Genomic DNA, 144,179 nt, shown 5'->3' with positions numbered 1-144,179 from the left:
TATCTCGAAAAGGGGTCCACCTACAGAGCTAAGACCCACTTCGTTTTAAAATACTCATAAGCACCTTTCATTTGATACCCATATCGTAAAAACACATTCTAGAGTCACACCTGCTCCACCTTTATGGCGATATCTCAAAAAGGCGTCCACCTACCCATTAGCACCTTTCATTTGATACCCATATCGTACAAACACATTCTAGAGTCACCCCCGGTCCACCTTTATGGCGATATATCGAAAAGGCGTCCACCTACAGAGCTAAGGCCCACTCCCTTTTAAAATACTCATTACCACCTTTCATTTGATACCCATATCGTACAAACACATTCTAAAGTCACCCCTGGTCCAACTTTATGGCGATATCTCGAAAAGGCGTCCACCTACTCATTAGCACCTTTAATATGATACCCATATCATACAAACAGATTCTATAGTCACCCCTGGTCCACCTTTATGGCGATATATCGAAAAGGCGTCCTCCTACTCATTAGCACCTTTCATTTGATACCCATATCGTACAAACACATTCTAGAGTGACCCCTGGTCCAACTTTATGGCGATATCTCGAAAAGGGGTCCTCCTACAGAGCTAGGGCCCACTACCACTACCATATCGTACAAACACATTCTAGAGTCACCCCTGGTCAAACTTTACCGCGATATCTCGAAAAGGGGTCATCCTACAGAGCTAAGTCCCACTCCGTTTTAAAAAACTCATTAGCACCTTTCATTTGATACCCATATCGTACAAACACATTCTATAGTCACCCCTGGTCCACCTTTATGGCGATATCTCGAAAAGGCGTCCACCTACTCATTAGCACCTTTCATTTGATACCCATATCGTACAAACACACACTAGAGTCACCCCGGTCAAGCTTTATGGCGATATCTCGAAAACGGGTCCATCTACAGAGCTAAAGCCCACTCCCTTTTAAAATACTCATTATCACCTTTCATTTCATACCCATATCGTACAAACACATTCTAAAGTCACCCCTGCTCCACCTTTATGGCGATATCTCAAAACGGCGGCCACCTACTCATTAGCACCTTTCATTTGATACCCATATCGTACAAACACATTCTAAAGTCACCCCTGGTCCAACTTTATGGCGATATCTCGAAAAGGCGTCCACCTACTCATTAGCACCTTTCATTTGATACCCATATCGTACAAACATATTCTAGAGTCACCCCTGTTCCACCTTTATGGCGATATCTCGAAAAGTCTTCCACCTACAGAGCTAAGGCCCACTCCTTTTTCAAAATACTCATTACCACCTTTCATTTGATACCCATATCGTACAAACACGTTCTAGAGTCACCCCCGTTCCACCTTTATGGCGATATCTCGAAAACAGGTCCACCTACAGAGCTAAGGCCCACTCCCTTTTAAAATACTGATTAGCACCTTTTATTTGATACCCATATCGTACAAACACATTCTATAGTCACCCCTGGTCCACCTTTATGGCGATATCTCGAAAAGGCGTCCACCTACTCATTAGCACCTTTCATTTGATACCCATCTCGTACAAACACATTCTAAGAACCACTCCTTTTTAAAAAACTCATTACCACCTTTCATTTGATACCCATATCGTACAAACACATTCTAGAGTCACCCCTTGTCCAACTTTATGGCGAGAACTCGAAAAGGGGTCCTCCTACAGAGCTAAGGCCCACTCCGTTTTGAAAAACTCATTAGCACCTTTCATTTGATACCCATATCGTAAAAACACAATCTATAGTCACCCCTGGTCCACCTTTATGGCGATATCTCGAAAAGGCGTCCACCTACTCATCAGCACATTTCATTTGATACCCATGGTCCACCTTTATGGCGATATCTCGAAAAGTCGTCCACCTACAGAGCTAGGTCCCACTCCTTTTTAAAATACTCATTACCACCTTTCATTTGATACCCGTATCGTACAAACACATTCTAGAGTCACCCCGGTCCACCTTTATGGCGATATCTCGAAAAGGTGTCCACCTAAAGAGCTAAGGCCCACTCCCTTTTAAAATACTCATTACCACCTTTCATTTGATACCCATATCGTACAAACATATTCTGGAGTCACCCCTGGTCCAACCTTATGGCGATATCTCGAAAAGGGGTCCACCTACAGAGCTAAGGACCACTATCTTTTAAAATACTCGTTACAACCTTTCATTTGATACCCATATTGTACAAACACATTCTAGAGCCACCCCTGGTCCAACTTTATGGCGATATCTCTTAAAGAGGTCCAGCTACAGGGCTAAGACCCACCCTCATTTAAAATACTTAATAGCACCTTTCATTTGATACCCATATCGGTCAAAAATATTCTAGAGTCACCCCTGGTCCACCTTTATGGCAATATCTCGAAAAGGCGTCCACCTAAAGAGCTAAGGCGCACTTCCTTTTAAAATACTCATTACCACCTTTCATTTGATACCCATATCGTACAAACACATTCTAGATTCACCCCTGATCCAACTTTATGGAGATATCTCGAACAGGGGTCCTTCTACAGAGCTAAGGCCCACTCCGTTTTAAAAAACTCATTAGCACCTTTCATTTGATACCCATATCGTACAAACACATTCTATAGTCACCCCTGGTCCACCTTTATGGCGATATCTCGAAAAGGCGTCCACCTACTCATTAGCACCTTACATTTGATATCCATCCCGTACAATCACATTCTAAGGCCCACTTCCATTTAAAATACTCCTTCACACCCTTCATTTGATACCCACATCGGACAAACACATTCTAGAGTCACCCCCGATCCACCTTTATGGCGATATCTCGAAAACGGGTCCACCTACAGAGCTAAGGCCCACTTCGTATTAAAAAATTCATTAGCACCTTTCATTTGATACCCATATCGTACAAACACATTCTATAGTCACCTCTGGTCCACCTTTATGGTGATATCTCGAAAAGGCGTCCACCTACTCATCACCACCTTTCATTTGATACCCATATCGTACAAGCACATTCTAGAGTCACCGCCGGTCCACCTTTATGGCGATATCTCGAAAACAGGTCCATCTACAGAGCTAAGGCCCACTCCCTTTTAAAATACTCATTAGCACCTTTCATTTCCTACCCATATCGTACAAACACATTCTAGAGTCACCCCTGATCCACCTTTATGGCGATATCTCAAAAAGGCGTCCACCTACTCATTAGCACCTTTCATTTGATACCCATATCGTACAAACATATTCTAGAGTCACCCCGGTTCCACCTTTATGGCGATATCTCGAAAAGTCGTCCACCTACAGAGCTAAGGCCCACTCCCTTTTAAAATACTCATTACCACCTTTCATTTGATACCCATATCGTACAAACACGTTCTAGAGTCACCCCCGTTCCACCTTTATGGCGATATCTCGAAAAGGCGTCCACCTATAGAGCTAAGTCCAACTCCCTTTTAAAATACTCATTAACACTTTTCATTTGATTTCCATATCGTACAAATATATTCCAAGGCCCACTTCCTTTTAAAATACTCACTAACACCTTTCATTTGATACCCATATCGTACAAACACATTCTAGAGTCACCCCCGGTCTACCTTTATGGCGATATCTCGAAAACGGGTCCACCTACAGAGCTAAGGCCCACTCCCTTTTAAAATACTCATTAGAACCTTTCATTTGATACCCATATCGTACAAACACATTCTAGAGTCACCCCCGGTCCACCTTTATGGCGATATCTCGACAATGGGTCCACCTACAGAGCTAAGGCCCACTCCCTTTTAAAATACTCATTAGAACCTTTCATTTGATACCCATATCGTACAAACACATTCTAGAGTCACCCCCGGTATACCTTTATGGCGATATCTCGAAAACGGGTCCACCTACAGAGCTAAGGCCAATCCCTTTTAAAATACTCATTAGAACCTTTCATTTGATACCCATATCGTACAAACACGTTCTACAGTCACCCCCGGTCCACCTTTATGGCGATATCTCGAAAAGGCGTCCACCTATAGAGCTAAGTCCAACTCCCTTTTAAAATACTCACTAATACTTTTCATTTGATTTCCATATCGTACAAACACATTCCAAGGTCCACTTCCTTTTAAAATACTCACTAACACCTTTCATTTGATACCCATATCGTACAAACACATTCTATAGTCACCCCCGGTCTACCTTTATGGCGATATCTCGAAAACGGGTCCACCTACAGAGCTAAGACCCACTCCCTTTTAAAATACTCATTAGAACCTTTCATTTGATACCCATATCGTACAAACACATTCTAGAGTCACCCCCGGTCCACCTTTATGGCGATATCTCGAAAACGGGTCCACCTATAGAACTTAGCCCATCCCTTTTAAAATACTCATTAACATATTTCATATGATACCCATATCGTACAAACACTTTCTAGAGTCACCCCTGGTCCATCTTTATGGCGATATTTCGAAAAGGCGTCCACCTATAGAACTAAGGTCACTCCCTTTTAAAATACTCACTAGCACCTTTCATTTGATACCCATATCGTACAAACAAATTCTAGGGTCACCCCTGTTCCACCTCTATGGCGATATCTCGAAAAGGCGTCCACCTATAGAACTAAGGCCAACTCCCTTTTAAAATACTCATTAGCACCTTTCATTTAATACCCATATCGTACAAACACATACTAGAGTCACCCCTGGTCCACCTTTATGGCAATATCTCGAAAAGGACTCCACCTAAAGAGCTAAGGCCCACTCCCTTTCAAAATATTCATTAGCACCTTTCATTTGATACCCGTATTGTACAAACACATTCTAGAGTCACCCCTGGTCACCTTTATGGCGATATCTCGAAAACGGGTCCACCTACAGAGCTATGGCCCACTCCTTTTTAAAATACTCATTACCACCTTTCATCTGATACCCATATCGTAGAAACACATTTTAGATTCACCCCTGGTCACCTTTATGGCGATATCTCGAAAACGGGTCCACCTACAGAGCTAAGGCCCACTCCCTTTTAAAATACTCATTAGCACCTTTCATTTGATACCCATATCGTACAAACACATACTAGAGTCACCCCTGGTCTACCTTTATGGCAATATCTCGAAAAGGAGTCCACCTGAAGAGCTAAGGCCCACTCCTTTTTAAAATATTCATTAGCACCTTTCATTTGATACCCATATTGTACAAACACATTCCAGAGTCACCACTGGTTCAACTTTATGGCGATATCCCTTAAAGGGGTCCACCTACAGAGCTAAGGCCCAGTCCCTTTTAAAATACTCATTAGCACCTTTCTTTTGATACCCATATCGTACAAACACATACTAGAGTCACCCCTGGTCCAACTTTATGGCGATATCTCGAAAAGGGGTCCACCTACAGAGCTAAGGCCCACTCCCATTTAAAATACTCATTAACAATTTTCATTTGATACCCATATCGTAAAAACACATTCTAGAGTCACCACTGGTTCAACTTTATGGCGATATCCCTTAAAGGGGTCCACCTACAGAGCTAAGGCCCAGTCCCTTTTAAAATACTCATTAGCACCTTTCTTTTGATACCCATATCGTACAAACACATACTAGAGTCACCCCTGGTCCAACTTTATGGCGATATCCCTTAAAGGGGTCCACCTACAGAGCTAAGGCCCAGTCCCTTTTAAAATACTCATTAGCACCTTTCTTTTGATACCCATATCGTACAAACACATACTAGAGTCACCCCTGGTCCAACTTTATGGCGATATCTCGAAAACGGGTCCACCTACAGAGCTAAGGCCCACTCCCTTTTAAAATACTCATTAGCACCTTTCATTTGATACCCATATCGTACAAACACATACTAGAGTCACCCCTGGTCTACCTTTATGGCAATATCTCGAAAAGGAGTCCACCTGAAGAGCTAAGGCCCACTCCTTTTTAAAATATTCATTTGCACCTTTCATTTGATACCCATATTGTACAAACACATTCCAGAGTCACCCCTGGTCCACCTTTATGGCGGTATCTCGAAAAGGCGTCCACCTACAGAGCTAAGGCCCACTCCCTTTTAAAATACTCATTAACACCTTTCATTTGATACCCAAATCGTACACACACATTCTAAGGCCCACTTCCTTTTAAAATACTCACTACCACCTTTCATATGATACACATATCGTACAAACACATTCTAGAGTCACCCCTGGTCCACCCTTAAAGCGATATCTCAAAAAGGCACCACCTACTCATTAGCACCTTTCATTTCATACCCATATCGTACAAACACATTCTAAGGTTCACTTCCTTTTAAAATACTCACTAACACCTTTCATTTGATACCCATATCGTACAAACATATTCTAGAGTCACTCCTGGTCCACCTTTATGGCGATATCTCGAAAAGTCGTCCACGTACAGAGCTAAGGCCCACTCCTTTTTAAAATACTCATTACCACCTTTCATTTGATACCCATATCGTACAAACACATTCTAGAGTCACCCCCGATCCACCTTTATGGCGATATATCGTAAACGGGTCCACCTATAGAGCTAAGGCCCACTCCCTTTTAAAATACTCATTAGCACCTTTCCTTTGATACCCATATCGTACAACCGCATTGTAAGGCCCACATCCTTTTAAAATACTCACTACCACCTTTCATATGATACACATATCGTACAAACACATTCTAGAGTCACCCCTGGTCCACCCTTAAAGCGATATCTCAAAAAGGCACCACCTACTCATTAGCACCTTTCATTTCATACCCATATCGTACAAACACATTCTAAGGTTCACTTCCTTTTAAAATACTCATTACCACCTTTCATTTGATACCCATATCGTACAAACACGTTCTAGAGTCACCCCCGTTCCACCTTTATGGCGATATCTCGAAAACAGGTCCACCTACAGAGCTAAGGCCCACTCCCTTTTAAAATACTGATTAGCACCTTTTATTTGATACCCATATCGTACAAACACATTCTATAGTCACCCCTGGTCCACCTTTATGGCGATATCTCGAAAAGGCGTCCACCTACTCATTAGCACCTTTCATTTGATACCCATCTCGTACAAACACATTCTAAGAACCACTCCTTTTTAAAAAACTCATTACCACCTTTCATTTGATACCCATATCGTACAAACACATTCTAGAGTCACCCCTTGTCCAACTTTATGGCGAGAACTCGAAAAGGGGTCCTCCTACAGAGCTAAGGCCCACTCCGTTTTGAAAAACTCATTAGCACCTTTCATTTGATACCCATATCGTAAAAACACAATCTATAGTCACCCCTGGTCCACCTTTATGGCGATATCTCGAAAAGGCGTCCACCTACTCATCAGCACATTTCATTTGATACCCATGGTCCACCTTTATGGCGATATCTCGAAAAGTCGTCCACCTACAGAGCTAGGTCCCACTCCTTTTTAAAATACTCATTACCACCTTTCATTTGATACCCGTATCGTACAAACACATTCTAGAGTCACCCCGGTCCACCTTTATGGCGATATCTCGAAAAGGTGTCCACCTAAAGAGCTAAGGCCCACTCCCTTTTAAAATACTCATTACCACCTTTCATTTGATACCCATATCGTACAAACATATTCTGGAGTCACCCCTGGTCCAACCTTATGGCGATATCTCGAAAAGGGGTCCACCTACAGAGCTAAGGACCACTATCTTTTAAAATACTCGTTACAACCTTTCATTTGATACCCATATTGTACAAACACATTCTAGAGCCACCCCTGGTCCAACTTTATGGCGATATCTCTTAAAGAGGTCCAGCTACAGGGCTAAGACCCACCCTCATTTAAAATACTTAATAGCACCTTTCATTTGATACCCATATCGGTCAAAAATATTCTAGAGTCACCCCTCGTCCACCTTTATGGCAATATCTCGAAAAGGCGTCCACCTAAAGAGCTAAGGCGCACTTCCTTTTAAAATACTCATTACCACCTTTCATTTGATACCCATATCGTACAAACACATTCTAGATTCACCCCTGATCCAACTTTATGGAGATATCTCGAACAGGGGTCCTTCTACAGAGCTAAGGCCCACTCCGTTTTAAAAAACTCATTAGCACCTTTCATTTGATACCCATATCGTACAAACACATTCTATAGTCACCCCTGGTCCACCTTTATGGCGATATCTCGAAAAGGCGTCCACCTACTCATTAGCACCTTACATTTGATATCCATCCCGTACAATCACATTCTAAGGCCCACTTCCATTTAAAATACTCCTTCACACCCTTCATTTGATACCCACATCGGACAAACACATTCTAGAGTCACCCCCGATCCACCTTTATAGCGATATCTCGAAAACGGGTCCACCTACAGAGCTAAGGCCCACTTCGTATTAAAAAATTCATTAGCACCTTTCATTTGATACCCATATCGTACAAACACATTCTATAGTCACCTCTGGTCCACCTTTATGGTGATATCTCGAAAAGGCGTCCACCTACTCATCACCACCTTTCATTTGATACCCATATCGTACAAGCACATTCTAGAGTCACCGCCGGTCCACCTTTATGGCGATATCTCGAAAACAGGTCCATCTACAGAGCTAAGGCCCACTCCCTTTTAAAATACTCATTAGCACCTTTCATTTCCTACCCATATCGTACAAACACATTCTAGGGTCACCCCTGATCCACCTTTATGGCGATATCTCAAAAAGGCGTCCACCTACTCATTAGCACCTTTCATTTGATACCCATATCGTACAAACATATTCTAGAGTCACCCCGGTTCCACCTTTATGGCGATATCTCGAAAAGTCGTCCACCTACAGAGCTAAGGCCCACTCCCTTTTAAAATACTCATTACCACCTTTCATTTGATACCCATATCGTACAAACACGTTCTAGAGTCACCCCCGTTCCACCTTTATGGCGATATCTCGAAAAGGCGTCCACCTATAGAGCTAAGTCCAACTCCCTTTTAAAATACTCATTAACACTTTTCATTTGATTTCCATATCGTACAAATATATTCCAAGGCCCACTTCCTTTTAAAATACTCACTAACACCTTTCATTTGATACCCATATCGTACAAACACATTCTAGAGTCACCCCCGGTCTACCTTTATGGCGATATCTCGAAAACGGGTCCACCTACAGAGCTAAGGCCCACTCCCTTTTAAAATACTCATTAGAACCTTTCATTTGATACCCATATCGTACAAACACATTCTAGAGTCACCCCCGGTCCACCTTTATGGCGATATCTCGACAATGGGTCCACCTACAGAGCTAAGGCCCACTCCCTTTTAAAATACTCATTAGAACCTTTCATTTGATACCCATATCGTACAAACACATTCTAGAGTCACCCCCGGTATACCTTTATGGCGATATCTCGAAAACGGGTCCACCTACAGAGCTAAGGCCAATCCCTTTTAAAATACTCATTAGAACCTTTCATTTGATACCCATATCGTACAAACACGTTCTACAGTCACCCCCGGTCCACCTTTATGGCGATATCTCGAAAAGGCGTCCACCTATAGAGCTAAGTCCAACTCCCTTTTAAAATACTCACTAATACTTTTCATTTGATTTCCATATCGTACAAACACATTCCAAGGTCCACTTCCTTTTAAAATACTCACTAACACCTTTCATTTGATACCCATATCGTACAAACACATTCTATAGTCACCCCCGGTCTACCTTTATGGCGATATCTCGAAAACGGGTCCACCTACAGAGCTAAGACCCACTCCCTTTTAAAATACTCATTAGAACCTTTCATTTGATACCCATATCGTACAAACACATTCTAGAGTCACCCCCGGTCCACCTTTATGGCGATATCTCGAAAACGGGTCCACCTATAGAACTTAGCCCATCCCTTTTAAAATACTCATTAACATATTTCATATGATACCCATATCGTACAAACACTTTCTAGAGTCACCCCTGGTCCATCTTTATGGCGATATTTCGAAAAGGCGTCCACCTATAGAACTAAGGTCACTCCCTTTTAAAATACTCACTAGCACCTTTCATTTGATACCCATATCGTACAAACAAATTCTAGGGTCACCCCTGTTCCACCTCTATGGCGATATCTCGAAAAGGCGTCCACCTATAGAACTAAGGCCAACTCCCTTTTAAAATACTCATTAGCACCTTTCATTTAATACCCATATCGTACAAACACATACTAGAGTCACCCCTGGTCCACCTTTATGGCAATATCTCGAAAAGGACTCCACCTAAAGAGCTAAGGCCCACTCCCTTTCAAAATATTCATTAGCACCTTTCATTTGATACCCGTATTGTACAAACACATTCTAGAGTCACCCCTGGTCACCTTTATGGCGATATCTCGAAAACGGGTCCACCTACAGAGCTATGGCCCACTCCTTTTTAAAATACTCATTACCACCTTTCATCTGATACCCATATCGTACAAACACATTTTAGATTCACCCCTGGTCACCTTTATGGCGATATCTCGAAAACGGGTCCACCTACAGAGCTAAGGCCCACTCCCTTTTAAAATACTCATTAGCACCTTTCATTTGATACCCATATCGTACAAACACATACTAGAGTCACCCCTGGTCTACCTTTATGGCAATATCTCGAAAAGGAGTCCACCTGAAGAGCTAAGGCCCACTCCTTTTTAAAATATTCATTAGCACCTTTCATTTGATACCCATATTGTACAAACACATTCCAGAGTCACCACTGGTTCAACTTTATGGCGATATCCCTTAAAGGGGTCCACCTACAGAGCTAAGGCCCAGTCCCTTTTAAAATACTCATTAGCACCTTTCTTTTGATACCCATATCGTACAAACACATACTAGAGTCACCCCTGGTCCAACTTTATGGCGATATCTCGAAAAGGGGTCCACCTACAGAGCTAAGGCCCACTCCCATTTAAAATACTCATTAACAATTTTCATTTGATACCCATATCGTAAAAACACATTCTAGAGTCACCACTGGTTCAACTTTATGGCGATATCCCTTAAAGGGGTCCACCTACAGAGCTAAGGCCCAGTCCCTTTTAAAATACTCATTAGCACCTTTCTTTTGATACCCATATCGTACAAACACATACTAGAGTCACCCCTGGTCCAACTTTATGGCGATATCCCTTAAAGGGGTCCACCTACAGAGCTAAGGCCCAGTCCCTTTTAAAATACTCATTAGCACCTTTCTTTTGATACCCATATCGTACAAACACATACTAGAGTCACCCCTGGTCCAACTTTATGGCGATATCTCGAAAACGGGTCCACCTACAGAGCTAAGGCCCACTCCCTTTTAAAATACTCATTAGCACCTTTCATTTGATACCCATATCGTACAAACACATACTAGAGTCACCCCTGGTCTACCTTTATGGCAATATCTCGAAAAGGAGTCCACCTGAAGAGCTAAGGCCCACTCCTTTTTAAAATATTCATTAGCACCTTTCATTTGATACCCATATTGTACAAACACATTCCAGAGTCACCCCTGGTCCACCTTTATGGCGGTATCTCGAAAAGGCGTCCACCTACAGAGCTAAGGCCCACTCCCTTTTAAAATACTCATTAACACCTTTCATTTGATACCCAAATCGTACACACACATTCTAAGGCCCACTTCCTTTTAAAATACTCACTACCACCTTTCATATGATACACATATCGTACAAACACATTCTAGAGTCACCCCTGGTCCACCCTTAAAGCGATATCTCAAAAAGGCACCACCTACTCATTAGCACCTTTCATTTCATACCCATATCGTACAAACACATTCTAAGGTTCACTTCCTTTTAAAATACTCACTAACACCTTTCATTTGATACCCATATCGTACAAACATATTCTAGAGTCACTCCTGGTCCACCTTTATGGCGATATCTCGAAAAGTCGTCCACGTACAGAGCTAAGGCCCACTCCTTTTTAAAATACTCATTACCACCTTTCATTTGATACCCATATCGTACAAACACATTCTAGAGTCACCCCCGATCCACCTTTATGGCGATATATCGTAAACGGGTCCACCTATAGAGCTAAGGCCGACTCCCTTTTAAAATACTCATTAGCACCTTCCTTTGATACCCATATCGTACAACCGCATTGTAAGGCCCACATCCTTTTAAAATACTCACTAGCACCTTTCATTTGATACACATATCGTACAAGCACATTTTAGAGTCCCCCCTGGTCCACCCTTAAGGCGATATCTCGAAAAGGCGTCCACCTACAGAGATAAGGACCACTAACTTTTAAAATACTCGTTACCACCTTTCATTTGATACCCGTATCGCACAGACACATTCTAGAGCCACCCCTGGTCCAACTTTATGGCAATATCTCTTAAAGGGGTCCACCTGCAGAGCTAAGGCCCACTCCCTTTTAAAATATTCATTGCCACCTTTCATTTGATACCCATATCGTACAAACACATTTTAGAGTCACCCCTGGTCACCTTTATGGCGATATCTCGAAAACGGGTCCACCTACAGAGCTAAGGCCCACTCCCTTTTAAAATACTTATTAGCACCTTTCATTTGATACTCATATCGTACAAACACATACTGGAGTCACCCCTGGTCCACCTTTATGGCAATATCTCGAAAAGGAGTCCACCTAAAGAGCTAAGGCCCACTCCCTTTTAAAATATTCATTAGCACCTTTCATTTGATACCCATATTGAACAAACACATTCTAGAGTCACCCCTGCTCACCTTTATGGCATATCTCGAAAACGGGTCCACCTACAGAGCAAAGGCCCACTCCTTTTTAAAATACTCATTACCACCTTTCATTTGATACCCATATCGTACAAGCACATTTTAGAGTCAGCCCTGGTCACCTTTATGGCGATATCTCGAAAACGGGTCCACCTACAAAGCTAAGGCCCACTCCCTTTTAAAATACTCATTAGCACCTTTGATTTGATACCCATATCGTACAAACACATACTAGAGTCACCCCTGGTCCACCTTTATGGCAATATCTCGAAAAGGAGTCCACCTAAAGAGCTAAGGCCCACTTCCTTTTAAAATATTCATTAGCACCTTTCATTTGATACCCATATTGTACAAACACATTCCAGAGTCACCCCTGGTCCAACTTTATGGCGATATCTCTTAAAGGGGTCCACCTACAGAGCTAAGGCCCACTCCCTTTTAAAATACTCATTAGCACCTTTATTTTGATACCCATATCGTACAAACACATACTAGAGTCAACCCTGGTCCAACTTTGTGGCGATATCTCGAAAAGGGGTCCACCTACAGAGCTAAGGCCCACTACCTTTTAAAATACTCACTAACAATTTTCATTTGATACCCATATCGTAAAAACACATTCTAGGGTCACCCCTGGTCCACCTTTATGGCGGTATCTCGAAAAGGCGTCCACTTACAGAGCTAAGACCCACTCCCTTTTAAAATACTCATTAACACCTTTCATTTGATACCCATATCGTACACACACATTCTAAGGCCCACTTCCTTTTAAAATACTCACTACCACCTTTCATTTGGTACACATATCGTACAAACACATTCTAGAGTCACCCCTGGTCCACCCTTAAAGCGATATCTCGAAAAGGCGTCCACCTGCAGACCTATGGACCACTACCTTTTAAAATACTCGTTACCACCTTTCATTTGATACCCATATTGTACAAACATATTCTAAGGCCCACTTCCTTTTAAAATACACATTAACACCTTTCATTTGATACCCATATCGTACAAACACATTCTAGAGTCACCCCTAGTCCACCTTTATGGCGATATCTTGGAAATAGAGCTAAGGATCACTCCCTTTTAAAATACTCATTACCACTTTTCATTTGATAATCATATCGTACAAACACATTCTAGAGTCCCCTGGTCCACCTTTATGGCGATAATTCGAAAACACGCCCACCTACAGAGCTAAGGCCCACTCCCTTTTAAAATACTCATTACCACCTTTCATTTGATACCCATATCGTACAAACACATTCTAGAGCCACCCCGGTCCACCTTTAAGGCGATATCTCGAAAAGAGGTCCACCTGCAGAGCTAGGGCCCACTTCCTTTTAAAATATTCATTACCACCTTTCATTTGATACCCATATCGTACAAAAAATTTCTAAGGTCACCCCTAGTCCACCTCTATGGCGATATCTCGAAAAGGCGTCCACTTGTAGAATTAAGGCCCACACCCCCTTTTAAAATACTCATTAACAATTTCATTTGATTCCCATATCGTACAAACACATTCCAACGCCCACTTCCTTTTAAAATACTCACTAACACCTTTCATTTGATACCCATATCGTAAAAACACATTCTAGAGTCACCACTGCTCCACCTTTATGGCGATATCTCGAAAAGGTGCCCACCTAAAGAGCTAAGGCCCACTCCCTTTTAAAATACTCATTACCGCCTTTCATTTGATACCCATATCGTACAAACAAATTCTATAGTCACCCCTGGTCCATCTCTATGGCGATATCTCGAAAAGGCGTCCACCTACTCATTAGCACCTTTCATTTGATACCCATATCGTACAAACACATTCTAAGGCCCACTTCCTTTTAAAATACTCACTATCACCTTTCACTTGATACCCATATCGTACAAACACATTCTAGAGTCACCCCTGGTCCACCTTTATGGCGATTTCTCGAAAAGTCGTCCACCTACAGAACTAGGGCCCACTCCTTTTCAAAATACTCATTACCACCTTTCATTTGATACCCATATCGTACAAACACATTCTAGAGTCACCCCCGGTCCACCTTTATGGCGATATCTCGAAAAGGCGTCCACCTAAAGAGCTAAGGCCCACTCCCTTTTAAAATACTCATTACCGCCCTTCATTTGATTCCCGTATCGTACAAACACATTCTAGAGTCACCCCTGGTCCAACTTTATGGCGATATCTCGAAAAGGGGTCCTCCTACAGAGCTAAGGCCCACTCCGTTTTAAAAAACTCATTAGCACATTTCATTTGATACCCAAATCGTACAAACACATTCTATAGTCACCCCTGGTCCACCTTTATGGCGATATCTCAAAAAGGCGTCCACCTACTCATTAGCACCTTTCATTTGATACCCATATCGTACAAACACATTCTAGAGTCACCCCTGGTCCACCTTTATGGCGATATCTCGAAAAGTCGTCCACCTACAGAGCTAGGGCCCAATCCTTTTTTAAAATACTTATTACCACCTTTCATTTGATACCCATATCGTACAAACACATTTTGGAGTCACCCCCGGTCCACCTTTATGGCGATATCTCGAAAAGGCGTCCACCTAAAGAGCTAAGGCCCACTCCCTTTTAAAATACTCATTAACACCTTTCATTTGATACCCATATCGTACAAACACATTCTAGAGTCACCCCTGGTCCAACTTTATGGCGATATCTCGAAAACGGGTCCACCTACAGAGCTAAGACCCACTTCCTTTTAAAATACCCATTAGCACCTTTCATTTGATACCCATATCGTACAAACAAATTCTAAGGCCCACATCCTTTTAAAATACCCACTATAACCTTTCATTTGATACACATATCGTACAAGCACATTCTAGAGTCACCCCTGGTCCACCCTTAAGGCGATATCTCGAAAAGGAGTCCACCTACAGACCTAAGGACCACTATATTTTAAAATACTCGTTACCACCTTTCATTTGATACCTATATTGTACAAACACATGCTAGAGCCACCCCTGGTCCAACTTTATGGCGATATCTCTTAAAGGGGTCCACCTACAGAGCTAAGACCCACTCCCATTTAAAATACTCATTAGGACCTTTCATTTGATACCCATATCGGTCAAACATATTCTAGAGTCACCCCTGGTCCACCTTTATGGCAATATCTCGAAAAGGCGTCCACCTAAAGAGCTAAGGCCCACTCCCTTTTAAAATTCTCTTTACCACCTTTCATTTGATACCCATATCGTACAAACACATTCTAGATTCACCCCTGGTCCAACTTTATGGCGATATCTCGAAAAGGGGTCCTCCTACAGAGCTAAGGCCAACTCCGTTTTAAAAAACCCATTAGCACATTTCATTTCATACCCATATCGTACAAACACATTCTATAGTTACCCCTGGTCCACCTTTATGGCGATATATCGAAAAAGCCTCCACCTACTCATTAGCATTTTTCATTCGATACCCATCTCGTACAAACACATTCTATAGTCACTATCTTTCAAAATACTCGTTACCACCTTTCATTTGATACCCATATTGTACAAACACATTCTAGAGCCACCCCTGGTCCAACTTTATGGCGATATCTCTTAAAGGGGTCCACCTACAGAGCTAAGACCCACTCCCATTTAAAATACTCATTAGCACCTTTCATTTGATACCCATATTGGTCAAACACATTCTAGAGTCACCCCTGGTCCACCTTTATGGCAATATCTCGAAAAGGCGTCAACCTAAAGAGCTAAGGCCCACTCCCTTTTAAAATACTCATTACCACCTTTCATTTGATACCCATATCGTACAATCATGTTCTAGAGTCTCCCCTGGTCCAACTTTATGGCGATATCTCGAAAAGAGGTCCTCCTACAGAGCTAAGGCCCACTCCGTTTTAAAAAACCCATTAGCACATTTCATTTCATACCCATATCGTACAAACACATTCTATAGTTACCCCTGGTCCACCTTTATGGCGATATCTCGAAAAGGAGTCCACCTACTCATTAGCACTTTTCATTCGATACCCATATCGTACAAACACATTCTAGAGTCACCCTTTCCTTTGATACCCATCTCGTACAAACACACTCTAAGACCCACTCCTTTTTAAAATACTCATTACCACCTTTCATTTGATACCCATATCGGACAAACACATACTAGAGTCACCCCGGTCCACATTTATGGCGATATCTCGAAAACGGGTCCATCTACAGAGCTAAGGCCCACTCCCTTTTAAGATACTAATTAGCACCTTTCATTTGATACCCATATCGTACAAACACATTCTAGAGTCACCCCTGTTCCACCTTTATGGCGATATCTCGAAAAGTCGTCCACCTACAGAGCTAAGGCCCACTCCTTTTTAAAATACTCAGTACCACCTTTCATTTGATACCCATATCGTACAAACACGTTCTAGAGTCACCCCCGGTCCACCTTTATGGCGATATCTCGAAAACGGGTCCACCTACAGAGCTAAGGCCCACTCCCTTTGAAAATACTCATTAGCACCTTTTATTTGATACCCATATCGTACAAACACGTTCTGGAGTCACCCCCGGTCCACCTTTATGGCGATATCTCGAAAACGGGTCCACCTACAGAGCTAAGGCCCACTCCCTTTTAAAATACTCATTAGCACCTTTCATTTGATACCCATATCGTACAAACACATTCTAGAGTCACCCCTGTTCCACCTTTATGGCGATATCTCTAAAAGTCATCCACCTACAGAGCTAAGGCCCACTCCTTTTTAAAATACTCATTACCACCTTTCATTTGATACCCGTATCGTACAAACACGGTCTAGAGTCACCCCCGGTTCACATTTATGGCGATATCTCTTAAAGGGGTCCACATACAGAGCTAAAACCCACTTCCATTTAAAATACTCATTAGAACCTTTCATTTGATACCCATATCGGTCAAACACATTCTAGAGTCACCCCTGGTCCACCTTTATGGCAATATCTCGAAAAGGCGTCCACTTAAAGAGCTAAGGCCCACTCCCTATTAAAATACTCATTACCACCTTTCATTTGGTACCCATATCGTACAAACACATTCTAGAGTCACCCCTGGTCCAACTTTATGGCGATATCTCGAAAAGAGGTCCTCCTACAGAGCTAAGGCCCACTCCGTTTTAAAAAACCCAATAGCACATTTCATTTCATACCCATATCGTACAAACACATTCTATAGTTACCCCCGGTCCACCTTTATGGCGATATCTCGAAAAGGCGTCTACCTACTCATTAGCACCTTTCATTCGATACCCATCTCGTACAAACACATTCTATAATCACCCCTGGTCTACCTTTATGGCGATATCTCGAAAAGGCGTCCACCTACTCATTAGCACCCTTCATTTGATACCCATCTCGTACAAACACATTCTAAGACCCATTCCTTTTTAAAATACTCATTACCACCTTTCATTTGATACCCATATCGGACAAACACATACTAGAGTCATCCCGGTCCACATTTATGGCGATATATCGAAAACGGGTCCATCTACAGAGCTAAGGCCCACTCCCTTTTAAAATACTCATTAGCACCTTTCATTTGATACCCATATCGTACAAACACGTTCTAGAGTCACCCCTGCTTCACCTTTATGGCGATATCTCAAAAAGGCGGCCACCTACTCATTAGCACCTTTCATTTGATACCCATATCGTACAAACACATTTTAGAGTCACCCCTGTTCCACCCTTACGGCGATATCTCGAAAAGTCGTCCACCTACAGAGCTAAGGCCCACTCCTTTTTAAAATACTCAGTACCACCTTTCATTTGATACCCATATCGTACAAACAGGTTTTAGAGTCACCCCCCCGTCCACCTTTATGGCGATATCTCGAAAACGGGTCCACCTACAGAGCTAAGGCCCACTCTCTTTTAAAATACTCATTAGCACCTTTTATTTGATACCCATATCATACAAACACGTTCTAGAGTCACCCCCGGTCCACCTTTATGGCGATATCTCGAAAACGGGTCCACCTACAGAGCTAAGGCCCACTCCCTTTTAAAATACTCATTAGCACCTTTCATTTGATACCCATATCGTACAAACACATTCTAGAGTCACCCCTGTTCCACCTATATGGCGATATCTCGAAAAGTCGTTCACCTACAGAGCTAAGGCCCACTCCTTTTTAAAATACTCATTACCACCTTTCATTTGATACCCGTATCGTACAAACACGTTCTAGAGTCACCCCCGGTCCACCTTTATGGCGATATCTCGAAAATGGGTCCACCTACAGAGCTAAGGCCCACTCCCTTTTAAAATACTCATTAGCACCTTTCATATGATACCCATATCGTACAAACACGTTCTAGAGTCACCCCGGTCCACCTTTATGGCGATATCTCGAAAACGGGTCCACCTACAGAGCTAAGGCCCACTCCCAGTTAAAATACTCATTATCACCTTTAATTTGATACCCATATAGTACAAACACATTCTAGAGTCACCCCCGGTCCACCTTTATGGCGATATCTCGAAAAGGCGTCCACCTATAGAACTAAGGTCAACTCCCTTTTAAAAAACTCACTAACACCTTTCATTTGATACCCATATCGTACAAACAAATTCTAGGGTCACCCCTGGTCCACCTCTATGGCGATATCTCGAAAAGGCGTTCACCTATAGAACTAAGGTCAACTCCATTTTAAAATACTCATTAACACTTTTAATTTGATTCCCATATCGTACAAACAAATTCTAGAGTAACCCCTGTTCCACCTTTATGGCGATATCTGGAAAACGGGTCCACCTACAGAGCTGAGGCCCACTCCCTTTTAAAATACTCATCAGCGCCTTTTATTTGATACCCATATCGTACAAACACGTTCTAGAGTCACCCCTGCTTCACCTTTATGGCGATATCTCAAAAAGGCGGCCACCTACTCATTAGCACCTTTCATTTGATACCCATATCGTACAAACACATTTTAGAGTCACCCCTGTTCCACCCTTACGGCGATATCTCGAAAAGTCGTCCACCTACAGAGCTAAGGCCCACTCCTTTTTAAAATACTCAGTACCACCTTTCATTTGATACCCATATCGTACAAACAGGTTTTAGAGTCACCCCCCCGTCCACCTTTATGGCGATATCTCGAAAACGGGTCCACCTACAGAGCTAAGGCCCACTCCCTTTTAAAATACTCATTAGCACCTTTTATTTGATACCCATATCGTACAAACACATTCTAGAGTCACCCCCGGTCCACCTTTATGGCGATATCTCGAAAACGGGTCCACCTAAAGAGCTAGGGCCCACTCCCTTTTAAAATACTCATTAGCACCTTTCATTTGATACCCATATCGTACAAACAAATTCTAGAGTAACCCCTGTTCCACCTTTATGGCGATATCTGGAAAACGGGTCCACCTACAGAGCTGAGGCCCACTCCCTTTTAAAATACTCATCAGCGCCTTTTATTTGATACCCATATCGTACAAACACATTCTAGAGTCACCCCTGCTTCACCTTTATGGCGAGATCTCAAAAAGGCGGCCACCTATTCATTAGCACCTTTCATTTGATACCCATATCGTACAAACACATTCTAGAGTAACCCCTGTTCCACCTTTATGGCGATATCTGGAAAACGGGTCCACCTACAGAGCTGAGGCCCACTCCCTTTTAAAATACTCATTAGCACCTTTTATTTGATACCCATATCGTACAAACACATTCTAGAGTCACCCCGGTTCACTTTTATGGCGATATCTCGAAAACGGGTCCATCTACAGAGCTAAGGCCCACTCCCTTTTAAAATACTCATTAGCATCTTTCATTTGATACCCATATCGTACAAACACATTCTAGAGTCACCCCTGCTTCACCTTTATGGCGAGATCTCAAAAAGGCGGCCACCTATTCATTAGCACCTTTCATTTTATACCCATATCGTACAAACACATTCTAGAGTAACCCCTGTTCCACCTTTATGGCGATATCTGGAAAACGGGTCCACCTACAGAGCTGAGGCCCACTCCCTTTTAAAATACTCATTAGCACCTTTTATTTGATACCCATATCGTACAAACACATTCTAGAGTCACCCCCGGTCCACCTTTATGGCGATATCTCGAAAACGGGTCCACCTAAAGAGCTAGGGCCCACTCCCTTTTAAAATAGTCATTAGCACCTTTCATTTGATACCCATATCGTACAAACAAATTCTAAGGCCCACATCCTTTAAAATACCCACTATCACCTTTCATTTGATACACATATCGTACAAACACATTCTAGAGTCACCCCTGGTCCACCCTTAAGGCGATATCTCGAAAAGGAGTCCACCTACAGACCTAAGGACCACTATCTTTTAAAGTATTCGTTACCACCTTTCATTTGATACCCATATTGTACAAACACATTCTATTGCCACCCCTGGTCCAACTTAATGGCGATATCTCTTAAAGGGGTCCACCTACAGAGCTAAGACCCACTCCCATTTAAAATACTCATTAGCACCTTTTATTTGATACCCATATCGTACAAACACGTTCTAGAGTCACCCCCGGTCCACTTTAATGGCGATATCTCGAAAACGGGTCCACCTATAGAACTTAGCCCACTCCCTTTTAAAATACTCATTAACACATTTCATATGATACCCACATCGTACAAACACGTTCTAGAGTCACCCCTGGTCCATCTTTATGGCGATATATCGAAAAGGCGTCCACCTATAGAACTAAGGTCAACTCCCTTTTAAAATACTCACTAACACCTTTCGTTTGATACCCATATCGTACAAACAAATTCTAGGGTCACCCCTAGTCCACCTCTATGGCGATATCTCGAAAAGGCGTCCACCTATAGAACTAAGGCCAACTCCCTTTTAAAATACTCATTAACACTTTTCATTTGATTCCCATATTGTACAAACACATTTCAAGGTCCACTTCCTATTAAAATACTCATTAACACCTTTCATTTTACACCCATATCGTACAAACACATTCTAAAGTCACCCCTGGTCTACCTTTATGGCCATATCTCGAAAAGACGTCCACCTACTCATTAGCACCTTTAATTTGATACCCATCTCGTAAAAACACATTCTAAGGCCCACTTTCATTTAAAATACCCATTCACACCTTTCATTTGATACCCATATTATACAAACACATTCTAGAGTCACCCTGCTCCACCTTTTTGGCGATATCTCAAAAAGGCGTCCACCTACTCACTAGCACCTTTAATTTGATACCCGCCTCGTACAAACACATTCTAAAGCCCCCTTTCATTTAAAATACCCATTCACACCTTTCATTTGATACCCATATTGTACAAACAAATTCTAGGGTCACCCCTGGTCCACCTCTATGGCGATATCTCGAAAAGGCGCCCACCTATAGAACTAAGGCCAACTCCCTTTTAAAATACTCATTAACACTTTTTTGATTCCCATATCGTACAAACACATTCTAAGACCCACACCTTTTTAAAATACTCATTACCACCTTTCATTTGATACCCATATCGGACAAACACATCCTAGAGTCACCCCCGTCCAACTTTATGGCGATATCTCGAAAACGGGTCCATCTACAGAGCCAAGGCCCTCTCCCTTTTAAAAGGCTCATTAGCACCTTTCATTTGATACCCATATCAGTCAAACACATTCTAGAGTCACCCCTGGTCCACCTTTATGGCAATATCTCGAAAAGGCGTCAACTTATAGAGCTAAGGCCCACTCCCTTTTAAAATACTCATTACCACCTTTCATTTGATACCCATATCGTACAAACACATTCTAGAGTCACCCCCGGTCCACCTTTATGGCGATATCTCGAAAACGGGTCCACCTACAGAGCTGAGGCCCACTCCCTGTTAAAATACTCTTTACCACCTTTCAGTTGATACCCATATCGTACAAACACATTCTAGAGTCACCCCCGGTCCACCTTTATGGCGATATCTCGAAAAGGCGTCCACCTATAGAACTAAGGCCAACTCCCTTTCAAAAAAAGCACTAACACCTTTCATTTGATACCCATATCGTACAAACAAATTCTAGGGTCACCCCTGGTCCACCTCTATGGCGATATCTCGAAAAGGCGTCCACCTATAGAACTAAGGTCAACTCCCTTTTAAAATACTCATTAATACTTTTCATTTGATACCCATATCGTACAAACACATTCTAGAGTAACCCCTGCTTCACCTTTATGGCGAGATCTCAAAAAGGCGGCCACCTTTTCATTAGCACCTTTCATTTGATACCCATATCGTACAAACACGTTCTAGAGTCACCCCCGGTCCACCTTTATGGCGATATCTCGAAAACGGGTCCACCTACAGAGCTAAGGCCCACTCCCTGTTAAAATACTCTTTACCACCTTTCAGTTGATACCCATATCGTACAAACACATTCTAGAGTCACCCCCGGTCCACCTTTATGGCGATATCTCGAAAAGGCGTCCACCTATAGAACTAAGGCCAACTCCCTTTCAAAAAAAGACTAACACCTTTCAGTTGATACCCATATCGTACAAACACATTCTAGAGTCACCCCCGGTCCACCTTTATGGCGATATCTCGAAAACGGGTCCACCTAAAGAGCTATGGCCCACTCCCTTTTAAAATACTCATTAGCACCTTTCATTTGATACCCATATCGTACAAACAAATTCTAAGGCCCACATCCTTTAAAATACCCACTATCACCTTTCATTTGATACACATATCGTACAAACACATTCTAGAGTCACCCCTGGTCCACCCTTAAGGCGATATCTCGAAAAGGAGTCCACCTACAGACCTAAGGACCACTATCTTTTAAAATACTCGTTGCCACCTTTCATTTGATACCCATATTGTACAAACACATTCTATAGCCACCCCTGGTCCAACTTAATGGCGATATCTCTTAAAGGGGTCCACCTACAGAGCTAAGACCCACTCCCATTTAAAATACTCATTAGCACCTTTCATTTGATACCCATATCAGTCAAACACATTCTAGAGTCACCCCTGGTCCACCTTTATGGCAATATCTCGAAAAGGCGTCAACTTATAGAGCTAAGGCCCACTCCCTTTTAAAATACTCATTACCACCTTTCATTTGATACCCATATCGTACAAACACATTCTAGAGTCACCCCTGGTCCAACTTTATGGCGATATCTCGAAAAGGGGTCCTACTACAGAGCTAAGGCCCATTCCGTTTAAAAAAACCCATTAGCACATTTAATTTCATACCCATATCGTACAAACACATTCTATAGTTACCCCTGGTTCACCTTTATGGCGATATCTCGAAAAGGCGTCCACCTACCCATTACCACCTTTCATTCGATACCCATCTCGTACAAACACATTCTATAATCACCCCTGGTCCACCTTTATGGCGATATCTCGAAAACGCGTCCACCTACTCATTAGCACCTTTCATTTGATACCCATCTCGTACAAACAGATTCTAAGACCCATTCCTTTTTAAAATACTCATTACCACCTTTCATTTGATACCCATATCGGACAAACACATACTGGAGTCACCCCGGTCCACATTTATGGCGATATCTCGAAAACGGGTCCATCTACAGAGCTAAGGCCCACTCACTTTTAAAATACTCATTAGCACCTTTCATTTGATACCCATATCGTACAAACACATTCTAGAGTCACCCCTGCTTCACCTTTATGGCGAGATCTCAAAAAGGCGGCCACCTATTCATTAGCACCTTTCATTTGATACCCATATCGTACAAACACATTCTAGAGTCACCCCTGTTCCACCTTTATGGCGATATCTCGAAAAGTCGTCCACCTACAGAGCTAAGGCCCACTCCTTTTTAAAATACTCAGTACCACCTTTCATTTGATACCCATATCGTACAAACACGTTCTAGAGTCACCCCCGGTCCACCTTTATGGCGATATCTCGAAAACGGGTCCACCTACAGAGCTGAGGCCCACTCCCTTTTAAAATACTCATTAGCACCTTTTATTTGATACCCATATCGTACAAACACGTTCTAGAGTCACCCCCGGTCCACCTTTATGGCGATATCTCGAAAACGGGTCCACCTACAGAGCTAAGGCCCACTCCCTTTTAAAATACTCATTCGCACCTTTCACTTGATACCCATATCGTACAAACACATTCTAGAGTAACCCCTGCTTCACCTTTATGGCGATATCTCAAAAAGGCGGCCACCTATTCATCAGCACCTTTCATTTGATACCCATATCGTACAAACAAGTTCTAGAGTCACCCCCGGTCCACCTTTATGGCGATATCTCGAAAACGGGTCCACCTACAGAGCTAAGGCCCACTTCCTTTTAAAATACTCATTACCACCTTTCAGTTGATACCCATATCGTACAAACACGTTCTAGAGTCACCCCCGGTCCACCTTTATGGCGATATCTCGAAAAGGCGTCCACCTACTCATTTGCACCTTTCATTTGATACCCATATCGTACAAACATATTCTAGAGTAACCCCTGCTTCACCTTTATGGCGAGATCTCAAAAAGGCGCCCACCTATTCATTAGCACCTTTCATTTGATACCCATATCGTACAAACACGTTCTAGAGTCACCCCCGGTCCACCTTTATGGCGATATCTCGAAAACGGGTCCACCTACAGAGCTAAGGCCCACTCCCTGTTAAAATACTCTTTACCACCTTTCAGTTGATACCCATATCGTACAAACACATTCTAGAGTCACCCCCGGTCCACCTTTATGGCGATATCTCGAAAAGGCGTCCACCTATAGAACTAAGGCCAACTCCCTTTCAAAAAAAGCACTAACACCTTTCATTTGATACCCATATCGTACAAACAAATTCTAGGGTCACCCCTGGTCCACCTCTATGGCGATATCTCGAAAAGGCGTCCACCTATAGAACTAAGGTCAACTCCCTTTTAAAATACTCATTAATACTTTTCATTTGATACCCATATCGTACAAACACATTCTAGAGTAACCCCTGCTTCACCTTTATGGCGAGATCTCAAAAAGGCGGCCACCTTTTCATTAGCACCTTTCATTTGATACCCATATCGTACAAACACATTCTAGAGTCACCCCCGGTCCACCTTTATATCGATATCTCGAAACCGGGTCCACCTACAGAGCTAAGGCCCACTCCCTTTTAAAATACTCATTAGCACCTTTTATTTGATACCCATATCGTACAAACACATTCTATAGTCACCCCTGGTCCACCTTTATGGCGATATCTCGAAAAGGCGTCCACCTACTCATTAGCACCTTTCATTCGATACCCATCTCGTACAAACACATTCTATAATCACCCCTGGTCCACCTTTATGGCGATATCTCGAAAATGCGTCGACCTACTCATTAGCACCTTCCATTTGATACCCATCTCTTACAAACACATTCTAAGACCCATTCCTTTTTAAAATACTCATTACCACCTTTCATTTGATACCCATATCGGACAAACACATACTAGAGTCACCCCGGTTCACATTTATGGCGATATCTCGAAAACGGGTCCATCTACAGAGCTAAGGCACACTCCCTTTTAAAATACTCATTAGCACCTTTCATTTGATACCCATATTGTACAAACACATTCTAGAGTCACCCCTGCTTCACCTTTATGGCGAGATCTCAAAAAGGCGGGCACCTATTCATTAGCACCTTTCATTTGATACCCATATCGTACAAACACATTCTAGAGTCACCCCTGTTCCACCTTTATGGCGATATCTCGAAAAGTCGTACACCTACAGAGCTAAGGCCCACTCCTTTTTAAAATACCCAGTACCACCTTTCATTTGATACCCATATCGTACAAACACGTTCTGGAGTCACCCCCGGGCCACCTTTATGGCGATATCTGGAAAACGGGTCCACCTACAGAGCTGAGGCCCACTCCCTTTTAAAATACTCATTAGCACCTTTTATTTGATACCCATATCGTACAAACACGTTCTAGAGTCACCCCCGGTCCACCTTTATGGCGATATCTCGAAAACGGGTCCACCTACAGAGCTAAGGCCCACTCCCTTTTAAAATACTCATTAGCACCTTTCATTTGATACCCATATCGTACAAACACATTCTAGAGTAACCCCTGTTCCACCTTTATGGCGATATCTGGAAAACGGGTCCACCTACAGAGCTGAGGCCCACTCCCTTTTAAAATACGCATTAGCACCTTTTATTTGATACCCATATCGTACAAACACATTCTAGAGTCACCCCCGGTCCACCTTTATGGCGATATCTCGAAAACGGGTCCACCTAAATAGCTAGGGCCCACTCCCTTTTAAAATACTCATTAGCACTTTCATTTGATACCCATATCGTACAAACAAATTCTAAGGTCCACATCCTTTAAAATACCCACTATCACCTTTCATTTGATACACATATCGTACAAACACATTCTAGAGTCACCCCTGGTCCACCCTTAAGGCGATATCTCGAAAAGGAGTCCACCTACAGACCTAAGGACCACTATCTTTTAAAGTATTCGTTACCACCTTTCATTTGATACCCATATTGTACAAACACATTCTATTGCCACCCCTGGTCCAACTTAATGGCGATATCTCTTAAAGGGGTCCACCTACAGAGCTAAGACCCACTCCCATTTAAAATACTCATTAGCACCTTTTATTTGATACCCATATCGTACAAACACGTTCTAGAGTCACCCCCGGTCCACTTTAATGGCGATATCTCGAAAACGGGTCCACCTATAGAACTTAGCCACTCCCTTTTAAAATACTCATTAACACATTTCATATGATACCCATATCGTACAAACACGTTCTAGAGTCACCCCTGGTCCATCTTTATGGCGATATATCGAAAAGGCGTCCACCTATAGAACTAAGGTCAACTCCCTTTTAAAATACTCACTAACACCTTTCGTTTGATACCCATATCGTACAAACAAATTCTAGGGTCACCCCTGGTCCACCTCTATGGCGATATCTCGAAAAGGCGTCCACCTATAGAACTAAGGCCAACTCCCTTTTAAAATACTCATTAACACTTTTCATTTGATTCCCATATTGTACAAACACATTTCAAGGCCCACTTCCTATTAAAATACTCATTAACACCTTTCATTTTACACCCATATCGTACAAACACATTCTAAAGTCACCCCTGGTCTATCTTTATGGCGATATCTCGAAAAGACGTCCACCTACACATTAGCACCTTTAATTTGATACCCATCTCGTACAAACACATTCTAAGGCCCACTTTCATTTAAAATACCCATTCACACCTTTCATTTGATACCCATATTGTACAAACACATTCTAGAGTCACCCTGCTCCACCTTTTTGGCGATATCTCAAAAAGGCGTCCACCTACTCACTAGCACCTTTAATTTGATACCCGCCTCGTACAAACACATTCTAAAGCCCCCTTTCATTTAAAATACCCATTCACACCTTTCATTTGATACCCATATTGTACAAACAAATTCTAGGGTCACCCCTGGTCCACCTCTATGGCGATATCTCGAAAAGGCGTCCACCTATAGAACTAAGGCCAACTCCCTTTTAAAATACTCATTAACACTTTTTTGATTCCCATATCGTACAAACACATTCTAAGACCCACACCTTTTTAAAATACTCATTACCACCTTTCATTTGATACCCATATCGAACAAACACATCCTAGAGTCACCCCCGTCCAACTTTATGGCGATATCTCGAAAACGGGTCCATCTACAGAGCCAAGGCCCTCTCCCTTTTAAAAGGCTCATTAGCACCTTTCATTTGATACCCATATCGTACAAACACATTCTAGAGTCACTCCCGGTTCACCTTTATGGCGATATCTCGAAAACGGGTCCACCTAAAGAGCTATGGCCCACTCCCTTTTAAAATACTCATTAGCACCTTTCATTTGATACCCATATCGTACAAACAAATTCTAAGGCCCACATCCTTTAAAATACCCACTGTCACCTTTCATTTGATACACATATCGTACAAACACATTCTAGAGTCACCCCTGGTCCACTCTTAAGGCGATATCTCGAAAAGGAGTCCACCTACAGACCCAAGGACCACTATCTTTTAAAATACTCGTTGCCACCTTTCATTTGATACCCATATTGTACAAACACATTCTATAGCCACCCCTGGTCCAACTTAATGGCGATATCCCTTAAAGGGGTCCACCTACAGAGCTAAGACCCACTCCCATTTAAAATACTCATTAGCACCTTTCATTTGATACCCATATCAGTCAAACACATTCTAGAGTCACCCCTGGTCCACCTTTATGGCAATATCTCGAAAAGGCGTCAACTTATAGAGCTAAGGCCCACTCTCTTTTAAAATACTCATTACCACCTTTCATTTGATACCCATATCGTACAAACACATTCTAGAGTCACCCTGGTCCAACTTTATGGCGATATCTCGAAAAGGGGTCCTACTACAGAGCTAAGGCCCATTCCGTTTAAAAAAACCCATTAGCACATTTCATTTCATACCCATATCGTACAAACACATTCTATAGTTACCCCTGGTTCACCTTTATGGCGATATCTCGAAAAGGCGTCCACCTACCCATTACCACCTTTCATTCGATACCCATCTCGTACAAACACATCCTATAATCACCCCTGGTCCACCTTTATGGCGATATCTCGAAAAGGCGTCCACCTACTCATTAGCACATTTCATTTGATACCCATCTCGTACAAACACATTCTAAGACCCATTCCTTTTTAAAATACTCATTACCACCTTTCATTTGATACCCATATCGGACAAACACATACTAGAGTCACCCCGGTCCACATTTATGGCGATATCTCGAAAACGGGTCCATCTACAGAGCTAAGGCCCACTCCCTTTTAAAATACTCATTAGCACCTTTCATTTGATACCCATATCGTACAAACACATTCTAGAGTCACCCCTGCTTCACCTTTATTGCGAGATCTCAAAAAGGCGGCCACCTATTAATTAGCACCTTTCATTTGATACCCATATCGTACAAACACATTCTAGAGTCACCCCTGTTCCACCTTTATGGCGATATCTCGAAAAGTCGTCCACCTACAGAGCTAAGGCCCACTCCTTTTTAAAATACTCAGTAACACCTTTCATTTGATACCCATATCGTATAAACACGTTCTAGAGTCACCCCCGGTCCACCTTTATGGCGATATCTCGAAAACGAGTCCACCTACAGAGCTGAGGCCCACTCCCTTTTAAAATACTCATTAGCACCTTTTATTTGATACCCTTATCGTACAAACACGTTCTAGAGTCACCCCCGGTCCACCTTTATGGCGATATCTCGAAAACGGGTCCACCTACAGAGCTAAGGCCCACTCCCTTTTAAAATTCTCATTAGCACCTTTCATTTGATACCCATATCGTACAAACACATTCTAGAGTAACCCCTGCTTCACCTTTATGGCGAGATCTCAAAGAGGCGGCCACCTATTCATCAGCACCTTTCATTTGATACCCATATCGTACAAACACGTTCTAGAGTCACCCCGGTCCACCTTTATGGCGATATCTCGAAAACGGGTCCACCTACAGAGCTAAGGCCCACTTCCTTTTAAAATACTCATTACCACCTTTCAGTTGATACCCATATCGTACAAACACGTTCTAGAGTCACCCCCGGTCCACCTTTATGGCGATATCTCGAAAAGGCGTCCACCTACTCATTTGCACCTTTCATTTGATACCCATATCGTACAAACACATTCTAGAGTAACCCCTGCTTCACCTTTATGGCGAGATCTCAAAAAGGCGCCCACCTATTCATTAGCACCTTTCATTTGATACCCATATCATACAAACACGTTCTAGAGTCACCCCCGGTCCACCTTTATGGCGATATCTCGAAAACGGGTCCACCTACAGAGCTAAGGCCCACTCCCTGTTAAAATACTCTTTACCACCTTTCAGTTGATACCCATATCGTACAAACACATTCTAGAGTCACCCCAGGTCCACCTTTATGGCGATATCTCGAAAAGGCGTCCACCTATAGAACTAAGGCCAACTCCCTTTCAAAAAAATCACTAACACCTTTCATTTGATACCCATATCGTACAAACAAATTCTAGGGTCACCCCTGGTCCACCTCTATGGCGATATTTCGAAAAGGCGTCCACCTATAGAACTAAGGTCAACTCCCTTTTAAAATACTCATTAATACTTTTCATTTGATACCCATATCGTACAAACACATTCTAGAGTAACCCCTGCTTCACCTTTATGGCGAGATCTCAAAAAGGCGGCCACCTATTCATTAGCACCTTTCATTTGATACCCATATCGTACAAACACATTCTAGAGTCACCCCCGGTCCACCTTTATATTGATATCTCGAAACCGGGTCCACCTACAAATCTAAGGACCACTCCCTTTTAAAATACTCCTTAGAACCTTTCATTTGATAACCATATCGTACAAACACATTCTAGCGTCACCCCCGGTCCACCTTTATGGCGATATCTCGAAAACGGGTCCACCTATAGAACTTAGCCCACTCCCTTTTAAAATACTCATTAACACATTTCATATGATACCCATATCGTACAAACACGTTCTAGAGTCACCCCTGGTCCATCTTTATGGCGATATATCGAAAAGGCGTCCACCTATAGAACTAAGGCCAACTCCCTTTTAAAATACTCACTAACACTTTTCATTTGATTCCCATATCGTACAAACACATTTCAAGGCCCACTTCCTATTAAAATACTCATTAACACTAACACCTTTCATTTGATACCCAAATCGTACAAACATATTCTAGAGTCACCCCTGATCCACCTTTATGGCGATATCTCGAAAAGTCGTCCACCTATAGAGCTAAGGCCTACTCCTTTTTAAAATACTCATTACCACCTTTCATTTGATACCCATAACGTACAAACAAATTCTAGAGTCACCCCCGGTCCACCTTTATGGCGATATCTCGAAAACGTGTCCACCTACAGAGCTAAGGCCACTCCTTTTTAAAATACTCATTAGCACCTTTCATTTGATACCCATATCGTACAACCACATTCTAAGGCCCACAATCCTTTTAAAATACTCACTAGCACCTGTCATTTGATACACATATTGTACAAACACATTCTAGAGTCCCCCCTGGTCCAACCTTAAGGCGATATCTCGAAAAGGCGTCCACCTACAGAGCTAAGGACCACTAACTTTTAAAATACTCATTACCAGCTCTCATTTGATACCCATATCGTACAAACACATTCTAGAGTCACCCCTGGTCACCTTTATGGCGATATCTCGAAAACGGGTCCACCTACAGAGCTAAGGCCCACTCCCTTTTAAAATACTCATTAGCACCTTTCATTTGATACCCATATCGTACAAACACATACTAGAGTCACCCCTGGTCCACCTTCATGGCAATATCTCGAAAAGGAGTCCACCTAAAGAGCTAAGGCCCACTCCCTTTTAAAATACTCATTACCGCCTTTCATTTGATACCCATATCGTACAAACATATTCTAGAGTCACCCCCGATCCACCTTTATGGCGATATCTCTAAAAGGGGTCCACCTAAGACCCACTCCCTCATTTGATACCCATATCGTACAAACACATACTATAGTCACCCCTGGTCCACCTTTATGGCAATATCTCGAAAAGGAGTCCACCTAAAGGGCTAAGGCCTACTCCCTTTTAAAATACTCACTACCACCTTTCATTTGATACACATATCGTACAAACACATTCTAGAGTAACCCCTGGTCCACCCTTAAAGCGATAACTCGAAAAGGCGTCCACCTACAGACCTATGGACCACTACCTTTTAAAGTACTCGTTACCACCTTTCATTTGATACCTATATTGTACAAACATATTCTAAAGCCTACTTCCTTTTAAAATACTTATTAACACCTTTCATTTGATACCCATATCGTATAAACACATTCTAGAGTCACCCCTAGTCCACCTTTATGGCGATATCTTGGCAATAGAGCTAAGGATCACTCCCTTTTAAAATACTCATTACCACCTTTCGTTTGATAATCATATCGTACAAACACATTCTATAGTCACCCCTGGTCCACCTTTGTGGCGATATCTCGAAAAGGCGTCCACCTACTCATTAGCACCTTTCATTTGATACCCATCTCGTACAAACACATTCTAAGACCCACACCTTTTTATACTCAGTTGAGCAGAGCTAACAGAGTATATTAACTTTGATTGGATAACGGTTGGTTGTACAGGTATAAAGGAATCGAGATAGATATAGACTTCCATATATCAAAATCATCAGTATCGAAAAAAAATTCGATTGAGCCATGTCCGTCCGTCCGTCTGTCCGTTAACACGATAACTTGAGTAAATTTTGAGGTATCTTGATGAAATTTGGTATGTAGGTTCGTGGGCACTCATCTCTGATCGCTATTTAAAATCAACGATATAGGACAATAACCACGCCCACTTTTTCGATATCGAAAATTTCGAAAAATCGAAAAAGTGCGATAATTCATTACCAAATACAGATTAAGCGATGAAACTTGGTACGTGAGTTGAAGTTATGACGCAGAATAGAAAACTAGTAAAATTTTGGACAATGGGCGTGGCACCGCCCACTTTTAAAAGAAGGTAATTTAGAAGTTTTGCAAGCTGTAATTTGGCAGTCGTTGAAGATATCATGATGAAATTTGGCAGGAACGTTACCCTTATTACTATATATCTGCTTAATAAAAATTAACAAAATCGGAGAACGACCACGCCCACTTTTAAAAAAAAATTTTTTTTAATTCAAATTTTAAAAGAAAAGTTAATATCTTTACAGTATATAAGTAAATTATGTCAACATTCAACTCCAGGAATGATATGTTGCAACAAAATACAAAAATAAAAGAAAATTTCAAAATGGGCGTGGCTCCGCCCTTTTTCATTTAATTTGTCTAGGATACTTTTAATGCCATAAGTCGAACAAAAATTTACCAATCCTTGTGAAATTTGGTAGAGGCTTAGATTCTAGGACGATAACTGTTTTCTGTGAAAAAGGGTGAAATCGGTTGAAGCCACCCCCAGTTTTTATACACAGTCGACCGTCTGTCCTTCCGCTCGGCCGTTAACACGATAACTTGAACAAAAATAGATATATCTTTACTAAACTCAGTTCACGTACTTATTTGAGCTCACTTTTTATTGGTGTAAAAAATGGCCGAAATCCGACTATGACCACGCCCACTTTTTCGATATCGAAAATTACGAAAAATGAAAAAAATGCCATAATTATATACCAAATACGAAAAAAGGGATGAAACATGGTAATTGTATTGGTCTATTGACGCAAAATATAACTTTAGATAAAAACTTGGTAAAATGAGTGTGACACTTACCATATTAAGTAGAAGAAAATTAAAAAGTTTTGCAGGGCGAAATCAAAAGCCCTTGGAATCTTGGAAGGAATACTGTTCGTGGTATTACATATATAAATAAATTAGCGGTACCCGACAGATGATGTTCTGGATCACCCTGGTCCACATTTTGGTCGATATTTCGAAAACGCCTTCACATATACAACTAAGGGCCACTCCATTTTAAAACCCTCTTTAATATCTTTAATTTGATACCCATATCGTACAAACACATTCTAGAGTCACCCCTGGTCCACGTTTATGGCGATATCTCGAAAAGGCGCCCACATATAGAACTAAGGTCCACTCCTTTTTAAAATACTCATTAACCCCTTTCATTTGATACCCATATCGTACAAAAAAATTCTAGAGTCACCCCTGGCCCACCTTTATGGCGATATCTCGAAAAGGCATCCACCTATAGAACTAAGGCCCACTCCCTTTTAAAATACTCATTAACACCTTTCATTTTATACCAATATCGTACAAACAAATTCTAGAGTCACCCCTGGTCCACCTATATGGCGATATCTTGAAAAGGCGTCCACCTATAGAACTAAGGCCCACGCCCTTCTAAAATACTCATTAACACCTTTCATTTGATACCCATATCGTACAAACCAATTCAAGAGTCACCCCTGGTCCACCTTTATGGCGATATCTCGAAAAGGCGTCCACCTATAGAACTAAGGGCCACGCCCTTTTAAAATACTCATTAACACCTTTCATTTGATACCCACGTTGTACAAACGCATTCTAGAGTCACCCCTGGTCCACGTTTATGGCGATATCCCGAAAAGGCGTCCACCCATAGAACTAAGGCCCACTCCCTTTTAAATTACTCATTAACACCTTTCATTTGATACCCATATTGTACAAACGCATTCTACAGTCACCCCTGGTCCACGTTTATGGCGATATCCTGAAAAGGCATCCACCTATAGAACTAAGGCCCACGCCATTTTAAAATACTCATTAACACCTTTCATTTGATACCCATATTATACAAACTCATTCTAGAGTCACCCCTGGTCCACGTTTATGGCGATATACCGAAAAGGCATCCACCTATAGAACTAAGGCCCACTCCCTTTTAAAATACTCATTAACACCTTTCATTTGATACCCATATCGTACAAACAAATTATAGAGTCACCCCTGGTCCACCTTTATGGCTATATCTCGAAAAGGCGTCCACCTATAGAACTAAGGCCCACGCCCTTTTAGAATACTCATTAACACCTTTCGTTTGATACCCATATTGTACAAACGCATTCTAGAGTCACCCCTGATCCACGTTTATGGCGATATCCCGAAAAGGCATCCACCCATAGAACTAAGGCCCACGCCCTTTTAAAATACCCATTAAACCCTTTCGTTTGATACCCATATTGTACAAACGCATTCTAGAGTCACCCCTGGTCCACGTTTATGGCGATATCCCGAAAAGGCATCCACCCATAGAACTAAGGCCCACGCCCTTTTAAAATACTCATTAACACCTTTCATTTGATACCCATATTGTACAAACGCATTCTAGAGTCACCCCTGGTCCACGTTTATGGCGATATCCCGAAAAGGCATCCACCTCTAGAACTAAGGCCCACTCCCTTTTAAAATACTCATTAACACCTTTCATTCGATACCCATATCGTACAAACAAATTTTAGAGTCACCCCTCGTCCATCTTTATGGCAATATCTCGCAAAGGCGTCCATCTATAGAACTTAGTCCCACGCCCTTTGAAAATACTCATTAATACCTTTCATTTGATACCCATATCGTACAAAATAAATTCTAGAGTCACCCCTGGTCCACCTTTATGGCGATATCTCGAAAAGGCGTCCACCTATAGAACTTAGGCCCACTCCCTTTTAAAATTATCATTAAGACATTTCTTTTGATACCCATATCGTACAAATAAATTCTAGAATCAGGCCTGGTCCACCTTTATGGCGATATCCCTAATGGCGTCCATCTATAGAACTATGGCCCACTTCCTCTTAAAATACTCTTTAATACCTTCCATTTGATACAAATGTCATACAAACACATTCCAGGGTTACCCTAGGTTCTTTTTACAACATGGTGATTTTCCCTTACTTTGTCTCCACAGCTCTCAACTGAGTATGTAATGTTCGGTTACACCCGAACTTAGCCTTCCTTGCTTGTTAAAATACTCATTACCACCTTTCATTTGATACCCATATCAGACAAACACATACTAGAGTCACCCCGGTCCACATTTATGGCGATATCTCGAAAACGGGTCCATCTACAGAGCTAAGGCCCACTCCCTTTTAAAATACTCATTAGCACCTTTCATTTGATACCCATATCGTACAAACACATTCTAGAGTCACCCCTGCTCCACCTTTATGGCGATATCTCAAAAAGGTGGCCACCTACTCATTAGCACCTTTCATTTGATACCCATATCGTACAAACACATTTTAGAGTCACCCCTGTTCCACCTTTATGGCGATATCTCGAAAAGTCGTCCACCTACAGAGCTAAGGCCCACTCCTTTTTAAAATACTCAGTACCACCTTTCATTTGATACCCACATCGTACAAACACGTTCTAGAGTCACCCCCGGTCCACCTTTATGGCGATATCTCGAAAAGGCGTCCACCTATAGAACTAAGGCCAACTCCCTTTTAAAAAAATCACTAACACCTTTCATTTGTGTTTAGCGTGAATGAAGACGGACGTGTTTTTATTTGATCCGTGTCATTTTTTATTTTCTTGCGCAATTGGGCTTTTAATTTTTAATCTGTATTGTTAAATAAACTCGTTGATGAGCAAAAAATATAAAATCCAAATTGGAATTTGTGAAAACAGTGTCAAATCAAGAGTTGAAAATAGAATCCTACAAATTAGTACGTTGTGACTCCTATAGTAGGCATACTGGTGGCGTTCTTGTTTATGTACATGATTCAGTTGAATACTGCGTTAAACATAATAAAGAAATCGATAAAAACTTGTGGTATATTTTTATCCAATTGAAGCACTTTAACCCAAAAATTCAAGTGGGTGTGATTTAGCACTCACCCAGCACAAGCGATTCAGATTTGATAAACTATTTACTAGTGTCTTAGGTATTACTTGTGAAAATTCCGGAAACAATATTCTTGTAGGAGATTTTAGTATTAATTTAAATAATACATCCACATATAGTACACAACTAATTGATCTGTTTAAATCATACCCTATGTATCAAAAAATTGATTTCGATACTCGTATAACGGATATATCTAGAACAAAAATCGATTTACTATTTTCGGATAATAATGATATTGTTTGCGAAAGGTTAGATGAACATCAAATAACTGATCATGAAACAATCCAATTTAAAATTAAAAGTAGTCCACAATTAAAAATGAGAAGTATTAGAAAAATAACCTCATGGGAGTATTATAATAATGAATCACTTCTTAACCAACTGCGTCTGTGTGATTTCAGTAATTTTGATCATATTGATTTAGAGAGTAAGGTTTTGCTGGTTAATAATAGCATTTTAAATATCATGCAAAATCTTACCAGAGAAAAAGTAGTGCATTTAAAAATACATAATAAATGGTATGACAACGAGCAAGCCAAACTGGCTCAAATCTCAGGAAACTGGGACGAATACCGGTATATAAAAAATAAATACAAACAGTTGGTAAAAATTAAAAAAGTTAAGTATATGGAATATAATATAAATAAAAATTGTCATGATAGCAAAATGATGTGGAAATATCTAAAACAGGCCATAAGTATGGGGAAAGAAGATACATCAATAAAGAAGATTGTAATAAACGGTCAAATATACAATGGCGAATCGGAAATTGCTGTCAACTTAAATAAATATTTTGTTGATAGTATTACTGATATTTGTAATAATATAGAGGTATTTGATAGAGAAGTATATATTACTAATCAAAGAAACTGCGTTTTTAAATTTATCAAAGTTTGATCAGATGACATCGCTGAACTTGTCAGTAAGTTCAAAGCTGTGAGAGGTGGAAAAAAATTGTTATCAGATGGTGTGGTGAAAGATGCAACCCCCTATTTAGGCTTCTTCTATTCTCAAATAGTAAATGAAAGTTTAAGTAGTGGCATAGTGCCTAGTATGTGGAAAACTTCAACAATTGTTCCCATAGATAAAGTTAAAAATACTATTAAAGCAGAGGAGTTACGGCCCATAAATTCATTGCCCAGCGATGAAACAATTTTAGAACTTGTGGTAAAGAACCAATTGGTTCCGTACTTAGAAAAAAATAAGATACTTATACATCAACAATTAGGCTTTAGAAAAAATCTTTCCTGTGAAACAGCATTAGGTTTTAGCTGAATGGAAAGATGATCTTAGTAATAAAATGTCGATTTTAGCAGTTTTTGTTGATCTTAAAAGAGCTTTTGAAACCATAGATATAAAAATACTAGTGGAAAAATTATCAGACATAGGCATTCAAGGTTTAGAACTAGACTGGTTTAAAAGTTTTTTAAGCAACCGTAAACAAAGAACAATCATTGGATCATCGTTGTCAGATGAAGTGGATGTTAGGGTTGGGCTTCGACAAGGCTCTGTCCTCGCTCCAATTTTATTCAACATTTACATTAATGATATTAATTCAATTTTGAAATATAGTTCAATAAAATTGTTTGCTGACGATGCACTAATTTGGATAAGTGGTAGAAATGAAAATGATTTAAGAAATAAATTACAAGGTGACTTAAATGCCCTTTATATTTGGTTGTGCGCTAACAAACTTAAACTTAATATCGAAAAAACTAAATACATGTTAATAACTAGAAAGAATGTTTCCGATATTGGTACTCTCAAAATAAATAATTCAGAAATTGAAAAAGTATTTTCTATTAAATACCTTGGTATCGTAATAGATCGTAAATTAAAATTCAACGCCCATGTCGCTTATATAACAAATAAAATAGCAACTAAAATATGGTTTATGCAAAGAACCTGCAAAAACCTAAGTAATTACTATAAAACTAAAGTATATCGATCCGTTGTTGAACCTTACTTTTTATATTGCTCTACAATTTATTTGTTATGAAAGATTCGCAAATCGATAAATTGCAAAAAATGCAGAATAAAGCTATGCGATTCATCTTAAACAAACGTTATGATACCCCAATAAAAGATATGCTACTTAGTTTAAATTGGATGAGCGTGAAGCAACAAATATTTTTCTTTACGATGAAGTTTATATACAATATAAAAACCGGAAATTTACCTGATTACTTAAGAACAAATATTAGAGTTAATTATGATGCCCATGGAAGAAATACAAGACAAAGAAATGATTTCAAATTACCTAATTATAAAACAGAATCTGAACAGAATAGTCTTTTTTACAAAGGGTTAAAATGCTTCAATGAACTACCTGAATACATAAAAAATAGTGATAATAACTTGTTTAAAAAAAGGTTATACACTTACGTCAAATCTATGAGGATAAAATAAATACTAAGATCTGAGCTGCTTTGTGATACGTATTCCTAATTTATATATCTAATTCTAAAATTGCAAATTTCCTCGTTTATATATATATATATACATATATCTATTTAAACTGATGTACCTATTGTTAATTAAAGCAATAATTTTTTTTTTTTTTCAATTGTATAAGCTAGGCTCTTCGAGTCGAAATAAATAAATGAAATGAAATGAAAATTTGATACCCATATCGTACAAACAAATTCTAGGGTCACCCCTGGTCCACCTCTATGGCGATATCTCGAAAAGGCGTCCACCTATAGAACTAAGGTCAACTCCCTTTTAAAATACTCATTAACACTTTTCATTTCATTCCCATATCGTACAAACACATTACAAGGCCAACTTCCTTTTAAAATACTCACTAACACCTTTCATTTGATACCCATATCGTACAAACACATTCTAGAGCCACCCCCGGTCCACCTTTATGGCGATATCTCGAAAACGGGTCCACCTACAGATCTAAGGCCCACTCCCTTTTAAAATACTCCTTCGAACCTTTCATTTAATACCCATATCGTACAAACACATTCTAGAATCACCCCCGGTTCACCTTTATGGCGATATCTCGAAAACGGGTCCACCTATAGAACTTAGCCCACTCCCTTTTAAAATACTCCTTAGAACCTTTCATTTGATACCCATATCGTACAAACACATTCTAGAATCACCCCCGGTCCACCTTTATGGCGATATCTCGAAAACGGGTCCACCTATAGAACTTAGCCCACTACCTTTTAAAATACTCATTAACACATTTCATATGATACCCATATCGTACAAACACGTTCTAGAGTCACCCCTGGTCCATCTTTATGGCGATATATCGAAAAGGCGTCCACCTATAGAACTAAGGTCAACTCCCTTTTAAAATACTCATTAACACCTTTCATTTGATACCCATACCGTACAAACAAATTCTAGGGTCACCCCTGGTCCACCTCTATGGCGATATCTGGAAAAGGCGTCCACCTATAGAACTAAGGCCAACTCCCTTTTAAAATACTCATTAACACTTTTCATTTGATTCCCATATCGTACAAACACATTTCAAGGCCCACTTCCTATTAAAATACTCATTAACACCTTTCATTTTACACCCATATCGTACAAACACATTCTAAAGTCACCCCTGGTCTACCTTTATGGCGATATCCCGAAAAGACGTCCACGGACCCATTAGCACCTTTAATTTGATACCCATATCGTACACCACCCACACCTACCCATCTCGGCGGCCACCGTGGTGTGATGGTAGCATGCTCCGCCTATCACACCGTATGCCCTGGGTTCAACTCCCGGGCAAAGCAACATCAAAATTTTAGAAATAAGATTTTTCAATTAGAAGACAATTTTTCTAAGCGGGGTCGCCCCTCGGCAGTGTCTGACAAGCGCTCCGATTGTATTTCTGCCATGAAAAGCTCTCAGTGAAAACTCATCTGCCTTGCAGATGCCGTTCGGAGTCGGCATAAAACATGTAGGTCCCGTCCGGCCAATTTGTAGGGAAAAATCAAGTGGAGCACGACGCAAATTGGAAGAGAAGCTCGGCCTTAGATCTCTTCGGAGGTTATCGCGCCTTACATTTATTTATTTTTATCTCGTACAAACACATTCTAAGGCCCATTCACACCTTTCATTTGATACCCATATCGTACAAACACATTCTAGAGTCACCATGCTCCACCTTTATGGCGATATCTCAAAAAGGCGTCCACCTACTCATTAGCACCTTTCATTTGATACCCATTTCGTACAAACACATACTAACGCCCACTTCCTTTTAAAATACTTACTAACACCTTTCATTTGATACCCATATCGTACAAACACATTCTAGAGTCACCCCTGGTCCACCTTTATGGCGATATCTCGAAAACGGGTCCACCTACAGAGCTAAGGCCCACTCCCTTTTAAAATACTCATTAGCACCTTTCATTTGATACCCATATCGAACAAACATATTCTATAGTCACCCCGATCCACCTTTATGGCGATATCTCGAAAAGGGGTCCACCTACAGAGCTAAGGCCCACTCCCTTTTCAAATACTCATTAGCACCTTTTATTTCGTACCCGTATCGTACAAACACATTCTAGAGTCACCATGCTCCACCTTTATGGCGATATCTCAAAAAGGCGTCCACCTACTCATTAGCACCTTTCATTTGATACCCATTTCGTACAAACACATACTAACGCCCACTTCCTTTTAAAATACTCACTAACACCTTTCATTTGATACCAATATCGTACAAACACATTCTATAATCACCCCCGGTCCACCTTTATGGCGATATCTCGAAAACGAGTCCACCTACAGAGCTAAGGCCCACTCCCTTTTAAAATACCCATTAGCACCTTTCATTTGATACCCATATCGTACAAACACATTCTAGAGTCACCCCCGGTCCACCTTTATGGTGATATCTCGAAAACGGGCCCAACTAAAGAGCTAGGGCCCACTCCCTTTTAAAATACTCATTAGGACCTTTTATTTCATACCCGTATCGTACAAACACATTCTAGAGTCACCATGCTCCACCTTTATGGCGATATCTCAAAAAGGCGTTCACCTACTCATTAGCACCTTTCATTTGATACCCATCTCGTACAAATACATTCTAAGACCCACTCCTTTTAATACTCATTACCACCTTTCATTTGATACCCATATCGGACAAACACATCCTAGAGTCACCCATACCCATTTCGTACAAACACATACTTAGGCCCACTTCCTTTTAAAATACTCACTAACACCTTTCATTTGATACCAATATCATACAAACACATTCTAGAGTCACCCCTGGTCCACCTTTATGGCGATATCTCGAAAAGTCGTCCACCTAAAGAGCTAGGGCCCACTCCCTTTTAAAATACTCATTAGCACCTTTCATTTGATACCTATATCGTACAAACAAATTCTAAGGCCCACATCCTTTTAAAATACCCACTATCACCTTTCATTTGATTTACATATCGTACAAACACATTCTAGAGTCACCCCTGGTCCACCCTTAAGGCGATATCTCGAAAAGGAGTCCACCTACAGACCTAAGGACCACTATCTTTTAAAATACTCATTAGCACCTTACATTTGATACCCATATCGGTCAAACACATTCTAGAGTCACCCCTGGTCCACCTTTATGGCAATATCTCGAAAAGGCGTCCACTTAAAGAGCTAAGGCCCACTCCCTTTTAAAATACTCATTACCCCCTTTCATTTGATACCCATATCGTACAAACACATTCTAGAGTCACCCCTGGTCCAACTTTATGGCGATATCTCGAAAACGGGTTCACCTACAGAGCTAAGGCCCACTCCCTTTTAAAATACTCATTAGCACCTTTCATGTGATACCCATATCGTACAAACACATTCTAGAGTCACCCCTGTTCCACCTTTATGGCGATATCTCTTAAAGTCGTCCACCTACAGAGCTAAGGACCACTCCTTTTTAAAATACTCATTACCACCTTTCATTTGATACCCGTATCGTACAAACACGTTCTAGAGTCACTCCCGGTCCACTTTTATGGCGATATCACGAAAACAGGTCCACCTACAGAGCTAAGGCCCACTCCCTTTTAAAATACTCATTAGCACCTTTCATTTGATACCCATATCGTACAAACATGTTCTAGAGTCACCCCCGGTCCACCTTTATGGCGATATCTCGAAAACGGGTCCACGTACAGAGCTAAGGCCCACTCCCTGTTAAAATACTCATTACCACCTTTCATTTGATACCCATATCGTACAAACACATTCTAGAGTCACCCCCGGTCCACCTTTATGGCGATATCTCGAAAAGGCGTCCACCTATAGAATTAAGGCCAACTCCATTTTAAAAAACTCACTAACACCTTTCATTTGATACCCATATCCTACAAACAAATTCTAGAGTCACCCCTGGTCCACCTCTATGGCGATATCTCGAAAAGGCGTCCACCTATAGAACTAAGGTCAACTCCCTTTTAAAATACTCATCAACACTTTTCATTTGATACCCATATCGTACAAACACATTCCAAGGCCCACTTCCTTTTAAAATACTCACTCCCATATCGTACAAACACGTGCAAGGGTCACCCCCGGTCCACCTTTATGGCGATATCTCGAAAACGGGTCCACCTACCGAGCTAAGGCCCACTCCCTGTTAAAATACTCATTACCACCTTTCATTTGATACCCATATCGGTCAAACACATTCTATAATCACCCCTGGTCCACCTTTATGGCAATATCTCGAAAAGGCGTCCACTTAAAGAGGTAAGGCCCACTCCCTTTTAAAATACTCATTAGCACCTTTTATTTGATACCCATATCGTACAAACACGTTCTAGAGTTACCCCCGGTGCACCTTTATGGCGATATCTCGAAAACGGGTCCACCTACAGAGCTAAGGCCCACTCCCTTTTAAAATACTCATTAGCACCTTTCATTTGATACCCATATCGTACAAACACATTCTAGAGTCACCCCTGTTCCACCTTTATGGCGATATCTCTAAAAGTCGTCCACCTACAGAGCTAAGGCCCACTTCTTTTTAAAATACTCATTACCACCTTTCATTTGATACCCGTATCGTACAAACACGTTCTAGAGTCACTCCCGGTCCACCTTTATGGCGATATCACGAAAACGGGTCCACCTACAGAGCTAAGGCCCACTCCCTTTTAAAATAATCATTATCACCTTTCATTTGATACCCATATCGTACAAACACGTTCTAGAGTCACCCCCGATCCACCTTTATGGCGATATCTCGAAAACGGGTCCACCTACAGAGCTAAGGCCCACTCCCTGTTAAAATACTCATTACCACCTTTCATTTGATACCCGTATCGTACAAACACATTCTAGAGTCACCCCCGGTCCACCTTTCTGGCGATATCTCGAAAAGGCGTCCACCTATAGAACTAAGGCCAACTCCCTTTTATAACACTCACTAACACCTTTCATTTGATACCCATATCGTACAAACAAATTCTAGGGTCACCCCTGGTCCGCCTCTATGGCGATATCTCGAAAAGGCGTCCACCTATAGAACTAAGGTCAACTCCCTTTTAAAATACTCATCAACACTTTTCATATGATACCCTTATCGTACAAACACGTTCTAGAGTCGCCCCTGGTCCATCTTTATGGCGATATCTCGAAAAGACGTCCACCTACTCATTAGCACCTTTATTTTGATACCCATCTCGTACAAACACATTCTAAGGCCCACTTCCATTTAAAATACCCATTCACACCTTTCATTTGATACCCATATCGTACAAACACATTCTAGAGTCACCCCTGCTCCACCTTTATGGCGATATCTCAAAAAGGCGTCCACCTACTCATTAGCACCTTTCATTTGATACCCATATCGTACAAACACATTCTAAGGTTCACTTCCTTTTAAAATACTCAATAACAGCTTTCATTTGATACCCAAATCGTACAAACATATTCTAGAGTCACCCCTGGTCCACCTTTATGGCGATATCTCGAAAAGTCGTCCACCTATAGAGCAAAGGCCTACTCCTTTTTAAAATACTCATTACCACCTTTCGTTTGATACCCATATCGTACAAACACATTCTAGAGTCACCACCGGTCCACCTTTATGGCGATATCTCGAAAACGGTTCCACCTACAGAGCTGAGGCCTACTCCCTTTAAAAATACTCATTAGCACCTTTCATTTGATACCCATATCGTACAACCACATTCTAAGGCCCACATCCTTTTAAAATACTCACTAGCACCTTTCATTTGATACACATATTGTACAAACACAATATAGGGTCCCCCCTGGTCCACCCTTAAGGCGATATCTCGAAAAGGCGTCCACCTACAGAGCTAAGGACCACTAACTTTTAAAATACTCGTTACCACCTTTCATTTGATACCCATATCGCACAAACACATTCTAGAGCCACCCCTGTTCCAACTTTATGACAATATCTCTTAAAGGGGTCCACCTACAGAGCTAAGGCCCACTCCCTTTTAAAATACTCATTACCAGCTTTCATTTGATACCCATATCGTAAAAACACATTCTAGAGTCACCCCTGGTCACCTTTATGGCGATATCTCAAAAACGGGTCCACCTACAGAGCTAAGGCCCACTCCCCTTTAAAATACTCATTAGCACCTTTCATTTTATACCCATATCGTACAAACACATACTATAGTCACCCCTGGTCCACCTTTATGGCAATATCTCGAAAAGGAGTTCACCTAAAGAGCTAAGGCCCGCTTCCTTTTAAAATACTCATTACCACCTTTCATTTGATACCCATATCGTACAAACATATTCTAGAGTCACCCCCGATCCACCTTTATGGCGATATCTCGAAAAGGGGTCCACCTACAGAGCTAAGACCCACTCCCTTTTCAAATACTCATTAGCACCGTTCATTTGATACCCGTATCGTACAAATGCATTCTAGAGTCACCCCTGGTCCAACTTTATGGCGATATCTCGAAAAGGGGTCCACCTACAGAGCTAAGGCCCACTCTCTTTTAAAGTACTCATTAACGCCTTTCATTTGATACCCATATCGTACAAACACATTCCAAGGCCTACTTCCTTTTAAAATACTCACTAACACCTTTCATATGATACCCATATTGTACAAACACATTCTAGAGTCACCCCCGGTCCACCTTTATGGCGACATGTCGAAAACGGGTCCACCTATAGAACTTAGCCCACTCCCTTTTAAAATACTCATTAACACATTTCATATGATACCCTTATCGTACAAACACGTTCTAGAGTCGCCCATGCTCCACCTTTATGGCGATATCTCAAAAAGGCGTCCACCTACTCATTAGCACCTTTCATTTGATACCCATATCGTACAAACACATTCTAAGGTTCACTTTCTTTTAAAATACTCAATAACAGATTTCATTTGATACACATATCATACAAACATATTCTAGAGTCACCCCTGGTCCACCCTTAAAGCGATATCTCGAAAAGGCGTCCACCTACAGACCTATGGACTACTACCTTTTAAAATACTCGTTACCACCTTTCATTTGATACCCATATTGTACAAACATATTCTAAGGCCTACTTCCTTTTAAAATACCCATTAACACCTTTCATTTGATACCCATATCGTACAAACACATTCTAGAGTCACCCCTAGTCCACCTTTATGGCGATATTTTGAAAACGGGTCCACCTACAGAGCTAAGGCCCACTCCCTGTTAAAATACTCATTACCACCTTTCATTTGATACCCATATCGTACAAACACATTCTAGAGTCACCCCTGCTCCACCTTTATGGCGATATCTCAAAAAGGCGTCCACCTACTCATTAGCACCTTTCATTTGATACCCATATCGTACAAACACATTCTAAGGTTCACTTTCTTTTAAAATACTCAATAACAGATTTCATTTAATACACATATCATACAAACACATTCTAGAGTCACCCCTGGTCCACCCTTAAAGCGATATCTCGAAAAGGCGTCCACCTACAGACCTATGGACTACTACCTTTTAAAATACTCGTTACCACCTTTCATTTGATACCCATATTGTACAAACATATTCTAAGGCCTACTTCCTTTTAAAATACTCATTAACACCTTTCATTTGATACCCATATCGTACAAACACATTCTAGAGTCACCCCTAGTCCACCTTTATGGCGATATTTTGAAAACGGGTCCACCTACAGAGCTAAGGCCCACTCCCTGTTAAAATACTCATTACCACCTTTCATTTGATACCCATATCGTACAAACACATTCTAGAGTCACCACCGGTCCAACTTTATGGCGATATCTCGAAAACGGTTCCACCTACAGAGCTGAGGCCCACTCCCTTTAAAAATACTCATTAGCACCTTTCATTTTATACCCATATCGTACAACCACATTCTAAGGCCCACATCCTTTTAAAATACTCACTAGCACCTTTCATTTGATACACATATTGTACAAACACAATATAGAGTCCCCCGTGGTCCACCCTTAAGGAGATATCTCGAAAAGGCGTCCACCTACAGAGTTAAGGACCACTAACTTTTAAAATACTCGTTACCACCTTTCATTTGATACCCATATCGCACAAACACATTCTAGAGCCACCCCTGTTCCAACTTTATGGCAATATCCCTTAAAGGGGTCCACCTACAGAGCTAAGGCCCACTCCCTTTTAAAATATTCATTACTAGCTTTTATTTGATACTCATATCGTACAAACACATTCTAGAGTCACCCCTGGTCACCTTTATGGCGATATCTCTAAAACGGGCCAACTACAGAGCTAAGGTCCACTCCCTTTTAAAATACTCATTAGGACCTTTCATTTGATACCCATATCGTACAAACGCATACTAGAGTCACCCCTGGTCCACCTTTATGGCAATATCTCGAAAAAGAGTTCAACTAAAGAGCTAAGGCCCGCTTCCTTTTAAAACACTCATTACCACCTTTCATTTGATATCCATATCGTACAAACATATTCTAGAGTCACCACCGATCCACCTTTATGGCGATATCTCGAAAAGGGGTCCACCTACAGAGCTAAGACCCACTCCCTTTTCAAATACTCATTAGCACCTTTCATTTAATACCCGTATCGTACAAACACATTCTAGGGTCACCGCTGGTCCACCTTTTTGGCGGTATCTCGAAAAGGCGTCCGCTTACAGAGCTAAGGCACACTCCCTTTTAAAGTACTCATTAACACCTTTCATTTGATACCCATATCGTACAAACACATTCTAAGGCCCACTTCCTTTTAAAACACTCACTACCACCTTTCATTTAATACACATATCATACAAACTCATTCTAGAGTCACCCCTGGTCCACCTTTAAAGCGATATCTCGAAAAGGCGTCCACCTACAGACCTATGGACTACTACCTTTTAAAATACTCGTTACCACCTTTCATTTGATACCCATATTGTACAAACATATTCTAAGGCCTACTTCCTTTTAAAATACTCATTAACACCTTTCATTTGATACCCATATCGTACAAACACATTCTAGAGTCACCCCTAGTCCACCTTTATGGCGATATCTTGGAAATAGAGCTAAGGATCACTCCCTTTTAAAATACTCATTACCACCTTTCGTTTGATAATCATATCGTACAAACACATTCTAGAGTCCCCCCTGGTCCACCTTTATGGCGATATCTCGAAAAGGAGTCCACCTACAGAGCTAAAACCCACTCCCTTTGAAAATACTCATTACCACCTTTCATTTGATACCCATATCGTACAAACACATTCTAGAGCCACTCTCGGTCCACCTTTAAGGTGATATCTCGAAAAGAGGTCCACCTACAGAGCTAAGGCCCACTTCCTTTTAAAATATTCATTACCACCTTTCATTTGATACCCATATCGTACAAACATATTCTAGAGTCACCCCCTGTCCACCTTTATGGCGATATCTCGAAAAGGCGTCCACCTATAGAACTAAGGCCAACTCCATTTTAAAAAACTCACTAACACCTTTCATTTGATACCCATATCGTATAAAAACATTCTAGGGTCACCCTTGGTCCACCTCTATGGCGATATCTCGAAAAGGCGTCCACTTATAGAACTAAGGCCAACTGCCTTTTAAAATACTCATTAACACTTTTCATTTGATTCCCATATCGCACCAACACATTCCAAGGCCCACTTCCTTTTAAAATACTCACTAACACCTTTCATTTGATACCCATATCGTATAAACACGTTCTAGAGTCACCCCCGGTCCACCGTTATGGCGATATCTCGAAAACGGGTCAACCTACAGAGTTAAGGCCCACTCCCTTTTAAAATACTCATTAGCACGTTTCATTTGATACCCATATCGTACAAACAAATTCTAGGGTCACCCCTGGTCCACCTTTGTGGCGATATCTCGAAAACGGGTCCACCTACAGAGCTAAGGCCCACTCCCTTTTAAAATATTCATTACCACCTTTCATTTGATACCCATATCGTACAAACACATTCTAGAGTCACCCCCGGTCCACTTTTATGGCGATATCTCGAAAACGGGTCCACCTACTGAGCTAAGGCCCACTCCCTTTTAATATACTCATTAGCACGTTTCATTTGATACCCATAGCGTACAAACAAATTCTAGGGTCACCCCTGGTCCACCTTTATGGCGATATCTCGAAAACCGGCCCACCTACAGAGCCAAGACCCACTCCCTTTTAAAATACTCATTAGCACCTTTCATTTGATACCCATATCGTACAACCACATTCTAAGGCCCACATCCTTTGAAAATACTCACTAGCACCTTTCATTTGATACACATATCGTACAAACACATTCTAGGGTCACCCCTGGTCCACCTCTATGGCGATATCTCGAAAAGGCGTCCACCTATAGAACTAAGGCCAACTCCCTTTTAAAATACTCATTAGCACCTTTAATTTGAAACCCATATCGTACAAACACATTCTAGAGTCACCCCCGGTCCACCTTTATGGCGATATCTCGAAAAGGCGTCCACCTATAGAACTAAGGTCAACTCCCTTTTAAAATGCTCACTAACACCTTTCATTTGATATCCATATCGTACAAAAAAATTCTAGGGTCACCCCTGGTCCACCTCTATGGCGATATCTCGAAAATGCGTCCAGCTATAGAACTAAGGCCAACTGCCTTTTAAAATACTCATTAACACTTTTCATTTGATTCCCATATCGTACAAACACATTTCAAGGCCCACTTCCTATTAAAATACTCATTAAAACCTTTCATTTTGTACACATATCGTACAAACACATTCTAGAGTCCCCCCTGGTCCACCCTTAAGGCGATATCTCGAAAAGGCATCCACCTACAGAGCTAAGGAACACTAACTTTTAAAATACTCGTTTCCACCTTTCATTTGATACCCATATCGCACAAACAAATAGTAGAGCCACCCCTGGTCCAACTTTATGGCGATATCTCTTAAAGGGGTCCACCTACAGAGCTAAGGCCAACTCCCTTTTAAAATACTTATTACCACCTTTCATTTGATACCCATATCGTACAAACATATTCTAGAGTCACCCCTGGTCCAACTTTATGGTGATATCTCGAAAAGGGGTCATCCTACAGAGCTAAGGCCCACTCCCTTTTAAAATACTCATTAAAAATTTTCATTTGATACCCATATCGTAAAAACACATTCTAGATTCACCCTTGGTCACCTTTTTGGCGACATATCGAAAACGGGTCCACCTACAGAGCTAAGGCCCACTCCCTTTTAAAATACTCATTAGCACCTTTAATTTGATACTAATATCGTACAAACACATTCTAGAGTCACCCCTGTTCCACCTTTATGGCGATATCTCGAAAACGGGTCCACCTACAGAGCTAAGGCCCACTCCCTTTTAAAATACTCATTAGCACCTTTCATTTGATACCCATATCGGTCAAACACATTCTATAGTCACCCCTGGTCCACCTTTATGGCAATATCTCGAAAAGGCGTCCACTTAAAGAGGTAAGGCCCACTCCCTTTTAAAATACTCATTAGCACCTTTTATTTGATACCCATATCGTACAAACACATTCTAGAGTCACCCCTGTTCCACCTTTATGGCGATATCTCTAAAAGTCGTCCACCTACAGAGCTAAGGCCCACTCCTTTTTAAAATACTCATTACCACTTTTCATTTGATACCCGAATCGTACAAACACGTTCTAGAGTCACTCCCGGTCCACCTTTATGGCGATATCACGAAAACGGGTCCACCTACAGAGCTAAGGCCCACTCCCTTTTAAAATAATCATTATCACCTTTCATTTGATACCCATATCGTACAAACACGTTCTAGAGTCACCCCCGGTCCACCTTTATGGCGATATCTCGAAAACGGGTTCACCTACAGAGCTAAGGCCCACTCCCTGTTAAAATACTCATTACCACCTTTCATTTGATACCCATATCGTACAAACACATTCTAGAGTCACCTCCGGTCCACCTTTATGGCGATATCTCGAAAAGGCTTCCACCTATAGAACTAAAGCCAACTCCCTTTTAAAACACTCACTAACACCTTTCATTTGATACCCATACCGTACAAACAAATTCTAGGGTCACCCCTGGTCCACCTCTATGGCGATATCTCGAAAAGGCGTCCACCTATAGAACTAAGATCAACTCCCTTTTAAAATACTCATCAACACTTTTCATTTGATTCCCATATCGTACAAACACATTCCAAGGCCCACTTCCTTTTAAAATACTCACTAACACCTTTCATATGATACCCATATTGTACAAACACATTCTAGACTCACCCCCGGTCCACCTTTATGGCGAAATCTCGAAAACGGGTCCACCTACAGAGCTAAGACCCACTCCCTTTTAAAATACTCCTTAGAACCTTTCATTTGATACCCATATCGTACAAACACATTCTAGAGTCACCCCCGGTCCACCTTTATGGCGATATCTCGAAAACGGGTCCACCTATAGAACTTATCCCACTCCCTTTTAAAATACTCATTAACACATTTCATATGATACCCTTATCGTACAAACACGTTCTAGAGTCACCCCTGGTCCATCTTTATGGCGATATATCGAAAAGGCGTCCACCTATAGAACTAAGGTCAACTCCTTTTAAAATACTCACTAACACCTTTCATTTGATACCCATATCGTACTAACAAATTCTAGGGTCACCCCTGGTCCACCTCTATGGCGATATCTCGAAAAGGCGTCCACCTATAGAACTAAGGCCAACTCCCTTTTAAAATACTCATTAACACTTTTCATTTGATTCCCATATCGTACAAACACATTTCAAGGCCCACTTCCTATTAAAATACTCATTAACACCTTTCATTTTACACCCATATCGGACAAACACATTCTAAAGTCACCCCTGGTATACCTTTATGGCGATATCTCGAAAAGACGTCCACCTACTCATTAGCACTTTTAATTTGATACCCATCTCGTACAAACACATTCTAAGGCCCACTTCCATTTAAAATACCCATTCACACCTTTCATTTGATACCCATATCGTACAAACACATTCTAGAGTCACCCCTGCTCCACCTTTATGGCGATATCTCAAAAAGGCGTCCACCTACTCATTAGCACCTTTCATTTGATACCCATATCGTATAAACACATTCTAAAGTTCACTTCCTTTTAAAATACTCACTAACAGCTTTCATTTGATACCCAAATCGTACAAACACCCCTGGTCCACCTTTATGGCGATATCTCGAAAAGTCGTCCACCTATAGAGCTAAGGCCTACTCCTTTTTAAAATACTCATTACCACCTTTCATTTGATACCCATATCGTACAAACACATTCTAGAGTCACCACCGGTCCACCTTTATGGCGATATCTCGAAAACGGTTCCACCTACAGAGCTGAGGCCCACTCCCTTTAAAAATACTCATTAGCACCTTTCATTTGATACCAACATTCTAAGGCCGACATCCTTTTAAAATACTCACTATCACCTTTCATTTGATACACATATTGTACAAACACAATATAGAGTCCCCCCTGGGCCACCCTTAAGGCGATATCTCGAAAAGGCGTCCACCTACAGAGCTAAGGACCACTAACTTTTAAAACACTGGTTACCACCTTTCATTTGATACCCATATCTCACAAACACATTCTAGAGCCACCCCTGTTCCAACTTTATGGCAATATCTCTTAAAAGGGTCCACCTACAGAGCTAAGGCCCACTCCCTTTGAAAATATTCATTACCAGCTTTCATTTGATACCCATATCGTACAAACTCATTCTAGAGTCACCCCTGGTCACCTTTATGGCGATATCTCGAAAACGGGTCCACCTACAGAGCTAAGGCCCACTCCCTTTTAAAATACTCATTAGCACCTTTCATTTGATACCCATATCGTACAAACACATACTAGAGTCACCCCTGGTCCACCTTTATGGCAATATCTCGAAAAGGAGTTCACGTAAAGAGCTAAGGCCCGCTTCCTTTTAAAATACTCATTACCACCTTTCATTTGATACCCATATCGTACAAACATATTCTAGAGTCACCCCCGATCCACCTTTATGGCGATATCTCGAAAAGGGGTCCACCTACAGAGCTAAGACCCACTCCCTTTTCAAATACTCATTAGCACCGTTCATTTGATGCCCGTATCGTACAAACACATTCTAGAGTCACCCCTGGTCCAACTTTATGGCGATATCTCGAAAAGGGGTCCACCTACAGAGCTAAGGCCCACTGCCTTTTAAAATACTCAATACCAATTTTCATTTGATACCCATATCGTAAAAACACATTCTAGGGTCACCGCTGGTCCACCTTTATGGCGGTATCTCGAAAAGGCGTCCACCTACAGAGCTAAGGCCCACTACCTTTTAAAGTACTCATTAACACCTTTCATTTGATACCCATATCGTACAAACACATTCTAAGGCCCACTTCCTTTTAAAATACTCACTACCACCTTTCATTTGATAAACATATCATACAAACACATTCTAGAGTCACCCCTGGTCCACCCTTAAAGCGATATCTCGAAAAGGCGACCACCTACAGACCTATGGACTACTACCTTTTAAAATACTCATTACCACCTTTCATTTGATACCCATATTGTACAAACATATTCTAAGGCCTACTTTCTTTTAAAATACTCATTAACACCTTTCATTTGATACCCATATCGTACAAACACAATCTAGAGTCACCCCTAGCCCACCTTTATGGCGATATCTTGGAAATAGAGCTAAGGATCACTCCCTTTTAAAATACTCATTACCACCTTTCGTTTGATAATCATATCGTACAAACACATTCTAGAGTCCCCCTGGTCCACCTTTATGGCGATATCTCGAAAAGGAGTCCACCTACAGAGCTAAAACCCACTCCCTTTGAAAATACTCATTACCACCTTTCATTTGATACCCATATCGTACAAACATATTCTAGAGTCACCCCTGTTCCACCTTTATGGCGATATCTCTAAAAGTCGTCCACCTACAGAGCTAAGGCCCACTCCTTTTTAAAAAACTCATTACCACCTTTCATTTGATACCCGTATCGTACAAACACGTTCTAGAGTCACCCCCGTCCACCTTTATGGCGATATCTCGAAAACGGGTCCACCTACAGAGCTAAGGCCCATTCCCTTTTAAAATACTCATTATCACCTTCATTTGATACCCATATCGTACAAACACGTTCTAGAGTCACCCCCGGTCCACCTTTATGGCGATATCTCGAAAACGGGTCCACCTACAGAGCTAAGACCCACTCCCTTTTAAAATACTCATTAGCACGTTTCATTTGATACCCATATCGTACAAACACATTCTAGAGTCACCCCCGGTCCACCTTTGTGGCGATATCTCTAAAAGTCGTCCACCTACAGAGCTAAGGCCCACTCCTTTTTAAAATACTCATCACCACCTTTCATTTGATACCCATAACGTACAAACACGTTCTAGAGTCACCCCCGGTCCACCTTTATGGCGATATCTCGAAAACGGGTCCACCTACAGAGCTAAGGCACACTCCCTTTTAAAATACTCATTAGCACGTTTCATTTGATACCCATATCGTACAAACACGTTCTAGAGTCACCCCCGGTCCACCTTTATGACGATATCTCGAAAACGGGGCCACCTACAGAGCTAAGGCCCATTCCCTTTTAAAATACTCATTATCACCTTTCATTTGATACCCATATTGTACAAACACGTTCTAGAGTCACCCACGGTCCACCTTTATGGCGATATCTCGAAAACGGTTCCACCTACAGAGCTAAGGCCCGCTTCCTTTTAAAATATTCATTACCACCTTTCATTTGATACCCATATCGTACAAACATATTCTAGAGTCACCCCCGGTCCACCTTTATGGCGATATCTCGAAAAGGCGTCCACCTATAGAACTAAGGCCAACTCCCTTTTAAAAAACTCACTAATACCTTTCATTTGATACCCATATCCTACAAAAAAATTCTAGGGTTACTCCTGGTCCACCTCTATGGCGATATCTCGAAAAGGCGTCCACTTATAGAACTAAGGCCAACTGCCTTTTAAAATACTCTTTAACACTTTTCATTTGATTCTCATATCGCACCAACATATTCCAAGGCCCACTTCCTTTTAAAATACTCACTAACACCTTTCATTTGATACCCATATCGTATAAACACGTTCTAGAGTCACCCCCGGTCCACCTTTATGGCGATATCTCGAAAACGGGTCCACCTACAGAGCTAAGGCCCACTCCCTTTTAAAATACTCATTAGCACGTTTCATTTGATACCCATCTCGTACAAACACATTCTAAGGCCCACTACCATTTAAAATACCCATTCACACCTTTGATTTGATACCCATATCGTACAAACACATTCTAGAGTCACCACTGCTCCACCTTTATGGCGATATCTCAAAAAGGCGTCCACCTACTCATTAGCACCTTTCATTTGATACCCATATCGTACAAACACATTCTAAGGTTCACTTCCTTTTAAAATACTCACTAACAGCTTTCATTTGATACCCAAACCGTACAAACACCCCTGGTCCACCGTTATGGCGATATCTCGAAAAGTAGTCCACCTATAGAGCTAAGGCCTACTCCTTTTTAAAATACTCATTACCACCTTTCATTTGATACCCATATCGTACAAACACATTCTAGAGTCACCACCGGTCCACCTTTATGGCGATATCTCGAAAACGGTTCCACCTACAGAGCTGAGGCCCACTCCCTTTAAAAATACTCATTAGCACCTTTCATTTGATACCCACATTCTAAGGCCCACATCCTTTTAAAATACTCACTAGCACCTTTCATTTGATACACATATTGTACAAACACAATATAGAGTCCCCCCTGGTCCACCCTTAAGGCGATATCTCGAAAAGGCGTCCACCTACAGAGCTAAGGACCAATAACTTTTAAAACACTCGTTATCACATTTCATTTGATACCCATATCGCACAAACACATTCTAGAGCCACCCCTGTTCCAACTTTATGGCAATATCTCTTAAAAGGGTCCACCTACAGAGCTAAGGCCCACTCCCTTTTAAAATACTCATTACCAGCTTTCATTTGATACCCATATCGTACAAACTCATTCTAGAGTCACCCCTGGTCACCTTTATGGCGATATCTCGAAAACGGGTCCACCTACAGAGCTAAGGCCCACTCCCTTTTAAAATACTCATTAGCACCTTTCATTTGATACCCATATCGTACAAACACATACTAGAGTCACCCCTGGTCCACCTTTATGGCGATATCTCGAAAAGGAGTCCACCTAGAGAACTAAAACACACTCCCTTTGAAAATACTCATTAGCACGTTTCATTTGATACCCATATCGTACAAACACATTCTAGAGTCACCCCCGGTCCGCCTTTATGGCGATATCTCTAAAAGTCGTCCACCTACAAAGCTAAGGCCCACTCCTTTTTAAAATACTCATTACCACCTTTCATTTGATACCCATATCGTACAAACACGTTCTAGAGTCACCCCCGGTCCACCTTTATGGCGATATCTCTAAAAGGAGTCCACCTAGAGAACTAAAACACACTCCCTTTGAAAATACTCATTAGCACGTTTCATTTGATACCCATATCGTACAAACATATTCTAGAGTCACCCCTGTTCCACCTTTATGGCGATATTTCTAAAAGTCGTCCACCTACAGAGCTAAGCCCCACTCCTTTTTAAAATACTCATTACCACCTTTCATTTGATACCCATATCGTACAAACACGTTCTAGAGTCACCCCCGGTCCACCTTTGTGGCGATATCTCGAAAACGGGTCCACCTACAGAGCTAAGGCCCATTCCCTTTTAAAATACTCATTATCACCTTTCATTTTATACCCATATCGTACAAACACGTTCTAGAGTCACCCCCGGTCCACCTTTATGGCGATATCTCGAAAACGGGTCCACCTACAGAGCTAAGGCCCATTCCCTTTTAAAATACTCATTATCACCTTTCATTTTATACCCATATCGTACAAACACGTTCTAGAGTCACCCCCGGTCCACCTTTATGGCGATATCTCGAAAACGGGTCCACCTACAGAGCTAAGGCCCATTCCCTTTTAAAATACTCATTACCACCTTTCGTTTGATAATCATATCGTACAAACACATTCTAGAGTCCCCCCTGGTCCACCTTTATGGCGATATCTCGAAAAGGAGTCCACCTAGAGAACTAAAACACACTCCCTTTGAAAATACTCATTAGCACGTTTCATTTGATACCCATATCGTACAAACACATTCTAGAGTCATCCCCGGTCCACCTTTATGGCGATATCTCTAAAAGTCGTCCACCTACAAAGCTAAGGCCCACTCCTTTTTAAAATACTCATTACCACCTTTCATTTGATACCCATATCGTACAAACACGTTCTAGAGTCACCCCCGGTCCACCTTTATGGCGATATCTCGAAAACGGGTCCACCTACAGAGCTAAGGCCCATTCCCTTTTAAAATACTTATTATCACCATTCATTTTATACCCATATCGTACAAACACGTTCTAGAGTCACCCCCGGTCCACCTTTATGGCGATATCTCGAAAACGTGTCCACCTACAGAGCTAAGGCCCACTCCCTTTTAAAATACTCATTAGCACGTTTCATTTGATACCCATATCGTACAAACACATTCTAGAGTCACCCCCGGTCCACCTTTATGGCGATATCTCTAAAAGTCGTCCACCTACAAAGCTAAGGCCCACTCCTTTTTAAAATACTCATTACCACCTTTCATTTGATACCCATATCGTACAAACACGTTCTAGAGTCACCCCCGGTCCACCTTTATGGCGATATCTCGAAAACGGGTCCACATACAGAGCTAAGGCCCACTTCCTTTTAAAACTATCATTAGCACGTTTCATTTGATACCCATATCGTACAAACACGTTCTAGAGTCACCCCCGGTCCACCTTTATGGCGATATCTCGAAAACGGGTCCACCTACAGAGCTAAGGCCCATTCCCTTTTAAAATACTCATTATCACCTTTCATTTGATACCCATATCGTACAAACACGTTCTAGAGTCACCCCCGGTCCACCTTTATGGCGATATCTCGAAAACGGGTCCACCTACAGAGCTAAGGCCCGCTTGCTTTTAAAATATCCATTACCACCTTTCATTTGATACCCATATCGTACAAACACATTCTAGAGTCACCCCCGGTCCACCTTTATGGCGATATCTCGAAAAAGCGTCCACCTATAGAACTAAGGCCAACTCCCTTTTAAAAAACTCACTAACACCTTTCATTTGATACCCATATCGTACAAATTCTAGGGTCACTCCTGGTCCACCTCTATGGCGATATCTCGAAAAGGCGTCCACTTATAGAACTAAGGCCAACTGCCTTTCAAAATACTCACTAACACTTTTCATTTGATTCCCATATCGCACCAACACATTCCAAGGCCCACTTCCTTTTAAAATACTCACTAACACCTTTCATTTGATACCCATATCGTATAAACACGTTCTAGAGTCACCCCCGGTCCACCTTTATGGCGATATCTCGAAAACGGGTCCACCTACAGAGCTAAGGCCCACTTCCTTTTAAAATACTCATTAGCACGTTTCATTTGATACCCATCTCGTACAAACACATTCTAAGGCCCACTTCCATTTAGAATACCCATTCACACCTTTCCTTTGATACCCATATCGTACAAACAAATTCTAGAGTCACCCCTGCTCCACCTTTATGGCGATATCTCAAAAAGGTGTCCACCTACTCATTAGCACCTTTCATTTGATACCCATATCGTACAAACACATTCTAAGGTTCACTTCCTTTTAAAATACTCACTAACAGCTTTCATTTGATACCCAAATCGTACAAACACCCCTGGTCCACCTTTATGGCGATATCTCGAAAAGTAGTCCACCTATAGAGCTAAGGCCTACTCCTTTTTAAAATACTCATTACCACCTTTCATTTGATACCCATATCGTACAAACACATTCTAGAGTCACCACCGGTCCACCTTTATGGCGATATCTCGAAAACGGTACCACCTACAGAGCTGAGGCCCACTCCCCTTAAAAATACTCATTAGCACCTTTCATTTGATACCCACATTCTAAGGCCCACATCCTTTTAAAATACTCACTAGCACCTTTCATTTGGTACACATATTATACAAACACAATATAGAGTCCCCCCTGGTCCACCCTTAAGGCGATATCTCGAAAAGGCGTCCACCTACAGAGCTAAGGACCACTAACTTTTAAAACACTCGTTACCACGTTTCATTTGATACCCATATCGCACAAACACATTCTAGAGCCACCCCTGTTCCAACTTTATGGCAATATCTCTTAAAAGGGTCCACCTACAGAGCTAAGGCCCACTCCCATTTAAAATACTATGAGGTGGGTTTTGTCTAAGGCTGGGGTAACGCTCAGTCAATCCAGAGTCGAGTAAAGGTCCCACAAACCCCTACTGAATAAATACACGATATTTATGTGTTACGAACACACGCACACACGGCTGGAGATATTAGGCGGACAGCAGCTTTCCGTCGCAAGATGGCGAGGGGGCGGAGCGTCGACTAACGGAGGTTCGGTAGGGCGGCTGAACGGGCGGGTAACGGACGGACTGGTACGGCGGTACGGAGGCAGCGGCGGGATAGAAGCAACGGCTTAACTGCGGTAGGATGGCAAGCGGCCAACGGTCGTCGTCGCAGTGGCGGGACGGATGCAGCGGCTTAACGGCGGTAGGATGGCGGACGGCCAACGGTCGTCGTCGCAGTGGCGGGACGGATGCAGCGGCTTACCGGCGGTAGGATGGCGGACGGCCAACGGACGTCGTAGCAGCGGCGTGACGGATGCAGCGGCTTAACGGCGGTAGGGTGGCGAACGGCCAACGGTCGCCGTAGCAGCGGCGTGACGGATGCAGCGGCTTAACGGCGGTAGGATGGCGAGCGGCCAACGGTCGTCGTCGCAGTGGCGGGACGGATGCAGCGGCTTAACGGCGGTAGGATGGCGGACGGCCAACGGTCGTCGTCGCAGTGGCGGGACGGATGCAGCGGCTTAACGGCGGTAGGATGGCGGACGGCCAACGGACGTCGTAGCAGCGGCGTGACGGATGCAGCGGCCTAACGGCGGTAGGGTGGCGAACGGCCAACGGTCGTCGTAGCAGCGGCGGCACCAGAGGGGCGACGATGCGGCGGTGGGCTACGGAGCGCGTACCAGGGCCGTGGTGAGAGGGGAGATGGGCTGGCGACGGGGTTTACCTGGACAGCGGCAGCGTGTTCCGGGCGGGATAGGATGGACGTACCAGCGGACTTGTATTGGTCGGTCGGCTTCGGCAGGATCGGGCTGATCGAACGTCTTCGGCAGGCTCGGTAATCGGCGGGGTCAGTCACCTGCGGGAGAAACTGCGAGGACTCGGGTTAGTGCTGGTTTCACCGCTGGACACCCCCGCCTCCCTACTTGCACACTAGTAGAAGGTGCGTAAGGGGGGTGGGGTTGTACCAGCCGAGGCGCCGTGGGTCGACCCGTGGCGGAGGGGAAGTGCACCTTAACGGCACAGCGGTAGCCCCTTGTGCACACGCATCGGCTCACGGCCGAAACCAGAGCTGCGGAGAGGGGGTCGTGCGGTCGTTCGGGCGGCGAGTCATTCCTTACCAGACCAGGACGACGGAGGGAAGGGTAGTCCGAAGACACCACTCGCGTCATCCTGGTGCAGCAGGGGGTGACTCGCGCCACGGCCGCACCCTCTTCTCCCCAGCTAACTAGAGGGAGTGGTTCCTCCGCTCCGGCCAGCCTACTAAAATCAGAGCTGAGGGGGGAGGGGGTTATTTGGTCATTAAGGCAGCGGGCCGCTCAACACCAGGGTGGGCGACGGAGGGAAGGATAGTCCGAAGACACCACTCGCGTCGTCCAGCCCAGGTGAAGGGTGACTCGCGCCATGACAGCGCCCCTTCCGCTCAGTCCGAGCCGCGGGGAGGGGGGTTATTTGGTCATTAAGGCAGCGGGCCGCTCAACACCAGGGTGGGCGACGGAGGGAAGGATAGTCCGAAGACACCACTCGCGTCGTCCAACTCTGGTGGAGGGTGACCCGCGCCATGACAGCGCCCCCCTCCACTCGGCTAGCTAGCCGGAGTGGCAATTTTGTCTTTAAAAAGACAACCACTCCCGCTGGCTCACCTGCGAGGACTGAATTGCAAAAATGCAAATTCAATGTTTATATGGGTGGTGCCGCAAACTGGTTGAGAAGTCAACGCACCATTATTGTGCTTTTTCATTCGTTTGCTATCAGTGGTTGTTGACTATGCTATACAAGTGGTTTTTGGCTATGCTATAGAAACTGGTTGAGAAGTCAACGCACCATTATTGTGCTTTTTCATTGGTTTGCTATTAGTGGTTGTTGACTATGCTATACAAGCATAAGTACAAGTGGTTTATTGTAACGCTACGTTACAGTCCCCCTCCCACTTCGGTTGACGGAAAGCTGCGGTGGGGAAAGATGGATCTCCAGGCATGGCCTAGGTCTTGTGCCGGTGTGCATGTGGGCGAAGCACTTTATTAAAAAAAAATTTTTTTTCCAAAAATATACAGAGTCATTCCACTTATATCTAACAGAGTTAATGTTATTGTAATTGTTCAAAAAAAAATGTTCCACTGTTTTGTTGTTGTTGTTGTTTTTTTTTTTTTTTTTTTTTTTTTTTTTTTTTTTTTTTTTTTTTTTGTCGGGGGTGGAGTCGTACTAAACTGTGTCCGTTGTCGTACTTCTCTTGTTCCCCTTTTAATGTTATGTAGATATGTATGTATGTATTTTTTTTTTTTTTTTTTTTTTTTGTGAAAATAATTTACAATTCATTTCTGACTTAAATCTAACAAGTTTTTGTAAAAGGTATGAAAATATAAAAATATAAAAAAGAAATGCGGCGGCCTCTTCTCTTGCTGTCTCATTCGATTTGTACCATTCGGTTGATTCCCATCAGCGAGACTTTCGCCCGGTTCTCGCCCATCATCTTCACCTTGACGCGCTGGTTCTTCCAATAAAATTTCCAGCACTTTTTGCTCCGTTTTGTCGGGCGTTTTAGTTTTAATTCCCCGAAAAATTGTTCGGGATCGGGGTGCCCCTCTTCGTATGTCGTTTTCTTTATTTCGTTGTGTTCGGTGTCGCCCCGTCCCTGTGGCTCTGGTTGCGGGTCTTCTTTTATGGCCATTAGTTGCTCTATTGGTGGCCCATGAAAAATTTGGATTCTCTGAATCTTTGGTTTGTTTGCCGGCCACACTGTTGCCTCAAACGGCGGGCGCCACGGGCGTATCGGTTTCGGTGAGTCCGGTGGTGTATGTTGCCGCTGTTTTCGACTCATTGTTGGACAGTTGGTTCCTGCAATGAGTAAGCAAAACGAGGGTTGTTTAGAATTTGTACGGCTTTAAATCTTGCAAGTGCGCGTGTTGTTGCTTTGTTTGCCCCGGGTGGCCTACTTTCACCGTGTTCGTGGAAACATATTCCATCACCAAATATGGGCCGGAAAATTTTGGTGCTAACTTCTGGGCGAATTTGTCGGCCGCGGATGAGAGTGGGTGGTCCCTTTTCATCACCTGCTCGCCTATGCGTGGCTTCCATTGCCGTCTGCGTAAGTCGTAGTGTTTTTTCTGTTGCTTTGAAGCTTTGGCTAGGTGCCCTTTTATCTCGTCCCATAACTTGGTGATGGACGGTGGTACGGTTGGTGGCTCTGCTGGTACTGCTCCCTCCGTGCGCACTTGCTGCGGTGCTGTAAGGTCTCTACCGAAGTTGATTTCTGCTGCTGATGCTGTTGTCGACTCGTGGCTAGCCGTGTTTATCGCGAATGCTATTTGCGGAATCTCCTGGTCCCAGGTGCGGTGGTCGTCCTTGCATCGCTGAGCTATCATGGTTTTCACGACTCGGTTGGTTCGCTCGGTGGGGTTTTCGTGCGGGGCGTAAGCTGCCGTAAACTTGTGATCGATGCGGTGGTCGTTCAAAAACGCTGCTCATGCCTTCCCGACGAATTGTTTACCATTGTCGGTGAGGAAGGTTTTTCGGGCAGCCAAATCGGTATATGACTCTTTCTTGGGAGTGCTTTGATTACGCTTGTCGTTGTCGCTTGGCGCACTGGGATCAACTCCACCCACTTGGAGAATTTATCCACCATGACGAGGAGACAAGTATTTCCTTGCTTGGAACGGGGCAGTGGTCCCACGAAGTCAGCGGTTACTATTTCCCACGGCCGTGATGATTGCATGGTTGCCATCAATCCTGCTGGGCGTCTTTGCTCGACTTTGTATTCTGCGCATCTGATACACTTCCGTACGTGTTGAGAACATCGCGGAACATCCCGGGCCAGTAATAGTTCTGTTGTGCTCTCTTAAGCGTCTTCTTCACCCCGAGGTGTCCGGCGGCGGCGGCGTCATGGACTTCTTGTAGTACGTCCTTTCGTCGGTCGGCTGGGATGCACAGCTTCCATTGCGGTGACCGCGAGAGTTGATTTCTCGGGGAAATGTGGCGGAAGAGTCGGTTATCGACGATCTGGTAATCTGGATGTGCTTGAGGTTTTTCCCGCACCTGTCTTGCTTTCCTCTCGTGCCAGTCGTTTGTTCCGTTGGTTATGGTGTACAAAATGTCATCATCGGCGTGTTGTAGCGGGCAGCGGGGAGAGTGCGTCGGCTACCACGTTCTGTGCTCCTTTTCGTATTCTATCTCGAAATTATATTGTTGCAATTCCAGTGCCCATCTTGCAGACGTCCAGAAGGGTTTTGGGAGCGAGTGCAGCCATTTTAGGTGAGTGTGGTCGGTGATGACGGTGAAGTGATACCCCTCAGGTACGGTCTCATCTTACGGATACCCCATAGCACGGCGAGGCATTCCTGTTCGGTGGCCGAGTATCGTTTTTTCCAGCTGGGTTAGGCTTCGGCTGGCGTAAGCTACTACGTTTTCGTGGTCGAATGGCGTTGATAGAGCACGACGCCCAGGCCCTCTCCGCTCGCGTCGGTCTGGAGAAAAAACGGTCGAGAGAAGTCCGGACAACAAAGTATTGGCGCGCTGGAAAGCTTATCCTTGAGTGCTTTGAAAGCGTGATTTTGTTGCGCCTCCCATTTCCAGACTTGTCCCTTTTTCAGCAGTTGGTTAAGCGGCGCGGCCGAGCGTAGAGAAGTCTGCCACGAAGCGGGCGGTACCAAGACGCGAGTCCAAGAAAACGGCGGAGCTCTTTGAGCGTTTTCGGTGCGGGCATCTCCTGTACAGCGGATACTTTTGCTGGATCGGATACTTTGTGAATTCCTTTCGAACTGATGATGTGTCCTAGGTAATGAAGTTGTTGCTGGACGAAGCTGCACTTTTCGAAGTTTACTTGCATCCTGTGTCTTTGTAGGCGCTCGAACACTTCCCTCAAGATCGCCAAGTGTTCTTCGAAGGTATCTCCAATACGATGATATCGTCCAGGTAGGCGAAAACTTTTGGTTGGAGTTCGGGCCCAAGTATCGAATCCAGAGCGCGTTGAAAGGTAGCCGGAGCAGAGTGTGGCCAAATGGCATGACTTTCACTGGAACAACCCTCTGCCAGGAACTGTAAATGCGGTGTAAGGTCGGGATGCTCTGGCGAGCGGGATTTGCCAGTAGCCGTTCTTCAAGTCAATGGTCGAGATGAATTTCGCCTCTTTCAGCTGGTCGAGAATGGCTCCAATTTGCGGCAACGGGTAAGCGTCTGGTTCGCTGGCGGCGTTGAGCTGACGGTAATCTATGCACATCCTCCACGTGCCCTGTTTTTTGCGGACTAGCACGATTGGCGAGCTGTACGCGCTTCGTGATGGTTCTATTCTTCCTCCGGCCTAATAACTCGTCTACCTCTTCGTTGATTACTTGTTGCATGGCCGGGTTGCAGGGGGTAGTATCGTTGCTTCAGCGGTCGGTTGTGTTTGAGACGAATCGTATGTTCGGCTGCAGTGCTCGGTCCGATGATTTCGCCAAACCGCTTTTGGTGATGCGCCAGGAAGTTTCCCAGTTCCGTGTTTTGTTCGTCGCTCAGGTGTTCTCGGCTCGTCAATGCACATAGCGTATCCAGTTCGGGTGCTCTCTTGGTCACGGTGGCCTCTAGTGGCTGGCCATCCAGCGTGAGGATGATTCCCCTCTTTCTTAGGAAGTCCATTCCGAGGATTACCTGTTCGGCCAAGTTTGGGATAACGGACAGCATCGCGTCTGTGGCTCGTCCTTGATACACAATCCTTGCCGGGTAGGAATTTGAGGTAAAGACGCACGTTTGGTCTGCCAGCTGGATACTTCGCTTGTTGGGGCGTGCCTTGATGTTGTTCTTTTCTAGGTGTTTCCGTACGGTGTCATCTACATAGGATAGGGTGGCGCCGGTGTCCACTAGTGCGCGCACGCTCATGTCCTCGATGACCACTGGTATATAGAATCGGCCATCTACTTGTGTTTTTGCGGTTGATTTGCTGGCGGGTGCTTCCCTCGGCTTCTCTGGTCGGACGTACGGTGCTTGGCGGCTTCCTTTAATAGCGTTGGACGGCGTTCGGGATGCGTTCTCGGTAATTGGGCTAGTCGGAGGGCATGGGCAGTCCCTGGAGAGGATGTTGTCTTGGCCACACCGGGAGCAGAACTTCCTCCAGGGGCCCTTACATTGGAAGCGGTGGTGTCCGCGTTCCTTGCAGCGCCAACAGCACTCTTTGCTGTCGTATTCCATGGGTAGGTGGTATAGGCTGTGGGCCACCATTTTTCCCTGTTTCGCTTCCTCGCCTCTTAACAGCTCATACTCTTCCGTTAGCTCCAGGAGCTCCTCGATCGTCCTAAACTCGCTGCGTTTGACGAAAAGGCGGTATTCCACGCGTAGACCATCATAGATCCGTTCGAGGTGATTCTCTTCGCACATCGTCGGGTGTTGGCGGATCAGCGTTTCCAGTGCGAGGATGTAGTCCTTGGCCTTCTCTCGGCCTTGCTGTTTGCGTTGTCGGATGGCCTCTTCCAATTGTCGTATGTGTCGCTTAGGTAGAAAAAAATTTTGCACCTCCCTCCGCAGATCGCTCCAGCGGTGTATGTGTTGCTTACGGACGCGGTACCATTGCAGTGCCTTCCCACGTAGAAGCTCCGGCAGTGTTGGGAGGAGTCGGTCGACGGGGATGCGGTAGCATTCGGCAAGCTCCTCTATCCTCTCAAGAAATTCGTGCAGTGACTCCTCCCCTGAAAAGTGCAAGTCCCAGCGGCGAACGGTATTCATAAGTTCACCGTCGCTCATTTCGTCTCGTTTCGGTAATGCGTTCTCTCCCTTTCCTCCGTGCGGCTGTGGGCTGTTGATCTGGATTGTAGGGATCGGCTTTGTTGTTGGCTGGGGTAGCGTAGCGAACTTCCCCTCTTCCTCGTTCACTTCTCGTTCCAGCTCTTTCAACAGGTCTTCACTGGATTTCCTGGCGCGGTTCGCTCGCACGTAAGTACTCAGTGCGCGACGCAGCTCGGCTACGGTTTGGCCTTCCACGTCGATTCGGTGTTCCTTACACTCCTCGATCAGCTTCTCCTTCCTAAGTAGGTAGATCCAATTGAGCGAGTCGGGGTTCAGCAGCGTGCCTTCCGGAGTCTGTGTGTGTGTTGTTTCTAGCGATGTGTTCGTTGAACCCGCCCCGGCAGTGTTGGTGGTGGTTGCAGTTGTTTTTCCACGGTCATCTGCGGAGGAGGGTCCCTGCTCGGGCGCCATTTATGAGGTGGGTTTTGTCTAAGGCTGGGGTAACGCTCAGTCAATCCAGAGTCGAGTAAAGGTCCCACAAACCCCTACTGAATAAATACACGATATTTATGTGTTACGAACACACGCACACACGGCTGGAGATATTAGGCGGACAGCAGCTTTCCGTCGCAAGATGGCGAGGGGGCGGAGCGTCGACTAACGGAGGTTCGGTAGGGCGGCTGAACGGGCGGGTAACGGACGGACTGGTACGGCGGTACGGAGGCAGCGGCGGGATAGAAGCAACGGCTTAACTGCGGTAGGATGGCAAGCGGCCAACGGTCGTCGTCGCAGTGGCGGGACGGATGCAGCGGCTTAACGGCGGTAGGATGGCGGACGGCCAACGGTCGTCGTCGCAGTGGCGGGACGGATGCAGCGGCTTACCGGCGGTAGGATGGCGGACGGCCAACGGACGTCGTAGCAGCGGCGTGACGGATGCAGCGGCTTAACGGCGGTAGGGTGGCGAACGGCCAACGGTCGCCGTAGCAGCGGCGTGACGGATGCAGCGGCTTAACGGCGGTAGGATGGCGAGCGGCCAACGGTCGTCGTCGCAGTGGCGGGACGGATGCAGCGGCTTAACGGCGGTAGGATGGCGGACGGCCAACGGTCGTCGTCGCAGTGGCGGGACGGATGCAGCGGCTTAACGGCGGTAGGATGGCGGACGGCCAACGGACGTCGTAGCAGCGGCGTGACGGATGCAGCGGCCTAACGGCGGTAGGGTGGCGAACGGCCAACGGTCGTCGTAGCAGCGGCGGCACCAGAGGGGCGACGATGCGGCGGTGGGCTACGGAGCGCGTACCAGGGCCGTGGTGAGAGGGGAGATGGGCTGGCGACGGGGTTTACCTGGACAGCGGCAGCGTGTTCCGGGCGGGATAGGATGGACGTACCAGCGGACTTGTATTGGTCGGTCGGCTTCGGCAGGATCGGGCTGATCGAACGTCTTCGGCAGGCTCGGTAATCGGCGGGGTCAGTCACCTGCGGGAGAAACTGCGAGGACTCGGGTTAGTGCTGGTTTCACCGCTGGACACCCCCGCCTCCCTACTTGCACACTAGTAGAAGGTGCGTAAGGGGGGTGGGGTTGTACCAGCCGAGGCGCCGTGGGTCGACCCGTGGCGGAGGGGAAGTGCACCTTAACGGCACAGCGGTAGCCCCTTGTGCACACGCATCGGCTCACGGCCGAAACCAGAGCTGCGGAGAGGGGGTCGTGCGGTCGTTCGGGCGGCGAGTCATTCCTTACCAGACCAGGACGACGGAGGGAAGGGTAGTCCGAAGACACCACTCGCGTCATCCTGGTGCAGCAGGGGGTGACTCGCGCCACGGCCGCACCCTCTTCTCCCCAGCTAACTAGAGGGAGTGGTTCCTCCGCTCCGGCCAGCCTACTAAAATCAGAGCTGAGGGGGGAGGGGGTTATTTGGTCATTAAGGCAGCGGGCCGCTCAACACCAGGGTGGGCGACGGAGGGAAGGATAGTCCGAAGACACCACTCGCGTCGTCCAGCCCAGGTGAAGGGTGACTCGCGCCATGACAGCGCCCCTTCCGCTCAGTCCGAGCCGCGGGGAGGGGGGTTATTTGGTCATTAAGGCAGCGGGCCGCTCAACACCAGGGTGGGCGACGGAGGGAAGGATAGTCCGAAGACACCACTCGCGTCGTCCAACTCTGGTGGAGGGTGACCCGCGCCATGACAGCGCCCCCCTCCACTCGGTTAGCTAGCCGGAGTGGCAATTTTGTCTTTAAAAAGACAACCACTCCCGCTGGCTCACCCGCGAGGACTGAATTGCAAAAATGCAAATTCAATGTTTATATGGGTGGTGCCGCAAACTGGTTGAGAAGTCAACGCACCATTATTGTGCTTTTTCATTCGTTTGCTATCAGTGGTTGTTGACTATGCTATACAAGTGGTTTTTGGCTATGCTATAGAAACTGGTTGAGAAGTCAACGCACCATTATTGTGCTTTTTCATTGGTTTGCTATTAGTGGTTGTTGACTATGCTATACAAGCATAAGTACAAGTGGTTTATTGTAACGCTACGTTACAATACTCATTACCAGCTTTCATTTGATACCCATATCGTACAAACTCATTCTAGAGTCACCCCTGGTCACCTTTATGGCGATATCTCGAAAACGGGTCCACCTACAGAGCTAAGGCCCACTCTCTTTTAAAATACTCATTAGCACCTTTCATTTGATACCCATATCGTACAAACACATACTAGAGTCACCCCTGGTCCACCTTTATGGCAATATCTCGAAAAGGAGTTCACCTAAAGAGCTAAGGCCCGCTTCCTTTTAAAATACTCATTACCACCTTTCATTTGATACCCATATCGTACAAACATATTCTAGAATCACCCCCGATCCACCTTTATGGCGATATCTCGAAAAGGGGTCCACCTACAGAGCTAAGACCCACTCCCTTTTCAAATACTCATTAGCACCGTTCATTTGATACCCGTATCGTACAAATGCATTCTAGAGTCACCCCTGGTCCAACTTTATGGCGATATCTCGAAAAGGGGTCCACCTACAGAGCTAAGGCCCACTGCCTTTTAAAATACTCAATACCAATTTTCATTTGATACCCATATCGTAAAAACACATTCTAGGGTCACCGCTGGTCCACCTTTATGGCGGTATCTCGAAAAGGCGTCCACCCACAGAGCTAGGGCCCACTCCCTTTTAAAGTACTCATTAACACCTTTAATTTGATACCCATATCGTACAAACACATTCTAAGGCCCACTTCCTTTTAAAATACTCATTAACACCTTTCATTTGATACCCATATCATACAAACACAATCTAGAGTCACCCCTAGCCCACCTTTATGGCGATATCTTGGAAATAGAGCTAAGGCCTACTACTTTTTAAAATACTCATTACCACCTTTCATTTGATACCCATATCGTACAAACACGTTCCACCTTTATGGCGATATCTCGAAAACGGGTCCACCTACAGAGCTAAGGCCCACTCCCTTTTAAAATACTCATTAGCACCTTTCATTTGATACCCATATCGTACAAACACATACCAGAGTCACCCCTGGTCCACCTTTAGGGCAATATCTCGAAAAGGAGTTCACCTAAAGAGCTAAGGCCCGCTTCCTTTTAAAATACTCATTACCACCTTTCATTTGATACCCATATCGTACAAACATATTCTAGAGTCACCCCCGATCCACCCTTAAAGCGATATCTCGAAAAGGCGTCCACCTACAGACCTATGGACTAAAACCTTTTAAAATACTCGTTACCACCTTTCATTTGATACCCATATTGTACAAACATATTCTAAGGCCTACTTCCTTTTAAAATACTCATTAACACCTTTCATTTGATACCCATATCGTACAAACACAATCTAGAGTCACCCCTAGCCCACCTTTATGGCGATATCTTGGAAATAGAGCTAAGGATCACTCCCTTTTAAAATACTCATTACCACCTTTCGTTTGATAATCATATCGTACAAACACATTCTAGAGTCCCCCCTGGTCCACCTTTATGGCGATATCTCGAAAAGGAGTCCACCTACAGAGCTAAAACCCACTCCCTTTGAAAATACTCATTACCACCTTTCATTTGATACCCATATCGTACAAACATATTCTAGAGTCACCCCTGTTCCACCTTTATGGCGATATCTCTAAAAGTCGTCCACCTACAGAGCTAAGGCCCACTCCTTTCTAAAATACTCATTACCACCTTTCATTTGATACCCATATCGTACAAACACGTTCTAGAGTCACCCCCGGTCCACCTTTATGGCGATATCTCGAAAACGGGTCCACCTACAGAGCTAAGGCCCATTCCCTTTTAAAATACTCATTATCACCTTTCATTTGATACCTATATCGTACAAACACGTTCTAGAGTCACCCCCGGTCCACCTTTATGGCGATATCTCGAAAACGGGTTCACCTACAGAGCTAAGGCCCACTCCCTTTTAAAATACTCATTAGCACGTGTAATTTGACACCCATATCGTACAAACACATTCTAGAGTCACCCCCGGTCCACCTTTATGGCGATATCTCTAAAAGTCGTCCACCTACAGAGCTAAGGCCCACTCCTTTTTAAAATACTCATTACCACCTTTCATTTTATACCCATATCGTACAAACACGTTCTAGAGTCACCCCGTTCCACCTTTATGGCGATATCTCGAAAACGGGTCCACCTACAGAGCTAAGGCCCACTCCCTTTTAAAATACTCATTAGCACGTTTCATTTGATACCCATATCGTACAAACATGTTCTAGAGTCACCCCCGGTCCACCTTTATGGCGATATCTCGAAAACGGGTCCACCTACAGAGCTAAGGCCCATTCCCTTTTAAAATACTCATTATCACCTTTCATTTGATACCCATATCGTACAAACACGTTCTAGAGTCACCCCCGGTCCACCTTTATGGCGATATCTCGAAAACGGGTCCACCTACAGAGCTAAGGCCCGCTTCCTTTTAAAATATTCATTACCACCTTTCATTTGGTACCCATATCGTACAAACACATTCTAGGGTCACCCCCGGTCCACCTTTATGGCGATATCTCGAAAAGGCGTCCACCTATAGAACTAAGGCCAACTCCCTTTTAAAAAACTCACTAACACCTTTCATTTGATACCCATATCGTACAAAAAAATTCTAGGGTCACTCCTGGTCCACCTCTATGGCGATATCTCGAAAAGGCGTCCACTTATAGAACTAAGGCCAACTGCCTTTTAAAATAGTCATTAACACTTTTCATTTGATTCCCATATCGCACCAATACATTCCAAGGCCCACTTCCTTTTAAAATACTCACTAATACCTTTCATTTGATACCCATATCGTATAAACACGTTCTAGAGTCACCCCCGGTCCACCTTTATGGCGATATCTCGAAAACGGGTCCACCTACAGAGCTAAGGCCCACTCCCTTTTAAAATACTCATTAGCACGTTTCATTTGATACCCATATCGTACAAACAAATTCTAGGGTCACCCCTGGTCCACCTTTATGGCGATATCTCGAAAACGGGTCCACCTACAGAGCTAAGGCCCACTCCCTTTTAAAATATTCATTACCACCTTTCATTTGATACCCGTATCGTACAAACACATTCTAGAATCACCCCCGGTCCACTTTTATGGCGATATCTCGAAAACGGGTCCACCTACAGAGCTAAGGCCCACTCCCTTTTAAAATACTCATTAGCACGTTTTATTTGATACCCATATCGTACAAACAAATTCTAGGGTCACCCCTGGTCCACCTTTATGGCGATATCTCGAAAACGGGTCCACCTACGGAGCTAAGACCTACTCACTTTTAAAATACTCATTAGCACCTTTCATTTGATACCCATATCGTACAAACACATTCTAGAGTCACGCCTGCTCCACCTTTATGGCGATATCTCGAAAACGGGTCCACCTACAGAGCTAAGGCCCACTCCCTTTTAAAATACTTATTAGCACCTTTTATTTGATACCCATATCGTACAAACATGTTCTAGAGTCACCCCCGGTCCACCTTTATATCGATATCTCGAAAACGGGTCCACCTACAGAGCTAAGGCCCACTCCCTTTTAAAATACTCATTAGCACCTTTCATTTGATACCCATATCGTACAAACACATTCTAGAGTCACCCCTGTTCCACCTTTATGGCGATATCTCTAAAAGTCGTACACCTACAGAGCTAAGGCCCCCTCCTTTTTAAAATACTCATTACCACCTTTCATTTGATACCCATATCGTGCAAACACGTTCTAAAGTCACCCCAAGGCCCACTTCCTTTTAAAATACTCACTAACACCTTTCATTTGATACCCATATCGTACAAACACATTCTAGAGTCAGCCCCGGTCCACTTTTATGGCGATATCTCGAAAACGGGTCTACCTACAGAGCTAAGGCCCACTCCCTTTTAAAATACTCCTTAGAACCTTTCATTTGATACCCATATCGTACAAACACATTCTAGAGTCACCCCCGTTCCACCTTTATGGCGATATCTCGAAAACGGGTCCACCTATAGAACTTAGCCCACTCCCTTTTAAAATACTCATTAACACATTTCATATGATACTCATATCGTACAAACACGTTCTATAGTCACCCCTGGTCCATCTTTATGGCGATATATCGAAAAGGCGTCCACCTATAGAACTAAGGTCAACTCCCTTTTAAAATAATCACTAACACCTTTCATTTGATACCCATATCGTACTAGCAAATTCTAGGGTCACCCCTGGTCCAGCTCTATGGCGATATCTCGAAAAGGCGTCCACCTATAGAACTAAGGCCAACTCCCTTTTAAAATACTCATTAACACCTTTCATTTTACACCCATATCGTACAAACACATTCTAAAGTCACCCTGGTATACCTTTATGGCGACATCTCGAAAAGACGTCCACCTACTCATTAGCACCTTTAATTTGATACCCATCTCGTACAAACACATTCTAAGGCCCACTTCCATTTAAAATACCCATTCACACCTTTCGTTTGATACCCATATCGTACAAACACATTCTAGAGTCACCCTGCTCCACCTTTTGGCGATATCTCAAAAAGGCGTCCACCTACTCATTAGCACCTTTCATTTGATACCCATATCGTACAAACACATTCTAAGGTTCACTTCCTTTTAAAATACTCACTAACACCTTTCATTTGATACCCAAATCGTACAAAAATACTCTAGAGTCACCCCTGGTCCACCTTTATGGCCATATCTCGAAAAGTCGTCCACCTATAGAGCTAAAGCCTACTCCTTTTTCAAATACTCATTACCACCTTTCATTTGATACCCATATCGTACAAACACATTCTAAGGCCCACATCCTTTTAAAATACTCACTAGCACCTTTCATTTGATACACATATTGTACAAACACATTCTAGAGTCCCCCTGGTGCACCCTTAAGGCGATATATCGAAAAGGTGTCCACCTACAGAGCTAAGGACCACTAACTTTTAAAATACTCATTAGCACCTTTCATTTGATACCCATATCGTACAACCACATTCTAAGGCCCACATCCTTTTAAAATACTCACTAGCACCTTTCATTTGATACACGTATTGTACAAACACATTCTAGAGTCCCCCTGGTCCACCCTTAAGGCGATATCTCGAAAAGGTGTCCACCTACAGAGCTAAGGACCACTAACTTTTAAAATACTCGTTACCACCTTTCATTTGATACCCATATCGCACAAACACATTCTAGACCCACCCATATCGTACAAACACATTCTAGAGTCACCCCTGCTCTACCTTTATGGCGATATCTCAAAAAGACGTCCACCTACTCATTAGCACTTTTCATTTGATACCCATATCGTACAAACAAATTCTAAGGCCCACTTCCTTTTAAAATACTTACTAACACCTTTCATTTGATACCCAAATCGTGCAAACATATTCTAGAGTCCCCCCTGGTCCACCTTTATGGCGATATCTCGAAAATTTTTCTACCTACGGAGCTAAGGCCCACTGCTTTTTAAAATACTCATTACCACCTTTTATTTGATACCCATATCATACAAACACTTTCTAGAGTCACCCCCGGTCCACCTTTATGGCGATATCTAGAAAACGGGTTCACCTACAGAGCTAGGGCGCACTGCCTTTTAAAATACTCATTAGCACCTTTCATTTGATACCCATATCGTACAACCACATTCTAAGGCCCACATCCTTTTAAAATACTCACTAGCACCTTTCATTTGATACACATATCGTACAAACACATTCTAGGGTCACCCCTGGTCCACCTCTATGGCGATATCTCGAAGAGGCGTCCACCTATAGAACTAAGGCCAACTCCCTTTTAAAATACTCATTAACACTTTTCATTTGATTCCCATATCGTACAAACACATTCCAAGGCCCACTTCCTTTTAAAATACTCACTAGCACCTTTCATTTGATATCCATATCGTACAAACACATTCTAGAGTCACCCCCGGTACACCTTAATGGCGATAACTCGAAAACGGGTCCACCTACAGAGCTAAGGCTCACTCTCTTTTAAAATACTCATTAGCACCTTTAATTTGAAACCCATATCGTACAGACACATTCTAGAGTCACCCCCGGTCCACCTTTATGGCGATATCTCGAAAAGGCGTCCACCTATAGAACTAGGGTCAACTCCCTTTTAAAATACTCACTAAAACCTTTCATTTGATACCCATATCGTACAAACAAATTCTAGGGTCACCCCTGGTCCACCTCTATGGCGATATCTCGAAAAGGCGTCCACCTATAGAACTAAGGCCAACTCCCTTTTAAAATACTCATTAACACTTTTCATTTGATTCCCATATCGTACAAACACATTTCAAGGCCCACTTCCTATTAAAATACTCATTAACACCTTTCATTTTATACCCATATCGTACAAACATATTCTAAAGTCCCCCCTGGTCCACCCTTAGGGCGATATCTCGAAAAGGCGTCCACCTACAGAGCTAAGGACCACTAACTTTTAAAATACTCGTTTCCACCTTTCATTTGATACCCATATCGCACACACAAATAGTAGAGCCACCCCTGGTCCAACTTTATGGCGATATCTCTTAAAGGGATCCACCTACAGAGCTAAGGCCAACTCCCTTTTAAAATACTCATTACCCCCTTTCATTTGATACCCATATCGTACAAACACATTCTAGAGTCACCCCTGGTCCAACTTTATGGCGATATCTCGAAAAGGGGTCCTCCTACAGAGCTAAGGCCCACTCCCTTTTAAAATACTCATTAACAATTTTCATTTGATACCCATATCGTAAAAACACATTCTAGAGTCACCCTTGGTCACCTTTTTGGCGACATCTCGAAAACGGGTCCACCTACAGAGCTAAGGACCACTCCCTTTTAAAATACTTATTAGCACCTTTTATTTGATACCCATATCGTACAAACATGTTCTAGAGTCACCCCCGGTCCACCTTTATATCGATATCTCGAAAACGGGTCCACCTACAGAGCTAAGGCCCACTCCTTTTTAAAATACTCATTACCACCTTTCATTTGATACCCATATCGTGCAAACACGTTCTAGAGTCACCCCAAGGCCCACTTCCTTTTAAAATACTCACTAACACCTTTCATTTGATACCCATATCGTACAAACACATTCTAGAGTCAGCCCCGGTCCACTTTTATGGCGATATCTCGAAAACGGGTCTACCTACAGAGCTAAGGCCCACTCCCTTTTAAAATACTCCTTAGAACCTTTCATTTGATACCCATATCGTACAAACACATTCTAGAGTCATCCCCGTTCCACCTTTATGGCGATATCTCGAAAACGGGTCCACCTATAGAACTTAGCCCACTCCCTTTTAAAATACTCATTAACACATTTCATATGATACTCATATCGTACAAACACGTTCTATAGTCACCCCTGGTCCATCTTTATGGCGATATATCGAAAAGGCGTCCACCTATAGAACTAAGGTCAACTCCCTTTTAAAATAATCACTAACACCTTTCATTTGATACCCATATCGTACTAGCAAATTCTAGGGTCACCCCTGGTCCAGCTCTATGGCGATATCTCGAAAAGGCGTCCACCTATAGAACTAAGGCCAACTCCCTTTTAAAATACTCATTAACACCTTTCATTTTACACCCATATCGTACAAACACATTCTAAAGTCACCCTGGTATACCTTTATGGCGACATCTCGAAAAGACGTCCACCTACTCATTAGCACCTTTAATTTGATACCCATCTCGTACAAACACATTCTAAGGCCCACTTCCATTTAAAATACCCATTCACACCTTTCGTTTGATACCCATATCGTACAAACACATTCTAGAGTCACCCTGCTCCACCTTTTGGCGATATCTCAAAAAGGCGTCCACCTACTCATTAGCACCTTTCATTTGATACCCATATCGTACAAACACATTCTAAGGTTCACTTCCTTATAAAATACTCACTAACACCTTTCATTTGATACCCAAATCGTACAAAAATACTCTAGAGTCACCCCTGGTCCACCTTTATGGCCATATCTCGAAAAGTCGTCCACCTATAGAGCTAAAGCCTACTCCTTTTTAAAATACTCATTACCACCTTTCATTTGATACCCATATCGTACAAACACATTCTAAGGCCCACATCCTTTTAAAATACTCACTAGCACCTTTCATTTGATACACATATTGTACAAACACATTCTAGAGTCCCCCTGGTGCACCCTTAAGGCGATATCTCGAAAAGGTGTCCACCTACAGAGCTAAGGACCACTAACTTTTAAAATACTCATTAGCACCTTTCATTTGATACCCATATCGTACAACCACATTCTAAGGCCCACATCCTTTTAAAATACTCACTAGCACCTTTCATTTGATACACGTATTGTACAAACACATTCTAGAGTCCCCCTGGTCCACCCTTAAGGCGATATCTCGAAAAGGTGTCCACCTACAGAGCTAAGGACCACTAACTTTTAAAATACTCGTTACCACCTTTCATTTGATACCCATATCGCACAAACACATTCTAGACCCACCCATATCGTACAAACACATTCTAGAGTCACCCCTGCTCTACCTTTATGGCGATATCTCAAAAAGACGTCCACCTACTCATTAGCACTTTTCATTTGATACCCATATCGTACAAACAAATTCTAAGGCCCACTTCCTTTTAAAATACTTACTAACACCTTTCATTTGATACCCAAATCGGTGAAACATATTCTAGAGTCCCCCCTGGTCCACCTTTATGGCGATATCTCGAAAATTTGTCTACCTACGGAGCTAAGGCCCACTCCCTTTTAAAATACTCATTAACAATTTTCATTTGATACCCATATCGTAAAAACACATTCTAGAGTCACCCTTGGTCACCTTTTTGGCGACATCTCGAAAACGGGTCCACCTACAGAGCTAAGGACCACTAACTTTTAAAATACTCGTTTCCACCTTTCATTTGATACCCATATCGCACACACAAATAGTAGAGCCACCCCTGGTCCAACTTTATGGCGATATCTCTTAAAGGGATCCACCTACAGAGCTAAGGCCAGCTCCCTTTTAAAATACTCATTAGCACCTTTCATTTGATACCCATATCGTACAAACACATTCTAGAGTCACCCCTGGTCCAACTTTATGGCGATATCTCTTAAAGGGGTCCACCTACAGAGCTAAGGCCCACTCCCTTTTAAAATACTCATTACCACCTTTCATTTGATAACCATATCGTACAAACATATTCTAGAGTCACCCCCGATCCACCTTTATGGCGATATCTCGAAAAGGGGTCCACCTACAGAGCTAATGCCCACTCCCTTTTAAAATACTCATTAGGACCTTTCATTTGATACCCATATCGTACAAACACATTCTAGAGTCAACCCTAGTCCAACTTTATGGCAATATCTCGAAAAGGGGTCCACCTACAGAGCTAAGGCCCACTCCCTTTTAAAATACTCATTAACAATTTTCATTTGATACCCATATCGTAAAAACACATTCTAGAGTCACCCTTGGTCACCTTTTTGGTGACATCTCGAAAACGGGTCCACCTACAGAGCTAAGGCCAGCTCCCTTTTAAAATACTCATTAGCACCTTTCATTTGATACCCATATCGTACAAACACATTCTAGAGTCACCCCTGGTCCAACTTTATGGCGACATCTCTTAAAGGGGTCCACCTACAGAGCTAAGGCCCACTCCCTTTTAAAATACTCATTACCACCTTTCATTTGATACCCATATCGTACAAACATATTCTAGAGTCACCCCCGATCCACCTTTATGGCGATATCTGGAAAAGGGGTCCACCTACAGAGCTAATGCCCACTCCCTTTTAAAATACTCATTAGCACCTTTCATTTGATACCCATATCGTACAAACACATTCTAGAGTCAACCCTAGTCCAACTTTATGGCAATATCTCGAAAAGGGGTCCACCTACAGAGCTAAGGCCCACTCCCTTTTAAAATACTCATTAGCAATTTTCATTTGATACCCATATCGTAAAAATACATTCTAGAGTCACCCTTGGTCACCTTTTTGGCGACATCTCGAAAACGGGTCCACCTACAGAGCTACGGCCAGCTCCCTTTTAAAATACTCATTAGCACCTTTCATTTGATACCCATATCGTACAAACACATTCTAGAGTCACCCCTGGTCCAACTTTATGGCGATATCTCTTAAAGGGGTCCACCTACAGAGCTAAGGCCCACTCCCTTTTAAAATACTCATTAACAATTTTCATTTGATACCCATATCGTAAAAACACATTCTAGAGTCACCCTTGGTCACCTTTATGGCGGTATCTCGAAAAGGCGTCCACCTACAGAGATGAGGCCCACTCCCTTTTAAAATACTCATTAACACCTTTCATTTGATACCCATATCGTACAAACACATTCTAAGGCCCACTTCCTTTTAAAATACTCACTACCACCTTTCATTTGATTCCCATATTGTACAAACACATTGTAGAGTCAACCCTAGTCCAACTTTATGGCAATATCTCTTAAAGGGGTCCACCTACAGAGCTAAGGCCCACTCCCTTTTAAAATACTCATTACCACCTTTCATTTGATACCCATATCGTACAAACACATTCTAGAGTCACCCCTGGTCCAACTTTATGGCGATATCTCTTAAAGGGGTCCACCTACAGAGCTAAGGCCCACTCCCTTTTAAAATACTCATTAACAATTTTCATTTGATACCCATATCGTAAAAACACATTCTAGAGTCACCCTTGGTCACCTTTTTGGCGGCATCTCGAAAACGGGTCCACCTACAGAGCTAATGCCCACTCCCTTTTAAAATACTCATTAGCACCTTTCATTTGATACCCATATCGTACAAACACATTCTAGAGTCAACCCTAGTCCAACTTTATGGCAATATCTCGAAAAGGGGTCCACCTACAGAGCTAAGGCCCACTCCCTTTTAAAATACTCATTAACAATTTTCATTTGATACCCATATCTTAAAAACACATTCTAGAGTCACCCTTGGTCACCTTTTTGGCGACATCTCGAAAACGGGTCCACCTACAGAGCTAAGGCCCACTCCCTTTTAAAATACTCATTAACAATTTTCATTTGATACCCATATCGTAAAAACACATTCTAGAGTCACCCTTGGTCACCTTTATGGCGGTATCTCGAAAAGGCGTCCACCTACAGAGATGAGGCTCACTCCCTTTTAAAATACTCATTAGCACCTTTCATTTGATACCCATATCGTAAAAACACATTCTAGAGTCCCTCTGGTCCACCCTTAAAGCGATATCAAGAAAAGGCGCCCACCTACAGACCTAAAGACCACTACCTTTTAAAATACTCGTTACCACATTTCATTTGATACCCATATTATACAAACACATTCTAAGGCCCACTTCCATTTAAAATACTCATTAGCACCTTTCATTTGATTCCCATATTGTACAAACACATTGTAGAGTCACCCCTAGTCCACCTTTATGGCGATATCTTGGAAATAGAGCTAAGGATCACTCCCTTTTAAAATACTCATTACCACCTTTCATTTGATAATCATATCGTACAAACACATTCTAGAGTCCCCCCCTGTTCCCCCTTTATGGCGATATCTCGAAAAGGGGTCCACCTACAGAGCTAGTGCCCACTCCGTTTTAAAATACTCATTAGCACCTTTCATTTGATACCCATATCGTACAAACACATTCTAGAGTCACCCCTGGTCCACCTTTATGGCGATACCTCGAATAGGGGTCCACCTACAGAGCTAAGGCCCACTTCCTTTTAAAATACTCATTTACACCTTTCATTTGATACCCATATCGTACAAACGCATTCTAGAGTCACCCCCGGTCTACCTTTATGGCAATATCTCGCAAAGGGGTCCACCTACAGAGCTAAGGCCCATTTTCTTTTAAAATACTCATTAGCACCTTTCATCTGATTCCCATATCGTATAAACACATTCTAGAGTCACCCCTGGTCCAACTTTATGGCGATATCTCGAAAAGGGGTCTACCTACAGAACTAAGGCCCACTCCTTTTTAAAATACTCCGTAACACCTTTCATTTGATACCCATATCGCACAAACACATTCTAGAGTCATCCCTGGTCCACCTTTATGGCGATATCTGGAAAAGGCGTCCACCTATAGTACTTACGCCTACTCCCTTTTAAATACTCATTAGCACCTTTCATTTGATAGCCATAACGTAACACATTCTAGAGTCACCCGCGGTCCACCTTTATGGCGATATCTCGAAAAGGGGTCCACCTACAGAGCTAGTGCCCACTCCATTTTAAAATACTCATTAGCACCTTTCATTTGATACCCATATCATACAAACACATTCTAGAGTCACCCCGGTCCACCTTTATGGCGATATCTCGAAAGCGCGTTCACCTATAGAACTATGGCCCACTCCATTTTAAAATAGTCCTTAATACCTTCCATTTGATACCCATGTCATACAAACACATTCCAGGGTTACCCTCGGTTCATTTTCCTACATGGTGATTTTCCCTTATTTTGTCTCCAAAGCTCTCAGCTGAGTAAGTCGTGTTCGGTTACACCCGAACTTAGCCTTCCTTACATGTTATATTTATATTTCTAATGTATAATTTAGTTATTTCAAAAAATTTTTTCTTTGAATTTGTGACGCCTTCAATGTAATACAGTGATACGTACAATTATGTAAGTGTTCCATTAAAATAATATTTTTTCTCATTTTTAACCAAAAAATTTTTTCTAATAACTTTCTTTTATGCATATTGTTGTTGTTTGCAATAAAAACAAGTAAGGAAGGCTAAGTTCGGGTGTAACCGAACATTGTATACTCAGTTGAGATCTATGGAGGCAAAATAAGGGAAAATCACCATGTTTGAAAATGAACCTAGGGTAACCCTGGAATATGTTTGTATGAAATGTGTATCAAATGGAAGGTATTAAAGAGTATTTAAAGAGGGAGTGGGCCATAGTTCTATAGGTGGATACCATTTAGGGATATCGCCATAAAGGTAGACCAGGGCTGACTCTAGAATTTTGTTGTACGATATGAGTATCAAATGAAAGGTGTTAATTAGTATTTTAAAAGGGAGTGGGCCTTATTTATATAGGTGGACCCCTTTTCAAGATAACGCCATAAAGGTGGACCAGGGGTGACTCTACAATTTGTTTGTACGATATGGGTATCAAATAAAAGATGTTAATGAGTATTTTAAAAAGGTGTGGGCCTTAGTTCTATAGGTGGACGCCTTTTCGAGATATCGTCATAAAGGTGAACCACGGGTGACTGTAGAATGCGTTTGTACAATATGGGTATCAAACGAAAGGTGTTAATGAGTATTTTAAAAGGGAGTGGGCCTTAGTTCTATAGGTGGACCAGGGGTGACTCTAGAATGTGTTTGTACGATATGGGTATCAAATTAAAGGAATAAAGGGTTTTAAAAGGGAGTGGTGGTAGTTGTATATGTGAAGGCGTTTTCGAGATATCGACCAAAATGTGGACCAGGGTGACCCAGAATATCATCGGTCGGGTACCGCTAATTTATTTATATATATAATACCACGAATAGTATTCCTGCCAAGATTCCAAGCGCTTTTGATTTCGCCCTGCAGAAATTTTTCATTTTCTGCTACTTAATATGGTAGGTGTCGCATTTTTTCACAGAAAACAGTTATCGTCCTAGAATCTAAGCCCCTACCAAATTTCACAAGGACTGGTAAATTATTGTTCGACTTATGGCATTAAAAGTATCGTATACAAATGAAATGAAAAAGGGCGGATCCACGCCCATTTTGAAATTTTCTTTTATTTTTGTATTTTGTTGCACCATATCATTACTGGAGTTGAATGTTGACATAAGTTACTTATATACTGTAAAGATATTAAATTTTTTGTTAAAATTTGACTTAAAAAAAATTTTTTTTTAAAAGTTGGCGTGGTCGTTCTCCGATTTTGCTAATTTGCATTAAGCATACATTTAGTAATAGTAGTAACGTTCCTGCCAAATTTCATTATGATATCTTCAACGACTGCCAAATTACAGCTTGCAAAATTTTTAAATTACCTTCTTTTAAAAGTTGGCGGTGCCACGCCCCTTGTCCAAAATTTTACTAATTTTCTATTCTGCGTCATAAGTTCAAACCACCTACCAAGTTTCATCGCTTTATCCGTCTTTGGTAATGAATTATCGCACTTTTTCGGTTTTTCGGTTATAGTCCGATATTGTTCATTTTAAATAGCGATCTGAGATGAGTGCTCAGGAACCTACATACCAAATTTCATCAAGATACCTCAAAATTTAATCTAGTTATCGTGTTAACGGACGGACGGACATGGCTCAATCAAATTTTTTTTTTCTATACTGATGATTTTGATATATGGAAGTCTATATCTATCTCGATTCCTTTATACCTGTACAACCAACCGTTATCCAATCAAAGTTAATATACTTTGTGAGCTCTGCTCAACTGAGTATAAAAACATAAACACTAATGTAATGCTAACGACTCTAAAGATATAAAAGAATGTTTAGTTATATATAAAAATGTAAAATTGCTTCGAATGAACGAATGTCATAAAAGGAAGGTACACCCTAGTATTTTCGTTTATTCGAACCAATTGATAGAAATCAAAAGAGGAATATGGCACATTCTTTTCAATAGGAAGGGTGATTTAAGAAAAAAATAAGCCCATATGCGAATTATAATAATGTAATCTATGTACGTGGGGCTTAAGTTGCATTTGACAGTCCGCGTTGCCAACTGCGGCCCGCGTCACAAACATAAAAAATGAGGATAGAGAAAAAAACACGAAGCGGCTTTTCTTCCTGATTGGACCCACTTACCGTGCAGACGTTTTAATAAAATATAAGTTATCTATATTTAAAAGTGCGAGTTTTATTTTAAATACTATAAAAAATACGTTTGATGTACTGGAGGAGGCGACCACCGAGGCCTTCACCAACATAGGCAAGAACTTGGCTACAATTTGGAGGCGGCGTCCTCCACGACGAATATTCGAGGTTGCAGGTAACGCAACACACCAGAAAATTATTCTGGTTTGGGAAGAATACCGAGAGCTACGTGCGCGATGAGTGTGTTCTAGATATAACACATACGAATAAACTACAAAACTGATATTGATAATACTGCACAGTCATACAGACACTTGTTAACAAAAAATAAACAGTATAATACTCCACGTCAGACGGTGCAAGCGTTTAAATAAATGTATGTAATTAGTTTTAAAGAAAAATTATTGATAAAAATTATTATTGTTCATCATAATTCACGTTGTTTTTATACCTTTCATGAACATGAAATGGTATATTAACTTTGGTCCGATGTTCGTAACGTTGAGAAATATAGAAGATAGACTCGACATTAAGTATACCGAATTGATCAGGGCGACGAACTGAGTTGATATAGCCATGTCCGTCTGTCTATTTGAACGCAAATTAGTCCCTCAAATTTTGAGATATCTCAATGAAAATTGGCACAAGGATGTATTTTTGTATTATATTAGACATTTGTGGGATCCGGTAGGATCGGACCACTATAACATATATCTCCCATACAACCGATCGTTAAGATAAGACGATTTTGGTCATTCCTGCCGCAAATTAGAAAGTATAAACTTGAAACTCGGTGATATATATTCTAATATATCATAGAAGATATCCTGAAAAAATCACTTTGATCGGAGCTATATATAGTATATATCCCATACAACCGATCTTTCAGATAGAAAGATTTTTGGCAATTTCTCCATTAATTTCCAATATAAAAACATTAAACTTGGTGACATTTATTCTAATATATCATAGAAGATTTCATGAAAAAACAATTTCGATCGGAGCTATATATATCCCATACAACCGATCGTTCAGATAGAAAGATTTTTAACCATTTCTCCCTTAATTTCCAATATAAAAGCGTTAAATTTGGTGATATTTATTCTAATATATCATAGAAGATTTCCTGAAAAAACCACTTTGATCGGAGCTATATGTATATAGTATATACCTATCCCATACAACCGATCGTTCAGATAGAAAGATTTTTGGCCATTTCTCCCTTAGTTTCCAATATAAAAAAGTGAAACTTGATGATATATATTCTAATATATCATAGAAGATTTCCTGTAAAAATCATGTCCATACAATCGTTCATATAAGGGGGTTTTTGCCATTTTTTATTTTATATTTATCTTAAAAATCGTTTAGGTATGTACATCTGCTGACTATATATTCCCTATCTTATACATCCGATTATTTGAAGATTATGAACGGAACAGGATTATTGTTCAGCCCCATTCATGAAAGGTATAAAGTCTTCGGGCACAGCCAAAGACAGCCCGTCCTTACTTGTTTTTTATTTTTAATTGTTGCCCCGAGTGCGATTACCGAAAGTAATTGAAATATATCGGTTTCACAAGAACTTCTTGTGTTTCTATTACACCTGATCTCGAGTCAGCTTAACTAAAAGGTAAATTAATAATACAAATTAACTTAATACAAAGACGAAAGGCACGCCATAAAGCCAATAAATAAAACTACATACATATGCGGAACTAAAAAACAACAACAGCAACTCAAAAACAGCGATAAATAACTTCCAATATTTATCAAAGAAACTGGTAAAAACAAAATCGAGTATAAAATTCCTATTAAATTGTAGAAAATCTAGATCAATTTTAATAAAAACGCAACTAAATGTAATAAGTTAATTTTTTTTTACCACGAAATACGCCGTAGATCAGGGATCTCAAAGAACCTTCATTTCCACAAGATCCCAAGACAGGGTCAGGCTCATTTATAAACCCTCCAATTTTGAAATCTCTGGGATGGGAGGGAAAGTAGTTAAAACCTCAAATAAACTGTGTTCCCTGACCCTAGGTTCCGCGGTCATGCAAACAAAAATCAATGCGGAAGCGATAGTATTACCTCGGCTGACGAAAATGCTCCCCAACTTCCAACTGACAAACGAGCTCCAAACAAAATGGGCGCACCTTAACTTAGCGGATTCGAATTGTCACTCCCCCTCTCAAATAGACCTTGTTATAGGTAGTGACGTAATCCCCCAAATAATTAAGGAAGGCGTTGAAAAGCTCTCACCCCATCTATTAGCTCAAAACACGATATTTGGATGGGTCATCAGCGGCAAGGCGCTCGTGGAAGTAACCACCGACTCCATACAAGTATCAGAGGTAACGAATAACGAGCTAAGCTCCCTACTACGGAAGCTTTGGGAATTGGAAGAAATGAAGCTTCAATGACAAAACTTCTGAAGATGAGTTTTGTGAAAATTATTACACAGCCACAACTACGCGCGCGGATAATGTACGTTACGTGGTCAGGCTCCCCTTTAAGCCTAGCTTTCCCGACGAGATCCCATTATCAAATTCACGCCCCTCGGCCCTCAGCCAATTTTTAGGGATGGAAAAACTCTCCCAAGTAGAGGTAATCTAACGGAACTATATGATAGAGTATTAGAAGAATAAATCACCATCGATCATACGGAAGAAACGGGTTCCCATGAAAAATTCAACGAAGGCAAATGCGTCTCGTTTTATCTCCCCCATCATGCGGTTATAAAGCCCGAGAAAAAACACGAAGGTAAGGGTCGATTTAACGCCTCTAAAAAATCGGCATCAGGATATTCTCTTAATGATGTTCTCTATACCGGACCTACCCTCCAACCGGATCTGATGCTCCTTATTCTCAAACGGAGGACATACTAGTTTGTTTTTAACGGCGACGGAGAAAAAATTTATCGTCAAATCATAATGCACGAAGATGACAGAGACTATCAGAGGATCATCTTTCGCTCGTCTCCGAGCGAACCCATAGAAGACTATCGTCTGAAAACCGTCACATTTGGTGTGAACTGTGCCCCCTATCTCGCCATACGTACTCTTCATCAACTGGCCAAAGATGTAGAAGAAACTTTCCCCAAAGCCGTCCCTGTCTTGACCAAAGAAACGTATGTAGATGACATTCTCTCTGGTAGCCATAACATTCTGTGAACAATCTCTCTCTCAAGTCATCCAAGCGCTCAGTTCAGCAGGATTCCCATTACGCAAAATAACGGACAACCACCCTAATATTCTGAAGGATATCGACAAAGAGGATTTGCTCGACACAAATCTCTTTGAATTCGATAAAACGAGTAACGCCGAAACTCTCAGGATTCAATGGAACGCTCTCACCGACGCCTTCTCTTATACAGTCGATTCTATACTCCTGTCGTCTGCTAGAACAAATCGTCAGATCCTCTCCTCTGTCGCTAAACATTTTAACCCCGCACGGTGGCTTACGCCGATAATGATTCAGGCAAAGATTCTCCTCCAAAATTTGTGGATAGACGGAACCGACTGGGGTGAAGAAGTTAAACCCCTCCGTCTCATAAAGTGGTCTTATTTCACCAAAAATGTGTACGGTATCTCAAACATTAAGATAACCCGATGGGTCAACTATAACCCCAACCAGCAAGTAGAACTGCATGGATTCTGTGACGCATCGGAAAAGGCATACTGCGCCAATATATATGTTCGGACCACTCACGATGCCAGTACCCCATCGCATCTCTTAGTTTCCAAAGGTAAAGTTGCACCCCTTCGCACATCCAGCCTGCCAAAGCTAGAATTATGCGCGGCCCTTCCTTTGGCACGTCTAGTCGCTGTCGTCCAGTTAAACCTCAATCTCTCCATTACAAAAGTAATACTGTGGTCTGACTCGGAAATGGTTCTAGCATGGCTTGAAAACTCCCCCCCCCCCCCCCATACTTGGAAAACCTTTGTCTCTAACCGCACCGCTGAAATAATGGATCTCGTCGGAAATGCATCATGGAAACATGTCGGCTCTCGCGACAACCCAGCGGACAGGGGCACTAGAGGATGTAAGTCCATCGACTTGGCTAGTTCTCCGTTATGGTGGAATGGCTAACTTAACCCCCGGAAGCCTGGCCAAAACGCATTATACGAAACACCAACCGAACGGAGGTACGCCGAGTCGAAGCTATACTCGCTACGGAAGATGAACCGGATTTTCTCGACCGATTCTCCTCTTTTTCACGAGCCCTTAGGGTAATGGCATATGCCCTAAAATTCATCCGCAACGGAGGCACACGTTCGCCGTCCTACACTCTCTCTTACGATGATCTCCATAAAGCGAAATGTAAGATTGTAGCCTTGACGCAAACCCGTTTCTTTTACCGTGAAAAGGCATATTTAGAAAACTCCAAGACGATAGACAAACGAAGCCCCCTATTGGATCTTAGTCCATATCTCGACGAAGATGGCCTGCTTCGGGTGAATGGGAGATTAGCCCATTCGACCATGACGTTTAATGAACGACACCCTATCATCATCCCTGAAAAATCGCAATTCGCGACCCTCTATATTAAGTTCCTGCATGAGCTACTTCTCACGCCGAGGCGCATCTCTTGCAACAATGCCTACGGATGGAAGTCTATATCCCCCGGCTCAAACCACTTATAAAGGAATATATCCTCCAATGCAAAATCTGTACCCACCATAAGAAGCAAATGCGCTCACAAATCATGGCAGTGTTGCCCCCGGAATGGTGTACATATGCTCCACCTTTTACTATCACCGGTGTTGACTTTGCGGGGCCTTTTCACGTAAAAGCCTCTATGATAAGGTCTCACACCCTACCAAAAGGATACGTGGCCGTTTTGTATGTTTCTCTACAAAAGCTGTCCACCTTGAGTTGTGCTCCGATCTAACAACTAACGCTTTTCTCGCAGCGTTCCATCGCTGCGTCGGACGTCGCGGATACCCAGCGAAAATAATGAGCGATAATGGCAAAACATTTATAGGAGCCAAAAGGGCAACCGAAAAGGAATTTGTCGACTTTCCGAAATCTGCCTCCCAAGAAGTCATCCATAAATACTCCCCTCAAGGTATTAATTGGCAGTTTATCACCCCGGTGCTCCCCATATGGGTGGCCTGTAGGAGGTAAAAAGTTTCAAATTCCATTTTAAAAGGACCGCAGGAACTCATACCTTCACATTTGAGGAATTCACTACTCTCTTAGTGAGGATAGAAGCGGTCTTCAACTCTCGCCCGATTTCGTCTCTTTCTCAAGACCCTCTTACTTCACTGCTCTCACCCCCGGCCACTTCCTCAGAGGCTGCCCTCTCCTGGCTATCCCGGAAGTGCATCAGGAAAGTTGGTCCCTTATGAACCGTTGGGAAAGGGTAAAAAGCATCCTTCACCAGTTTAGCAAAAGATGGAAAGAAGATTACATAAAATATCTTCAGAAAAGACAAAAGTGGAAAAATCCACAAACGGAACCCAAAGTCGGTGAATGCGCTTGTATCCACGACCACTCACTCCCCCCGACAGAGTGGCGTCTGGGACGCATTGAAAAATTATACCCAGGGCCAGACGGTCATATACGCGTTGTCGACTTTCGCACTCAAACCGGCACACTCAAACGCCCACTTGTAAAGTTATGTTTCCTCCCTCAAAGCGAAACCTAGATAGGGCACGCACGGAAAGCCCACCAAGCTGCCACTGAACCACCGCTTCCAGTCCTACCGCATTCCAAACGCAACATTATCACAATTCGTAGACTAAAGCCAACTGAAACTCCCTGCATTACCATTGCTCTAACCTAAAATGCATTTACAACTGTAGTTCCAGATCGCTATGGATCGCGCTCAACCAGCACCCCGAAGGCCAGTGCGATCGGAGATCGTCGATCCGAACCACGCCAGCGAGTCTCGAACCTCGACACTATTAACGGAGTATAGACGGTGCCGGATCTGCACACGTCAGCATGCCCTCCGACAGTGTGCTATTATTAAAAAAATTAAGCCACCCCATAGGTGGATGCTCGCACGAGCTCACAAGTTCTGCATGAATTGCCTGGCATTGTCACATGCCACCAGAGAGTGCAGCTAGTACGATCGATGCCGGATTTGCGGAGCACGGCATCACAGGCTACTCCATCGGCGGGACGCTGCCCCAAGCGCCCCACGCGCCATCCAGGCACCCCGGCCAGGAAGATCCGCTGGACCAATTCCGGCAACCCAACGCTCCGTCCAGGCACCCCGGCCTGGTCGATCAGCCATGCCGGTACCCCTTGCCCCCACCGGGCAACCCCGTTCTCGCCTTGGCAACAACACCTCAGCAGCACCTAGCATCGCTCGATGCACCATTCGATGCACCGCGGGCTGCAGACCGCCAACGCGAGAGGAACGGTTTCCCAAATCCTCGTTCGATATGCATTACGTACGCTGCAAGAATTCCAGGAGGCTCTAGCCGCTGAACGCCCCTAGGGCGGGGACGATGTTTGAGCGATTGTCGTAGCCGCCAAAGCCGACTCTTTTATTTGTAAAAATTAGCCTTAAGGATATTGGATTTATCGAAAAAATTTAATTATTTATACACTTCTATATGTATTGTTACATATTTTCTATTTAATCTAGACTATTTGAATTGTTCATGAAATATTTAAAATAAGTATAAACATTCTATGTAACACTCATGTAACTAAGATCAGACACTCATCAAAGTGTGTTGTATAACATTTATATTTCACTTCGCTGGCAACCCCAACAATGGGTTGACAGAGGTGAGTATATGAATACACATATGATAGTTGACATTTCTCGTCATATTTATTATTAACTCGAATTCTTTAATCATCCCGGAGTGACACGAAAATTGTACAAACCCTTTTATATTAAAAAGAAATAATTCAAATTTTACAAAGTGCCATTTTATTCAAGTCACAAGCATAGTTTCACACAAAGTTGATACGCGTTCGGTTACTCGCTAACACTTTAACATAGTTTCAGTGCAGAAAGAAAACCTCCAATAAAAAAGAATGAAATTCACATTCCCGGCGTTAGCAGCAGTGATATGTTGCCATCCAGTCGCCATCCCTATCGTACTCAACCATACCACCAACCACATCGTTGACATCGCCGAGTCCAATCACCGCCGCTTCCGCAGCAGTCATCTACAGAGAAAGCGAGCTAAATTTGTATTGCCAGCCCCCTAAACAAGAATCATTCATCTTTAGTTGTTAGAAATATCACATTAAAGAAATAAATATAAATTTACTAGCCCGGGTCCATTTAAGAAAACCTCGCTTTTTTGAGAGGTAATAATTTTTAAAAAAATATTTTCACTTTAACGCCCAGTAGAATAGGAAATATTAATAGGAAAATATTTCTAATTTAACTTATCTACAAAATAAGGAAATAGATCTAAGTTTGGCCGGTCTCAGTTAGGAGGCCTCACCTTTGGGCAATAAGTTAGATAATAAATATAAGGGACAGTATAAGGTAAAGAACATTGATAAAAACAACAATTTCACATTAATACCACATAGAGTAGGAAACAGTGATAGGAACAATGAAGATAAGGAAGTAATAGTCCATAAGAATAGGCTTAAACGACTATAAAGCATCTGCTAGTAACTCACATAATTTAGCAAAACAAAAAAACAACAGTTTCAACATAAGAATTCCACTTTACTCGCCAAACAAAAATCAGCAAAATAGATACATAAGCAAAGGAAATATAAACAAATAAAAGCAAAGAACACATAAACATTAAAATTCATTTTGGCATCAAGTTACAATTACCTCAAAAAAGTGTGACCATAAAACGATTAAATGTCAAAGAATAATTTGTAAACACACACCGATTTTAAATGGGTCGACACACTTGAAAGTCGATTGTGTCAAACGAATTCCAAAAGGTAATACAGAGGTTAAATGATACGAAATATTACGCATAATAATAAATATACAAAAATGCCAAAGAAAAAAAAAACAAAAAACAAAAAAAAAATTAAATAACAAAAGTCAGCATGTTAAAAACCAAATGTAAACTAATGTAAACAAATAAAAACGGCATAAGCATACTCATCATTGTAAAATAAAATTACCATTGAGTAATAAACTACAATACGATATGAAAAACGATTAAAAAATTAAGTGGGTCATTAAGTCTCTGGAATATTCATATACAATTGTCTCATATTATATATACCTCTCCTTAAGGTGGATGGTGTAGCATTATGCATTATGCCAATGCATTTTTTATGCATATAACAAGATCGACCTCACACATTCTAATTGCATTCATATTACAATATCGACCCACATAAATTAAAGTCACCCCAACACAGCGGGATTTCAACATCACATACAAATGCCGACAGCAAGACCCATATCCGGTTACATTTAACTGCCACATTGACCAATTCATTAATAGCGTGACTGAACGTCAATTATAGTTTGTCAATGTGCCTGCCAAAATATTTATATGTACAAATACCTAAAATTATGTGAAACTAATATGCTGACACAGAATGTATGTATTAGGAATGTATGTACCTTTAGTGTGTAAGTATTAGTGTAATTACGCATGTGTAAAATAAGATATATGAAGGAATTTTAGATACACTTCCATTTAACTACCACACAAAAATACTAATATTGCTAATTAAATATAAGCACACATTACTAAGAAGACAACAGTTGGAAGGGATTACAAAATATCTTAAGAAATGACTAAGCACTCATGATTTTGAATAATTTTGAAGAGTGAAGACTATGTAACTAGCGACTTACAGCAACATCATAGAAAAAACAAGTAAGGAAGGCTAAGTTCGGGTGTAACCGAACATTACATACTCAGTTGAGAGCTATTTAGACAAAATAAGGGAAAATCACCATGTAAAAAAATGAACCTAGGGTAACCCTGGAATGTGTTTGTATGAAATGTGTATCAAACGGAAGGTATTAAAGAGTATTTAAAGAGGGAGTAGGCCATAGTTCTATTGGTGGACGCCATTTAGGGATATCGCCATAAAGGTGGACCAGGGCTGACTCTAGAATTTTTTTGTACGATATGAGTATCAAATGAAAGGTGTTAATGAGTATTTTAAAAAGGAGTGGGCCTTAGTTCTATAGGGGGACGCCTTTTCAAGATATCACCATAAAGGTGGAACAGGGGTGACTCTAGAATTTGTTTGTACGATATGGGTATCAAATGAAAGGTGTTAATGAGTATTTTAAAAAGGAGTGGGCCTTAGTTCTATAGGTGGACGTCTTTTCGAGATATCGCCATAAAGGTGGACCAGGGGGAGTGGGCCTTAGTTCTATAGGGGGACGCCTTTGCAAGATATCACCATAAAGGTGGAACAGGGATGACTCTAGAATTTGTTTGTACGATATGGGTATCAAATGAAAGGTGTTAATGAGTATTTTAAAAAGGAGTGGGCCTTAGTTCTATAGGTGGACGCCTTTTCGAGATATCGCCATAAAGGTGGACCAGGGGTGACTCTAGAATGCGTTTGAACAATATGGGTATCAAACGAAAGGTGTTAATGTGTATTTTAAAAGGGAGTGGGCCTTAGTTCTATAGGTAGACCAGGGGTGACTCTAGAATGTATTTGTACGATATAGGTATCAAATTTAATGAATAAAGGGTTTTAAAGGGGAGTGGTGGTATTTGTATATGTGAAGGCGTTTTCGAGATATCGACCAAAATGTGGACCAGGGTGACCCAGAACATCATCTGTCGGGTACCGCTAATTTATTAATATATATAATACCACGAATAGTGTTCCTGCCAAGATCCCAAGGGCTTTTGATTTGGCCCTGCAGACATTTTTCATTTTCTTCTACTTAATATGGTAGGTGTCACAACCATTTTACAAAGTTTTTTTCTAAAGTTATATTTTAAGTCAATAAACCAATCCAATTACCATGTTTCATCCCTTTTTTCGTAATTCGTATAGAATTATGGCATTTTTTTTTTCAACATAATTTTAGATATCGAAAAAGTGGGCCAGACGGTCATATACGCGTTGTCGACTTTCGCACTCAAACCGGCACCCTCAAACGCCCACTTGTAAAGTTATGTTTCCTCCCTCAAAGCGAAACCTAGATAGGGCACGCACGGAAAGCCCACCAAGCTGCCACTGAACCACCGCTTCCAGTCCTACAGCATTCCAAACGCAACATTATCACAATTCGTAGACTCAAGCCAACTGAAACTCCCTGCATTACCATTGCTCTCACCTAAAATGCATTTACAACTGTAGTGCAGATCGCTATGGATCGCGCTCAAACAGCATCCCGAAGGCCAGTGCGATCGGAGATCGTCGATCCGAACCACGCCATCGAGTCTCGAACCTCGACACTATTAACGGAGTATAGACGGTGCCGGATCTGCACACGTCAGCATGCTCTCCGACAGTGTGCTATTATTAAAAAAATTAAGCCACCCCATAGGTGGATGCTCGCACGAGCTCACAAGTTCTGCATGAATTGCCTGGCATTGTCACATGCCACCAGAGAGTGCTAGTACGATCGATGCCAGATTTGCGGAGCACGGCATCACAGGCTACTCCATCGGCGGGACGCTGCCCCAAGCGCCCCACGCGCCACCCAGGCACCCCAACCAGGAAGATCCGCTGGACCAATTCCGGTAACCCAACGCTCCGCCCAGGTACCCCGGCCTGGTCGATCAGCCATGCCGGCACCCCCTGCCCACACCGGGCAACCCCGTTCTCGCCTTGGCAACAACACCTCAGCAGCAACTAGCATCGCTCGATGCACCATTCGATGCACCGCGGGCTGCAGACCGCCAATGCGAGAGGAACGGTGTGCCAAATCCTCGTTCGAGATGCATTACGTACGCTGCAAGAATTCCAGTAGGCTCTAGCCGCTGAAGACGCCTAGGGCGGGGCGATGTTTGAGCGACTGTCGTAGCCGCCTAAGCCGACTCTTTTATTTGTACAAATTAGCCTTAAGGATATTGGATTTATCGAAAAAATTTAATTATTTATACACTTCTATATGTATTGTTACATATTTTCGATTTAATCTAGACTTATTTGAATTGTTCATGAATTATTTAAAATAAGTATAAACATTCTATGTAACACTCATGTAACTAAGATTAGAGACTCATCAAAGTGTGTTGTATAACATTTATATTTCACCTCGCTGGCAACCCCAACAATGGGTTGACTGAAGTGAGTATATGTATACACATATGATAGTTGACATTTCTCGTCATATTTATTATTAACTCGAATTCTTTAATCATCCCGGAGTGACACGAAAATTGTACAAACACTTTTATATTAAAAAGAAATAATTCAAATTTTACAAAGTGCCATTTTATTCAAGTCACAAGCATAGTTTCACACAAAGTTGATACGCGTTCGGTTACTCGCTAACCCTTTAACATAGTTTCAGTGCAGAAAGAAAACCTCCAATAAAAAGGAGTGAAATTCACATTCCCGGCGTTAGCAGCAGTGATATATTGCCATCCAGTCGCCATCCCTATCGTACTCAACCATACCACCAACCACATCGTTGACATCGCCGTGTCCAATCACCGCCGCTTCCGCAGCAGTCACCTACAGAGAAAGCGAGCTAAATTTGTATTGCCAGCCCCCTAAACAAGAATCATTCATCTTTAGTTGTTAGAAATATCACATTAAAGAAATAAATATAAATTTACTAGCACGGTTCCATTTAAGAAAACCTCGCTTTTTTGAGAGGTAATAATTTAAAAAAAAATATTTTCACTTTAACGCCCAGTAGAATAGAAAATATTAATAGGAAAATATTTCTAATTTAACTTATCTACAAAATAAGGAAATAGATCTAAGTTTGGCCGGTCTCAGTTAGGAGGCCTCGTCTTTGGGCAATAAGTTAGATAATAAATATAAGGGACAATATAAGGTAAAGAACATTGATAAAAACAACAATTTCACATTAATACCACATAGAGGAGGAAACAGTGATAGGAACAATGAAGATAAGGAAGTAATAGTCCATAAGAATAGGCTTAAACCACTATAAAGCATCTGCTAGTAACTCACATAATTTAGCAAAACAAAAAAACAACAGTTTCAACATAAGAATTCCACTTTACTCGCCAAACAAAAATCAGCAAAATAGATACATAAGCAAAGGAAATATAAACAAATAAAAGCAAAGAACACATAAACATTAAAATTCATTTTGGCATCAAGTTACAATTACCTCATAAAGTGTGACCATAAAACGATTAAATATCAAAGAATAATTTGTAAACACACACCGATTTTAAATGGGTCGACACACTTGAAAGTCGATTGTGTCAAACAAATTCCAAAAGGTAATACAGAGGTTAAATGATACGAAATATTACGCATAATAATAAATATACAAAAATGCCAAAGAAAAAAACAAAAAACAAAAAAAAAATTAAATAACAAAAGTCAGCATGTTAAAAACCAAATGTAAACTAATGTAAACAAATAAAAACGGCATAAGCATACTCATCATTGTAAAATAATATTACCATTGAGTAATAAACTACAATACGATATGAAAAACGATTAAAAAATTAAGTGGGCCATTAAGTCTCTGGAATATTCATATACAATTGTCTCATATTATATATACCTCTCCTTAAGGTGGATGGTGTAGCATTATGCATTATGCCAATGCATTTTTTATGCATATACCAAGATCGACCTCACACATTCTAATTGCATTCATATTACAATATCGACCCACATAAATTAAAGTCACCCCAACACAGCGGGATTTCAACATCACATACAAATGCCGACAGCAAGACCCATATCCGGTTACATTTAACTGCCACATTGACCAATTCATTAATAGCGTGACTGAACGTCAATTATAGTTTGTCAATGTGCCTGCCAAAATATTTATATGTACAAATACCTAAAATTATGTGAAACTAATATGCTGACACAGAATGTATGTATTAGGAATGTATGTACCTTTAGTGTGTAAGTATTAGTGTAATTACGCATGTGTAAAATAAGATATATGAAGGAATTTTAGATACACTTCCATTTAACTACCACACAAAAATACTAATATTACTAATTAAATATAAGCACACATTACTAAGAAGACAACAGTTGGAAGGGATTACAAAATATCTTAAGAAATGACTAAGCACTCATGATTTTGAATAATTTTGAAGAGTGAAAACTATGTAACTAGCAACTTACAGCAACATCATAGAAAAAACAAGTAAGGAAGGCTAAGTTCGGGTGTAACCGAACATTACATACTCAGTTGAGAGCTATGGAGACAAAATAAGGGAAAATCACCATGTAAAAAAATGAACCTTGGGTAACCCTGGAATGTGTTTGTATGAAATGTGTATCAAATGGAAGGTATTAAAGAGTATTTAAAGAAGGAGTGGGTCATAGTTCTATTGGTGGACGCCATTTAGGGATATCGCCATAAAGGTGGACCAGGGCTGACTCTAGAATTTTTTTGTACGATATGAGTATCAAATGAAAGGTGTTAATGAGTATTTTAAAAGGGAGTGGGCCTTAGTTCTATAGGGGGACGCCTTTTCAAGATATCACCATAAAGGTGGAACAGGGGTGACTCTAGAATTTGTTTGTACGATATGGGTATCAAACGAAAGGTGTTAATGTGTATTTTAAAAGGGAGTGGGCCTTAGTTCTATAGGTGGACCAGGGGTGACTCTAGAATGTGTTTGTACGATATAGGTATCAAATTAAATGAATAAAGGGTTTTAAAAGGGAGTGGTGGTAGTTGTATATGTGAAGGCGTTTTCGAGATATCGACCAAAATGTGGACCAGGGTGACCCAGAACATCATCTGTCGGGTACCGCTAATTTATTAATATATATAATACCACGAATAGTGTTCCTGCCAAGATCCCAAGGGCTTTTGATTTGGCCCTGCAGAAATTTTTCATTTTCTTCTACTTAATATGGTAGGTGTCACAACCATTTTACAAAGTTTTTTTCTAAAGTTATATTTTACGTCAATAAACCAATCCAATTACCATGTTTCATCCCTTTTTTCGTAATTCGTATAGAATTATGGCATTTTTTTTTTTCAACATAATTTTAGATATCGAAAAAGTGGGCGTGGTCACAGTCGAACTTCCCATTTTTTATACAAATACAAAGTGAGTTCAAATAAGTACGGGAAATGAGTTTAGTAAAGATATATCAATTTTTGCTCAAGTTATCGTGTTAACGGCCGAGCGGAAGGACAGATGGTAGACTGTGTATAAAAAATGGGCGTGGCTTCAACCGAGTTCGCCCTTTTTCACAGAAAACAGTTATCGTCCAAGAATCTAAGGCACTACCAAAATTCACAAGGATTGGTAAATTTTTGTTCGACTTATGGCATTAAAAGTAGCCTAGACAAATGAAATGAAAAAGGGCGGAGCCACGCCCATTTTGAAATTTTCTTTTATTTTTGTATTTTGTTGCACCATATCATTACTGGAGTTGAATGTTGACATAATTTATTTATATACTGTAAAGACATTCAATTTTTTGTTAAAATTTGACTTAAAAAAAAATTTTTTTAAAAGTGGGCGTGGTCGTTCTCCGATTTGGCTAATTTTCATTAAACATACATATAGTAATAGTAGTAACGTTTCAAATTTCATTATGATATCTTCAACGACTGCCAAATTACAGCTTGCAAGATTTTTAAAATACCTTCTTTTAAAAGTGGGCGGTGCCACGCCCCTTGTCCAAAATTTTACTAATTTTCTCTTCTGCGTCATAAGTTCAATTCACCTGCCAAGTTTCATCGCTTTATCCGTCTTTGGTAATGAATTATCGCACTTTACGGTTTTTCGAAATTTTCGATATCGAATAAGTGGGCGTGGTTATAGTCCGATATTGTTCATTTTAAATAGCGATCTGAGATGAGTGCTCAGGAACCTACATACCAAATTTCATCAAGATACCTCAAAATTTACTCAAGTTATCGTGTTAACCGACGGACGGACGGACATGGCTCAATCAAATTTTTTTTAGAAACTGATGATTTTGATATATATATATATCTCGATTCCTTTATACCTGTACAACCAACCGTTATCCAATCAAAGTTAATATACTCTGTGAGCTCTGCTCAACTGAGTATAACAAGAGAGTAAACATGAGAAATTAAGAAACGAGTGCAGCAACACTTTAGTAGACAATAATAAACAACAGGATTGATTTATAAGCAAAACCAAAGTGTATTTCACATCGGACATAAAATCGCTCTTAGCTAAGCGTCCAAAATTCGTGCTACCTATTGAAAACCAGATTTTTTCTATATTTATTATATCGCGGATTGAGAAGAGCCGATACAAACACACAAAATCAAAGAGCAGCAAGAAGAAGCTCGTACCAAGTTTTCTCTATTAATAAAAGAATATACAGCAAAAAAGCAAACCAAGTGCAATAGATCGTGCAATAGTAGACACAGTAGAACGAACACGTAAATTTCTGAGGCAAATAACAACATTAGAATTCTAACATCTCAGAAAGAGCCGATACAAACACATAAAATCAAAGAGCAGCAAGAAGAAGCTCGCACCAAGTTTTCTCTATTAATAAAAGAATATACAGCAAAAAAGCAAACCAAGTGCAATAGATCGTGCAATAGTAGACACAGTAGAACGAACACGTAAATTTCTGAGGCAAATAACAACATTAGAATTCTAACATCTCAGAAAGCCAATTACAACAATAAAATTAATAATATACTTAATGAATTGACCATGTGCACAGTGCAACGGCAAGATCCTACGTCCAGATTTCAAACTAAAAATTATGGTTTAGTCGAGAGATAGTTTAAAATAAGACTTATTTCAAAGCCTGGGAGAAACAATAGGATCACAACAACGGCATTACCACCGAGGATTTACGGGCTACCAAAAATTCATAAAGGAGGTACACCTCTCAGCCACATATGTTCAACTATAGCATCACCATCCAACGGCCTTTGTAGATATATTTCAAATATTTTATACAATTTTAGTCCTTTTTTCACTTTTCACTACTCCGCAATCACCTTGTACTCAAACGTTCCAACAAACTCGAAAGACAAATAAATCTTTAGCGAAAAGACAATTGTTTAAATTAAGAAATTGGTTTATTTAACACTAAAATTCTCCTTAAAAAAAGTTACACATAATACCCTTCGGGTCACAAAATGACCCTAGTTTATTGAATTCATTTTTTTTTTTGTAATTATGTATTATTTTCTGAAGCTTTAAGTAAATACATACTGATTTAATGCAAAATTAGTAAATTTAAAATTAAATCTTAAAGTTGAAGAAATTTTATGGTATATGCTGTCGGCAATAAGTTGTCTTTTCTGTTTTAGTTTGACTGTGTTGTGAACAAACTGGAATTTTACATACTACGCAGTGGTGGAAAGTTTTTCGGTCAACTTCAGGAGGGCAAATGCTACAACGTTCCCGATCTGATCTCTTTTTCTTACACAACGATGGTACGAGCTCGTTAGCTCCTTCAGAGCTTCTCAAGTTATGTACAATAGAAGCAGATGATGGTGCATGTGGGAGACGACTTCGATTGGCCATCCAAGGACGTACTAGTTCGTCGCCTAGTTCCTCTAAAAATATGCGGCGTTTATGAGACATATTTTGTTTCCAGGTGGGATTTATTTCTGTCCATATCACGTAAGCATTCAAAGCTGACAAATCAAGGAAATTTCCAAACAGGGCTACCAGCCAACGATTCGTTTTGCGTTTGCTGGAATAATTTCGAACCATTTGATCTATCCTGTCGACGCCGGCCTTCGTTGAGTTATAAAACTCAAGGATTTTGGGTATTTTTTTTTTTTTGATGATCCTGAAGAACATCTATCTCGTGATGAAAAGTACTCATTACTGTCACTAGTTTAACTTTTTGTGGTACATACTGAACAAGTGACACTTTATCATTGAAAAAAAATTTACTTGTGTATTACGGTATTTTCCTCAGTTCTTCGGGCGATGCATATTCTGGCAAAAATCTCTTATTTTTTCGTACTGTGCCGACAAAGGTGATATTCTTCTTAAGTAACTCTAAAACTAAGACATATGTGGAAAAAAAATTGTCTGCTGTGATATTTCTGCCCTGATAATTAGAAACCAAATCTAGCACAACCCTTTGTGCTTGGTTTCTTTCCGGTGGTGCGTTCCTATTTTCTTTACCTGTGTATATTTGAAAATTTAGACAGAAACCAGTTGTGGCATCAGCTGCAACCCAAGCCTTTATACCATATTTCCCGGGCTTACTCGGTATGTAAATCTTAAAAGGGCATCTTCCCCGAAAAGTGATTAATTGTTCATCAACTGTAACATATTCAAGAGGGGAATATATAAGTTTCAAGTTATCGACCCACAATTCGTAAAAATCTCGTATTGGTGCTAATTTATCTCCGCGACATTGAGATCTACGCAGTTCTCTATTATCGAATGCCAGTAGTCGCGAAATAACTTGAAAACGCTTCATAGCAACGCTTAAAATTGGTCGACTATGGTTTGCTTCCCACAACAGCCATGGATTATGTTTTCTGACAGCGCTCTAGACAGTGAATGTGGTAAGGGGTAGTGTGCCATGCAATTTCTTTGCTTTTGCTTTGAAAGTTAGACTGATTTTCAGAAATGTCAATATCGTTTTCAAAATCTTTACCTTCGCCAATATCCTCATAATCATCATGATCGCTTTCCACTTCAGGTATATAATCCATATCGATATTAACGTCGTCGTCGCCGCTAAATAAGTCTTTGCTGGATTCAGATGAATTAAGAATAGCACAAATTTCTTCGTAACTGAACCTTCTTTCTTACCCTTGCACCTATTGACCTCAAATTCCAATTTTCATCCGCCATTTATTCCTATTTTACAATTTTACTTTCCAAAGTTCCGAAGTTATGCACCTGTTGAATTTTTTTGCAAAATAATAACTGCTTTGTTATAATTAACGGTTTGATTTGCAACAGCGGACCAAAACACAACAAATTGAAACGGGTCACAGGGTGACCCAAACAAATTTTTCATATGGGTCACAAAATGACCCGAAGGGTAACTAATGTGTATAGTGTCTTTTTCTTCTAAATTAATATGCTTTTTAAAAAATGTATGGCGCATTTCCAATTACTTTTGAAATTTGTGCACTGGGCTTATAGGAAAAAAACATTGAAATAACGATGGAGAAAAAATTTGAGTTTGAAGTTGCTTTGGCTCACAAAATGACCCTAGGAGAGTTTGAGTGTTAAATACGTTGTGATTGCGCACCAAGACGACTGTATCGATCAAAGGTTTACAATTTGTGTTTTCTGTTTATATGTACATGTGTGTATGTGGTTGAAAATTTATGTGTTCATGACTGTGTTTGTGTATGTGAGTGGTGTGAAAATGTTGACGGCCGTGGGGAAAGGCGCCGTATGGTTGCTGCGATCGCGGTGGCCGTTCACAACGGTTGGCAGGTAGGCTCAGTTAGCCATCCCGGCCCCCTAGGCGAATGATCAGTCTAGCAATCATTATATCGGCTGCAGATTGCCACGACGTTACTAAGCCCCGTTGGGCGATAGTTGCGCTGAGTGGTTGGTGGTCGATGATGTGATGCAGCAACTGGAGGGCGAAAGCGGGCCCCTGGATGAGGCTCAGCTGCCAATGGGGACGTGGTCCTGATGAGGATAAGTGCTTGGCCGTGTTGACGCACGTTGTTGCGTTGAGGTGGGGCGATGGGGACGCTGTGCCTTGATGTCCGGTGGAGCAAGGTATGGTGTGGCCTGTCACACAATTGGTATAATGTGGTGGGGGTACACTTCGTCATTGCAAGCCACAATGCCAAGCAATTTAGGCAATGTCCGTGCGCTTTTGCCACTTGCTGCCGGTGAATCGTTAGCTTGCCACGAAATATTGCGCAAAGGCAGAGCGCATGTGGACGGCGGTAGAGTGGGCAGCGCACACTATGTGCCACTACCGTGGCGTACCACTAATTTTTTTGAACCATGTTGATAATGATCAGAATATTATTGAAACTGATTTCGAAGCTTGGCTTCCAGCAAACCAAGCAACATGCACTGCTACTGTTCCAGCTTATATGGAAGTATATAACGAGCTTTGCACAACTGGGTTTCCTGCAGAGGATGATATTGTGGAACGTTACTTTCCTAAATCAGAGGATCCAATCTTAAGCGGAACGGAGAGTGAGGACAAAGTTTCGGAAGAAGACACTATTCATTAGCCTTCCAGAATTGAGTCGACAATTCTTTCCGAACATTGAGTTTATATTTGCAAACAAATGACTCTACAACCAATGAGCATTATAAAGCTTTGAACATATTAGAGTCCTTTTTCATTGAAAATAACAAAAAAAAAGTAAATTTTCGTCACTAATATCAGAATATTTTACAGCAATGTAACTGATTTTTTATATCTTTCTGTAAAATATTTTATAACTAAACAAGTAAGGACGGGACTGTCTTCGGCTATGCTGAAGACCTCATACCTTTGATGAATGGGGCTGAACAATAATCTTATCCCGTTCGTAATCTCCGAATAATCGGATGTATAAGATAAGAAATATATAGTGAACAGATGTACATACCTAAACGATTTTTAAGATAAATATAAAATAAAAAATAGGTAGGTACTTTGTGTGAGGATGCAAATTTCAGGTTTTTTGTGGTCTGCGTGTAAAAACTTTGACTACGAATGACGTATTTCAACAATACGTAAACGTAATTATTTGATATATACCACCGATCTCTATGATTTTTTCAGACAACAATATATGCTATATACGTAAGCATTTGGTGAAATTTGAAGCTTCTAGCTGTTATAACGGGGCAGAAATTGCTCAAAGTTTCTTATCTGGACAATCGGTTGTATGAGATATATACTATATATACCACCGATCTCAATGATTTTTTCAGACATCAATATATGCTATACACGCAAGCATTTGGTGAAATTTGAAGCTTCTAGCTGCTAAAATGGGGCTGAAATTGCAAAAAAAAATATATATATACTATATTGTGACGAATATAGTGACACTTAGTGATACTCACATCACTAGTCTGATGCTAAGTAAATGAAGCCACAACAACAATAAAGCAGGCAGTCACTTGTATCTACATAAACGAATCAACCATTATGTCTACACATATGTACGTTCGCGCAGCGGAGAGAAAACGCACAAACACATGCATATATCTTATCTGAGATGCGCAAGTACACTCACACATGCACGCTCATATGAGAGCCTTAAACGTAGTTATAGTTGGTAATTTTATAGCTGCTAACTAACTAATAAATTCTAGAATAGAACCGCCTAGAAATATGTCAACGAGGAAACAAAACACTATAAAAGCAGCAACAGTTTAGGCACGAGAATCAGTTTGGTTTAAGCAAGCTATTGGTTGCAAAGTATAAGTGTTACTGTGAAGTACTTTAAAAAAGGCCATTTTTGCATTATTCAATATTGGAGTTATTTATTCAACAGTTTAGCGATTCGAACGTTAGCAGAGAATTTGGAATAAGCGGAACTTCAGTAAATTCGTTACAATATATATACTATATATATATTATATATATCACCGAACGCTATGATTTTTTACACAACAGTATATACTATATACATAAGCAATCGGTGAAATTTGAAGCTTATAGCTGTTAAAATGGGGTAGAAATTGCGAAAAGTTTCGTATCTGAACAATCGGGTGTATGAGATATATACTATATATACAACCGATCTCTATGATTTTTTCAGACAACAATATACACTATATATGTAAGCATTCGTTGAAATGTGTAGCCTCTAGCTCTTAAAATAGGGCAGTAATTACGAAAAGTTTCTTATCAGAATAATCGATTGTGGGGGATATATACTATATATACGACCGATCTCATCAATTTTTTCAGACAAGAATATGTGCAATATACGAAAGTATATGGTGAAGTTTGAAGCTTCAATCTGTTAAATTGAGGAAGATATGACAAAAATCCTCTTTTTCTGAAAAATCGGTTGTATGGAGGATATATGCTATAGTGGTCGGATCCGGCTGGTTCCGACAAATGTCTAATCAGACACCCAAATACACCCGCTCACCAAATTCTATCAAGATATCTCAAAAATTGAGGGACTAGTTTGCATACAAACAGACAGACGGACAGACGGACGTGGCTAAATCAACTCAGCTCCTCATCCTGTTTATTTCGGTATACTTAATGGTGGGTCTATCTATTTTCCTTTAAGGACTTACAATTTTGGGTTTCGTGGCGAAATTAGTATAGCATTTAATTTTCATGCAAAGTATAAAAATAGGTAGGTACTTTGTGTGAGGATGCAAATTTCAGGTTTTTTCTGGTCTGCGTGTCAAAACTATGATCACGAATCACGTATTTCAACAATATATGACGTAAACGTAACTATTTGATGAAATCTGCTGAATTTTGAAGCTTCTAGCCGTAAAAAAGGGGCAAAAATGACAGTTTATATGGGGTATATAATATATATACCACCGATCTCTATGATTTTTTCAGACATCAATATATGATATACACGTAAGCATTTGGTGAAGTTTGGAGCTTCAAAGCTGTTAAACCGGGGCAGAAATTGCGCAAAGTTTCTTATCTGAACAATCGGTTGTATGAGATATATACTATATATACCGCCGGTCTCTATGATTTTTTCAGACAACAATATACGATACTGGGTGAAATCACCGCTGAAGCAAGGCGGAGAGGTGTTGGCGTGATCATCGGTGCCGATGCTAATGCCCATCATAGCATTTGGGGAAGCTCGGATACCAACACTAGAGGTGAGCCTTTATTTACTTTTATTGTAGATGAGGGACTTTGTATATGTAATAGGGGGAATGACCCGACTTTTATTACTGCGGTAAGGGAGGAGGTCCTGGACCTCACCCTGGTTAGTAGAGAAATGGAAGGTCGGATATCTGGATGAAGGGTTCTCAACGAGCACTCCTTCTCTGATCGCCGAAATATTCAGTTCTCAGTGAACTAAGAACGTCCCGGTAAAATATCTTTTAGGAACCCTAAAAGTACTAACTGGGACTTGTATTGTAGGAAGCGGGGAGAGCTACTGCCTGCGGTGCCTATCATTAGTTCGGGCCTGTCCGAATCTGAGATAGACGTTCTGGTGGAAAACTTCACCTCGGCAAGCAATAGCGCCTTTCAGCTGTCCTGCCCATTGAAAACTTACAGGGGAAGGGCAAGCCGCCCTGGTGGTCGGATTCTCTTGACGACCTAAGAGCGTCCAGTCGGCGGCTCTTCAACAGAGCCAGGAGGAGTAAATTACCCTCGGACTGGGAGCTCTATAAGTTGAGTCTGGGGATTTATAAATATGAAATAAGGACAGCCAAGCGAGATGCATGGCGAAGCTTCTGCGAAAACGTAGAAGGCTGCAATGAATCCGCGAGATTTAGAAAAATACTCTCTAGGAACCCCGCTCCTCTGGGGTATCTGAGAGATGATGGTGGGGACTGGTCGATGAGTAGCGAGGAGTCCCTAAGGCTTTTACTGGACAATCATTTTCCCGATGTCCCAGTTGCGCAGGGATCTTCGCCTGCATGGTCGGCGGTCGTTGGCCATGCAGAAGCGCCTGCCATTCCAATACGGGAAAGTCAAATAACCTGGGCTATAGGGTCGTTCAAGCCCTTTAAGTCTCCAGGCCCGGATGGAATCATTCCTGCGCAGCTTCAAAGGTCTTTGGGGATTTCCTGCCGCTGGTTGGCCATCATATATACTAACTGCCTCAGGCTTAACTATATCCCGAAGTCTTGGCACACGGTTAGGGTTATTTTCATTCCGAAGGCCGGCAGAAGCTCTCATGTATCACCTAAGGATTTCAGCCCAATCAGTCTCTCGTCGTTTCTTCTTAAGACGTTTGAGCGGTTGATTGAGCTGTACCTACGGGAAAGGATACCTCGGGGGTTACTGTCGGCTTCACAGCATGCGTACTGCAAGGGCAGATCGACGGAAACGGCTCTCCATTCGATTGTAAAGCAAATAGAGGGGTCCTTGGAACACAAAGAGTATGCTCTGGGTGCCTTTCTAGACATCGAGGGAGCTTTTAACAATGTCTTACCGGGGGAAATCGAAAGAGCTCTGGTGGGTTTAGGAGTCGAGGCGGCTCTGGCTGAATTTATTAGCATACTTCTATGCGGCAGAATTGTCGCAGCGGATGGGGAGGGGCCATAATTAAGAGGAAGGTGTGCAGGGGCACGCCACAGGGGGGTGTCCTATTTCCTCTCCTCTGGGTTGTGGTAGTCAACGAGATTCTTGTGGAGCTGGAAGCCAAATGGTTGTCGGGTGGTTGCCTATGCAGATGACCTCGCTATCCTAGTCAGAGGCAAATTTCTGGGCACCCTTCCCGGTGTTCTGCAGGGCTACCTGGATACTGTGGCTAGGTGGGCTGAATCATGTGGATTGGCGGTCAACCCGGGAAAAACGGAATTGGTCCTTTTCACAAGGAGATATAAGATGCCCGATTTCAGAACTCCCTCGATTGGAGGGGTACCGTTGGTACTTTCTGATAGGGTTAAATATTTGGGGATTGTTTTGGACAAGAAACTGTCCTGGAGACCCAATGTGGAAGATCGGGCCAGGAAGGCCACCATTGCCTTGTACTGCTGCAGAGGAGCTATCGGGAAGAGATGGGGACTCTCACCAAGAATAGTACACTGGCTTTATGAGATGGTGGTCAAACCGATTCTGCTATATGGGGTGCTGGTCTGGTGGAAAGCACTGGACACGGCGAGCACCTCCAAAATGTTAGTGTCAGTGCAACTGACGGCGCTGATCGGTATCAGTGGCGCTCTCAGAACAACACCTACCTTGGCACTGAACGTCATGCTGAACATATACCCAGTAGATATTGCGGGAAAGGCGGCCGCGGCAAGGTCGTTGGTCAGGCTTCGTGATATGGGATATAGACTTTCTGGCCGCAGACACTCTGTAGCCTTCTTACCAGTTTCGACTTCATCCCGGACAGAACGGACTACTGTATGCCGATAACTGCTCCCTATACAAACTTAACCCCAGTTATTCCAGAGAGAGAGGATTGAGGAAGAGGAATTATTTGGGCATGGGACCGGTTAACTTGTTCACGGATGGGTCAAAGCTAGATGGAAAGGTTGGTGGGGAGTCTTTTGTCAAGAGCTAAATTTAAGCCGCAAGTTTAAGTTGGCTGATCACTGCAGTGTATTCCAAGCGGAAATTGCTGCGATTAAGGATGCGGTGGATGGAATGCTATCCAGTGCTACCACGGTTAGGGAATTTAACATCTACTCTGATAGCCAAGCGGCTATCAAGGCCTTGAGCTCAACTACAGTGCGATAGAGGGTGGTCTGGGAGTGCCTGACCTCGCTTGCGATTGCATCGAATTATTTTACAATTAAGATTATCTGGGTCCCGGGCCATAGTGATATCCCGGGTAACTGTCAAGCGTATCTTTTAGGCCGCATCGGTACAACTGAACCGGATGAAGGTTGCTGTGGGGATTTCGGGATCCCGCTGGCCACCTGTGGATTACTCCTCCATAGCTGGGCCTCGAGTCAGCTCAGCAAACGTTGGGCGGACACCACGTCTTGCAGGGTAGCAAGATCTTTCTGGCCGAAAGTGGATGGCAGGAGGTCCGCTGAAATAGCTGGGTTCACTAAGGCTCACCTATCAATGGTCATTGGGGTTTTGACAGGGCACTGTCCCATGGGTATCCATGCGGTACGTCTCAATATACTGGAAACTCCATCCTGCTGCAGCTGTATGGAGGATGATGAGGTGGAATCACCAAATCACTTTATGCTTGATTGTGCAGCTTTTGCCAGAACTAGGCGAAAGTACTTCGGTCGCGACTCACTTGGATCTCCCAAGGATATATCCAAAGTTGAGATCGGTATCATTCGGAGCTTTATCGTTGCTATCCAACGATTCTCTAAGTAGCTAGATCTAAGTCACCGTTATTTTTGGTGTATGTGGTATCACAACGGACCTTCGTGTTGTCCAAGTGAGCTATCCTTATCAGGGCAGCTACCACCTAACCTATCCTACCTATCCTAATATATGCTACACACGTAAGCATTTGGTGAAATTTGAACATATCTAAACGATTTTTAAGATAAATATAAAATAAAAAATAGGTAGGTACTTTGTGTTAGGATGCAAAGCTTCACGTTTTTTGTGGTATGCATGTAAAAACTATGACTACGAATCACGTATTTTAAAAATATATGACGTAAACGTAACTATTGGATGAAATTTGATGAATTTTGAAGCTTCTAGCCGTAAAAAAGGGCAAAAATGACAGTTTATATGAGGTATATAATATATATACCACCGATCTCAATGATTTTTTCAGACATCAATATATGCTATACACGTACGCATTTGGTGAAATTTGAAGCTTCTAGCTGTTAAAATGGGGCAGAAATTGCGCAAAGTTTCTTATCTGAACAATCGGTTGTATGAGATATATACTATATATACCACCGGTCTCTATGATTTTTTCAGACAAAAATATATGCTATATACGTAAGCATTTGGTAAAATTTGAAGCTTCTAGCTGTTAAAACGGTGCAGAAATTGCGCAAAGTTTCTTACCTGAACAATAGGTTGTATGACATACATACTATGTATACCACCGATCTCAATGATTTTTTCAGACAACAATATATGCTATATACGTAAGCATTTGGTGAAATTTGAAGCTCGTAGCTCTTAAAACGGGGCAGGAATTGCGCAAAGTTTCTTATCTGAACAATCGGTTGTATGAGATATATACTATGTATACCACCGATCTCAATGATTTTTTTAGATATCAATATATGCTACACACGTAAGCATTCGTTGATATTTGAAGCCTCTTGCTCTTAAAATAGGGCAGTACTTACGACAAGTTTCTTATCTGAACAATCTTTTTGGGGGGGATATATACTATATATACGACCGATCTCATCAATTTTTTCAGACAACAATATGTGCAATATACGAAAGTATATTGTGAAGTTCGAAGCTTCAATCTGTTAAATTGAGGAAGATATGAAAAAAATCCTCTTTTTCTGAAAAATCGGTTGTATGGAGGATATATGCTATAGTGGTCCGATCCGATCGGTTCCGACAAATGTCTAATCGGACACCCAAATACACCAGCTCACCAAATTTTATCAAGATATCTCAAAAACTGAGGGACTAGTTTGCATACAAACCGACAGACGGACAGACGGTCATGGCTAAATCAACTCAGCTCTTCATCCTGATTATTTCGGTATACTTAATGGTGGGTCTATCTATTTTCCTTTAAGGACTTACAATTTTGGGTTTCGTGACGAAATTAATATACCATTTTATTTTCATGAAAGGTATAAAAATAGGTAGGTACTTTGTGTGAGGATGCAAATTTCAGGTTTATTGTGTTATGCGTGTAAAGACTATGCCTACGAATCACGTATTTCAACAATATATGACGTAAACGTAACTATTTGATGAAATTTGATGAATTTTGAAGCTTCTAGCCGTAAAAAAGGGGCAAAAATGACAGTTTATATGAGGTATATAATATATATACCACCGATCTCTATGATTTTTTCAGACATCAATATATGATATACACGTAAGCATTTGGTGAAATTTGAAGCTTCTAGCTGTTAAACCGGGCAGAAATTGCGCAAAGTTTCTTATCTGAACAATCGGTTGTGTGAGATATATACTATATATACCACCGGTCTCTATGATTTTTTTAGACAACAATATATGCTACACACGTAAGCATTTGGTGAAATTTGAACATATCTAAACGATTTTTAAGATAAATATAAAATAAACAAGTAAGGAAGGCTAAGTTCGGGTGTAACCGAACATTACATACTCAGTTGAGAGCTGTGGAGACAAAGTAAGGGAAAATCACCATGATGTAAAAAGGACCTAGGGTAACCCTGGAATGTGTTTGTATGACATGTGTATCAAATGGAAGGTATTAAAGAGTATTTTAAGAGGAAGTGAACCATAGTTCTATAGATGGACGCCATATAGGGATATCGCCATAAAGGTGGACCAGGCCTGACTCTAGAATTTGTTTGTACGATATGGGTATCAAATGAAATGTGTTAATGATAATTTTAAAAGGGAGTGGGCCTAAGTTCTAAAGGTGGACGCCTTTTCGAGATATCGCCATAAAGGTGGACCAGGGGTGACTCTAGAATTTATTTTGTACGATATGGGTATCAAATGAAAGGTATTAATGAGTATTTTAAAAGGGCGTGGGCCTAAGTTCTATATGTGGACGCCTTTTCGAGATATCGCCAAAAACGTGGACCAGGGGTGACTCTAGAATTTGTTTGTACTATATGGGTATCAAATGAAAGGTGTTAATGAGTATTTTAAAAGGGCGTGGGCCTTAGTTCTATAGGTGGACGCCTTTTCGGAATATCGTTATAAAAGTGGACCAGGGGTGACTCTAGAATGCGTTTGCACAATATGGGTATCAAATGAAAGGTGTTAATGAGTATTTTAAAAGGGCGTGGGCCTTAGTTCTATAGGTGGACGCCTTTTCGAAATATCGCCATAAAGGTGGACCAGGGGTGACTCTAGAATTTGTTTGTACGATATGGGTATCAAATGAAAGGAGTTAATGAGTATTTTAAAGAGGTGTGGGCCTTGGTTCTATATGTGGACGCCTTTTCGAGATATCGCCAAAAACGTGGACCAGGGGTGACTCTAGAATTTGTTTGTACTATATGGGTATCAAATGAAAGGTGTTAATGAGTATTTTAAAAGGGCGTGGGCCTTAGTTCTATAGGTGGACGCCTTTTCGAGATATCGCCAAAAACGTGGACCAGGGGTGACTCTAGAATTTGTTTGTACTATATGGGTATCAAATGAAAGGTGTTAATGAGTATTTTAAAAGGGCGTGGGCCTTAGTTCTATAGGTGGACGCCTTTTCGGAATATCGTTATAAAAGTGGACCAGGGGTGACTCTAGAATGTGTTTGTACGATATGGGTATCAAATTAAAGGTATTAATGTAGGATAATATTAGCGGCAGCGACTGTATGGTCATATGTAGGCGACATCTTTGTGTCGCGCTTTGCTATCAATATCTGGCAACATTTGCATACGTGCCAATAATATCAGCACTGGTTGACCACTTGCGCAACCCTTTCGCGTCGCCGCAAAGCCAACAGAACATTTGAATAGTTAGTTTTTTACAAGATCCGCTACCATTAACATCGGAAGTGAAACGCTCCACTACCGCGCCGGTTTTCTGTGTGCTTTTAATACCTAATGTAATTACTTATGTTACTGCGAATGACCTAAATTTAACTTTATTGCAAATGTAATTTAAACTAAACTAAAGCCTTAAATCTATTAAACTTACCTATATTGTTAAATCAAAAGTGCTAAACTTTAATTGGAATACGGAGAAACAGGGGTAGCAAAGGTAAGAATCCCCACAGTGGTGTCAGAAGTGAAAGAAAAGTTAAGAAAAAGTTTAAAAAGAACGAAAAATTTTCTAAAAAGAGCCTATCGAAGTATTTGTATAAAAGAAAATAACTTGAAAGCCTTTTTAAAAAGTAAAAAGTAATTTTAGAAAAGAATCGAAGATTCTAAGAAGCAATACAGTACTGTGCACAAAAATAGATACACGAATTTTTCAAGTTAATAGAAAACGAAAATTACATTAAAAATCAAAAATACTGAATGTGAAGAAATAGAAAAAACATTTTAAAGAAATTTCTCAAGATAGTTTGTGCGGTCAGCGGTAAGTGGAAGTGCGGAAAAGTTGTACTGAAAAAGTAATTTTTCATGAAGTGGAAAATTAGGTTGGCGATAACCACCATTTTGCAATTGTTGTAGGCAGGACATGCATTTGAGCGTGCGAGAAAAAATATATAAATGTACAGCTGCAGATTTGATGCGCAAATTGCAGTGTACTAAGAAACAGTGGCGTGCAAAAAAGTAAGATTGTGCGCAGTAAATATATGTAAAAGAACATATTACAAATGGGTGCCGGCATACTTCGAGTATACGGTACGTGGCAAATAAATTTGCGTAAGAATAGTCCTTAGTGGACGTGTAACCACATATATGTAAATGCATAGTTCGGGGAATAATTTTGAAATTTCCTGTTAGAGGGAAAAGTGCTGTAAATTATCAGCAAGTACGATAGTAGGTACAGTGTCTGTACGTGAAAAAAGAAAAAGGCGGTCATATTGTGAAAAATCTATACATTCGAAAGTACAGTTTTAAAAAGTGGCATCAAGTCACGAACGGGAAAAGTAGGCTTCGAGCCCACAAAACGGTAAACGAGCGTCAAACTGTGGCGTAGTTTAGAAAAAGAAAAACGAAAATAATAACTAGCGCATAAGAGAGAGATAGTGGGCAGCGTCAACAAAAAAAAAAACCATATCAACTCTCTGAAACTGTGCATAGCAACAAAAGTTTTGGCTTGAATTTGTCGATTTAAGTTCGAAGGATAAAGCACTATAAGTGGTGTGAGCGAGAAAGTGAGAGTAAAAACAAAAAAATTCAAATACGTCATTGCAAATATTCTCATACAAAACAAAATATAATCAAAAATCAACTTGACTGTGCTGTGTGTACAGTAATGTAAGCGTCATATAAGCATCAACATATGAAATCATAAGCGAAGTAAGCAGCGAGCAGAGGTTAAGCAAAGAAAGAATATCAGCAGAAGCAACAATAGCAGCGGATACAGTTGGTGGCAAAATATATAAGATACGTATGAGTAAAGAATGCATGTTTTGTAGTACAGAAAATTAATTCTATGTATATAGTACTTACCTTTTAATTTTTTTTAACAAATACATAAAACTAATTAAAGTTGATTAAATAAAATTTCCTAAAGTAAAGAATAAATTAAAACGAAAATGTCTAGAGCTAATGTAAAGGAAAGAATAAATCTACAAGAAATTAATAAGGAGGAAAAAAGAATATAAAACAGTTTGCAAAGATTTAAAAGAAACAGAAAATTTTTAAAGAAGCATTCTCGAGTGAAATTGTTTGTTGTCTGTTGCTTAGCATAGTTCTACTGTTGTATATTCTACAGTACTCTCTGAATAATAAGAACTAATAAATAAAAGATAAAATTAGATTAACTTAAAATATCCGTACAATAATATATTGTATTTAGCTAGTTTACTAGTAATTTAACTGATTTACCATTTAAAATTTAATTGAATTTTTAAATATTGAAACATTTTTTTTTTTAATTTAACTGGTCGTAATGGAGCGTGAAGAAATTTTTAGATTGACGGTAGACGGGCTTAAGAGAAAATTAGAAGAATTAGGATGCTCGACTACCGGCCGAAAGGCAACTCTTCAAGATAGGCTTTGCGAATATTACGGCTTATTAAATGATGATGGCTCGGACTCGGGCGATGATGCTTCAGCTCATTCATGTGTTAGCGCAGTTCCTCAGGCAGTATTAGGGCGGTCCAATTTTACTTTGCGTGATATTGAGGATTCACTGACCTCATTCAGTGGCAATAGTAACCAATCAATCGAGGAGTGGCTTTTAGAGTTTGAAAGCAATGCTACGGCTGTTGGTTGGGATGAGCTGCAGAAATACATTTATTCTAAACAGTTATTAAAGGGAGCAGCCAAGATGTTTATTAGGAGTCAACGTAACGTCTTGAATTGGAACATGCTTAAAGAAGCACTGCGTCAGGAATTTGGGGTGTATGTTTCCTCTATAGATGTTCATCGGGCATTAAGGAATCGCCGTAAGCGAGCAAACGAAGATTATAGGGAATATTTGTACAGCTTAATGGAAATAGGTGCGCCAATTAGATTAGATGAGAAAAGCTTAATCGAATATTTTATCGAAGGTATTCCTGATTCAAAAATGGGCAAAAGTAACTTATACCAAGCACGCACCCTGCAGGAACTTAAAGATCAAATACAAATTTATGAAAAAATTCAGGTGGGTAAACAGGGTTTTAAGGCAGGTGAATTCCAACGAACTGGCAGTAATCAGTCAACTTCTGATGCCGCCAAAAAAGATAGGAAATGTTTTAAATGCAACAAAGTTGGACATCTTGCTAAAGATTGTCAGAAATCATCGAATAATTGTTTTAAATGTGGCAAGGCTGGACACCTTGCTTCAGCATGTACATCAAATAGCAAAGACGTTAAACAAGAACCAAAACTCGAGAAAAACAGGACCAATATAATGAGTAGCGAATGGTACCGTAGGGTTTTTGGTAAAGGAAATTGTTCGATTTTTAAGGACATTTTGTACAAGGGGGTCACCTTCGGAGCCTTGTTAGACACAGGTAGCGATTTATCTTTGGTCAGGGAAGATGTTTGGAAAAGGTTTGGTAATATCGAATTAGAACAGGATATAAGAAATTTGATGGGTGTTGGCGAAGGGACAATCGCAACAATGGGTAGTTTTGTAATGGATGTAGTAGTCGATGGCTTGAGACTGAATATTAACTTCCATGTCGTCAAGCAAAAAGATATCGTTTATGCAGCGGTTATAGGGAACAATGTATTAAAATTGGTGGACTTGTTAGTAACAGAAGATGAGGTAGTTTTTCGGAAAAAACAAAGTACTGAGGTAGTTGACATGGGAGTCTGCAATACAGCTAAAAATGAGCAGAGGCTTGAAGTTCTCCAAGAGTTTGAAAGTCTGTGCATAGCTGAAGATATTAGCGACAGTAAGCTGGCAAATCCTAATCTAGAACATCTCGATAAAAAGATATCAGCGAAAGTAGAAAATTTGGTAAATAATTATTCTCCGAAAATGCAACACGAATCACCGGTAGAGATGAAGATTACGTTAGTAGATGATATACCAGTTTATCAGGGACCAAGAAGAATTGCTTATAGTGAGAAATGTGAGGTAGATAACCAAGTACAGGAATGGCTCGAGAAGGGTATAATTCAGCAAAGCACGTCAGAGTATGCGTCCCCAATCGTCTTAGTGAAAAAGAAAGACGGGAGTAAACGGCTTTGTTGTGATTATAGGCGTCTCAACAAAAAGATTATGAGAGATAATTTTCCTATGCCTCTCATAGACGATGTAGTCGACAAATTACAAGGTTCGCTAGTTTTCACAACACTTGATTTAGCAAATGGTTTCTTTCATGTACCTGTTGAAGTTAGTTCGCGCAAATACACATCATTTGTGACTCATTGTGGTCAGTACGAGTTTCGATACGTGCCTTTCGGTATTTCGAACTCGCCAGCAGTATTTTCGCGGTACATCTTTGCAGTTCTGAGGGATTTGGTTCAAGATGGTACATTAATCACATATATGGATGATATAATCATTCCTTCAAAAAATATAGACGAGGGTATAGAGAAATTGGCAAGGGTATTAAAAAGAGCTGAAGAATATAACTTACAAATAAAGTGGAAGAAGTGTCAGTTTCTACAGGAAAAAGTGGAATTTTTGGGTTATGTTATAGAGAACGGCACTATCAAACCTTCGGTAGAGAAAACACGTGCCGTAGATAACTTCCCATTACCTCACGATCGTAAGTCCGTTCAACGATTTTTGGGACTAACTTCTTATTTTAGACGGTTTATTGCTGGTTATGCAATAATAGCTAAGCCATTATCAGATATCCTTAGGCAGGATAAAAAATCTTTTTTGGGGGAACTAGAGATTGTAGCATTCCAGCAACTAAAGATGGCATTAGTTAACGCACCTGTTCTTAACCTTTACAATCCAAAATCTCAGACTGAAGTTCACGCAGATGCATCCAAATACGGCTACGGCGCGGTGCTATTGCAAAAATGCAGCGACGATCAAGAGTTTCATCCCATACAGTACATGAGCCGAAAAACAAAGCCAGCAGAAGAGCGTTATCATTCTTACGAGCTTGAGGTTCTAGCTATTGTAGAGGCTTTGAAAAAATGGCGAGTGTACCTGTTGGGTATGAAATTCAGAATTATCACAGACTGCAACGCGTTTGCTATGACAATGGATAAGAAGGAAGTACCTGCAAGGATTTCGCGGTGGGCATTATTTTTGCAGGATTTCGAGTACGAAATTGAGCATAGAGCAGGTAGCAAAATGCGTCACGTGGACGCATTAAGCAGGGTTTCCTGTCTAATGTTGGAAGACTCATTGCAACATCGGCTAAGGCAGGCACAGTTAAGTGACGACTGGGTTAGGGCAGTGCATAAGGTCGCAGGACGAGAGGAGTACGAAGATTTTTATCTAAAACAGGGGGTATTATTTAAGGATCCAACCAAGGAACTTGTTGTGGTACCGAGCTCTATGGAAGATGAAATAATCAGACTAGCGCATAAGCAGGGTCATTTTGCAGCCAAGCGTACCCAAGAGGCAGTAGAGAAGAATTTTTATATTCCAAATCTAGCTCCTAAAGTTGTAAAACTTGTAAAGAGTTGCATAGAATGTATAGTATCAGAGAGCAAAAAAGGTAAGAAAGAAGGATTTCTTTCACCAATTCAGAAAGAGGACGCACCGTTGGAAACTTACCATATAGATCATGTCGGGCCGATGGAGGCAACAAACAAGCGTTATACTTACATACTCGTAATTGTAGATGGTTTCTCCAAGTTTGTATGGCTTTACCCAACAAGAACAACGGGAACCGACGAGGTCCTTGATAAGTTGAAAAAACAGGCAGCAGTATTTGGTAACCCTAGGCGTATTATTTCGGACAGGGGAGCAGCGTTCGCGTCTAATGCATTTAAAAGATACTGTGAAGAAGAAAATATACAGCATCTTCTCATAGCTACTGGGGTTCCAAGAGGAAACGGTCAAGTAGAACGGATGCATAAATTGGTAGTACCAATGCTAGCCAAAAGTTGTGGTGATAGTCCGAGCTCTTGGTACAAGTATGTAGACAACGTGCAGAAAACAATAAATAATACAGCGCCAAGGAGTACGAAGATTTCTCCATTTAAGCTATTAACAGGGGTTGATATGCGCATGCAGGGTATTACAGATTTGCAGGAGATGTTGAAGGAAGACGCCACTAAGCAGTTTGAGGATGAGAGGGAAAGTATACGTAAGAAAGCCAAAGAGAATATTGAGAAGATTCAGGCCGAAAATCGGAAAACATTTAATTCGAAGAGGCGCGAAGATACAAAGTACCGCATTGATGACCTAGTAGCTATTAAACGAACACAGTTCGGAACAGGACTTAAATTGAGACCAAAGTTTTTAGGTCCTTATAAGGTGACCAGAGTTTTACGTCACGGTAGATATGAAGTGACCAAGGTAGGCGAACATGAGGGTCCGAGGTCTACTTCAACAGTGGCTGAGCAGATGAAGAGATGGGAGCCATCGTCCGAGGACGAACGATAGTCAGGATAGCCGAGTTTGTAGGATAATATTAGCGGCAGCGACTGTATGGTCATATGTAGGCGACATTTTTGTGTCGCGCTTTGCTATCAATATCTGGCAACATTTGCATACGTGCCAATAATATCAGCACTGGTTGACCACTTGCGCAACCCTTTCGCGTCGCCGCAAAGCCAACAGAACATTTGAATAGTTAGTTTTTTACAAGATCCGCTACCATTAACATCGGAAGTGAAACGCTCCACTACCGCGCCGGTTTTCTGTGTGCTTTTAATACCTAATGTAATTACTTATGTTACTGCGAATGACCTAAATTTAACTTTATTGCAAATGTAATTTAAACTAAACTAAAGCCTTAAATCTATTAAACTTACCTATATTGTTAAATCAAAAGTGCTAAACTTTAATTGGAATACGGAGAAACAGGGGTAGCAAAGGTAAGAATCCCCACATTAATGACGGTTTTAAAAGGGAGTGGCCCTTAGTTGTATATGTGAAGGCGTTTTCGAGATATCGACCAAAATGTGGACCAGGGTGATCCAGAACATCATCTGTCGGGTACCGCTAATTTATTTATTTATGTAATACCACGAACAGTATTCCTTCCAGGATTCCAAGGGCTTTTGATTTCGCCCTGCAAAACTTTTTCATTTTCTTCTACTTAATATGGTAGGTGTCACACCCATTTTACCAAGTTTTTTTCTAAAGTTATATTTTGCGTCAATAGACCAATACAATTACCATGTTTCTTCCGTTTTTTCGTATTTGGTATATAATTATGGCATTTTTTTCATTTTTCGTAATTTTCGATATCGAAAAAGTGGGCGTGGTCATAGTCGGATTTCGGCCATTTTTTACACCAATACAAAGTGAGTTCAGATAAGTACTTGAACTGAGTTTAGTAAAGATATATCGATTTTTGCTCAAGTTATCGTGTTAACGGCCGAGCGGAAGGACAGACGGTCGACTGTGTATAAAAACTGGGCGTGGCTTCAACCGATTTCGCCCTTTTCGTCCTAGAATCTAAGCCTCTACCAAATTTCACAAGGATTGGTAAATTTTTGTTCGACTTATGGCATTAAAAATATCCTAGACAAATTAAATGAAAAAGGGCGGAGCCTCGCCCATTTTGAAATTTTCTTTTATTTTTGTATTTTGTTGCACCATATCATTACTGGAGTTGAATGGTGACATAATTTACTTATATACTGTAAAGATATTAACTTTTCTTTTAAAATTTGAATTAAAAAAAATTTTTTTTAAAAAGTGGGCATGGTCGTTCTCCGATTTTGCTAATTTTTATTAAGCGGACATATAGTAATAAGAGTAACGTTCCTGCCAAATTTCATCTTGATATCTTCAACGACTGCCAAATTACAGCATGCAAAACTTCTAAATTACCTTCTTTTAAAAGTGGGCGGTGCCCCGCCCATTGTCCAAAATTTTACTAGTTTTCTATTCTGCGTCATAATTTCAACTCACCTACCAAGTTTCATCGCTTAATCCATATTTGGTAATGAATTATCGCACTTTTTCGATTTTTCGAAATTTTCGATATCGAAAAAGTGGGCGTGGTTATTGTCCGATATCGTTCATTTTAAATAGGGATCTGAGATGAGCGCCCAGGAACCTACACACCAAATTTCATCAAGATACCTCAAAATTTACTCAAGTTATCGTGTTAACGGACAGACGGACGGACGGACATGGCTCAATCGAATATTTTTCGATACTGATGATTTTGATATATGGAAGTCTATATCTATCTCGATTCCTTTATACCTGTACAACCAACTGTTATCCAATCAAAGTTAATATACTCTGTCAGCTCTGCTCAACTGAGTATAAAAATAGGTAGGTACTTTGTGTGAGGATGCAAATTTCAGGTTTTTTGTGGTCTGCGTGTAAAAACTATGATCACGAATCACGTATTTCAACAATATATGACGTAAACGTAACTATTTGATGAAATCTGATGAATTTTGAAGCTTCTAGCCGTAAAAAAAGGGGCAAAAATGACAGTTTATATGGGGTATATAATATATATACCACCGATCTCTATGATTTTTTCAGACAAAAATATATGCTATATACGTAAGCATTTGGTGAAATTTGAAGCTTCTAGCTGTTAAAATGGTGCAGAAATTGCGCAAAGTTTCTTATCGCAATAGGTTGTATGAGATACATACTATGTATACCATCGATCTCAAGGACTTTTTCAGACAACAATATATGATATATACGTAAGCATTTGGTGAAATTTGAGCTTCTAGCTCTTAAAACGGGGCAGAAATTGCGCAAAGTTTCTTATCTGAATAATCGGATGTATGAGATATAACTATGTATACCACCGATCTCAATGATTTTTTCAGCTATCAATATATGCTATACACGTAAGCATTCGTTGAAATTTGAAGCCTCTAGCTCTTAAAATAGGGCAGTAATTACGAAAAGTTTCTTATCTGAACAATCGGTTGTGGGGATATAAACTATATATACGACCGATCTCATCAATTTTTTCAGACAACAATATGTGCAATATACGAAAGTATATTGTGAAGTTCGAAGCTTCAATCTGTTAAATTGAGGAAGATATGACAAAAATCCTCTTTTTCTGAAAAATCGGTTGTATGGAGGAATTATGCTATAGTGGTCCGATCCGGCCGGTTCCGACAAATGTCTAATCGGTCACCCAAATACACCCGCTCACCAAATTTTATCAAGATATCTCAAAAACTGAGGAACTAGTTTGCATACAAACCGACAGACGGACAGACGGTCATGGCTAAATCAACTCAGCTCTTCATCCTGATTATTTCGGTATACTTAATGGTGGGTCTATCTATTTTCCTTTAAGGACTTACAATTTTGGGTTTCGTGACGAAATTAATATACCATTTCATTTTCATGAAAGTTATACAAATAGGTAGGTACTTTGTGTGAGGATGCAAATTTCAGTTTTTTTGTGGTCTGCGTGTAAAGGCTATGACTACGAATCACGTAGTTCAACAATATGTGATGTAAACGTAACTATTTATTGAAATTTGATGAATTTTGAAGCTTCTAGCCGTAAAAAAGGGGCAAAAATGACAGTTTATATGAGGTATATAATATATACAACACCGATCTCTATGATTTTTTCAGACATCAATATATGATATACACGTAAGCATTTGGTGAGATTTGAAGCTTCTTGTTATATAATTACTTAGTTGAAGTCCGTAGAAGCAGAGTAAAACGACACACGTTTATTCAGTAATACAGTTTATTTCAAAGTGAAAGAGTAATCGATGAAGGATAAATTATAATGACATAAATTTATAATAAATCAGAGTTGCTCATTAAGTTAATATGTGGGTTGCAGAGTTGCAATATGAATTCAGTATGTTTAACATTCCTCCTCAAAACACATATTTATTAAAAATAAAAGATATTCAGCTTAAGCTTAACATTTGTGATAACTTTACATGAATTATCTTTGATAAATTTTTTGTGAATATATCTGCTATCATTTCGTTGCTGCTACAATACTCGAGTCGTATTTGACCATCCTGATAAGCATATCTTACATGGTGATAACGTATGTCAATGTGTTTGCTTCTGCTGTGATATACAGGGTTCTTGACTAAATGCATCGCGCTCAAATTATCTCCATTAATTGTTATCGGATCGTCCTTACACAAGTTCAACTCTTTCGATAGCTTGAGTAAATATATGGCTTCCTTTGCAGCTGAAGACAATGCCATATATTCAGCTTCAGTGCTACTGAGTGCCACTGTTGGTTGTTTGCGGCACTCCCACGAAAAAGCTGCACCTGCTAACATAAACGTATAACCCGTGTACGATTTACGATCGATTGCATCGCCTCCCCAATCTGCATCGACAAAGCAATTTATCGGCTTCCCGGGTTTTTTATACCTTAGTAGCATGTCTAATGTTTTGCTCAAATATTTTAAAATTCGCTTAGCTGAAGTTAAATGCTCTTCATGTGGATCTGAATTCCTTTGCGCTAACTTACACACAGAGTGGAAAATATCAGGCCGTGTTAATATAGCGATGTACATTAGTGAGCCAATTAATGATTGGTATTTTGAGGCATCAACCCTTTTGCAGTTAACGTCTTCGCATTTCACTTGATATTTTTGCTCCAATGGCGTAGATACAGGACGGCACGTCTCCAATCCAAACTGAGTTAAAAGTTGCTTTATTTGTGCTTTCTGACTAACAGTCTCCGTTACGTTCTACTTCCATACTCAAAAAATAGTTGACCGGCCCCTTGTCTTTAACATCAATTCTCTTTGAGATCTTTGATTTAGTATCTGTCACCTCATTGACGACAGAACCTGCAATGAGTAAATCATCGACGTACACAGCTATTAAATTTATGTTACCATCATGATTATTTGTGTATAAGCACGGTTCACTTTCACATCGTCGAAAACCAATATCGTTTAAAATACTATTTAATTTTATATTCAACTGACGTCCGCTCTGCTTAAGTCCGCAAAGCTATTTTTTCAACTTAAGAATATGATTGGGAACATTTTTATTAATGAAATTTTCTGGCTGTACCATATAAACGTTGTCATTTAATTCGCTATTCAAATAAGCTGTGGAAACATCCATTTGATGTAAATGGAGCTCGTGCTCTGCGGCTAATGCGAACATCATTCGAATTGTTTCGTAGCGTACTACCGGAGAAAAAGTTTCCTTGTAGTTTATGCCATATTTTTGCGCGAAACCTTTTGCCACAAGCCTCGGTTTAAATCTCTCAACTTCGCCAGCTTTATTGCGATTAAGTGTAAACACCCACTTACAGCCAATAGCTTCTTCGTGTTTTGGCAATTCCGCCAACTGCCACGTTTCGTTATCTATAAGTGCGCTGTATTCACGTTGCATAGCTTCCCACCACTCATGAGAGTACTCACTTGACAAAGCCTCACTCACTGTTTGAGGGATCTGAATATCATCCGCACGTATAAAATTAAGAACGTTATATTGTTTCTTGGGTCTTCCCTTAACCCCACTACGTACGATTTTTGGACGACCGGGCCCTATCTTAGGTTGACAATCTGTGTCACTCACATCACTACCAATATCGGCACATTCTTCTATCAACTCAATTTCATTGCCGCTTTCATGTATTTGCTCATTTTCTACGCAATCTAAATTTTCAGTGCTTTTAAGTGCATCCATATTTAAATTATTTTCATTACTTTGAGATGTGTCGAAAATCAAACTATTTTCATTAACTTTCGGTGTATCCATATTCATGCCATTTGCACCAGTTGGAAGAGTTACAATTTCCAAATCAACGTTTTCTCTTACATCAGCGTTTTCTATAAAATACACATCTCGACTAATAATTACTTTGCCTGTAGATTTTTCAAACAAACGATAGGCTTTGGAATTATCTGAATACCCTACCAATATATATTCTTTACCTCTTGCTTTGAACTTGCTATGTTGTGTTTTGTCTAGTGCTATAGCTATAGAGCCAAATATTTTAAGGTGAGATACATTTGGTTTTCTTTTAAACCATACTTCGTACGGAGTTTTTCATCTAATGCCTTTGTTGGCGACCTATTACGCAGGTAAGCAGCAGTATTTATTGCTTCTGCCCATAATGTTTCGTTAACATTAGCACCGATCATCATGCATCTTGCCATTTCCAAGAGTGTGCGGTTGAATCGTTCAGTCACACCATTTTGTTGTGGCGTATGCGGAACAGTAAGCTGTCTTTTGATTCCGAGTTTCTGTAAATATTCATCAAAAGCTTTATTTACAAACTCAGTACCATTATCACTGTGAATAATCTTTATTTTCTTCCCCGTTTGTCGCTCAACAAAACATTGAAACATTTTAAATTTTTCAAAGACTTCATCTTTACTTTTGACAAAGTATACAAAAAAAAATCTTGACCAGTCGTCAATAAATGTCAAAAAGTAAGGAGCGCCACCATTTGATGTTTTACTCACCGGACCACACAGGTCAGTATGGATAATTTCCAATGCTTCTGTTGCCCTAGTTGTCACACTCGAAAATGGCTTTACACAGCATTTGCTCTTTAAACAAATATCACAATCTAAACGTTCAACTATTTTGGCTTTCATTCCAAACGCCATTTCTTTTTCAATCAAATGTTTAAGGCTGCCAAAATTTAAATGGCCATACTGCTTATGCCATTTCATGGCTTCGACATTAGAACTGTTCTCAATAAATAGATTATTACCTTCTGTTTCATATAAAAATAGATCATTTGCTTTTTTCGCTTTTAATATAATTTGTCCGTCTTATATTGACAAATTCGCTCGTAAATGTGATTGTCAAATTATTTTGCACTGCTTTTCCACCAGAAATAAAATTGCATTGAATTCCAGGCACATAGAGAACATGTTTGAGAGTTATTTCAAATGATTGAGTTTTTAACTTGACTTCGCCTATGCCTTCTGCTCTAATTGTATTGTCTCCAGCAAGTGTGATAACTTCACTCCATTTTTGGAAATTTGCAACTGCGTTTCTATTGCAGCATAAATGAGATGATGCCCCGCTGTCAACGCACCAAATGTTGGATCGCAGCATGTTTGAGGTCGATGGTTTGAGCACGGAGAATGACATTTGCTTTTGATCTCTTTTTGATTCTCTGTCTTTGCATTGAGCCGCGTAATGACCTCTACGTCCGCAATTATAACATTTGTACGATTTTTTTGTGCTAGCATCTTGTTTGTTGTTATTGTTCTTTTTCAAAGTTCTTTTTCCGTTGTCCGCTCGCGCCATATATACTTGAACCTTGCTGTCAGGTGATTCTTTTTTCGCGTGATTTTTCTGCTTTCGCCTTCTTCAGTCAATTTTATTTTTAATGCAGCGAGTTTAGGTAAATCCTTTAAAAATGGAAAGTGGGACGAATGCAAATCCTTTACAGACAACCACTTTGCTCCCTATCCCGACTGATGCCCGCCAACGGGAGCGTGCTTTCCGCAAGGTCAATGAATCCGCCTCGGCTCGTTTCATTCCCGCTGGTAGAGTTTCCGAAATTCGGCACCACTTCCCGGCGGAGGCCGCAAGTTTAGCGAGAGAACGTTATCTTATAAGACAGCTCGATCCCGGCGACCCACAAATGAGGGATATAAACCAACGCATCAGATTGCTTGTGGATGAACACAAGCGGGCGAAATGGAAGGAGCACCTAAATTTACCAATCCTTGTGAAATTTGGTAGAGGCTTAGATTCTAGGACGATAACTGTTTTCTGTGAAAAAGGGCGAAATTGGTTGAAGCCACGTCCAGTTTTTATACACAGTCGACCGTCTGTCCTTCCGCTCGCCCGTTAACACGATAACTTGAACAAAAATCGATATACCTTTACTAAACTCAGTTGACGTACTTATCTGAACTCACTTTGTATTGGTGTAAAAAATGGCCGAAATCCGATTATGACCACGCACACTTTTTCGAAATCGAAAATTACGAAAAATGAAAAAAATTCCATAATTATATACCAAATACGAAAAAAGGGATGAAACATGGTAATTGTATTGGTCTATTGACGCAAAATATAACTTTAGAAAAAAACTTGGTAAAATGGGTGTGACACCTACCATATTAAGTAGAAGAAAATGAAAAAGTTTTGCAGGGCGAAATCAAAAGCCCTTGGAATCTTGGAAGGAATACTGTTCGTGGTATTACATATATAAATAAATTAGCGGTACCCGAAAGATGATGTTCTGGATCACCCTGGTCCACATTTTGGTCGATATCTCGAAAACGCCTTCACATATACAACTAAGGGCCACTCCCTTTTAAAACCCTCATTAATACCTTTAATTTGATACCCATATCGTACAAACACATTCTAGAGTCACCCCTGGTCCACGTTTATGGCGATATCTCGAAAAGGCGTCCACATATAGAACTAAGGCCCACTCCTTTTTAAAATACTCATTAACACCTTTCATTTGATACCCATATCGTACAAACAAATTCTAGAGTCACCCCTGGTCCACCTTTATGGCGATATTTCGAAAAGGCGTCCACCTATAGAACTAAGGACCACGCTCTTTTAAAATACTCATTAACACCTTTCATTTGATACCCATATCGTACAAACAAATTCTAGAGTCACCCCTGGTCCACCTTTATGGCGATATCTCGAAAAGGCGTCCACCTATAGAACTAAGGCCCACGCCCTTTTAAAATACACATTAACACCTTTCATTTGATACCCATATTGTACAAACGCATTCTAGAGTCACCCCTGGTCCACTTTTATAACGATATTCCGAAAAGGCGTCCACCTATAGAACTAAGGCCCACTCCATTTTAAAACACTTATTAACACCTTTCGTTTGATACCCATATTGTACATACGCATTCTAAAGTCAACCCTGGTTCACTTTTATAACGATATTCCGAAAAGGCGTCCACCTATAGAACTAAGGCCCACTCCCTTTTAAAACACTTATTAACACCTTTCGTTTGATACCCATATTGTACAAACGCATTCTAGAGTCAACCCTGGTCCCTTTTATAACGATATTCCGAAAAGGCGTCCACCTATAGAACTAAGGCCCACTCCCTTTCAAAATACTCATCAACACCTTTCATTTGATACCCATATAGTACAAACAAATTCTAGAGTCACCCCTGGTCCACCTTTATGGCGATATTTCGAAAAGGCGTCCACCTATAGAACTAAGGACCACGCTCTTTTAAAATACTCATTAACACCTTTCATTTGATACCCATATTGTACAAACGCATTCTAGAGTCAACCCTGGTCCACTTTTATAACGATATTCCGAAAAGGCGTCCACCTATAGAACTAAGGCCCACTCCCTTTCAAAATACTCATCAACACCTTTCATTTGATACCCATATAGTACAAACAAATTCTAGAGTCACCCCTGGTCCACCTTTATGGCGATATTTCGAAAAGGCGTCCACCTATAGAACTAAGGACCACGCTCTTTTAAAATACTCATTAACACCTTTCATTTGATACCCATATCGTACAAACAAATTCTAGAGTCACCCCTGGTCCACCTTTATGGCGATATCTCGAAAAGGCGTCCACCTATAGAACTAAGGCCCACGCCCTTTTAAAATACACATTAACACCTTTCATTTGATACCCATATTGTACAAACGCATTCTAGAGTCACCCCTGGTCCACTTTTATAACGATATTCCGAAAGGCGTCCACCTATAGAACTAAGGCCCACTCCATTTTAAAACACTTATTAACACCTTTCGTTTGATACCCATATTGTACATACGCATTCTAAAGTCAACCCTGGTTCACTTTTATAACGATATTCCGAAAAGGCGTCCACCTATAGAACTAAGGCCCACTCCCTTTCAAAATACTCATTAACACCTTTCATTTGATACCCGTATAGTACAAACAAATTCTAGAGTCACCCCTGGTCCACCTTTATGGCGATATCTCGAAACAGCGTCCATCTGTAGAACTTAGGCCCACGCCCTTTTAAAGTACTCATTAATACCTTTCATTTGATACCCATATCGTACAAAATAAATTCTAGAGTCACCCGTGGTTCACCTTTATGGCGATATCTCGAAACGGCGTCCATCTATAGAACTTAGGCCCACGCCCTTTTAAAATTCTCATTAATACCTTTCATTTGATACCCATATCGTACAAAATAAATTCTAGAGTCACCCCTGGTCCACCTTTATGGCGATATCTCGAAAAGGCGTCCACCTATAGAACTTAGGCCCACTCCCTTTCAAAATACTCATTAACACCTTTCATTTGATACCCGTATAGTACAAACAAATTATAGAGTCACCCCTGGTCCATCTTTATGGCGATATTTCGAAAAGGCGTCCACCTATAGAACTAAGGACCACGCTCTTTGAAAATACTCATTAACACCTCTCATTTGATATCCATATTGTACAAACGCATTCTAAAGTCACCCCTGATCCATCTTTATGGTGATATCTCGAAACGGCGTCCATTTATAGAACTTAGGCCGACGCCCTTTTAAAATACTCATTAATACCTTTCATTTGATACCCATATCGTACAAAATAAATTCTAGAGTCACCCGTGGTTCGCCTTTATGGCGATATCTCGAAACGGCGTCCATCTATAGAACATAGGCCCACGCCATTTTAAAATACTCATTAATACCTTTCATTTGATACCCATATCGTACAAAATAAATTCTAGAGTCACCCCTGGTCCACCTTTATGGCGATATCTCGAAAAGGTGTCCACCTATAGAACTTAGGCCCACTCCCTTTTAAAATTATCATTAACACATTTCATTTGATACCCATATCGTACAAACAAATTCTAGAGTCAGGCCTGGTCCACCTTTATGGCGATATCCCTAAATGGCGTCCATCTATAGAACTATGGTCCACTTCCTCTTAAAATACTCTTTAATACCTTCCATTTGATACACATGTCATACAAACACATTCCAGCGTTACCCTAGGTTCTTTTTACAACATGGTGATTTTCCCTTACTTTGTCTCCACAGCTCTCAACTGAGTATGTAATGTTCGGTTACACCCGAACTTAGCCTTCCGAACAGTCCCGTCCTTACTTGTTTATTTTACATTTATCTTAAAAATCGTTTAGATATGTTCAAATTTCACCAAATGCTTACGTGTGTAGCATATATTGTTGTCTGAAAAAATCATAGAGACCGGTGGTATATATAGTATATATCTCATACATCCGATTGTTCAGATAAGAAATTTTGCGCAATTTCTGCCCCGTTTTAACAGCTAGAAGTGTTAAACATACTGAATTCATATTGCAACTCTGCAACCCACATATTAACTAAATGAGCAACTCTGATTTATTATAAATTTATGTCATTATAATTTATCCTTCATCGATTACTCTTTCACTTCGAATTAAACTGTATTACTGAATAAACGTGTGTTGTTTTACTCTGCTTCTACGGACATCAAGTAAGTAATTATACAACAGGTTATGGACCACATCTGCTAAAACCACTACGCCAGAAAAGCATGAAGATGAGTTCTTCATTATATTCTATCGAGAAATTAAATGACTCTAACTACGATTTTTGGAGTCTGCAAATAAAAAGTGTTCTCGTTCATCAAGACCTGTGGAACGTCGAATCGGGCGAAGAAGCCAAACCAATTCCCACTGACAAGAATTAAATCGAAGTAACAAGTTGGAAGCTCAAAGATGAAAAAGCATTAGCTTCTATAATTCTAAGTGCAACACCGTCGCAAATCACTTATGTGAAAGATGCGGTATCGGCAAGTAATGCGTGGACTACGTTACGTGAGCTACATCGTCCAAGAGGGCCAACTCGCAAAGTTACCCTTTTTAAACAACTACTTGCTATGAGAATGAACGACACCGAGTGCATGCAACAATATCTGTGTAGTTTTTTATCAATTGTGGACAAATTAGCAGAAATAGGAGTTAGTCTCCAGGAGGAATTATATGCGATAATGTTACTCGCTAGTTTACCCAAGTCATATGAAAATCTTGTTGTTGCGTTGGAAAGTAGAGACATGGGGGAAGGGTAGGTCCTTCCATGTCTTGCAGTAACGTGCCATCGTTGACCGCAAAACAAAAGCTTTTGATAGGACTAGCGCTACGAGTACTGTTGTATGGTGGGGGTTTTGATTTAAACCGCAATTTATCTGGGTGCTGATGGCATTTAGCGCGGTGGTGGTGCTATGAAGTTTTCTGAAGCTATGCTGATGAGAGGCTAGCTGCAAATTTGCTTGGAAGTAGGGGAGCAAAATGGCTTCAAGCGTCTTTGCTACTGACGGTAGGAGAGATATCGGACGACACGACTCTCCTATGTTAGCTGGTCTCCCAGGCTTTAGTAGCGGGACCACCTTGGCCATTTTCCATTTTTTGGGTATGACAAAGGTGGAAAGGACAGTTTGAAGACATGTGCTAAGTATTTGAAACCCTCTTTCCCTAGGCTTTTAAGCATCGGCATGGCTATGCCGTCTGGGCCCACTGCTTTGGATGGTTTAGCGTGACCAATGTCATCGTCTTAAAAGCGGGACCGCAAATTATCTGGGTGGACGGCAGGCATCGGTGTAATTTAGAAACGAAACATCAAAACCAAGAAGAATTAAATAAGGGGTGCCACAGGGTGGTGTCCTATCCTCACTTTTGTTTAATTTCTACATATCTAAGCTACCTTCACCACCAGAAGGAGTCACTATCGTTTCATACGCCGATGACTGCACAATAATGGCCACAGGCCCAGGCCCACAGATCGATGAGCTCTGTAACAGAATAAACGGCTACCTCCCTGATCTCTCCAGTTTTTTCGCCTCGCGAAACCTGGCATTATCACCGACTCAATCTTCCGCGGCCTTATTTACAACATGGACGTCCCAAATGTCGACCATTTTGAACATCCATGTCGATGGCACTACGCTATATGGTCGCCAAGCCTATAAATTACCCACTGGAAGAAGCTACAGGCCTGCCAAAATACTGCTCTCAGAATCGCCACGGGCTACCTTCTTATGTCCCCAGAACACCATCTACATAATGAGGTGAGAATACTCCCCATCAGGGAGAGAAATGAGATGCTAACCAAACAGTTCCTGTTGTATACCCAGAAACCTGTGCATCCAAACAGACATCTGATTGGTGAGCCAACACCGCTTAGGGGCTTAAGGAGTCATCTCCGTAAGCATTTTGAGGAAATACGGCACCTGAGAACCCAGCCGTATGAAGCAAGAAACACAAGCAGGTCCTTGGTGAACTCCACAAACAGGCGTCGGACTTTTATGTCAGGAATTGCCCGGTGAATTCAGTACTCAAAGAAAAGTACCCAAAACTTGTGGAAGAGGAACGCATACTCCCCAGGGAAACGCGTGTCACTCTTGCTCAACTTCGTTCTGGATACTGTAACAGGTTAAACTCTTACCTATTCAACCCCGACATACAAAATGTATGCCCCGCTTGCAATGTGTCCCCACATGACACCAACCATCTCTTTAATTGTAGTGTGGAACCAACGCCTCTAAAACCCTTTTCATTATGGTACACCCCTGTTGAAACAGCAAGTTTGTTTGGACCCCCGTTTGAGGATATTGATGACAATTTGTGAACGTTCGCGGCTGTTAGGTGGGGCGAAGCACTGCTACAACAACAGCAACAACCTCTTAAGTCTTAGAGCAAAGATATAGGTCGAGGACGCGGGCTTCACTACGAAGGTGTTAGAGAAGGACTTATAGCCAAATGGTGTTGCGAGTCACACCGAGAAATACCTAACATAGCATTTGCACTTGCATGAAGCGGGTGAGGTTGAAGAGGACCTCGAAAGCCTTAACAAAACAGACAAACAGCCCAATAGGCCTCCAACAAAGTAAAGTGTGAGCGACCTATGCCTAACCCTTGAGGAGGGTTCGTTTGACGCTGCACCTGTCATCGGGAGGAAAGGATTCTGGGCTCAGCGCTAGCGAATTTGGCGTATACTGCGTGCAAACGGAAGGAAAGGTGCGAGCTGCTGTCATGGTAAGGATACAGCTGCATCCATATATGCTGCCTAATTACACGCAAACAAGCGCAGTAGCCCTACGTATGCTGGTCCAACAGCCAGCAATGTTATTGATATTACATATAGCTCTGAACATGATATATCAAGGTATGATTGGATGGTTCTTGGTCAAACAGGTTGTCAATTTGGTACAGTTGGTTGCCCTTTAAGAAGATTCATAGAAAAAGCAAAGCCGTCGGCAATGTGCTGACAAAGGCCGCGAAAAGCAGGGACGAGTATGGGAATCTGTTGAGGATCTAAAAGCGTAAAACTTCCAGACCGAAGAGAGTTCAATTTAAAAAGTTCTGTGCGGACATCAGGTGCTCCAGCGAAACAGCGCGGTTGAGGAAAGTCCTAGGGAAAACATAGCATAGGTACTAATATAGAAAGATAAAGGGGAATATTCACGGAATAATGAGCCCCTTGAGATGTTTTTCAATACAAAAACCTTTCCTATCGGGAAATGATTCAAAAGAGTTAGCAGACAGCGCACGGTGGGGTATTTAATCAATCGAACTGGCCAAAATTTAAACAGCAGTTATTTCTGTTCAAAAATTGGTCGTCTCACTTCATTGCTATGAAAGGAAATATATGACAGTAAAATTACGGTGTCCGCGCAGAACTACTATGGATCGGGCCCCCGTTTTCGTATGGACCCGGGGTCATTTTTTGGAATTATATGGGATATCATACGAAAATTTTTTTTACTCCGCATTTCTATTTTAAGAAGGGTTGCCACTTAGGGTTGCCACCTGATTTTTTTATATTTCTTTCTATATCCAATACCATCTCGGAAACGGCTTAACCGATTTAAATCAAATTTAGTACATCGATATAGTATTACTGTTAGATCGCTGCATAAAGCAATGAAACGTTAGAATCCATGAAACATTTGTGCTTGATGGGTGCGATTATCTGCCTTTGCTAAATATTATTTACATCTACAGCTATTCGCGCTCTTGCTCTCTTTGATATTTCTTTTACTTTTGAGACGTTGACGGAGAAGGCAGCATAACCCTACTAGCTCAGGCACAAGTGTAAGTACATAGCACGCGGTAAATTTGTATACATATTTTGATTAATGTAAAAAACTTTGTATATATTTTAGCGCTACTTTATGAATAAATGCTCAAAATACGTGTACAAAACATAGCTGCTCAATCTATTTTACTTCTCCAGGCAACAAACTAAAATACTTGCAACTCGATATGACCAATGATGATAACACGATGCCCGATGCATCCACCGCATCAACCTCTAGCGCACCATCCATAACAAATGTAACCGCTTCACCACTTGCACCTCCTGTACAACCAGAACCTACGATAATCGAAGCACCTTCACATATTTGGCAAACCGAGTTAATTAGTAAGGCATCGCAATTCACCGGAGCTGGTTACGAGCATGATCAACAGCGCCACTATACAATAGCAATAACGTAACATCGCTTCCAACATTTGCTACTTTAAGTAACTAGTTTTCGTCGCCGCCGACACTTGTGCCGGCCTTAACCTCACAGTTTGCCACAGGCGCGTACATTCACCAAGCACTTTTAATGACGAGTTTTGAATCTGGGGCGTTATCTTCTAATGTCCATGGTAATATAACTTCAGCATGAAATCCATATTATAATACTGCAATACAAAGCAACGTGAATAATTTCGAGGGGGGGGGGGCTCCGTCCAACTGCAAATCCAACGTTTGTTCAGTCGTTGCATGTGGGGTACCCGCATGGCGGTAACATACAAAGGCGTTTAAGTACAGCGCGTGTTCAATCACCATATGCACCAACAAATAATGTGCAAAACTCTACGTTCACGTCTACTCAATTTCAACCATTTTTGTGTGCGCAGCCATCCTCTGGTCTGCATAATGGGGAATATGATAATCAGACCCCTTGGGTTGGGATGGCTCAATCAATGCCATATACAAATTCTAGCTCAGTGTTATTGCCCTTGCATGTAGCAGCGAGGCAGGCTATAACTAAAGATTTGCCCTCCTTCTCAGGTAGACCAGAGGAATGGCCGTTATTCAAAACAAACTATGTCCAATCTACGGAGCGCTGACCAAGAAAATCTTGTTAGGTTACAGAAATGTTTGAAAGGCCCTGCACTAGAGCCAGTCCGGGGGAAATTAATAATGCCAGCTACAGTTAATTTGGCTATTGAAACTATGCGTATGACTTTCGGTCGGCCAGACGTTATACACGAAACACTCCAACATAAGCTACGAGAAGTTCCACCCGTAAAATTAGAGCGATTGAAAACATTAATCGATCTTGCACTCGCTGTGCAAAATTATAGGGCGACAATGGAAGCTATGGATCTCGATGGATATCTGAATGATCCAATGCTACTTAATGACCTTCTGAACAAATTGTCGGGTGAAATGAAGCTGGAATGGGGTAGACGTCGGCGAGGTCTTCCACGAGTCGATATCATAATATTTGACGAATGGCTCTTCGGGCTGTTAACAGCGCGCTATCAGAGGTAAAGTTAGGAAACAAAGGGCGTCAGGAAAGACTACTAGCCCACGATACCTGTTCAACGCCTTCAACAAAACGCAGGAATCGCCCACGGCCCCTTGTCCAAAGTGCACTGGTGCACACGATTTTGCTGAGTGCAGTGACTTCAAAACAATTAGTAGGCAATTACGCTGGCAGTTTGTTAAAGAAAAACGACTCTGTATACGATGCTTCAAGAATCACCTAGTTCGTCGATGCAATTCTAACAAGCTGTGCGGCGTCGATGGTGCCTACATCGCAAGCAACATGATAGAGCTCTCTTTAGGTATATTCCCGTGGTTTTGCATGCCAACGGCGTAGCTCTGGTCGTACTCATCGATGAAGGCGCATCTTGCACTTTGGTAAACGATAGATTGGCTCGCGAACTTAAACTTAATGGCCCTAATGGGGAGCTGTGTCTCAAATGGACTGGAAATATTACCCAACAAGAAAACAACTATCGAATCATTTCAAGGAACTACCTATCTTACCCTATGATTCCTCCAAGCCCGGTCTTCTTATTGAACTGGACCACCTTAAGTTAAGTGTACCATTGGAAATTCGTCAAAGTCAAAATGGTGGCCTCGTAGCAGCACGTTGCCGACTTGGTTGGTCAATATACGGTCGGGACAAGCACGATAATACGCGCAAAGGAATTTTACTTCATATATGTGAGTGCTCTAACGATACACACCTTGATAACCTGATGCGGTCATTCTTCGCGCGCGCTTACTATAATGAAGCAGACTACTCGGTACATCGGAGATGAGAAAAGGTGGGAAACAGGGATTTTGTGGAAATATGATAGCATTAAGTTACCGCAGTCATACAACATGGCGTACAAACGTTTGGAGTGCCTGGAGCGGAAAATGGTCAAAGACCCGGATCTTGAAAACTTCATCAGAAATCGTATCAGCTACTATCTCAACAAGGGTTACGTACGAAAGTTAACAGAAAGTGAGATTTACAAAGGGGAAAAGGCATGGTATATTCCCACCTTTTCAGTTATGAATATCAACAAGGGTAAAAGGAGGTTGGAATGGGATGCAGCCGCCAAGGTTGAAGGTACCGCTTTGAACGGCATGCTGCTTAAGGGTCCCGACCTCATGAGGAACCTGGTAGGTGTTTTACTCCAATTTCGGGAGAAAGCAGTTGCAATATGCGGTGATATTCGTGAAATGTTCTACCAAGAACACCAACCAAGAGAGAGATCCTTCAAGCTGTTATAACAATTTTTGACCTATTGGGCTTGCTCGGATTTTTCGTAATCAAGACCAAAATAATACTACAGGATGCCTGGAGATCAGGAGTCACTTGGGATGAAACCATATACGAAAACGAACGCATCGCTTGGTGGCAGTGGGTACGGAAACTCCAATATATCAACAATATTAGCATTCCAAGGTTTTACTATTTAAGCCGCTCCGACAAACTCGAACTCCATGTTTTTTTGATGCAAGCATTCTCGCTTTTGCAGCGGTAGCTTACCTAAGAGGGGTGGTTAATGGTGAGTTCCGCTGCAGCTTCGTGATGTCTAAAACTCGAGCAGCTCTCCTGAAACCAATATCAATACCGCGGTTGGAGTTGATGGCAGCCATTTTGGGATTGCGTCTTGCGAGGTTCGTGCAAAGCGAGCTTTCTGTTGGTATTACGCGTAGAGTTTTCTGGTCCGACTCAAAAGATGTACTTTATTCGATACGATCGGATGCCCGAAAATTTAACCAATTCGTAGCGGTACCTATTGGAGAAATATTGCAGGAGTCGCAGGTACACGAATGGTGGTGGGTTTCTTCTAAACAAAACATCGCTGACGATGGCACCAAATGGGACGATAATATAGTGTTGGATAAAAATGCGCGATAGTTTACAGGGCCGGACTTCTTTCGATACCCTTCCCATAATTGGCCGCATACAGAGTTCATCGAGAATATTGGGGAGGGGTCTGAAACCGTCCACCATGTGAGCGATGAAATAGGGGAAATCAACAGCTGCATACCAAACCATGCGCGGTTCAGCAAATGGGAAAAACTTCGGGCAGCTCTGATGAGGTCTTGCGTTTTCTTCGCTTTAACGTGAAATGGGAACCTAAAAATCCAATAGTTGCAAGGCTACTACGTGAAAAGACTTGTCATTATGCCGAGCTGCTACCTTTCCGCGTGTACCAGTCGGATTGCTTTGCAGATGAGCTGAAGCAGCTAAAAATATCTGATGCTCGGGTAATTCGTAAGAGCAGAATATTTAAATTTTCACCACACATAGATGACAACGGGCTCCTAAGAGTGAAAGGTAGGACAGATGCAGCTGATTCAGTACCAACAGACGTGAAAAGGTCCATTATACTTCCGCGGGATCATCGAATTGTGTACCTGGTAACCGATTTTCATCACCGAAAATATCACCACCAACATAATGAGATCGTGGTCAACGAAATGAGGCAGAGGTTTTGCATCCCGGGACTCAGAGCAATCGTCAGAGCCGTTGCAAAAGGGTGCCAAATTTGTCGTATTCGTAGAGCACTACCATCTGCACCAGAAATGGGTCCACTTCCCATGGAGCGTATCGCCGCGTTTACATGCCCATTTACATACGAAGGCGTGGACTACTTCGGGCCTTTGGATGTTGTTATTGGTAAGCGGCACGAAAAACGTTGGGGCGTGCACTTCACCTGTATGACCGTGCGGGCCGTTCATATTGAGGTGTCTTCGTCACTATCCACCGATTCCTTTCTTTTGGTTCTACGAGAGTTTATATGCAAACGTGGTATTCCGAGGCGTATAACATCGGACAACGGCACGAAACGGCGCTAGTCTAGTTCTAGCTCAGGAAGTTGAGACGATATCGTTTGACCAGGTAGATCAAAGGTGTCCTGATATAGAGTGGGTTTTCATACCACCGTCTGCACCCCACATGGGTGGTGCATGGGAGCGCATAGTGAGCACAGTAAAATCTGTTCTTATGAGCATCCTACCTGAAAACTGCGTTCGTGAAGAGGTCCTGCGAGCGGCACTAGCTGAGGCAGAAAGCACAATTAATATGAGGCCTCTAACCTACATACCGTGTAACCGAACATTATATACTCAGCGTGAGCTTCAATTGCACATTTAATTTCAGATAAATTACTTTTCTATATAACACGTGGCACCGCCCGTTTAAAAGAAAAGTGTCTCCCCATTTACTCTTACAGTAAAACTTGATAAGTGAAATCATTGATTCAAAATAATTTTTTGCTAATGTTATAATTCAATTTAAAAAGTAAAATTCAATTGATATAAAGCTCTTTTTTGCTAAGATATAGTTTACTATTTTTGTCTACCACGCTTTTAAAAATCTTTTATATAAAAGTGGGCGTGGTCTTTAACCGATCTCGTCCATTTTTGCTAGAAATATTTCCTGCTATAGGGAAAATCTGCGCACCCAATTTTATTACGATCCGTTAATTTTTCTCCGAGTTATGGCTCCAGAAACATAGAAAATTGCTTAGTCATAAACGGGGCGGTGTCACACCCATTTTTTTTAATTTTAAGTTTTTCCTATTTATTGTAATAAATTCGCTTGGAAAATGAAATACCATTGATATAAAGCTCTTTCTTGCAAATATATAGCTTATTTTAATAGTCCAAGACCCTTTTAAAAGCCTTTTATATAAAAGTGGGCGTGGTCCTTAACCGATTTCGTTAATTTTTCTTCAAAGCATTCCCTATAGTAAAGGAAATATCTCTGCCGAATTTTGTTATGATAGGTTTAAAGATTTTTGATTTATGTATAATAATATTTGTAAAATTGATTTTATCACTAGTGGGCGGTGCCAGCCCATTTAAAATTTTGTTTTCAAATTTTTGTCAAGAGTCTCAATATCAGTCCACACGTAAAATTTCAACATTCTAGGTGTATTATATACTAAACTAGCAGACCCGACGGACGTTGTTCTGCCCTAAATTTGGTCTATCTGCATACATTTTAATAAGCTTTTTCGGTCTAACTCTGCCCTCGCCCCTCTACACTTTTTCCTTATCTTTGTATTCACTCCTCCCTCCGTAGTTTTCATCTATCTCCATCTTCGCCTCATTCTATCTCTTTCTCAGTCTCCTTCTCTCTTTTCTCTTCTCTCAATTTTTTCTCATTTTTCTTCATATCTTATTGCCAGTCCCAGAGGGTGGTATGTATTTTGTTCCAGTCCCATTCCGAGTCTCAGTCCCAGTCACACTCCGAGTCTCAGTCTCGGTCTCAGTCTCAGTCCTAGTCCTAAGAACAGTCCCAGTCCGTCTCTGGTATATTTCCCGGAAAAAAGCATCGTAAATACTAACACAGGCAAAATTATATACCAAGTTTCAGGCAAATCGAACGGGATATATGTAAATAGGTATGTGGGTATTATTAATTCATGTCTTTATTTCGGCTTCGCATGCACATTTATCAGTTTTGAAAGCTTGATGCGCCTAAATCGAATATCACAATGAAAATTACTTTAAAGCTCTCAGCAACTGCTTTCATTTGATATTCATAATACACACACATTCTATGGGTATCCGGGTCCATGTTTTGGCCTATATCTCGAGACCCTAGTCTCCCAGCGGTGTAAAACTTACTCTGTACTAAAGCACACATCAACAGCTTAAATTTGATACCCATAATGTAAACACATTCTAGGTGTTTCCGGGTCCACGTTTTGGCCTATATATCGAGACCCTAATCACCCAGGGATATGAAAGTACCCTCTACTAAAGCACTCATCATCAACTATCATTTGATATCCATATTACACACACATTCTGGGGGTTTCCGGGTCCACGTTTTGGCCTATAAACTACCCTGTAGTAAAGCACTCGTCTACAGCTTTCATTTGATGTCCGTATTGTATAAACATTGTCTCGGGGTATCTGGGTCCACGTTTTGGCCTATATCTCGAGACCCAAGTCACCCAGCGGTATAAAAAATAATATGCAGTAAAGCACATATAAACAGCTTCAATTTGATACCCATAATGTAAAAACACACCCTATTGTTACCTTGATCCACGTTTTGGCCTATATCTCGAGATCCTAGTCACCAATAGGTATGAAAACTACCCTGTACTAAAGCACTCATTAACAGCTTCAATTTATGTAAAAACACTATCTAGGCGTTCACGGGCCCACGTTTTGGACTATATATCGAGAACCTAGTCACGTAGAGGTATGAAAATTACCCTCTACAAAAGTACCCATCAACAGCTTTCATTTGTTATCCATATTCTATAAACATATCATCAATTGAACTGTCGTCAAGAGTAGACGTGTTTTCAGTGTGTGTGGGGTGCGCGCAATTGAAATCGCTTTTTACACTATTATTATAATCAAGTTTTATTAAAATTTACGCTAAGTTTTCACTTCAAATAATGAATTGTAAAATCTGCAATCAAAATGTGGACCGCGCAGACGGTGGTAAAGTCACCTGTGCCGACTGCAAATATATTTTTCATTGTGTGTGCGTCAATTTAAATAAATCCGATGTCGATTTTATGAGAAGCAACAACACCAAATTTAGATGTGATGGATGTGGTGTCGCTCGCCTTAAATCGTTGCACATCCAGCCTCTGCCACCACCAGCGACTGCATCAGGGCTTGCAAATGCCTCCAAAGCTGCTCCGACGCTGGAAAAAAATTTGGCATCTACAAGTTTGGATCAAGCCAAAAAACAACAACAACTGTCCGCAAAAGCAACTTCAGGTAATGCAAATGGGCAAGGCAATGCTAAAGAAATATTGCGTCTAATACCAACACAAATAATCAAAAACAGCAGATAGACAAATACACGGGTCAACAACCTAACGATAACTCCGACTGCAGTAACAAAGCAATCACTCTTCAGTTGCTATATGAAGAGATAATTGCGCTAAGAGAAGTCAACACCAATGTTCTTAATGCACTCGGCGTGCTGAAAGAGGAGAATGAATCACTTAAGAAAAAGGTGACAGTATTGGAGAGCAAACTCATTTGGAGAGAGCAGTGAGATTATGGGAATGCAATTGAAATTACTGGCATCCCCAAACAGTACAGCAGCAGTTCGGAAGATTGTGTACAAAAAATTATTATGGAAACATTAGGAGTCACAATCGCGCCTACAGATATCGACAAATGCGTGGTAAAAAGCAATAAACGTAATAATGACTCTCCGTGTGCCCGTGACGTAGTTTGCGTGCATTTCTCATTTAATGCAATCAAGAAGAGAGTGATGACCGCAAAAAAAGCAAAAGCGCGCTCGCTATCAGCAAAGCTATTTGATGACTCCAAAAATAATAAAATATATATAAACGATGCTCTCTCACGATCAACTCGAGCTTTGTTTACTGCGGCATATAAATTAAAACAAGAGAAACGATATAAATATTTATTGTTAGGGAAATCTAGCTTCCCAATGAAAAAAGGCAACAATGAGAAGGTTATCAGTGTCAGAACATTTGATGATTTGCATTTAATATTTAACTAGCTAATTTTAGCTCTTCTCAAAATTTTTATATTTACTTTTAAAGATGTTCTCAGATGTTCTGCCTAATAATAACCCAATCGTCGCTAGCAATAATGTTTTGAATAACTCGCCCTCAACTGATTCTAACAAATTATTAGTTATCCATCAAAATATACGTAGTCTTAGACAAAATTTCGATGTATTCGTTGGTAATATAGAAGCGTTAGCTATAAAGCCAGATATTATATTTTTGTATGAAATAGGGATTTTGTCGTATGCAGTAGGAGATTATAAAATCCCCAATTATAACTTTTATACAAATACCAATGACAGCTACAGTGCAGGAGGTGTTGCAGCTTTTGTACGCGATACTTTTGACTGCTCGTCAGTTAGTAATAGCTTACAAAGTGCAGATACGTTACAGCTTTCCATCAATATCAAAGGCGAACTATTTGTTTTGTTGGGGGTATACAGACTTCAGTCTGTACCTATCTCGTTATTCCTTGAAGAATATTCCTCTTTAGTGGTAAATGCGAAATCGATTAATTTTTTTATTATTTGTGACATCAATTTGGATATTTTGCATCGTTCCAGTTTTACCGACGAATATTTGGCTTTAATGTCAGTAAATGGTTTGGAATTCTACATAAATGAACCAACACGAACAAGTTCAGGCACTTGCATTGACCACGCGTTTTGTCGTTTCAACTCGCTTCCTAATAGAAATTGTACAAGTCTTAATATGGACTTGCAAGTAACCGATCACACGATGACTGGTATACAGCTAACTGGTATTACGTCAGGCAAACCAAGTATCAACCGCGCTCGTAAATCGATTTGTAAGGTTAACTTTACGATGCTGAATAACAAGCTTCTTCTCGAAAATTGGTCAGACGTGTACGCGGAAAGTAACGTATCGGCGGCTTATGGTGTATTTTTAAACACTTTAAAAGTGCATGCCAATAACTGCACTCTTAATGTGAGTCAGCGTAAACAAGCTCTGCGACTTAAACCTTGGATTACCCGAGATCTATTAAGGAAAATAAAGTTCAAAAATAAGTTAGGCAAAAAATGTGCTAAGCATCCCAATTGTAGGAAGCTTCGCTCTCGCTACAATAAAATTAGCAATCAGTCCAATAAAGCAATACGCACTACGCGCGATACATTTTTTAAAAACAAGTTTAACTCAGCTTTGGGCAATACCAGAAAAGAAGGGGGCGTCATCCACAGTTTCCTAAACCGAGACAGTGTAGGGAGCCACGAGCCAGTTACCCTACGTGCTGAAAGCCAGCTGACTACAGACCCAGAAGAAGTTGCTAACAAATTTAATACATACTTTTTCGATTGGTAATTCAAGTTCAACCCTTTGTGATTGTTAGTTTGCATCCAATCTACCCTTATGCCAAGTTGCAACTAATAGTTTCTTTTTTAACCCCATATCCAGCTTCGAAATCGCTAAAATTATAAAAACATTGACCAACTCTAGCTCTTGCGGCGATGACGGTATTTCAAATATTTTATTAAAAAAAATATAGCTCAATATAGTAGATATACTGAAACATTTATTCAATAAAAGTATAACTCAGGGTGTTTTTCCTGATGATCTTAAATGTGCCATTGTAATCCCGATCTTCAAAAAAGGGGATAAGAGGGACGCACGTAACTACAGGCCCATATCTCTACTCCCATCGATTTCCAAAGTATTTGAAAAGGCGGTTAAAAAAAGAGTTGTGAACTTTCTAGATAAATCGAACTTTTTCAGGCCCATGCAATTCGGATTTCGATCCAGACTCTCAACAGAGGACGCTCTACTAGATTTCTGCTCAAAGGTGTACAAAGCTCTAGATAGTAAAAGTAACTGTGCTGGTTTATTTGTCGACATAACAAAAGCTTTTGATATGGTAGACAGAAATATACTTCTGGAAAAAATACATAGTGCAGGTTTTCGTGGCTTTATGTACAAATGGTTTACATCTCATCTTTCTAATAGAATACAAAAAGTTAAAGTGGGTAGTTACTACAGTAGCCTGCAAGAAGTTAATCTGGGCGTACGCCAAGGCCCTGTCCTTGGCCCGGTACTGTTCCTCATTTATATTAATTCAATTTCTTCAATTCCATTGAAGGGCAAAACGACTGCCTTTGCAGATGATCTTGCCATTGCGTATAGTACAACGAGTTACTTCGAACTAATATGTGATATTAGCCACGATGTACATATGCTGAGGACTTGGTTTGCTTTACACAAGCTACTAGTTAGTAATAAAACGAATTTGATGTATTTTAGCATTGCTCCCAAGGGATTTGAGGCTTGTGATCTTTTTTTTCATTCAGCAGAATGCGCACGTTTTAACATGCATCATATGGCGTGCACTTTGAATGGCACGAAAAGTTCATTTGCAACCAACGTTAAATGCAGTGATAACTGCTTCAGGATTGATGTTGTTGAAAATTTCAAATACCTAGGTATTATAATCGATAATCATTTAAATTGCTCTGCACACATTCAGAAACTAAAACATTACTTTCTGTACACTACCCGTCAGTCTATCGTCTCAAAAAGTGTTGCACTATGTCAACTCTAAAAGCTGTTTACTATGGTCTAGTCCAATCGAAACTTCAATATGGGATTACATGCTGGGGTGACGCCTCGGCTAGTAAGTTGTCACCCATTGTAACACTCCAAAAGGTAATTATAAGACGCATATGTGGCGCAAACTATAGGTCTCACGCTATGATATCCTTTAGGAGACTAGATATACTACCATGTCGTCATCTATATTTATTTAAAGTCCTAAAAACGTTCTTTATTAGATCGGGGTACTTAGAAAGTTATCCTTCTGAAGTCTACAACCTTAGGAGCAATCTGCTTCCATCGGTACAAATCCCGCATGCTAGGACATCTCACTTCAGAAGTTTTTATACATACACTTCGTGCAAAATGTTCAACACTCTCCCTACTTCTGTACAAGTTATAAGAAATCTTAACCTATTTCAAAATAAAATAAAAATGTATCTGATAAGTTTTAGCCACTACGATCTAGAAGCCTTGTTGAGGACGTTGTTGTAAGCCATATCTAACTTTTGTAACTATATCAACTGTTTCTCTATCGGAACCTTAATTAATTAACGAATTATCAATTGTTTCTCTATCGTAATCTTAACTAATTATCTGAATTATTATGAGTTTATTCTATAATATTATTAAAAACTATACACCCCAAA

This window comes from Eurosta solidaginis, chromosome X, assembly GCF_040869045.1.
Source record: "Eurosta solidaginis isolate ZX-2024a chromosome X, ASM4086904v1, whole genome shotgun sequence".
In the NCBI taxonomy this organism is placed as follows: Eukaryota; Metazoa; Arthropoda; class Insecta; order Diptera; family Tephritidae; genus Eurosta; species Eurosta solidaginis.
The sequence above is the reverse complement of the archived record's forward strand: the minus strand, read 5'-3'. Positions refer to the sequence as shown.